Genomic DNA, 144,179 nt, shown 5'->3' with positions numbered 1-144,179 from the left:
TTGTTGCCTAAATGCCTATATATATATATGACTGAAAGTTTTTTTTAAAAAAGATCATTGATGATTCCCTACCTTTATATCTTCATTTCTCAGTGTCCAGTGAGGAAAAGTACATTTACACCAATAAGCCATAACATTATGACTACTGACGGTGAAGTGAAAAACACATGATAATCATGGTATCATGGCACCTGTCAGTGGGTAGGATATATTAGGCAGCAAGAGAACATTTAGTCCTCAAAGTTAATGTGTTAGAAGCAGGCCAAATTGTGATGAATAGACGTCTGGGTCAGAGCATCTCCAAAACTGCAGCTCTTTTGGGGTGTTCCCGGTCTGCAATGGTCAGTAACACTGAAGTGTTCAAGGAAGGAAAAGCGGTGAACCGGCAACAGGGTCATGAGCGGCTAAGGCATGTAGGGGGCAAAATCTGGCCCGTGTGGTCAAATTCAACACACAAGCTACTGTAGGTCAAATTGCTGAAAAAATGAATGCTGTTTCTTATAGAAAGGTGTCAGAACACACAGTGCTTCCAATTTTGTGTATGGGGCTGCATAGCTGCAGTTGTGAGCATGCTGATGTGAGCATAAGAATTGGACCATGGAGCAATGGAAGAAGGTAACCTGGTCTCCTGCCAACGTCCTTGTGCCAGATACCACAGCACACCTTCAGAGGTCTAAGGGGGTCCATGCCTCAACGGGTCAGGGCTGTTTTAGTGGCAAAAGGGGAACCTACACAATATTAGGCAGGTGGTCATAATGTTATGGCTAATCAGTGTATGTTGTCCCCTCTATATGCTTTAGATATTATACCACATTTCATAATCTACAGGTGGCTGCTGGCTTAGGGACAGGATCTGCCCCTTGAACAGCAGTAAAGATGAGTGTGCGGTGCCATTGGGCATTGGCACACCAAGCCTTTGCTAAATGTACCTGATGGTCAGTCCTGTATATTTATCTCTTTTATTCAAGTCTAAATTCCATTTATATAGTTATTTATTGAGCCTGGGGGCATGAATGTTTTTGCCCTTTATTGCCTGTCACACTTGGGATATAATCCTTTCCTGGAGGTATACCTAACAGTTGCCGTTAAACTGAGGTTTAATATTGATGGTTGAGGGATGAAAAATCTCATGCTTTATTTTGCAAAGGAAAAATTATTTTTCACCCATCACTGGGTAATCAGTTCATTGTAGCGAAAAAACTAGCATGATTAACCATACCACTATAATTAGCTATACAGGGATGCTCTGATACAATAGAATGCAATTAAATGAAACAAAACTAGAAATGCTGCTTGAACAAATAATTTTGCTTAGCCTTGTATTCTTCAATGTATGAAATAACCTCTTGTGAGCCACCACACCTTGGCAAATCATTTTGTACCATCTAAATAAACACTATCCGCAATACCCTGTTTAATTTTTGCACACGCCTGTGGATTTTTTTTTAAATAAAAGCTGGAATGGTGAACTTGGTCCCAATCTTAATTATTATATTTATTGTCCTATGAACAGCTGCACTACTCATATTTCTCTATGAAGATCATTCTTGAAACACATAGAACAGGCAAGAGGTATAGACTTCTATAGACTACAGTAGCATCAAACCTACTGTCAGCAAAAAGACATACCTTACCATCAAGACCTTCTGCAATATCACTAATACAAATTTTAAAAAGAACGGGTACTGGTACAAATCCCTGAGGTCCCCCACTGTTAACAAGACCTTCCTCCGAATACATTCGATTGACTTCAACCCTCTGTTGCCTGTCACTCAGCCACTGCCTAATCCATTCAACAATATTGGAATCTAAACTCAGAGATTGCAGTTTATTGATAAGCCTTCTATGTGGGACAATGTCAAAAGCCTTACTGAAAACAATATACTCAATGTCTATTGCACCACCTTGATCAATTATTTTAGCCACCCAAATTAAAAAATCAATACGTTTAGTTTGGCATGATCTTCCTGAAGTAAACCCATGTTGTTTTTGACCTTGAAACTCATGTGACTCTAAATGTTCAGCAATCTTATCCTTTAACATAAGTGAGTGGAAGTGAAAAAACAACAAAATGCAAACAAAAATTCTCATCTTTCTGCTTAATTTTTGTTTTATTTGTTGGGGGTCATTCCTCATTTTCAGACATTCATGCAAATGGGCGAAATTGGCAAATTTTGTTAAAATTGAAGTCCGTACGAATTAGATTTCAGAAGTCTAATAGGTACATCAGTGAAAATGCTTGAAAATCACATTTCTGACTGACCTATGCATTATGCAGGGCCAACTTAGCCCTTCTTCCAAGAGAAACTTACTAGTTATGGTCATTCATCTTGCACAATGAGTTCAGTTAGTCGACCACAACTGTTCTGCAAACTCTCCTGCCAACTCCCTCTTTAGTGAATAAACCTTATTAATTTGTAGAAGAATATAAAGATTCTTGTATTTGCATGATTCTTAGAAGCAAACTGACATTAGAGGTGTTAATAATTTGAGTATATCATATATCTTGAGTTTCCATAAAATTACTATTCAATGACAAATATTTCAGCTTCAGCTGAGACTTGCTTAAGAATTTCACTTCTAGTGTGAGGAAGCTAATCTAAAATTTGCATTGCATCAATGATTTTTATTAGTTGCATAAACCAGGTTTTTTCCCATGTTGCAACCATTTTATGTGGATCGATTAAAGTCATGCTTTAAGAATCCAATAATTCGTAGAATTGATGTAATTAGACTTAATATCCAGAAATAAGAGAATGTATGCAAATAGGTTACCAAAAGGCAATGTCACTTACTAGTAAAATCGAACTAAAACATAACTTTTACTATATAACTTACAGCGTTAGAGCGTTGTGTTCTAAATATTTATCACAAAGCACACATGCTGACAAAGAACAAATAGGTGTAGCCTGTAGCCTGTAGCAAAAATCAGGAATTCTATACATGGATGACTTACCCAAACCAGTATTCAGGTGCAAGGCAAGGCTGAGGGCAATATGGTGGCGCTTGTGGTGATGTCCTCTCCCGATCCTCCAGTCAGGGGAGAGGACATCACTGTAAGTGCTGTCATTTTGCCCTGGGGTGAACTTCCAGTCAAGGGGAACCTGATTGCTTCAGCATACCAAGACTTTTTTGGACAATGCTATGCTTTGAACTTTGTGGGAACAATAAGAGGAAGGCCTTTTTCTATTCCAGCATGACTGTGCCCCAGTGCACAAAGCATTGTGAATGAATTTAATGTGCAGAAACCTGGCTGGTCTGCACAGAGCCCTGATCTCAACCCCATCAAACATCTTTGGGATGAACTGGAATGGAGATTGGGAGTCAGGCCTTCTCGTACAACATCAGTGCTTGACCTCACAAATGTTCTATTGGTTAGGTGGGCAAAACATCCCACAGAAACACTCAAAAATCTTGTGGAAAGCCTTCCCAGAAGAGTGTAAACTGTTGTAGCTACAATGGGGGACAACTACATATTAATGTCTGTGTATTTAGAATGCGGTGTCACAAAAGTCCCTGCTGGTGTAATGGTCAGGTGTACCAATTCTTTAATCCATATACTGTATGTAGTGATTATTAATGGAATACAATTATAATGTACTTTGGGCACCCCTGATTTGTCTTTTGCTTAATAATCAGCCTATATTTCCTGCTAACACATTCTTTCACTTTTTATATTGCCATTACATTAGCCTATATTAAACTTCTTAGCATTTTAATTTATTGATAATTCTACTAAAATCTTTTGTTTTCTTTAGCTTTGTCTTAAGATGAAAAATACAGTTTTTGCAGTATATTAATAGCCCAGAAATTTAGAAAATTTCTTTACAGCTTTTTCCAACAACTTTTATTGCCAGTTTTCAAACCTATAATTTACATTTTCATATAATTATGTCCACCCATATGTATTAATTGTCACAGCATGCATAACCTTTCCTATCCACAGTGCCTATTGAATGTGTAGAGTAACAAAGTCGACTTCCAAGCAGAGACTGCATTTCTTAAGCCCTTCACTTATTTTTTTTCATTTTGGTTGTTTGTTATTTTCATTTGGGATTTATTTATTATTTTAACCTAAAACAAAGTTTTAAGATACCAACTTTCATATTTTAGCACAATTAAATGGTCGTAGATAAAGTAAAATGAGGAAAATATGACAATTCCTTTCTCAACATGTATTAGCAAAAAAAAATTCATTTCCATGACTTAATTATTGAGATTAAGTATATTTCATGTTTTGAAAGTGTGGTACAAAAATAACTGCAAAAATGTAAATAAATACACTTTAGTTGAAGAAAATTCAGATTAGGTATCAGTTTACATGCCTTTATGAAGAACTATATTTTCTATTATTGTAGAAAACTGCATTGACTATACGTATCTGAACACTGTATAGTTGCTTGAGGGCAAACGCCTATGCAAATGTCATTTCTAATAATACAATAATATAATTGCATTACTCTAATTATTCTTTTTCTTCTACAAATTTGTAGACATGTTTTACTATTTATTAGCTGGCAAACATTTAATTTGCAGCTCCTAGGCTTGCAGAAGATGTGTTTGGCTATACTCACAGCACCAACACTGGCAAAGACTTCCAGGGAGTTTTCCCCCCACTGATTGGTTGCTTCAGGCAGCTCCAGGGACTATCTTTAGTTAAAATGACTGCAGGACCAATCAGGAGTTTGCTGGTGATGACAATGGTTGACCCCTGCCCCTCACTTATGTAACAGTTGTTAGGGGAGGGGGTTCACCCAGGTCATACAGTTGTTAGGGATATTAATGAGACAAAATAGGCAAAACCAATATTTCGTCACACACACAAAATAACGACGCTACCAAATATTGTAGTACCACATCCACAATATTAATTTAAGGAGATACCCTATATTTTATCTCCAATCCTAAATTCTTTCAGATCGCCGAAAATTATAATTCAAATTAGATAGATATCGCCACGATAGTCAATAAAAATATTATTTATTGTAAATACAATTTATAAAATATATATATGAGTCACACAGTGCATAATATAAAACACAAAATTCTTAAAACATGTCAAAAATAAATCAATTCAAATACAGCATATTATCGATAGTTATCAATATGAATTGTTATTTTATGAGTCTAACACACAATTCATTTACAGTCCACTCAGCAACCAAAAATTTATAATAATCAGGGCAGTAATAAAGATATCACTATTTCTCTTATATTAGTTTAACTAATATGACAAATTAAAAATAATTTGTTTGTGTCTAAGAGTATTAGTGAAGTTCCTAATAGATGCAAATAATGTCAAACTTCGTCTATAGGTAAAAATACCTTTTCATTATTGTTATTATCACGCAGGGCCGGCCCGACAATGGAGCCAAGTGGGGCAACCGCTCCAGGCGGCACTTTTGAAGGCCTTTTGTTTTTTTTAAAAAGCGAAAGAGAGAAAGTGGCGCCGAGTGGTTTTCGCTTACCAAGCTGTCAGTACCCGCTCGGCACCCCTCTCTCTCTCCTCTGCGGCGAGTCTCCCTGTTCGGTCTCGGTGCCTCAGCATTACAAGCCGGCACCGAGACCGAACAGGGAGACTCGCCGCAGGACTGCTGAAAGGTAAGTACAAGGGGGGGGGGAGAGGAAGGGTAGATAATGGGGGGGCGGCAGAGACGGAGGGAGAGGAAGGGTAGATAAGGGGGGGCGGCATTTTAAAATTCGCCCCAGGCGGCATTTTGCCTTGGGCCGGCCCTGTTATCACGGGTTATAAGCTGCAGTCTCACAAGCCGTCATATACAATAATGCAATATACTATTTCCCGGAAACAGGGAATTCTATACGAAGAAGACAAAATTCATCTCTATTCAGAATAATAAAACAATTATATTTACCACCACTTGTTGCTGTTGTCCAACTGGTCCTTGTAGAAATTAATCCAGGTTCAGTGGCAAGAAATTAAGTAGGAAAGAATATAACTTTCTACAAGTTATATAGGTTAGAACTCAAAGTAACTCTAAGAGTGAAATATGGTGCCAGAATCTTAAGATTCCAATTCTCTGGGGTAAATTTGGTCAATAAGTCCGTCAGGGTCTGTCTATTTTTTTTTTTTTATTAAAGACATACGCTTTTAAAGACAGGGCTTATTATCATAGCCTCCACCTTTTGATTGGAATTCTCCAATCATAACGGTGGGTTTTACCCATTATAATTAGAATTTCTACTCATATTTACACCGTTGTAATTTCTTAATTTACCTGTGAGAGACGCTCTTGTCTAAGAATTAACTTAAAACCATTACATATGTGTTTGGAATTTATCCTTGGTCACCCTAATCGCCAAATGTTACTTCCTAGATAGTAACTCAGGTCTTGTAGTCTTCCCATGTATCTCCCACTCCAATTTACATTCCTAAGGATATGCAGTGTCTACTCCTTAACTTTCTCACGGAAGATAACATTAATTGTATCATATATATACGGAAACATCTATATACATGAATACTCCTTTGTTCTCAATTATATATATATCAAAGACAAAAAGAAATAATCACTATATGCTTAAGTAAAATAAAATGGCTCTGACTTCATTTTGTGTTCATGTAAAATACATATATAGAATACATGTTTTCTGTGATAAAATATCTGACACAGTAAAAAAACACAACACACATAATATGTTTTATATTTTATTATATAACTAAATACTATCTGATCACTGATTTTCAAACCTTTAGGACACTGATCATTGATCGCTTCACTGATCAATGTCATTGGCCTAAACCTTTCACTTACAAGTGAGCTGGTGTTGACTACATTTTGTTTACAACATTCAATGTTTAAAATTTTTTAAAACCTTATTAATCTTATTAATGTGGTCACTGATAAATGACCCTTAAATTCACCAATCCTTGATTGGTCTCACCAATAAATGTTCAGTGACCTAATCCAATCATCTCTATCACCAACACTATACACTAACCTAACCCTAACCAATAACCATACCTAACACGTTCACTTTCCACTAACAGTACCCAAACACTACCCATTACACTATCCCTGAACCCAGGGGCGTCCAACGTTCGGCCCGCGGGCCAAATGCTGCCTGCCGAACTTAGAGGTGCTGCCAGCATAAGATTTCCCGGTGGGCCGGCGGGCCGGCTAGTGTTCAGGCACCATGCCGCCCAGTCCCTTAATGAGGCTCCTTGTGACAGGGAGAAGAGGATGTTGGAGGACAGTGGTCTGCAGGGTAAGAAGCCAGCAATTAAAAAAAAATAAAAAATAAAAAATACTTAGGGTGATAGATGGAAGGGGAGCCATATTCAAAGGGGGGATGTCATGGGGCAACAAAAGGCAGAGCCTGTCCTGGAGTGTCTGTTTGGGTGTCGGTGTGGCAGAGCCTGTCCTGGTGTGTCTGTTTGGGTGTCGGTGTGGCAGAGCCTGTCCTGGTGTGTCTGTTTGGGTGTCGGTGTGGCAGAGCCTGTCCTGGTGTGTCTGTTTGGGTGTCGGTGTGGCATCTGTTTCCTGGCACTTTACTTACTGTAGCAATAAATAGAACTATTTAATTTTTACTTATCTAGAGATAAAACACCCTCCAGATTTTGTAGTCACTTTGGAGGACAAAACTTTCTAGGCCCAGAAATCAGTGAGGAAAAGTAAAGGTTTTGTGTTATTTACTCTATTTCAATCTGCATATTTTATTAAAAAGGATTAGTGTATGATGAAATTTTTTAATGTACGGATGTACTCCCAATCCCATCACATAAGATTCGATCTTGTATTATTTATTTATTATACATTTTGTATACATCTTTTGCTTATTTAATATATATATATATTAATAATAACAGCGCTGTATTTCCCTTTTTCTTCTTTCTTCTATAGATATAAGCTTGTTAGGCCTGCCTAATACATGAACCATGTTTCTATCTAACTAAAATATATGTGTTTAAAGAATTAAGGGGCACCAAAGAGACTCTTGCCTGGGCTTCCATTCATGGGCGTAGGAACCCCTAAAAATCTGGGGGGGACAGCATTTTCCCCCATCAGATCCCCACTTTCTCCCCATCTCTCACACTATCTACCCCCTCTCCCCCCTCTTACACATTCTTACTATCTACCCCCTCCCTACCCTCCCTTCTCACACTATCTACCCTCTCCCTACCCTCCCTTCTCACTAGCTACCCTCTCCCTATTGCCCCCTTCACACTAGCTACCCTCTCCCTACCGCCCCCTTCACACTAGCTGTACTCTCCCTACCCCCCCTTCTCACCAGCTACCCTCTCCCTAACCCCCCTTCTCACTAGCTACCCTCTCCCTATCCCCCTTCTCACTAGCTACCCTCTTCCTATCCCCCCTTCTCACTGTCTACCCCAGGGGTGTCACTGTGAGAAAATATGGCCTTTAATAAAATATGCAGATTAAAATAAAGTAAATGACACAAAACCTTTACTTTTCCTCTCACTGATTTCTGGGCCTAGTAGGTTTTGTGACTACAAATTCAGGATTCTATTTATTCTAGGGATGCACCAAAATGAAAATTCTGGACCAAAACATTCATGGTTCACTTAGCCAAAACTGAAAATGACCCCCCACCTTTAAAAATAATAATAAAAACTAAAAATTTTTATAAAAGTAGGAAACACACCACAATTGGACAAAAAAAAATAGCAATATGACTTGGCATGATAGGAGTGTGATTGCTAACAGCAATCACACTCCTATCATACCCAGGCAGCCAGTACATGCTGGTACAGGGTGTCTGTAAGTGATGTGCAGACCCCATAATGCTGGCAGCATCAATACACAAGGGGGCAGCTAGCTAGGTTTCAGCATGTACTGGCGGACTTGGCATGATAGGAGTGTGATTGCTAACAGCAATCACAGTCCCATCATGCCTAGGTGCCAGCACTTACACATCCAACCAGTAAATGCTGGAACCTAGGCATGATGGGACTGTGATTGCTGCACTAGGTTCCAGCACTTACACATATCCATGCTATCACACACACACACTCATTCATTCATATACTCATTCATTCACAGATTCATTCCCTCAAACACGCATACTGATTCAAACACCCTCCCCACCCCCTTACCTGCACTGCAGCTCCTCGATGCCACTCGCAGACTTCAGCAGGGGGCGCGGCCTCCCTCTGCGTTCTCAGGTACTGCACAGAGGAAGCAGGATGTGATGTCACGTGAACTCTGCTGGGTTCCGCTTCCTCTGTGCAGTACAGAAGACCCTCCCACAGGTAAGTAGCAAGGCTCTTGTTGTAGCAGGGCTCGATGTGCCGACCGCGTAAGATCGGTTGCCCTGGCTGGACCGCATTTGCGGCGTTTCTATTGGGGGGGGTTCCTACGGCCCTGGGGGGGATTTCTTCATTATCGGTCCCCCCACATGAGTTACTGGGGGGGATCTGTCCCCCCCCGTCCCCCCCGGTTCCTACGCCCATGCTTCCATTTAGTATAAGAATGGCCCTGGGCCAGAGTACAGGCTCCATCCTGAAATATGCCTGGAACATGAAACAGATGGGGAGGGACAAAAAACCCTCTGTTCTTAAAAGATTTGTGGTTGCTGTGGGTGACCTAGAAAGGTAAGTGGGGTGTCTTTGAAATTTTGAAGAGGTGTGCTTTCAAGCAATATAAAGTTTGGGAGGGTTATTGTGGTGTTTAGGGGTAGTTATACCCTCCAAATCCCCAGGCCCACATTTTTGGTTCAACCGTAAAAAAAAAATTTCACGCTTCAAACTGCTTAGCACACCCTTGATTTGGAGGCATGTTGTGACCCTCTGATTATGTAATATATCAGACATGTTCTTCAGGAGACTTTGGAGATATTTCATATGTAATATTTTTTTCTTTCATTCAGCTAACATTTGAGGGATACAAAGTTGGATATTCTGATAATGTAGTTGTCGAATAACAAAAAATAAAAAACTTATATTTCAAACTTTTTTGTGACTCACAGGGTTAATAAAAAGAAGATACTCTTCTGCTTGTTTTATTTCCCTAAATGTGAGGTTTTAGTAAATACATATATATTTTAACACTTTCTACCAATTTTACCATGGAATTTGTCATGTTTACAAAACATGTTGTGTTACTAACCCCTTGACGATAATTGACGTGCCAGCCACATCACAGCAAAACATCAAGTTGGCGACATTTGACGTGTCTGGCAGTTTAAACGGGTGTAGAAATAGATCTAAAATTGCTTTCTTCTCCCAAACAGCGCTGAAATGCTTTAATGTTAAGACTTGTAGCAACACCAAAATCTGTAGCAGGCGCCCCACCTGATTGCTTCACTGAGAGTCAACATGCGCCATATTAAATATAGCGCCGGCCACCTGTTTAAAAGAAGTTAAAGAGTGTTGCTGAAATGCTTCAATTTTAAGGCATAAAGCAACACCAAAAACCCACACCAGGACACACTGTGACCGTTCCAGAGAATGGTCACAAGTGCTATAGTGAGGATCACAAGATGGCAGTGCCCATGTCTTATTTGGACATCTTTGATTCCAGCCAATTCAATTTACCCCATCATATCATATATTACTTTTTTAATATACCCCAGGGTATATTAAATGCTGGTATTTTAACCTTTTGCATGCACACAATTTACCACCAGCCTTTGTCAATGTTTGCAGTAGTATTTTTTCACATACACTGTACTTTAGGTATGTACTTACAGCTCCTAGTATGTGTTACTGTCAAATACCCCAATATGTGTTCAGCAACAGCTCCTGGGTACAGTGATACCACCCATGCATAGGTTAGTCGGGTTGTTTTGGGCTATGTTTGGGGCCCAAATTCAGTTTTTCTATCTATCTACTATATGATACATGAAAGATCTCATATCCACATTTGCTCTAGTTACCTTTAAAAGTTGATCATACATTTTAGTATTTCATGCTATGTAAACTGGGCTTTCTCAGACACTATCTTCAAGTATCAAAAACACATCAGTTTGTCATGAATTGCTCACATGCACAGCTGTTTCTTTAATTAGCACTGGCAGATGCCATAGTATTGAAGACATTGTTGAATTCACTTGCACCTGGGCTACGTGTCAATACAACTGCTTGTGATTGAAAGTTTACCAGAAAAAATAATTTTAGAACACTTGTCTTTTCACATGTGAAACTCTGTGCTGTTTTTTCTGTAGATTATGTGACATTTGCATATCAGTGTAGTATTATAATGTGGTCCATACCTTTATTCCCATTTTTAACGTCTTATTTCTCAGGATTTAGCAGAGCTTATCATACAGGTACCAAAGAAATAATTTTATATAAATGGTAGGTCCCTCTATTCGTAATGAATAATTGAGGGTATAATAAAATAAAGGGACTTGAGAATTGTAAACCAAACTTTATTTATTGAGTATATATATAATACAAACAATAATTAATGTGAATCCAAAAAATGTATCTATAAAGCAGAGTTCATAAGTATAATGATGCTTCCCAATAAAGATAATAATTTGCAACATACCCATGGGATACAGTCTCTCAGTAAGTGCAGTACTCCGCCCCCCAGAACTCACAATCTCGCTATCTTATAGACTTTTGTCTTAGCAAAAAGTTGGCATTGCCCCATGGGATGACCTTGACTATGCCACTCAAAGTTGGTTACCACGAACGGAAACCTGCAAACTTGGATATGTCACTCAAAGTTGTTTACCACAAAACCCACTTATAAGATCGTGACACATAATATCTTAGTTTTATAAAAACAAAGAACAAAGCTCAAATGTAGACAGTTGACCATCGTACGTTATGACTGCCTGATATCTACTAGTATACTTACAATATTATAAATGAAAGTGTGAGTACACTAAATCTTAATAGATAATTATACATTGCATGAATCTTATCATAAGCCATTACATTAATCATGAAGAAATTAAAAAAAGTAAACTTTTTATCATAAGCCTATAACAGTAGGAGTGTAGAAGGACAGGTTTTATGTTGTTGTTTTTTGGTTAGAGGGGTGAACTACTTAAGTTATACAACATTAAGTTAAACAACATCAATATTGTTCCGCTAGAACTGTATTATACTCATCAGTATTTTAGCCACTGATTTGGTGATTGTCACATATTATAGATAAACCAGTACAATTGACAAGAGCAACTAGGACAAGCTATTTGAAAATATTCTGCAAAATAAAATTTCAATGAAATCCGCAACTGCTTTATATAGAGTTAATCAAAGTGAGTTTTTCAGATTCGAACTATTGTAAGAAAAATTATTTGCAGTTTGAAAATGAACTGGACGTGTCATGTGTCCCGCATTTTCTGATAAAATCTTATCATATTCTAAGAGGAATACAAAACCAAAAGATGGCTTTATATTTACACAAAGAACACTAGATGTTTGGCTTGGGGATTTTATATGTAGTATCAGGGGCTTGCCTAGAGTATTTGTCACCTGGGGCGGATGCTGTATGTGGCACCCTCCCAACTTTAAACCCTCCCAACTTTAAAATGTAAAGAAAACCACAAAAAAATAATGTTGGCAAGAATATTTATTTCACAAATTTGTAAACTGTATGTCAACTGGAAAAAACTAGAAATCTGAAAAAATAAATTAACGTATAAATAAATGAAATACGTTTAAATAAATAGTATTTACTGAACAGATATGGTACAGCATAACTCCCATTACTCTATACTGAGCCAGTCCTTGTTAGTGGTACAGCATAACTCCCATCACTGTACACTGAGCTAGACATTGACGTGGTAGGCCTCTGCCCCTATAACAGCCTGCCCCTCAATTGTGGGCATGGGAAGGGATAGAGGGAGGAGCATGGGGCCTGCATTGGAAGAAACATTGGAGGGACAGGGCAGGGGGTCCAAAGATTTCTTATGGTTATTACCAAGGTGATAACCAGGCAAGATCACAGGATGTCCGAAACACATATTTTTCATATGGCTTACTAGAAATGCACAGAGGAAATAGGGGTGTCTTGCGTAAAAAAAATAGGAGGGGTCTTTCTCCATGATAACCTTATTTTGTCACACGTCAACACATCGGAAAACAGTGCTGATGTTCATAATTACCCTTAAGCTCATACAAAATTGGAACTTTATCTCTGCCTAACACAAGGTTTACCTCGAACAATGGATTTTTGCCACACACTGTCAGGCTCCGTTCAGGCTGCGGTGCTCCTTCTCTTGTTCCCCCCATCTTGGTTTTCCCTTTGCTGTGGACCATTCCTGTATTTCCATATGCTCTGATTCCTTGATTCCAGTTCTGCTCTTTGCTTCAGCTCTGTTTCCTTTATAAGGTTTGCCCCACCGACTTGTTATGTTTGTCTCAGTCAGCAGTCTAAAGGTATGTCTTTATCTGTTCTGTGTTTAGATTCAATGTTCAGTTTCAGCTTTAGTTATTCTGTAGGCAGGGTTTAGTGCTAGGACCCACCGACTATTGGAGTACTTTGGCGTAGTTGTGGGCTAAGCATACTATGGCCATATGATGTGACGGAATCTCCAATTTTTATCACATAGTCCTAGTCTAGTTCCTGTATTCATGTGTGTCAGTCTCTTATGCTCTGCTTAAGTACTCTGCTTAGCTTCCATACTCCCAGCCTGCAGCATCCTGCACATGATTCTAGTGTTATGTCTCATGCCTGCTCCAGGGTGCCTACAGGATATCACTTTGTTTTCTTCTGGACAACATCCGCAGCTATGTCAGGGCGCTGGTATGTGGCTGCACAACCCTAGGTGCTCAACACCCGGGTGAGTGCGGCCACCCAGCACAAGGCCCTGTGGCTCCGCTTCTGCATCCTGAATCCCTGCATTTCTCCATCTTTGGGCGCTCTGGGTCATTACTGTCGTCTGTATGGACCCAGTTCCTGACACACACCTGGTGCATTCTTGCTACTTGGTAACTGAATTACCTTCCTCTAGTCCTAATCTAGTGATCAGTTCTAAAATAATTTCTGGGAACATTATATTACTGTGATCTCAAACGGTGGAAAAGAACAATTAACCTTTTACTTTTTTAATGTTTTTTTTTTTTCAAAAAAGCAAATTTACCTTGATTTTCCATAACACTGTTGCTATACAGTTATAATCATTGCAAACCCATATTTTTTCTTTGTTCTTTGTTCAGTATTAAAATAAGTATAAATTACATGATATTAGAAAATATAAAACTAAGATATACATTGTATGCCATTTGAGATTCCTTGGCCTTTAACAAGCAGTAATTATTCAGAAGAACATAAATTATTGAATGTATAAAGTTTGAATATATCATTGAATTTAATTTTGTAGGAGAGAGAGATATTATTCATACAAATTATTTTTGCACTCATTTCACTTCCAATCTCTAGCTTATTAAAACACTGGCCTGATAAATCGGATCTTTAAGGCAGTAAAATCTGCAATGTTTATTATCCATCTTTTTGTACTGAACTGTCTGCCCTTCTAAGTGCAATGCAAGATGAATTCAAGGAAACCAATCTTGTAGGGAAAATAAGATGTACCTAAATTCCCTGATGTATTCACATCTGAAATGACCTACCTTTATGCCTAGGCCAATATCATTCTATAAATGGCACTAAAATACAATCACTGACAGACTTTCAATGCAATTAAACGTGTACTGGTATTACACTTGCAATTAGGGGGTAGCCTGTTATGAATGATATTTACCTAGATTGTAAGTTCCTGCGAGAACAGGGCCCTTCATTCCTCTTGTATCTGTATGTCAATTGCTGTATTGTTATCTGTAAAATTTTCATCTTGCACAGCGCTGCGGAATCTTTCGGCGCTTTATAAATAAAATATATTAATAAAATTAATAGTCAAAACCCACATGTTTCACCTTCGCGTCTCAGATGATCTAGCTGAATTTTCCACACGTGGAATGCTGACCGTTAATTATGTAAAGGTAATAGCCAGATGCACCAGCTGGCCCGATTCCACCATCCTACCTATAGTGCAGTTTTATTCTACATTCCATTTTGAGTTCGTAGATTTCAGTTATACTGATGTGCTTAACAGGTTCCAGAGACAAAGACGTGGTCGTAGTGCAAGCCAAGGTCAACAACGGGTTAACGGGTTCTAGAGACTGAGTTGTGGTCGTAGTACAAGCCGAGGTCAGCAACTGGTTAACTGGTACTTCGCGGGGTGAGTGCCGTTTCTGACACTTACCCTCTCACACTCTCATTCACTCTCTGTTGATTAGAGGATCTGGGCAGAGGACATCACTGAAAGAGTTGCCATTTTGTCCTAATGTGAATTTCCGACAAAATGATGAGGCTTTTGGAGATGTCCTCTGATGTTTTTGCTTTGTTTTTGTCCACTTCTTGGTGTGGTCTCATTTTCGTGGCTCTGTAAGAATCATTGGATATGCCAAAATTTGGTAAACTTGTGATTCAAATTAATCCGAATGCACAAGTCTAATACACATTTTTATAATAGTACAATATTTGGATTTACTAACAAAAGGGGATTTGGTAGGAAAGTAACAGTGTCATCTCACAGGCCTCACTTTACACTTCACAAACCACAGTGAGCTTATGCTCCAAGAAGCTTGGAAGGCCCTGTATAAAGCTTATTTAAATCATTAAGTTTAAAACATATAGAGGCTGCTCAGCCTTTCTTACTGAGAAATTTGCCAAAGCTAGCTTTCTATAATGCAGAATGAATGCCAAGAGTTTAATTAACAAGGCTCTTGAAAAAATCCTCCACTTTTAGCCTAGAAACTCCACTTTGCTATATATAACAGAGTTGAATTATTGCAGTGAAGCTATGGGCTCTGTTCACAAAGCTCAGATTTTTGGCTAAACCAGATAAATTCTAGACTGCATCATAAGACTTTGAGGAATACTGGTTACTCTAGCCCCTATTGACTTGAGCAGGTATGTAATTATAAGCAGTTCAAACAGCAGTTTAGGGATACCTTAGCACGATTACTGTTTTTTGAACGTCCCTGAGAGTTAAAATCTTGTAAATGGGGCTTCTGTAGATACAATTGGGACAAGTGGATTTAGCTTGAGCCTGGCTCAGGAAACTCACAAAGAGACGAGATGCTTGAGTAGCAGCCAAGCCAGCTCTCTTCCTATCATTAAGTATTTTGGATGACCTCTGTACTTGGGCCAATTCAAACCTTGGAGACTTGATGACTTTGGTGACTAGACACAGAGTTAATGATATAATTAATTTGAATATGTATTTATTTTACTTCTAAGGGACAAGAACTGGTAAAAAAAATCTCTGTTTATCTTAAGGATTTCAATTAATACTCCAGTAGTGTCCGCCTGTCCTTGGCTGTTTACTTGTCAAAAAAGTTTATGATCCAGCAAAATAATTAATACAGGCTAGTGAAGTGCAGCATTTACTATCTCCATGACACATTCAATTGATTCCCCTGTCATGCCTCTCTCTCTTGAATCAAGCTGCAGTGGCTACCAAAAAAACAGTAAAATGCTTACCTTTATACTTTACAATGATATAAAGATAATTGTGCACGTTATCATGCTCAACACCAATTTATACCTAATAGAATATCCTCAAGATAAAGATTGTGTACTCTTGTTAATTAGCACACAATGAATGTCACTGTCCTTATATCCCAATATATCTGTCAGTGCCTAATAAGTCAGTACACGTATATTTAGTAAAGGGTTTTATTTATTTTTAAAACAGTAATAGCTTGTAATGTAATTTTTCTATTAACTGTAATAGAACATAAGCGTCTATTCTGTTAGAAAGGACTCCATGCCCAGGCAATTCTAGTCCAGCATGATGTGACTAGTAGACTTGTGCATTCAAATTCATAAAATAAAAATTTTAATGAAATTTGCCAATTTTTGCCATTTTGATGTTTTTTTTCACTCACTCTCTCTCTCATGCTTTCTCACACACTCTCACGCTCTCTTTCAATTACTCCCTTTACTGATGCCTGCTTCCATGTCCTTGTCTCCTCTCCCACAGCTCTGCTTCTTCTCTTGCATCTTCTTGTTCTTCTGTCGTGTTTCTTTATACGTTTCTACTGGAACCAGGCCTCACAGAGCACTTTCGCAAAAGAGTGGCGCCTCCAGGCACACCCTCTCCCCGATTGGAGGGACAGGGGAAAGGCTATTCCTGTGACAACCTTTTGCATAATAACTACTAGAGGCCAGAATCATACAGACAGACTAGCAGAGAAAGAGAGGTGCAGAAACGCTTCTCTTTCTCTGTGAATCTGTTTTTATTATTCTGGCCTAAAAAGGGCACAAAAGGGCAGAGCATCTGGGACAGTCTCTCCCCCGTTCACTCAAATGGGGATGAGGGTGTGCCCAGAGATGCTGCCCATTTGTGGAAGTGCTCAGGGAGGCCTGATTCATGGTGAAGAGGATAAAAAAAGAAGACAGAAGAACAAGAATATAAGAAGCAGAGCTGCAGAAAAGGAGACAAGGACACTGAAGTGGTTGGCAGAGAAGGTAGGGAGACATTGAGAGAAAGCATGAGAGAGAATGAGAGTGTAAGAAACAATGAGATTGTGAGAGAGTGTGAGAGAGAGCCGTGAGAGAGAGTGAATGAGAGTAAGTGAATGGATTTTGTTTCCAAATAGAAAAACCCACTACATTTTGATTGAACCAAAAGGAAAATTTGTTGTCCAACAATGAATGGACCAAAAATTAAAAGAAATGTCAGAATGGTGTTTGCACAAGTTTAACAACTATAATAAATTTAGACCAATGTAAGCATTCCTTTCTATGGACTGGAAGACTAGGAGGCACTAGGAGAAGAATACCGTAAGGCACTGGTTGATCTACCAAGATTGCATCCTTAGGGTTATGGAGTTATTTTTTTCAACTTTTAATATAGCATTTACCAATACCAATTCACCATGAATATTCTTGATTAGTGGCAGCCAAAGACCTAGTCTTCCCATTAAACATCCTTTAGTCTTAAGAATGATTCTTCTGCAAGCTTACAGTTCACAGAATGTTGACAGAAAAATAAAATGTCCCAACATGGATATTTCTAAAAATTAGCCTAGTTCCATTACAAATGCTCAGTTTATTCTGCCCCTGTTTACATACAGTATATTGTATGTTTCTCCTTAAACCATTAAGGAAAATTGTGAGCCATTACACGTAGGGGCTTTGTTATAAAGGGGTTAAATAAGAATCATTAGCAATACAACTTCAATTTAAGTTTACGTTGAACTAGAAGAGGACACAGGTTTACATATAGACCTGGTTAGTTTTATTTGTCCACTTTCTGACCATTTCCTGCCAAATTTAAGATAAAAAAAAAAAACTCTGCTGACAAATCTATTTCACCCCAATAATTGAACACGTCACTCTCTAGTCAAATCCTCATCTAAACTTAAAAGTGGGCAGCGTTCTTTGACCGTTTCTACTATTCTCTGCTCCACATTAACTCACCTGGATTTCCAAAGTCATTTATATGCATATTAGAATCTTAATGAAATGAAATTGCAATATGCAGAACTGAATGTAATATTATGTTGGTTTTGCTTGTAATACTTTCTTCTAGTTTTTTTCCTCTAGGAAGATATAAAAGGCTTTATATATTAAGGAAATCTGTGAATACAAGGACATAATAAGTGCATAAAGCTTGGTAAGATACATTTCATCCTGTTAAATGGACTGTACATATATAATTACTATCTGTAGAAAATGTGCTTTCCGCATATACTTTATATTTTAGAAATTGATTTTACCCAGTGCTATCAGCTTACAACTGCTGCAGAAAAGAAAAGCTATAGACAAGATTCAAAATCCTATTGTAAGAGCTGCTCTAGAACACCACAGGCCACTTAAGACAATAAGAACATTCTGTGCACTGACTGATGATTGATCCGTGTCTTATAAGAAAAGTGATATATATTAGACACACACATACAGTACATGGACAAAATTATTGGGACACTAAAGCTACTGTTTTGGAGTTTACCAAGGGAGTTGATTCTGCTGATACTCATCCCATACACATCATCAGGAACTAATTTATCATCTCTCTTCTCTCATCTTAATTAATTATTTGTCCAGGTATTCCATTTTTTGTCTTACCCTGTCTGTAATCAGCATCATTGCTGGCTGCCCTGCTTACTTAATTAAGGCTGTTATCAATCATGCATTTGTATCATTCCTTTGTTTGTCCTTTGATTTGTCTAATGTTGAGTACCCTTTTAGTTATCCTCCCCTCTCCCCCATGTGTCTGTGATTTTATTGTGGGGTAATTAATCAATTGGTAAATACCTAACAAGCAGCAATCCCTATATCAGTAGTGACATTGGAGGCACAAGCCTCTTAGAGGCACAGGCTACCTTCCATCTGTATGCCACTTTCCACCCAAGTTTCAATTTTAAGTGCCACTGTTTTGGAGTTTACCAAGGGAGTACCAAGAGAAACCTGGAGGCTCCCTACCAGGCCTGGACTGTGACAAAAAATAGGCCCCGGCATTTAAGACTGAGAAGCCCATTTTTATGAAAAAACATATATATATATATACATATATATATATATACATATATATATATATACATACATAATACTTGGTCATTCAACATGGGAAGCCTGAAGCCACAATTTAGTGCGATTAATCCTTGAAATAAATATTATAGAGTAAATAACACAATACCTTATCTTTTCCACTAAATGATTTCAGGGCCTTGAATGTTTTATCCCCTGAAGTCACTACAAATTCAGGAGGGCGATAAAAATGAAATAGTTCCCACTGTAAATTAAGTGCCAGGAAACAGATAACCAAACACACACACACACCAGGACAGGCTTTTCCACACCGACACCCAGACACACACACCAGGACAGGCTCTGCCACAGCGACACACAAACACACACCCCAGGACAGACTCTGCCACACCGACACCCAAACACACACACACCGGGACAGACTCTGCCACACCAATACCCATATACACACACACACCAGGACAGGCTCTGTCACACCAACACCCATACATACACACACACACCAGGACAGGCTCTGCTACACTGACACCCACACACACCAGGACAGGCTCTGCCACACAATACCCATATACACACACCAGGACAGGCTCTGCTATACTGATAACCTAAAACACACAAACAGCAGGACACAATCTATGACACAGACATCTACACCAGGATGGATTTTCCACATTGCATTGTCGTTGATATCCCCCTTAGTGTTTTTGTCCCTTGTGTATTCATGCCTCAGCCAGCACCTTTTTAGTATAGATTAATGTGGTGCCCCCAGACCCTTGTATGATCGCCTCCAGCCAGCACTATTTGTATTAATGCCCCCAGCAAGCCCGTCCCTTTATTATTGATTTATGTGATGGCCCCATCACATAAACGCATTAGACATGCATTTTTAACTACATAATAAGTATTTATCTCTTGAAATTTTAATATGATATAATATAAGACCCTGCTGACGATATATATATATAAAAATATTAGACCCTGCTGCCCATATATATTAATATTAGCCCCTACCGCCGATATACTATATATACATATATATAAATATTAGACCCTGATGCCGATAGCAGCTATAGATCAACACATTAACACACAAACCCAGCTTTGCATATATAGATCAATTGAAATTCACTTGTGAACTCCACACTGAAGGTATAGATCAAATAAACAGAATCAGACATACAAATCCTGTATTTGCAGGTATACAATAATAATGTATGGAAACATAGCATAGCACATATGGATCTACAGAATAACTACATAATAAATACAGAAATGAATTACAATTGATCTATAACCATATATATGTCAATTGTAATTCACATAAAAACTCAGCATTAAAGGTATAGATAAAACCCCTAAATTACAGGCATAGATCACAGGCTCCACACCCCAAAGCCAACCCAAATTATACACATAGGACTTGCCCCAAACAGTCCAGCACGAGTCAACTTTGTCCCCAAACAGCCCGACCTGGGCCATCTTTGTCCCATAAACACCCTGCCTGTGCCATATTGGTCCCCATGTGTCAAGAACCGGGTGAACAGGTCTGGTAGGAGCCCAGGTGCAGAGGATACCAGGGGTTCTGTCTGTACCCCACGATGCATGATGAATAGAGGATATAACAAACAGGCGCAAGAAACAAACCACGGGCAGAATACGGTAATATGATCTGTATTGCAGATGATGGTATGAACAACAAAGACAGGTGGTAAGTCTCTAGGCAGGAAGCCCTCTGGATGGGGCGCACGTCAGAAAGCCCTCTGGATGGGGCGCAGAAGCAGGTAGCCTTCTGGATGGGGAGCACGGCAGGTAGCCCTCTGGATGGGGAGCACGGCAGGTAGCCCTCTGGATGGGGAGCACGGCAGGTAGCCCTCTGGATGGGGAGCACGGCAGGTAGCCCTCTGGATGGGGCGCACCGCAGGTGTCGCTCGTGTATCACTAGAGGTACTCACCGCAGGAGTTATTCTGCCCAGAAAACTGCTGAATAGGGAGAAGCCCCAACAGTGGTAATCCAGGACTTAGATGATCCCAACAGTGGTAATCCAGGACTTAGATGATCCCAACAGTGAGACACTCTCCGTGAACACAGGTAGCAGGTAAGTACTGAGTATGGCAAACAGGTACAGGTGAGGATGTCAGACAAGCCGGGTCGGTACACAGGAGCAGGTTAGCAGACAAGCCGGGTCGGTACACAGGAGTAGGTTAGCAGACAAGCCGGGTCGGTACACAGGAGCAGGTTAGCAGACAAGCCGGGTCGGTACACAGGAGCAGGTTAGCAGACAAGCCGGGTCGGTACACAGGAGCAGGTTAGCAGACAAGCTGGGTCGGTACACAGGAGCAGGTAAGCAGAGGTACAAAATCACAAAGGCAAAAGGGTGGTCAAGCAGGCAAGGGTCCAAAAACAAAGATCAGCAGCAAAACTCAGAGTCACAGGCAAAGACCACAACAGGGTGCCTGAGAAAGGACAGCAAGGTTTTTAAATCTGGCGCCAAACAGAAGATCCCTCCCTGAGCAGAGTCAAGGCCACGCCTCCAGACGTCCATCACGTCCACGGCACCAGCCAGAAGGAATAGCTGCGCCCCTAGTGGACGGACCGGCGGCCGGGCAGCAGATAAGGGAACCCCTCTGGGAACTCCTGCATAGACGGGCAGCCTTAGATCTGCTCGTCGAGGAGTTCCCGGATCCGACCCTCCTTCTCCCATGTCGGTGGTCGGTCTGTTCGCCGCCGGCACAGAGAGAACGTGTACGTCCCTCGGGTGCCCGTGCGCCGCGAGCGGTAGTCCGCTCGCCGACCACGGGTCCGGAGGGAGAAGTATCGGGTCCCCATGATCTGCGAGCAGACCCCCGCCCGCGGCTAACAGGACCCGAGGACGTGACCGTGACAGCAGGTAGCCCTCTGGATGGGGCGCACGGCAGGTAGCCCTCTGGATGGGGGCACGGCAGGTAGCCCTCTGGATGGGGCGCACGGCAGGTAGCCCTCTGGATGGGGCGCACGGCAGGTAGCCCTCTGGATGGGGCGCACGGCAGGTAGCCCTCTGGATGGGGCGCACGGCAGGTAGCCCTCTGGATGGGGCGCACGGCAGGTAGCCCTCTGAGTGGGGCGCACGGCAGGTAGCCCTCTGAGTGGGGCGCACGGCAGGTAGCCCTCTGAGTGGGGCGCACGGCAGGTAGCCCTCTGGGTGGGGCGCACGGCAGGAAGCCCTCTGAGTGGGGCGCATGGCAGGAAGCCCTCTGAGTGGGGCGCACGGCAGGAAGCCCTCTGAGTGGGGCGCACGGCAGGAAGCCCTCTGAGTGGGGCCCACGGCAGGAAGCCCTCTGAGTGGGGCCCACGGCAGGAAGCCCTCTGAGTGGGGCACACGGCAGGAAGCCCTCTGAGTGGGGCACATGGCAGGAAGCCCTCTGAGTGGGGCCCACGGCAGGAAGCCCTCTGAGTGGGACGCAAAGCAGGAACAAGTCAGGATCAGGTACTCAGGAAGCCAAATAGTAAGTCAGGAATCAGGTACACAGGGCCAGAGCAAAACGGTCCACCAACTTCAATGCAAAGGCCCTGACTGAAAGGCTGGGCAGATTTAAATAGACAGGCTTGATCAGGTAACAAGGTGCAGCTGTACAGAATGATAGGTCTGGGTGCTTCAGAGTGACAAGGGCGGCCACTAGTGGTTGAGAAACAACATGAGCTTAAAGCAACAGTGAACACTCCAGGCTGAGTAGGGTGAAACCTGACACCATGACTCCAACACCCTGCTTGTGCCATTTTTGCCTTTCCACAATTATACACCTGATACACACAAACACTTTTACAGTCACTCACTAATTCACACTTTCATTCACATAATTAATTCACACAATCATTTATTCTCTCACACATTCACACAAATCATTTACACATATTTATTAATACATTCTGACAAATTCATTAATTCTCTCACTCATTCAGACAATTCATCCACACATTAATTCATTAAGTCTCTCCCTCATTCAGACAATTCATCCACACATTAATTCATACTCACTCATTCACACTTATTTCAATAAGTTTCCGGTAGTTTCCGGTTAATTAATTTTTGTTGGCCAAAATGGGGTTTCAGGGAAGATGTTTTTTAGTGTCTCATCTTCTGCTAGCATTGGCTGTAGGTCTTTGATGACTTTCCGGATTTCTTCAAGCGCTGGGTTATAGGTGAATACAAGTGGTACACGTGTAGAGATTCTTTTTTCTCTATATTGTAGCAGGTGTGCATGTGGAACTTTGAGAGCAGAGTTGATTTGTTTGTTGATAGTTTTTGATTGGTAGCCTTTCTGTTTCTTAGATTTGGAGAGGTCGTTTAGATGCAGTTGGAACAAAAATTAATTAACCGGAAACTACCCACTGACAGAATGAATAAAGAAAAAGGGACCACACCGTGCAAAAGGCCCCGCTGCAAACTGTGCCAACACATATGCACAGACAACATAGCCACCCACTACAGCAAGACCTACAGTATTAAATGATCATATACCTGCACATCTAGCAATGTAGTGTATATGATACAATGCACTAAATGTGACCTAGGATGCTACATTGGAGAAACCAGCCAGCAATTAAATGGCAGAATGAACATACACAGACATTCCATTAAACTCCACAAGGAAAATTCCTACTGCACCCCTGTGGGACACCATTTCACCCAAAATGACCATTCTATCAAGGACCTAAAAATCAAAGTACTGAAAGGGGACTTCAGTAATACCAAAGAAAGACAAACATTTGAAGTCAGAATGATTCAACTATTCAACAGCAAGAATAGAGGACTCAATGTCGATTTGGGTTTCCTGTGCCACTACACAGGTTTTACATAACCCCCCACCTGCTATATGTACTGTATTTTTAAGTGCACCATGTTCATCTATATTTACCTGTATATATGACAACATGTGTAGACATATACATTCCCATCCCTATATTCATCACTGCATTCCTATTCCCTGTATGTGAGCACTAGCATCTTTTTTTTTTTTTTTTAATTTATCTTCAGCAGTGCTAACCCCCCCCCCCTCAAAATTCCCTACTCAGAACATTTATGACCCTCTGGAGGGACACATACTTTTACAACATCTCACCCTCCCTTATCAGATCTGGGTAGTAAGCCCCCCTCCCCTGCCACACAACATTGAATTCTATGTGTAGTTTTGCTCAGAAATGTTTAAGACTTGAGAAAGGGAGAAGAGCTCCCGAAAGCTTGTCATTCCAAAATTCTGTTAGTCCAATAAAAATGGTATTATCACGAGATACACCACTGGACTAATACGGCTACAACCTCTACTATATATATATATATATATATACAGTATTTTATGAGTGGCCGTTAGGGACATTATTTTAGTTTTTTATTTCACATATAGTTGTATGCATTTCGGTATATGATATATGCGTTTCACTATATGATATATGTGAAATAAAAAAACTAAAATAATGTCCCGAACGGCCCCTCATAGTATTGGGTACTTTTCTAGGATTCCTAGATTCATGAGAAACAATTGTTACCCGCAGTGTGTCAAAGCCAAACCTTAAGCATAGATGGATGTTTACTAAAAGAAGAGAGACACCCTTAGAACCGGTCCCCCCTCAGGCTAAGCCTTGGAGGATGCCAACCAAAGCATAGGAAAATATGGGCCTTATTTATAAAGGAAAAAATGGACCAACTCTGGAGTAAATTATTACATTTGGACCAACTGAAAGGAAAGTGCAATTGGTTTAGATTACATCCAGGGGGAGGCTGGCAGGAGACAATTAACCACTGAGCTTTTCTGATTTGAATGCCTCCATTGCCGCCTCCATCCCCAGCTCAGTTGTACGTGAGTTAAGTTCTGTGCAGCATACTGCGGTGCACTGGGATGTGATGCCTTATCCCAACAGCCTACAACAGCAGGTGGCGCACAGTTCTGAAAGGAGAGAGTGTTGTAAGAGGTGTTATACGGCTGACTATGGTGGTTATTGAGGAGACCCAAGATATGGCAGCGATGAACTTCAAAGGTAAGCCTTCGCCCAGGGCAGTTGCCGATTTTGCCCCACATTAAGGACAGCCCTGACTGCAATGTCTCGGTATCATTATATATGATGAAATATATAACATTTAAATATGACATTGAGAGGGTCGACTATATAACTCACCAACTGTTTACTGAACATTTTACACTATGCTATCATACCATTACTGACAATAGTTGTCTGAAATCAAGTTTAACACAATACACACAAACCTTGAGTCATAACAAAGCATAACTTAAAAATTATGCTTTCTTCCAGGGCAAGCACACCCTGCATACACATTATCAGGTTTGGAATACCACTGCAAATGTATTATTTCTACATAATAAAAAAGCAACAAGTTAACCTTACTTATCCTGATGAATAGAGTAAAGTCCAGGGGAAATAAAGGATATGTTTAAGTTAGTATAATTGATCTAAAACAGTTGACACAATCACATATTGCATTTTCATTTAATTTTGCTCAGCGCTACTTAATTCAATACATAGTTGTGGAATATTTCAGAATTTCAAAACTTTTGTTAAGAACAATTTCCCATCAAGAATCTAATAATATACTAGTATTTAGTGCATATCAATTACGGCTATGTTAATAACACTAAGTTACAATATCTATCTGCTCCATCTTTCATTTATCTATAAAATATAATCCCTCTAATCAACATTCACTGCACACATACATTTATGTTATTGCTCAGGGTTTCTTAGTAATTGCCCTTTCCAAAAAATCCCATTACTAAACCCCATCTATTCAGCAAGATAATTAACTTCATGTCCTTGTTCATCTCTTTACATTCCTCTTGCAGTGGTGATGTTTATCACATTCCTCTACGAGTCACACTTTCAAATACACCTAGTTATAAAGTGAGATAAATCCCGAAAGAGCAAATCAGAATTAGAGCAGTGAATAGTGCCATACAATTTAATGTATAATTTTAAATACAAAAGCTTATGTTACTAAGGAAATGGTGCTTTCATACTATGCTATTTTCTAGGTTGCTTTCACATTGCATTTTATTTTGTAAAGCATGGTATGAGTCAGAGTCTCGGTCAACAGAAAATAAAAGTCTAGTTGAAAAAAGACATCTACATCTAGTTTTCAATATACATAATATCCAATGGGATTACATGTATGGCTTTATTTACTTACCTATATGCAATAAGTTAAAACTGTAAAACTCTCCACCATTAATTTAAAATAAAAAAAAAACGCTAAATCAGAGCTTTACACCTTTTATTAACTGTTTATTCATGTTAAAGAAAGGAGAGTAAACTGGTTGTAGTGTGGCAAGAGCCAGATCCCAGCCCACAATCCCAGCATGAAATAGACACCATCCCAAACACAATAATGAAAACTGCACTCAGGAAATAAATGACTTATAAGACAAGTAGAGACTCATTAGCCACTACTCTTCCTATCTGTCTAATGCCATTGGAAAGTATTTTCCTAATATTTTGTAATAGCCTCTATTTGTTGGTTATTTAGAGACAGAATAATCGCACAGCAATATCTGATTTGCAATAACATACAGTATCTATAAAATAATTTATTTGGTATGTACACTTGTGTAAAATATAATTTAAGGATTTAAAGGTTGTTCTGTCTTTAGGGGAACAGTATATTATTTAATAATGGATTATGAATGTAGCCTGCTGAGTGCTCTTGTAGAATATCTTCTCGAGAGCAGGATTTTCTGAAAAAAACACAAAAATAAAAAATGATCAATAAGTGCACTTAATACACTTGACATAATGATCATGTCCACTAAATAGGAATACCCATTCATGCAACAGTGCAACAAGCTGTTGGAATGGAAAACAATCGAATGGAAACTTCAGCAAAGCAATATTCACTTGGCCAAATACAAAAGTGTATCTTGACAGAGGGTGTAAACTCAACTCCTTAGCCAAGAAATTCATGACTGTAGAGCAGACCATGTTCACCAATAATCCCCTAAATAATAACACTAAAATAAAATGGAAACTACCAACATTAACCAACATTCTTTTTATATATTTTAGAGTTATTATTGGCCATGGTCTAAGGGTGTCTAGTGCAATGTCACTATTCTCAGGGCCAGAATCAAATACATGCTTTCCTTATTAGTATGTCAAAGCCAATATATATATATATATATATATATATATATATATACTTAAATAAATCATTATGTCCTAAAAATTGTAATAGAAATATAAAGGCAGTTATAGCACCATGCAAACAAACCAATCATTAAACAGATGTGTCATTTAACATCAACTTTAATGAAGATGACTTACAGTGGTAGAGTAGGTATACATAACAGACGAGGTTCAGGTGTCAGCCATTGCCATGGGAAATGAGTGGTGAAAGAAAAGGGGAAATTTATGACTTTGTCGGTAAGTACATGGCTAAGGAGCAGGGTTAGAGGCAAGCTGTAGCTAAGCCAGAAGCAGAGTATGTTCAACGTGTGCCCCTTCTCCATCTAGACACATTGTGATAAGTCAGCTTGAGTTTGCTTTTGCATGTTCTGTGCTCTGGTCAGTTTACCCTGTCTCCACTTAGGGAATTGTCATGATGAGGAAGACCACATTTTTATGTGAACGGGGTGTTGTCATGTAGAATAGGGGACTGGAGCTGTCATGGAGAGGTAGATGCATAGGTAAAGGGCACCAGTAGTAAACCATTCGACATGCAATGTGCCTAGTATGCACTATCCAGCCTGACTCAAGACTTATTTATCAGAATAAGCTTCAAGAGATACTTTAAATTAGATATCATACCAGACATGGAACCTCAGCTAAACTACATAGAAACTGGTCATAGGCTAAAAATAAGAGCAGACCATTTGCCCTGTTTCATATATATATAGTATATATACTGTATATATATATATATATATATATATATATATATATATATATATATCAAAAAACAGATGGAATAAGTATCTTGTGATAATACCTTTTTTATTTGGACTAACAGAATTTTGGAATGACAAGCTTTCGGGAGCTCTTCTCCCTTTCTCAAGTCTAAAACTTTTTTAGACTTCAGAAAGGGAGAAGAGCTCCCGAAAGCTTGTCATTCCAAAATTCTGTTAGTCCAAATAAAAAAGGTATTATCACAAGATACTTATTCCATCTGTTTTTTGATATTGACACTACTGGACTAATACGGCTACAACCTCTACTCTACTATATATATATATATATATATATATATATATATTGTGACAAACCCTGTAGCATGAGGGCCATACATGTCACTTTTAGGGATCCTAAGCACAGTCCTCTAGGGCAATCAGAGTCGGGAACACCAGCTTTGAACAAAACAGCGCTTTATTTTTAACGCAAACCCCAAAAACCAAATCATAAAAAGAAAACCTAGCTCCCAATTGGAGCCCTCTCTAACTGAACTATGCTGGCCCAGACTGACCAGTCTAATCACCCACTAACTTGACCCCCCAGCCAGACCCAGCTAAGCCAGGCTCTGAAAAACCTCCCCCAGACAGCACACACAGGTCCAGGCAGGAGATGCCTCACTTGGCTCAGGCATGGTCTTCTTCTTCAGGGCCTCTCCTTGCCCTGGGAGCGCAGGGAGCTTCCTCTTCCCCCAACAGTCTCTCTGAGTATCAGGCTCCAGGGGTTTTTAATGCCCAGCACCTGTGTCTGATGCCAGCCCCATAGGAATCCCGGACCGGATCCTGGACACTTCTCGCCTCCTGAAAAAAACACCCTGCTCTCCAATTGCTCCACCCCAGGGACCCATATGTATAATCTGCATAGCAGCTGTACCCAGATGCCATGCTACTCATCTCCCTGGGGTTCACAGTCTCACAATATATACCGTATTTGCTCGATTATAAGACGACCCTGATTATAAGACGACCCCCCCCAAAATCTGAATATTAATTTATGAAAAAAAGGAAAAGCCTGAATATAAGATGAAAAAAGTTTTACCAGTAAATGTTAATTCATGTAAACTATGTGAACAATTGTTTGTTAATAAAAGCTAGGATTGAGAAAAATATTTAGTTTTTGTTTTTATTTCCTTTTTTTCAACCTGCCCCCCCCAGTTATGCACATCTGCCCCAGGCTTGCCACTCTGCCCCAGAAATGCCTTATACCCCCTATATGCCACTGTGCCCCATGATACGCCTTTTAACCCTCTATATGCCACTGTGCCCCATGATATGCCTTTTGACCCCCCTATGTGCCACTCTGCCTCCAAAATTGCCTTATACCCCTATATGCCACTCTGGCATTTAGGGGGTTAAAAGGCATATTATGGGGAAGAGTGGCATATAGGGAGGTATAAGGCATTTCAGGAGGCAGAGTGGCGTATAGAGGGTTAAAAGGCATTTCTGGAGGCAGAGTGGCATTAAGGGGGTTAAAAGGCATTTCACAGAGCACTCTGCCTCCAGAAATGCCTTATGCCCCCCCCCCCATTTAACACTCCCTCCCCCTTCCTCCTCCAAACTTACCGGTGCTTCTGAGTCCCCGGTGCTTAGTCCGGGCAGCGTGTAGAGCTCTACGCGATTCGCCTGGACTAAGCACCGGGGACTCACCGGGGACTCAGAAGCACCGGTAAGTGTGTGGGGGGGGCATAACACAGGAGGAAGATCCAGGTCCCCTGCATCGCTGCGGGGGATCTGGATCTTAGTCTCATAGTCAGACCTATTTGAGGTCTGGAAAAAACCTTGTCTTATAATCGGGCAAATACGGTATATATATATACCGTATTGGCTCGAATATAGGCCGCACTTTTCCCCCCCACTTTAAGTCTTTAAAGTGGGGGTACGGCCTATATTCGGGGTCTAGCGCCCGACGCCCGGGACATGCAGTTCCGGGCGCCGGGCAGGCAGCAGGGTTAGGATAGAGATCCCCCGCAGCGGTGCAGGGGACCCGTATCCTACTCTCGGATGTGCTCAGACAGCCTCCCCTGCCAGCACTTTCTTGCCGGGAATTCCCACGAGGGGAGTCCCGGCAAGGGAGAGTGTTAAAGCACATCGTGCAGATGTGCAGGCAACGGAGGTCGTTTACGGCACCGGAAGTTGTATTGCGTAGATGTCCCCCGCCGGCCCCGCAAGACACCCGGGAGTCTGCTCTGGTAAGTCATGGGGGGGGCAGTGGCAGCATATCTCGGGGGGGGCAGAGTGGCAGCATATCTCGGGGGGGGGGGACAGAGTGGCAGCATATCTATTAAAAAAAACTTTTCTTTTAAAAAGCACCAAACTTTTAGTGTGCGGCCTATATTCGGGTGCGGCCTATATCCGAGCCAATACGGTATATATATTATATATATATGTATATATATATATATATGTATATACACCTTGGACACAGTGGCCCCTCAGGGTATTAATGAGAACTTGCTGTTATCATGTTTCCTGGCTGTCAGATAGAGCAATTAGATTGTTAAAATGTACCTCCTAGTCCATTCCAGTGCTTGCCGTCAGTATTGACGTTTATTTTTGGCATATGCTGCACTATATTGTCAGCTGAGTTATTTTTGTTTACAAGTGCAATGCATTTATGATTTATATGGCATTTTCAAAGGGTTAATTTTTTGGGGGGTTACATAGTGGGTGGAGTGGGATGACATATATATATATGTGTGTGTGTTAGACTTGTGCATTCAGATTCATACAAATTGCAAATTTACCAAATTTTGGTAAATTTGGTGATTCCCAAGAAGCCCTGAAAACAAGGCCTCTCTCACACTCTAATTCTCGTCCACTCTCTCACGCACTCTAAATGTTTCCTTACCTTCTCTGTCGACCACTTCTGGCCACTTCCGCTTCCTCATCCGCATTTTCTTCATCTTTAATCCTCAATTTGTCTTCTATCTTCCTCCGCATCTTCGCAGGCATAACCCAGCAGGAACTTTTACTAAAATGGTGGAGCAGTGATGTCCTCTCCCAATTCTCACTAAAGCGCTGTCATTTTTCCCTCACTTCAACTGAGGGCAATATTTGGCGCGTCCGATGACATCCTCTCCCCCATCCTCCAATCAGATGCAGCAGTGGTCGGCAGAAGTGGTTGGCAGAGAAGGTAGGGAAACATTTGGAGAGTGTGAGAGAGTGAATGTGGGCACCGGAATGAATTTCGTGCCTTGAATTAAAAATACCCCTGAATTTTTGGCCAAAGTGAATGAGCAGGGAACGAAATACATTGCAAGAAAATGAATGAGCCAAAAACTAACCTAAAAATTTGTCCGAATTGTTTACAATTATAGAGCGCAGCCTGCGGTGATGTCACCCCCCCCGATCATCCAATCAGAGGAGAGGACGTCACTGCAAGCGCTGCCATATTGCCCTCAGTTGGCGCTTTTGTTAACATCCTCTTCCCTGATTGGAGGTCACTGCAGTGCCGCCATTTTGGCTGAAGTTGGCAGATTATGTCTGGGGAGATGTGGAGGAAGATACCAGATCCTTAAGTCTTAAGCATGAAGGGTGAAAAAAATTAAATATGTTGAATCACAAATAATGAATTAGGAATTTTAAGGGAAATGTAGGATATGTAGAATTAACCATTAGGAAATTGTAACCTTAATCATGTTAACGTTTTATGCTATGTTGTGGAATTTTTTAATTTAACTTTTACAAATTACCGTGAGGTCTGTATTTAGGGCCTCTTGTAGTAAATAAGTAACCATGCGATGGTTCTTATGGACCTTAGGTTATTATTATTATTATTATTATTATTATACTTTATTTATAAAGCGCCGACAGATTCCGCAGCGCTGTACAAGATGAAAATTTTACAGATTATGACAAGTACAATACAGCAATTGACATAAAGATACAAGTGGAATGAAGGGCCCTGTTCCCGCAGGAAAGGTGGATAAGGGGTGAGAAACAGGAGGTGAGGACTGCGTGGTAGTGAATGATGTTAATGTAGGGCGAGATAAGGGTTTAAGTGGGTGAGAGAGAAGTTTTGATGTTTATGTCAGTGGTAGGCTTCCCTAAAGAGAAAAGTTTTTAGGGAGCTTTTGAAGGAGTAGAGTTGGTGAGAGTCGGACAGCACGGGGAAGAGGATTCCAGAGGGTTGGTGCTGCACGAGATAAGTCCTCTAAGCAAGGTGTGGGAGGAGGTGATAAGTGAAGATGGAAGGAGCAGGTCATTGTTGGATCTTAGAGGGCGGGCTGGAGTATATTTGCTGATGAGGGAAGATATGTAGAGGGGAGTGGCGTTAGTGAGAGCTTTGTAGGATAGAGTTAGTATTTTGAATTTAATTCTGCAATGGATGGGGAGCCAGTGGAGGGACTCGCAGTGAGGTGCGGCAGATGCAGAGCGTCGGGTGAGATAGATTAGTCTGGCAGAGGCAATAAGGACAGACTGGGGGGGATAGTCAGAAGAGAGGGAGGCCGGTAAGTAGGTTATTGCAGTAGTCTAGACGGGAGATTACGAGGGAGTGGATTAGTTGTTTTGCGGTGCTGGCAGTCAGGAATGGATGAATTTTGGAAATGTTGCATAGTTGGTTATGGCAGGTACTTAGAGAGTGATTTGATGTGAGGGATAAAAGATAGGTTTGATTCTAGGGTCACTCCGAGGTAGCGGACTTGTGGTGAAGGAGAGATAGTGGTACCGTCGACTGATAGAAAGGTCAGAAAGGGGAATAGAGTTAGAGGAAAGGATTAGAAGGAGCTCAGTCTTAGACATATTTATCTTGAGGTAGTGAAAGGCCATCCAGGAAGAGATGCCAGATAGGCAGCTGCTGATCTGAGAGAGGACAGATGCAGAGAGATTGGGGATGGAGAGATAGATTTGTGTGTCGTCTGCATAGAGGTGGTATTTGAAGCCAAAGCTGTCGATAAGTTTTCCAAGTGAGGAAGTATAGATGGAGAATAGTAGAGGACCCAGGACAGAACCCTGAGGTACTCCAACAGACAGAAGCATTGAAGAGGATGAGTCGCCAGCAAAAGACACAAAGAAGGATCTGTTGGAAAGATACGAGTTAATCCAGGAGAGAGCAGTGTCACTACTGTGTCAAAAGCAGCAGAGAGGTCAAGTAAGATTAGGATAGAGTAGTGGACATTGTTTCTAGCAGATAGAAGGTTGTTTGTGACCTTGGTGAGAGCAGTTTGTTCACTGTGGTTGGGGGGAAGAAGCTGGGAGAGGAAGAGGGGTTGAACGCGGAAGGAGGAGGAACGTGGAGACCATGCACTGGAATGTTGTTGCGGATGGATTGCGTTTTATTTTGGAAATAGTCTGCAAGATCTTGGGCACTAAAGGCAGATGAGAGAGGTGGTGTGGGTGGGGTGAGGAGAGAGTGGAAGGTGGAGAAAAGTCGTTTGGGGATGGAGGAAAGAGATGAAATGAGGTAAGAAAAGTATGTTTGTTTAGCTAGCTGAAGGGCAGATGTGTAAGTGTGGAGGATGAACTTGTAGTGGTTGTAGTCAGCTTCGGAGCGAGATTTCCTCCAGAAACGCTCAGCAGTGCGGGAGCATTTTTGTAAATAACGCCTTGAGTGCCAGGGCTGAAGCTGACGACGTGGAGCTTTGCGAAGTTGAGGGGAAGCAAGTGAGTCAAGTGCAGTTGATAGTGTGTTGTTATAGTGTGCTGTGGGAAAGTCAGGGCAGGTTATAGTAGAAGTCTGGGAAATGCCAAGTTGAATTAGATTAGAAAATTTAAGAGGATCAACATTGAGCAGATTTCTACAGGTGCGGAGGCGAGGGGGAGGGGAAGTAGGTTTAGGTGTTAGTGTAAGATTGTAGGTGAGGAGATGGTGATCGGAAATGGGGAAGGGGCGACAGGCGAACTCTGATATGGAGCAGAGATTCGAAAATACAAGGTCAATACAGTGTCCGTCACGTTGAGTAGGGGATAGAGTATATTGTAGGAGACCAAAGGAGGATGTGAGAGAAATAAGTTTAGAGGCAGCAGGGGAGGGTAGGTTATTGATGGGGATATTGAAATCACCGAGGATTATGGTTGGGATGTTTGGAGAGAGAAAGTGGGACAGCCAGGCAGCAATGTTATCCAGGAACTGAGAGGTAGGCCCAGGAGGGCGATATATGACTGCCACTCTGAGAGAGAGAGGGGGGGGAAAACAGGTGTATGGAGTGAACTTCGAAGGAGGAGAATGACAGAGAGTGGAGGGGAGGCGGGTGTTGATAGGAGCAGGAGGGGGACAGCAGGATTCCAACACCGCCCCCATGTGTCTGGCCTGGCCTAGGAGTGTGGCTAAAGGAGAGGCCACCATATGTGAGAGCAGCAATGGAAGTGGTGTCAGAAGAGAAAAGCCAGGTTTCAGTAATGGCTAGGAGGTTGAAAGAGTTTGCGATAAATTGGTCGTGCATGGCTGTCAGTTTGTTACAGACCGAGTGAGCGTTCCAGAGGGCACAGGAAAAGAATGGGGATGAGAGCTGTGGTTTAATGGTAGTGAGATACTTGGTAGTGTGGGACCTGTGGTGTTTTCTGTGGGGAGGTGAGCAAGAAAGGGTGGGGATTGTTAGGGGACCAGGGTTCGGCTTGATGTCACCGGCAGCAAGCAGTAGTTGGAGTGAGAGAATGTGGGAGTAGGACTTAAAGGAGCGGGTGGGTTTGGTAGTGGCAGAAGTAAAAGGAGAAAGGTTTCTAAGAAAACACAGCAGATCATGTGAAGTAAGCATAGGTGATGGGCTGGGGCTTGGTGCAATAGGATATAGTGATTAGTTTCAGCAGAGAGGTGACAAGAAGGAGCAAGATAGACAGTGTGAACATATTGTATCTGTGTGATTAGTGAGGGTTACCTGTTAGTGTTTGCAGTTCCTAACTCCAGGTGTTAACTCCTGCTTGCCACTTAGAAACAAGGCAACTGGAAAATAGGGCCTGCAGAGCCAAGGCTCAGAGAGCCAGGCTGTAGATGTTTATAGCTGAGTGGCCCAGATGGAACTGAATGTAATCAATTAGTACTGCACCTGGAGACCTGGAGACACGCAGTCTATCAGCTGGAGTTTTAACACTTACAAATTAGATCTAAAGGGTGGGGAGATAATAGCTACACAGGAAGGACTAGAGCAGACAACAATTTCTGTCACAACCTGAGGTAATATCTACAGAGGCAGGACTAGAGCAGAAAACAGGTTCTGTCACAACCTGAGAATTTTGTTGGCCTTAGAATGCTAATGCTAGAATATATATAAGCATTGGGGGTGTAATGAAGGTATATATGAAATATATAGCATGGTACAAACTTTATATTTTATTTATTTTTTTACCTTCATCATAAGATTGTTCAACATCCCTCTTGGTCTATTTTTCCTTGGAACTAGAAGAAAAGAATGGAACATATATACATATGTGTAAACACTATCTAATGATAAAATCTTCCCAATAATAAAAACTCTGCAGTTATAGCTCATGAAAGGTGGATACTGTCTGTTCATTTAAAGAACCAACATATTCATAGGTATAATGTAGAGCCCTTTATGGTGGCTTTAGGTGTTGCTCTATGGATAAGTCTACTTAAGTATAAGTCTGTTGATAATAGTTTACTTATGGAAGATGACTAGTTTCAGGCCTGGGGCAGCTCCACCAGCCACCTCTCAGCGCACATCCTTTGATCTGATTGCCAGGACATGATGTCATGTTCTAGTGTTCGTTCTCTCAAAGATGTGTGGCCCAGGGGAAGGTTACATTGAGTAAATTCTGCACCAGGGAGCCCATTGCCCTATAGAGCATTATGCTCCTAGTAATGTGGCAAAAGGGCTATCACTCCCCAGTAACTTTATAATGCCACAGTATGCTATGTACACACTCATGTACTGTGGAGCAAATTCACCAACCTGAGAGTTTGCAGGAGAAGGCTGTTTCAACTCCCAGATATCACTTTACATTAAAAATAGCCATACCCAGTGAGCATCTCCTGCAAGAAAGTTGCCTGTTCATAATGCAAACTGATATCAAGGAATTGCTATGTGAACATGATTTTGAATACATTCCCTTTAACTGAAAAATATTGTGGGTACACAGCCTGACATACCTCAGTTGCACTAGGCCTAACCCTGGGCAGTGCTGCCTGACGCACATACCTTTATAGTGTTAATGGGCTTGTTGGGGAGATCAGTGATCAGGCTCCCTGTTATGCGGCAGGTTACCTGTCGCCCTAGGCCTGGGCCTAGTTGGCCTAAGCCAGAATACGTCACTGGCAATTTGAATTTTTGGTAGGGGAAGACTAAAACTCTTGCAAAAAGACAGTCACAGAGGAAGAAAGTCGACTGGGGAAGAGAATATGTCATGTTCATAGTTTGGTGAAGATTGACATAGAAATTGTTTTAGAACATAACAAGCAGCAGGGAACCTTCTTTTAATAGGGTCCACTTTTTAATACACTATTGACTTTGTCATTTCTCCTTTGTTTGGCCAATTACAAATTAACTTTGTAAGTCCTTTAGCTGAATATAAAAGAATACACCTCACATTTTAGCAAGTGGAAGTAGGAAACAGCATGTGAAGCAGTGGTAGTTCTTAAATGTCAAATGCAAACTTTTCTCTGTTAAAAATAACATAAATAATGCATAGTTTAAATAAATCTTGCACTTATGAATATATATTATTTATAGAATTACTGTGAACTCTGGCGCAATGTTGGCACTATGTAGGTTTTGTATTTTCACAGTTATTAGTTTCTGTATGGACTTTATATCGCTGAATGTGCAGTTTGTAGCACTATGCATATTGAAATGTATAATTCACTTTTTAAAGTGCAGAAAGATAACAGGCAGAGGTTAACACTTTTTGGTTTTGTAACAGATTTTCATGACTGTATTAAATGTTCTTCAGGTACCAATGACTTTCCCAAGCCTTGAGTCACTATACAACAACCCCCCACACACTGTGAGAGCAACGTCTCTTGTACCACCAAGGGGATGCTGGAACCCAGTGGAGTCACGTCACGTTATGTCACTTCACATGACCCTGCTGCGTTCTTGCTTCCCCGGGGCGTTAAATAGAAGTTGCAACACAGAGCGAAGCAGCGGGTCCCTGCAGAAGTCTGCACAGAGAGATCTGCAGTTCAGGTAAGGGGGTGGAGGAGGGTATATGAATGAGTATGTGTGATTGATTGACTGAATGAATGAGTATCTGAATGAGGGAATATTTGTGAATGTGTATATGTGAATAGGTATCTGTGGATGAGGGAATGAATGAGTACCTGTGAATGAGTGAATAAATAAGTGTCTGTGAATGAGTGAATTAATATGTTTTAAATGAGTGAATTAATGAATATGTGTGTGATAGCATGGATGTGTACGTTACGGGGAGGCTGTTTGAGGCAAAGATGCCACAAGTAGACTGGGGGCAAAGATGGCAAGACCTATGCTACCAGTCTGAGTGCCAAGTAGGTCCTGTGGATGCAATCTGGGTGCCAGGCCTGACATGATACTAAAAGCGGGGGCTGGCTGGGTAGCATAAATACACAGTATGGGGCTGGCTAGAGGCAATATACAAGCGTGTGGAGGCATGCATTCATTCACAAGGGGGTGTTGGCTGGGGCATCACATAAATCAATACTAAAGGGAGGGCTGTCTGGTGGCATAAGTATACAACGTGGGACTAATTTTTAAGTTGATAATTTTGTATGGTCAGCGAATGGTGTTATAAATATCCAAATGGTCCTTGGCAGAAAAAAAGTTTCCCACCTCTGCTTTAGAACAAATGTCTGCTGTACTAGACAGCCTTTAAACAAAAGCCAGGAAAGAGGTACAATAGCCAGATCATCACTCATGAAAAGCTGTTTTGTCTTTAATGGGACTTATGAGCATGAAGTTGTGATACTGGCTTTAAGGATTGGGGCTTTACCCTAGGGTTCATACAAATTAAATCAGTTTTTCCACACCATACATAATTTGATTTCTATGAACCTTCAGTTCAATCCCCAGTCATTAAAACCAGTATCCCAACCGCATGCTAATAAATCCCATTAAGAAAAAAACAGCTGGCTTTATGGCTAAGAACAAGTACTTGTGAGAGAGGGAAAGCTTGGTCCTCTGTCCTTGAGGCTGGGTTGCTTGGAGCCTCGAGGTCGCAAAGTGTCCCCAATCCATGGTCCAGGTCAGGGCGCAGTACACAGGGAGTTTTTGTGTGTACAAGTGACTACTAGTAAGCGTGCTTGGCAATTTTACATGTCATTAATCCCAGCTTTTTGGGCTAGATGTGGGGTGCACAGAATTTTACCAACCTAAAGAGCTGGGGCTTCAGTAAATGGAGCACATTTTGTATATAGTTTTTACACCTCTGCACAGAACATGTGTTTATTGAGTTTTTCATTTAAGAGTGGATTTTTTTAATGCAAAAGCACAAACTACACAGTAATGGATTTTTAGCACACCATAAATTGTCATGGTAGTGCCGGATCTCCTTCAAAGTTCCCAGTTTCCTGGTGAGTAGGAGAGTTAGGTAGCTCTTATGAGCGACATCCCTCCTGGTTCGAAGGGGAAAGACCAAGTAGATCCGGCCCTCCTGCAGGCCTTCTGGCCAGAGAGGGAGGGAAAGGGTCAGATATTACTTCAGGGAGTGTGGCTCCTGAAGAAAAGAAGATGGGGACCTGGTATCCATCATGGCCTTATCCTCACATTTTTGGCACTAAGAGCACCTTTTCCCTTTTTCTCACAGAGTCACTGACCTCAGGGCTTCAATGATACAGCCGTCAATGAGTGGTGATCTGGCTATTGCTCCTCTTTCCTGGGCTTTGTTTAAAGGCCGTCTAGTGCTTTAAAGGTATCCATGTACAATGGATATAAAAAGTCTACACACCCCCTGTTAAAATGCCAGGTTCTTGTGATTTTAAAGAATGAGACAAAGATAAATCATGTAAGAACTTTTTCCACCTTTAATGTGACCTATAACGTGAACAATTAAATTGCAATACAAGCTAAAATCTTTGAGGAAAAAAAAGAAAGAAGAATAACCTGGTTGCATAAGTATGTACACCCTCTTATAACTGGGGCCAATGTTCCATCTAATTTTTCTTAGGTGGCATGCGCAGAAAATTTCTCTTGTGCAAAAATGTTCCCAGAGCCAAAATTATGTGCGCACAATATCCGCACCGCATAAAGTATCAAAAAAATTATATATATATATATTTTATTGGGAAAAACTGTTGTGCGCACAATTTTTGGACGTGTGCGCTCTCTAAAAATGCTATGTGCGCGCGCACAAGCGCACAGCTTAGAGGGAACACTGACTGGGGCTGGGGCTGTGGCTGTGTTCAGAATTAACCAATCACATTCAAACTCATGTTAAATAGAAGTCATTACACACCTGACATCATTTAAAGTGACTCTGATTAACCCCAAATAAAGTTCCGCTGTTCTGATAGGATTTACCTGACGTTTGCTTAGTTGCATCTCAGAGCAAAAGCCATAGTCCGCAGAGAGCTTCCAAAGCATCAGAAGGATCTCATTGTTGAAAGATATCAGTTAGGAGAAGGGTACAAAAGAATTTCCAAAGCATTATACCATGGAACACAGTGAAGACAGTCATCATTAAGTGGACACAATATGGCACAACAGAGACATTACCAAGAACTGGAAGTCCCTCCAAAATTGATGAAAAGACAAGAAGAAAACTGGTCAGGTAGGCTTACAAAAGGCACGCGAGATGTCCTCGCAATCTGACAGATTTGGAGCGCTTTTGCAAAGAAGAGTGGGCATATATTATGCCATGCTAATAGACTCCTACCCAAAAAGACTGATTGCTGTAATAAAATTAAAAGGTGCTTCAACATTGGTTTAAGGGTGTGCACACTTTTGCAACCAGGTTATTGTGAGTTTTTTTGTTTGTCCCCCCCCCCTCAAAGATTTCAGCTTGTTTTTGCAATTTAATTGTTCATGTTATAGGTCACAGTAAAGGTGAAAAAAGTTCTGACATGATTTATCTCTGTCTCATTCTTTAAAATCACAAGAACCTGGCATTTTAATGGGGTGTGTAGACTTTTTATATAAAGTGAATATAGAAGCAAAAAGGTGATTATTGCAGTGGTGATACAAGATTTATGTGGGAAAAGCAATTCTGGCTTGTCTGGTGGATGTAGATGACTGTTTAATAATGCTTGATATTTTATATATATATTTTAAAATTACTTTGGTAACAATAAATATATGGATATACAATACATGCATGTATGAAGAGAAATGGTTACTTGCTTTAGTCAGAGTTGAATTAAACATTATTGTTTTCATGCAGTATTGCATTTGTACTTGTATTCCTACAAATAAAGGATCATATATTTAGTTTGCATGAGATATGGGATGGACTTTTACTCTTTAAATATTTATGAACACCTTCATATGCTGTGCTGAATTCTTAACTGTATTATATTTTTATTCCAGTGGCACCTAAGCAACCCATGTTAGAGCACGAGGAGCCTAGGCTGTGGAGGAGAAGAAATAGAGGAAGGGGCGTAATGATTATCCATCAATTCATTTTACACTGCGACAAGATGTTTGCCTAACTGAAACCACTCTTCATAGGACAACTGTGCATGGCAATAGGTGTATATGTGCAGTGATGAATTTACCTTTGAAGGCTCCCCTATGCATGGTTGCATCATGGGTAGGACATTTGTCTTACGTTTTGGTTCTAGACTGCTCTTGTGGATCAGGCTAGTCTATTATGAGGGTTACAAGATGACTTATTAAAATCCCCAAGTTCATACCACATCCTCAATGTAGCTAAGTGCAAATGCATACATTCCAATGGTTTAAATGACAACTTTTGTTTTAGGGGGATGTAGTCAGGGGACAGGGCTTTGCCAGGACTTATTATGTGACTTTATCATCACTTGGTAGCAGTTGATGTTTATGAGTAATAGATTTGGAAGAAAACAAATGCATTTTATTTACATAATATACTTTCTCGTACCCACTAAACATTATAACCTCACAGAAATGAGGGACATCCGATGAAGAAAGGGGGATGGAGGTTCTGTTCCAAAGACTTTCTGTCCTTAATTAATTATGGTCATGTGTTACTTAAAATATGCATTAAATTAAAAACTTTTGATTTATTTTCAGATGTCAAGAGAACATATGGAGAGTTATTCATTCTTTATTGACTAACATAAATCTGTTATTAAGTGATAGACCCACTCTAAATAAACTAGCATCAAAAACATTGTACAACACATTTAAGGAAAGAGAACATCTATGTAATTTGGCATTAAGCAATTCCAAACCATCATGGGTCAAATCCTTTCTGCCCTTTCCAATGCAGGGACAACAAGGTTTCAGAATCTCCCTAAAATATACATTTTACATTGGAAGCTGCAAAAGAATATGGTTACCTTTACCATGATGAAGGATTTGCAACAGAGGACAGTCTTTTCCACAGTGCAAGAGGCTAAGTTAGAGGCAGCCCACATAGTATTAATATTTTGAAATGTCGCTTTTAACTGTGACATTTTTAAATGATGTACTATGATAGGCAGTAATTATTTATTGCAACCCCTGAAAGTATACACTTTTTTAATAAGTGTCCCAAAGTAATATTGTCACCCTACCGTGAGGGTTTCAGCAGAGGGAACATTTGAGTAATCAGAGAGAAAGTTTTGTGATAAGATCTTGTGTTCTGTCTGTTCCAGTGGAGCAGTGAGCAGAATGTGACCCAGGGCATCGGTTGGCATCGGTGGACTTTTAAGTAATTGCCCATTGTTACCTAACCTTGACCTGGGTCCATTAGCACTCCAATCCTGTCTCTACCCTATAAATGGGATAATTAAAAATACTGTTCTTACAGGATATGGTCAGGTCTTTCTGCAAGCTTCAAAGCCTCATGCATGCCTGCAGCAGACAACTTTCTGTTGATGTTTCTGTATCTGCATTGTAGCAGATTTCGATAAGTTGTCCTCAGATCTCTATTAAAAAAAGCGTAAATAAAAGGATTGATCAAAGAGTTTGCATATCCCAACCATAAAAAGGTCCTCTCCATCCACAAAGGAATGCAACTGCATTCAGTTCCACAGATAAAAGGTCTTGCTGTTGAAAGTATGAAAAAAGGTAACCAGCAAATGGTGAATGCTCCTACAATAATTCCAAGTGTTGTAGCAGCCTTTTGTTCCCGTTTAAAGATGGAAATATTTTTCCTGTCATTTCTGAGTAGCTTTGAGAAATGTGAGCATTCTTCCGTTTCTCTGTGCATTTTCACAACCCCATTTGCTGTGATCATTCCTTCACTCTCTTCAGGACGGGGAAAAGCTGTAAACTTGTGTTTTGCAGCACTCTGCTTTGCTGCTTTAAAAATTCTGTAGTACATGAACAGCATTACAGACATTGGAATGTAAAAGGCAACAGCTGTAGAGTAAATGGTGTAGCCAAAGTCTTGACTTATGAGACAAACTTTATCATCATTTACATTCTGGGCCCATCCAAACAGAGGCGGTAAGGTAATAGAAGCAGAAAGTAACCAGACGCAAAGAATCATTTTGGCCATACATTTTCCATTCTGCCGTACGGGATATGTCAATGGCCTGGTAATCCCAAGATACCTGGTAAAGAACAAAAAACATGAAAAGTTAATCTGAGATGTAAAAAATAAAAAATTTTAAAATTATACTTATGTATATAGCTACGGATGACCAGACCAGATTTTATTTTTTGATTATAATGCAAAGTATTATGCCTTATTGGTTTGGTTAATTATACAGCCCTGGCTTTGTAGAGACTTGTGTGGCTACCCCCAGCAGGATGTCATCTCATCACCTGCTGAGGGGGTTATCTCTGGCAGACAGCCAGGATCTGTAAACAGGGAGTGACCACCATTGTTTTAGTTTAATGTTGTATAAGTCAGCCTCCCCCCTGTTCCACCACTACAATGATTTACCCCGGCCATCCCTGGAACTGATTTGGGCAAGTAATAGGCAGTGCCATAACCTTATGCCCCAGTGACTCTGGATTTCATGGATTTTACTGAGTGGTCACCTGAGGATGTTGACCCAGGAGGGGTGGATGGGACTGCGGTCTCCACCCCTGAGTCACAGGGTTACTGGACGGCTAACCTAGATCCAATAGCTGAACTATGTGACTGTATACCACAACCGGATGCAGAGATTGTGGATTTAATTGATTTTACATCTGAGGATATTGGTTCGGGAGGGCATGCAATTGGCTTCCCTTCCCAGCAAAACAACTTCTGGGTGTAGTGGATGGGACTGCGGTCTCCACTAGCACCCACCCAGCAGAAGAGCTGCCAATGGGGAAGAGTGTTTCCTGAGCCAGACCACAGCAACCTTGTAGGGTCCAGTCAGACAGCCCCAGAGACTGTGGTAGTGGATGGGACTGCAGTCTCCACACCTGGGTCCCAGGAATGCTGGGCCCAGATCCCCACTCCCCAGCAGAAGGGCTGGCATCAGGGCAGAGTGCTGCTGGTCTCTGCCCACCCCTCCCCCTTGTTCCTGAGTCTGACCATGACGCTTCCGCAGTGCCCACTCAGACCACCCCAGCCCAAACACTGGTAACAGGAGAGAGGCAGGACGGCCCCTCTCTACCAGCACTGGAGGTGCCCGCAAACCCTATAGAAGATCTTTGTCCAGGTCAGAGCGCAGCTGGCCTCTGCCCTCCCTCACCAGACGTCCCTCCATCAGAGGATGGTACAAAACCAGCACTGGGGGACATGTATTCCATACAGGAGGATGAGACTGTGGTCACCACCTGTGGTCCCCAGAAATGCTGGGCAGCTGGCTCGGATACCCAACCCTGGATTGAAGGAGCCCCCGCCACCCTGTCGTCTCCCCAGCGGCTGAGAAGACTCCAGAGAGAAGGTGCAACTGGCAATTCTCTCCAGCGGCAGTTATATTTTTCGGGAGAGGCAGAGGTCAGGCGGGTGAGTACTGCTCTTGGAGGGGCAGATTGTTTGGGACACCAGTTTTGGGAGGGCATTGATGGGCCAAATGAACTGACTGACTTACTACGGAGTCAACCCGTTTGGGGTCTCCTCCTGGGTCAGTCCCATTCAGAAGGGGGAGAAATGTGACGAAAACCTCCATCACTGGGGCCACTGGAGAGGCCTGAGAGCCAGCCTCCTCCCTATTGACTATGGGCCCTGACTTTGCAAAGACTTCTGTGGCTACCCCCAGCAGTATATCATCCCATCACTTGCTGAGGGGATTATCTCTGGCAGACAGCCAGGATTTGTATCAAGGGAGTGACCACCATTGCTTTAGTTTAATGTTGTATAAATCAGTCCCCCCCTCCCCCAGTTCCACTACTACAGACATTTACCCCGGCCATCCCTGGAACAGCAGGAACATTTTCCCCTATGTTTATGGGAATAAACATAGCATGGATTTTAGAAGCTCTGCCATACAGAAATCAGCATTGTAGATAAGTGGTAGAACGTATCATGGCTGCCCTCAAATGTTGAGTGCATCAATACAAAAAAAATTATAATTCAATGTTAAACTAGTTTATTCAAGGTGCTATTCCACATAGGGAGGCTCTTAAAATATCCCCATATACGTCCTGCATCATGTAGAGAGATGTAAAAGAAACCCATCTGTCATATTCTCCTTAATGCTCCTTGTCACTTATAAAATGTGCTTAAAATTATAATGAAATACTACAGTTGCCTAGAAACAGAGTCCTATCATTCTTCCAAAGACCTACCCTATGTATTACATCATAGTAGTTTGACAGCCTACAGCCACTTCCGCCTTCCATTTCATGCTTGTGCCCGTAAAACAGTAAAGCTCTTACACATATTTCATAAAAGGCACAGTAAAGTACACCTGTGACTTAATTTACTTGGTTACAAAGAAGATGCAAAAAGATGACAAATGCTACAGGTACACGTTAACCCCTTCAGTGCCAGCTCAGTCATTAATGTATGCCTGCAGTCCCTGTCATTCAAAGATTGACGGTGGAAACAGCAATAAGGAAGGTGGGGGACATCAATAAAGGCTACAGGCACATGCCAACCCCAGTACTAGAGAGATTAATGTACGACCACTGTATCTAACAAGTGCCTCCAAGATCAGATTGGGGGTGATCTGCCTGACCTGCTTTTGTTTTCTACAGTGAAAAAGCTGACAGGGGGGAATGCTCCCTCTTCTACCACTTGCTGCTGTGAGAAGCAGAAAAGGCGGGATCAGACAGGCAGGGGGGCTGGACCAGGTGGCAGAAGTCTCCAAGTGGCACAGAGTGATCTGCAGTTCAGGTAAGGGGGTTGGGGAGGTTGTATGAATGAGTATGCATGATTGAGGGAATGAATGAGTAATCTGTGAATGATTAGTATCTGTAAATGAGGAAATTAATATATGAATGAGTGAATGAATGTTTGTGAATAATAAATGAGTGAATGAATACGTGTGTGGTTGCATGGATGTGTAAGTGGGGGGAAAGCAATGCACAGGGAGGCTGTTTGAGGATACCACAGGTGGGAAGTCCTATGCTTCTGTTCTGGGTGTTGGGCAGATCCTGTGAGTGAAATCTGGGTGCTAAGGAGGGGCATTAATTCATTAGCGGGTGCTGGCGGGGGGCATCACATAAATCAATACTAAAGGGGGGCTGGGCGGTGGGATGAATATAAAGTGTGGGGCTAGCTGGGGGGAATACACAAGGGTGTGGGTGCATTAGGGTTTTACATTCTACTGACCAGCCCTTTTACATTCTGCTGACCAGCCCAGGTAAAATGCTATGGGGGATGTATAGACTCATGGAAAAAACAAACTAGTGAGATATACATCCCCCATACTGCAGGGCAGCATTTTATTTATGCTGGCAGCATCAATACACAAGGGTAGCAACTGAGGCCATTACACAAAAGGGGGCAAAAACACTGAAAGGGGGGTCAACGACAAAGCAGTGTGGAAGATACTTGTTTTTATTATTGTTGTAGCTTAGCCCCTCTGGTGGGTGTCAGAGTCTGTGCTGGTGTGTGTGTCTGGGTGACAGTGTGACAGGGCCTGTCCTGGTGTGTGTTTGTCTGTCTGTCGTTGTGGCAGAGCCTGTCCTGGTGTGTGTGTTTGGCTGTTGGAGTGGCAGAGCCTGTCCTGGTGTGTGTGTTTGGGTGTCGGTGTGGCAGAGTGTGTCCTGGTGTGTCTTTGGGTGTTGGTGTGGCAGAGCCTGTCCTGGTGTGGCAGAGCCTGAACTGGTGTGTGTGTTTGGGTGTCGGTGTGGCAGAGCCTGTCCTGGTGTGTATTTGATCATCTGTTTCCTGGCACTTTACTTGAACTATAGTCACTTTAAAGGACAAAACTTGCTATGCCCAGAAACCAGTGAGAGGAAAAGTGAGAGGTGTTGTGTTATTTAATCTATTTCAATCTGCATGTTTTATTAAAAAGGATTAGTGGTGTTAAATTGTGGCTTCAGTCATCCCGTATATGATTACTTTTTTTAGTGTACTGACGTACTCCCAATCCCATCACAGTACATCAACATGTGTTCGAAAATCAGGAAAAGATGGGCATGGATGGTGGGCTGATTCGGTGACGCAATGGGCCACTTGACTAGACTTGCCCCCCAGGCCGTAGGCTGCCAGCCCTCCCCTGCAGACAGGTCACCCACAGTCTGATCTAAGAGGCACTTGGGGAACATCACAGACTAGATGATATGTTATTTAAAGAAAAAAGAATACATTTGTTTAGGATACTTTATAATACATAATAAGAATATAAGAATATGGGAGAGTTGAAAAAGTGTCTATGTGGAACAGCACCTTTAATTTGCAAGCTATGCTGGGATACAAAATCTTACTGTATCAGATGTGCATTTTGAAGGGGCACCACTGGAGGGTTTCTCCTGCAAGATAATCTGAAGTGGCCTACATAATACAGTTTGTAGAGATTGTTCATCCCACTGCAGCTCATTTACAGTTAAATAACGGTAAAACCTATTATCTAGTTAGTAAAATAATGCTAATGGATACATCTACTACGTTTGTATTTCTGCCTGATGAAGGGCATGTTGCCAAAATGTTTTGAAACTAAATAAGTATTTAATCTTCCATTACATTGCTTGTCATTTAGATAAATTTGGCATCTTTTGTAATACTGTATTTTTGCCCAGAAGTGTCTTAATTAAATGCTTTTAGTACCTGTCTCATTTTAATCGGTTATATTGCTGAATGCCTGTATGCTACTGTTCCAAATTTTTTGAGTGCCAGAGTGTGATGTCATGTGACAGATACAGTAACTGTGTACCTAAAACCCCTAATTTAACCACTACACTTCAGCTAGATCACTGTATTTTAAGTTATCTGTCATGACCTGAAATAGAATGTTTAAACAGTGGCATAACTGTGACCATTAATGTATAAACAGCAGAGAATTAGAGTTACTTTGTCTTAGTTCAACACTATATTGTAGCATTGATAAAATAACTTTTCAAGCTTTTGCACCTTAGTCACTTTTTATATATAAACATTAAAATCAATCAATACCCAGTACACATTAACAGACTATGGTTCCTTTAAAGTCAATGATTTTGTTTATTGAAATAATACTTATAATGTATTTATATATTTAATTATGTATTAATAGTTAACATTTTTTTTATCAGTTTACTTTCAACTGCCCATCAAACCCATCACTACCTATCAATACAGTATCTCACAGTAACCCAACATCATGCTAGCTTAGGTCTAAAGGAGAGGGATCATGGCCAACAATAGAGTGATTTCTGGAATGGGAGAATCTGTCTCTTATCCTAAGCAATTCCAGTCTGGGACAATTGAATGTGCTGTTCATGAGGCCATGTGATAATAACAAATAGTTTCAGAATTTCTGTAAGCTAATTCCAGACGAAACCCTGACCCCAATGACCTTTAACTTGCAAAAAAATAATTACAAGTGGCGTTTTTCTATTTCAAAACCATTTTTTCCAAATCTTTGAAGCTGGCCAGTGCTATTTACCCCATCAAACCATATATTTTTTTGAAAACTTGACACCCCAGGGTATTTCAAATGCTCATATTTTAAGTCTTTCCATGCACTAGTTCTACCACCAGCCTTTGTTAAACTTTATGGTAGTAAAATGTTTTGGGTTTTTCACACACATTGTACTTCAGGTATGAATTTACCGCTCCTGGTATAAGCCACTGTCAAACAACACCCCAATATGTGTTCAGCAACATCTCCTGAGAACATTCCCCACATGCATGAGTTTGTTGGGTTGTTTGGGGACTAAAAGACCACATTTGAGAGGTGTGCATTTTTCAAATTGAAATTTTGACATGTTGAAAATTCTGCCAACATATCCTATTTGGGATATCTTTGAACCCGGCCAATTCAATTTACCCCATCAAATCATATATTTTTGAAAAATATACACCCCTGGGAATTTTAAATGCTGGTATTTTAACTTTTTTCATGTACACATTTTACCACCAACCTTTGTTTCGGTTTGCCATAATATTTTCTTGTGTGTTTAGTTATGAATTTACCGCTCCTGGTATATGTCACTGTCAAACAACACCCAATATGTGTGATACCACCCATGCATGGGTTTGTTGGGTAATTTGGGAGGTACAAGGCCACCTTTGTGAGGTGTGCATTTTCTGGAATTTGGACATCTGGTCAGTCTGTGCCTATATCCTATATTTGGAACATCTTTGAAGGCGACCAATTCAATTTACCCCATCAAATCATACATGTTTTAAAACTAGGCACCCCATGGGCATTTAAAATGCCAATATTTTAACTCTTTCCATGCAACCATTTTTGTGAAGATATAGCGCTAATTTTAGGACTTGCTCCTAAACTTTTTTGTGACATTAGTGGGGAATTATTGTTACCAATTTTTTTTATTATAATTTTTTTGATTTTACTAATCACATTATGATTAGTGAGCTGGGATCCATTGACTTGCATGGTTGAATGCAGACCCTCTGTGAACTCATTGGTGTGTCAGTTGGTGGCGCCATCTTGTGAGTGGCAGCAATGCCACTCACTGATGGCGCTTGTGGTTGCTCTTTGGAGTAATCACAATGAGATAGGGTAGGGGGTTGTGTTGCTGGATGCCTCAATATTGCTAATAGCTTCCTAAGCTCTGTTTTAGCCGCCTGCGGCGGCCCTTTTTTTGGGGGGGGGTTCCTCCCATGATCCAAGGCTATTTGAAAGCAGGCCGTACAAGTACGGGCTTTATCACAAATGCATTGCATTGTGAGCTCATACATGTACAAGCTTTGTCGTGAAAGGGTTAGGAATGATCATTTTCTTTATCATTTTTATTTATGTTTAGGTTAGTTTGTCCAATTACTTTTGAGTCATGTATGAAAATTGCTGTAAATCCTCACGGTTCTTACAATAGCTTTGTTAATAAATTCATTAAAGCTGAAAGTCTGCACCTTAAATCTATTCAATCTATTTCAAATCTATTGTGGTGGCATACAGAGCCAAAATTATTAAAAGTGTCACTGTTCAAATATTTATGGACCTGCAGCTCTCGTGAAGAATTGTTGCAGTAATCATATACACCACAACAAATGCAAAGCATAAACAAATGAAAGGAAATAGCAAAGCCTTGAGAATATGTTTAGTGATCAAACAACATATAATTGGACATTGGTGAAGAACCCTTCAGCCTATCTTAATTGAAGTACCTGTGTTTCAACCCTTGCCTTTGTCCAATTTTTTACTTTCTCTGCTATAATGCAATGACCAAATGGCCAAGTTCCCTGGTAGGAAAACAATCTGAACACTTTAATTAAAAAAAAAAAAAAGATTTAAAACTTAGGTTGACAAAGACATCACTTCCCCTTGGAATTTTGAACATTTGGCAGTTATTTAAATGGAATAATTTCAACACTTTAGGTTAGAATCTATGAGTTCTCAATTTGCAGTTACTTAGTACTCCTGTTATCAACGGTAATGCAATTTTGTATGTATTATGTATATATTTAAAATTGATTTATCATAAGACAGAGCAATTTTAATCTATCAAAGAGCTGTCTTTATGAATTCGAATGCACTTGTTGAAAGCCATATCTGCATTTTGGCAGAAACTATTAAATGTGGTTCCAGACCAAAAAATTTTTTGAATTTAAACAGATTTGCTGATGAACTTAATTTTTTTCCCTTTAATTGCTGACATCACATATATGAAATATGTAATTTAATTTTCTTGACACTTCACTGTTTCAGAAGCTAATACTTTTCACTTGCATTTCATATAAAAATTAATCTGATAGAACAAAAACATTTGTTCATGTAACTCAGGAAATAAAGATTTATAAGTTTTTTTTATACTTTACTATTAAATACATTACTGTGTAGTTGTGTGATTAGCTGTTTAATTTTAGCACAATGTTCATTGTCTCTTTCTGTTGTTGGGAAAATAGTAGGGAAGATTTGAAAATATATTTTCTACAAGCATTGGTAGAGAAGATACATTTAAACATATGTAATAAGGTTTAAGAACAAAACAGAGACAAATTTAGGGTGAAAACAAATATAAAGCAAAATATTACAAGTTTTATTTTTGGCTCATTTTAGGACAACACATTTGCGTCCCTTGCTTTTTCAGGCTTTTTTAAATCCAAATGAAATTTGTTGACCAAAATTAAGTCTTTCTGTCTTTGCCTACTACACTCTCCACCAGTCCTGCCTGAGTACTTTACCCCTAGAACTTTATGTGCCCCCTGCCCTTATTCCCCCAGTCTTATTTCTTCCTTTTCCTTGCAGCCATCTCTGCCCTCCTTTTCCTGCTTGTGCCCTTATGCTCTACCCCTGCCTTGTATCTGCCCCTCCTGCCCACTCACCTTCTCCAGCTGTTATCTGATCTTTTCTGATCTCGAAGTGCAGCTAAAGAGACAAGAGGTGGGAGAGGGTCGAGAGTGGGGGGGCAAGGCAGTGTGTGAGAGAGAACCCTCTTTTATTTAATGTAATAAAGTTTTTCTTAATGTACAGAAAATTTACTTTATTGAATGGGTGGTGGGTATGTGGAACAGCCTCCCAGGAGAAGTAGCTTGAGGTCCACAGAACCGCAATATTTTTATTTTACTCATTTTTGCACCTCTCTACTACAAGTTGGTGTCTTGGTGAGATTTTTCAAGATATTAAGAAAGTTTAGTTTTAGTTTAGTGATCTGAAGTAGGATTTTTTTTCAGTATAGATGTCCCTGGCATTACAATGGTTAATTATAGCCTTTTCTTTTGCTGTAACTTCTTGCTTCCTGGTCTTGATTGTTTCCTGGGGAGGTTGCATTTTATAATACTTAATAAGGTTAGAGTAATTGGACTTACTTAATACTTGTAACCACTTTGAACCTTAACCACATTTTCTGGGAACATTGCCAAAATGCCAATCACAGCTTGTTTAAGCCTGTGTGACCCTAACAAAAGTAGCATCTTCCAATTAAATGGCAACCATCTCAGAGATGACAGCTACAGCAGGCAAGCCAATGAACAAATCCTAATAAAATTCCAAAAGTGTTGCCATTTGTTCTCATTTGTTCTGTTGCTTGAAATTGGAAACATTTTCAAATAAAGTTTTTATGAATCCGAACACACAAGTCTAGTTGAAATTATATATATATATCTCAATTTCAACTTCATGTACTAACAGCCCATAAACGGTCCATGGTCCTGAAATTAATGACATGTTGTCATGATCCTACCCAGGCTGCGGAGCTGCATACCTGTCTTGTTTAAGTTTCCCTCCTTTACTTCGATCCATTCCTGGATTTCCTGTTGCTCTGTTCTGATCTTCCATTCCTTGCTTCTGCTTCAGCTCTTTGCTTCAGCTCTGTTTCCTTTATAAGGTGTGCTCCTCCCGTGTGTTCTGTTTGTCTCAGTCTTCAGTCTAAGGTATGTCTCAGTGCTATGTGTTTGGATTACATGTATGGTTTGTTTCGTACCACTGTCAGCAGGGATTAGCGTTAGGACCCACCGTCATTGGAGTACTTTGGCGTAGTGGTGGGCTAAGCATACTATGGCCATATGATGTGACGGAATCTCCAATTGTTATCTCATAGTTCTAGGCTAGTTCCTGTATTCATGTTTGTCTGTCTCTTATGTTTCTTGCCTGGTCTCCCTATCCCTTGCTTGTTATGTTTCAGCCATATTCTCTGCTTAGCTTCCACGCTCCCAGCCTGCAGCATCCCGCACGAGTCTTGTGCTATGTCTCATGCCTGTTCCAGGGTGCCTGCAGGAATTACCTTCATTCTGGTTTATATCTGCTGCGATATTAGGGCGCTGGTATCTGGCTGCACTACCCTAGATGCTCAACACCTGGGTGAGTGCCGTTTGTCCCGCACCAGGCCCTGTCCTGAGACTCCGCTACTGCATACTGAACTCCTGAACTCCATCTTCGGGCGCGCTGGGTCATTACAGTCGTCCGTATGGACCCAGTTCCCTGACACATGTTTTGACCAACTCCTCCAACAAATTCTCCATTCCCTTGAACACCATATGTCAGGCATGTCCAAAGTCCCGCCCGCGGGCCAATTGCGGCCCACGTTCCGGACTGATAAGGCCCCACAGATAAGTTGCCCAATTAAATTTGCATTTAATTTTAATGTTTCAAAGAATGTCAGGCAAAATGGTCAGCACTCGCACATGTTCACTTGATCAAATCTGGCACTCTTCGAAATATGTTTGGACATGCCTGCCGTATGTAATTGACTCTAGGGGAGCTTAGTCCTCAAACAGAGGATGTTTGCTAAGCTGAGTGATAACATACACAAGAGGTAGGGTATTAGCCTGCAATAACTCACACGTGCACAGGGTGTAAAGTAATGACTTTATGTTTAAGTTACCCCTACAGCTTTCATTTGGATTTCACCCATTAATTGTTTAATATGAAGGCCATTCTTGTTAGGATGGAGTACTAGGTCAGGCAATAATCACTCTTTAATCAGATCAATGGAATCACCCATTGCTTTTTAATATACAGTCCCCAACTGAGAGTTTCTGTTCTATTATTTTATTTTAAGAAAAGCTTTACACCAGTACCCCTAAGGGGGTATCTTATTATACCATTTTTCATAACCATCTCTAAGTGAAACTGTGACACATTTCTTGGAGATTGTCACCTCATCTGGGTGAAACTCAGTTTCTTCAGCTCTGTGATTAAAACACTATATACAGAGGATTGAAATAGGCCCCTATGACAGCCAAATCCAGCTGGGTTTTACTTTATACAGATATTACATTTCAGAGATGACATGGGATTCTGCCAGGTGTACGTAGCAGATAATTTATTTCCATAAGGTTATTAAATGAGTCTGAAATCCGTCAGTCACAAAACTTTTTAAGTTTTATTACAGCAAAAATTGTCAATTGTGCTGTCATGAAAGATACCTTTGAAAGTCATTACGTTTAGCTTTAAACAGAATTCAAACAATGACACATTGCAATTAGATGTGAAGAAAAATAGGTGAGTTCCTTCCTCAATATCACTCAAATACTTTCATCTTTGGAGAAACACAAATTCTAAAAAGTGATCTGGGAAATACCATCACTTAGTTTCACTTCAAAAAAGTAATACCTGGTTATATAAAGATAGAAAAGTGTTATAAACACAGGATTAAGCAAATACTTTAAAGTAATAAAAAATCTAAAAATATGATTTGCCGTTCCCTTTGAATATTATGTTGTGACATGGGAAGCAGTTGTTGAGTATGACCCACTGTAACCATTAACATCCCCAGATGCCTACTTAAAATATTTAATTGATTAAAGACACTTGATTAGCCATGTCTGCTTACTGCCATACAGAGTGACAGAACTGCTATCAGCTGTCGGAGATAAAGTTCTTGAGTCACCATCAGCTGCCAAAAAGATCAAGCTCTGCTTTCTTACTCACTGCAGATGGAACTATTCACTAAAGAGGCAAAGGGTTAAATTGCAACTATAACAGTCCCAACTCTTCTGTGAAGACTTTGAACAAGATTTAGAGAGTGTCTGTGGGAATTTGTGTCCTGAGTCAAAAAATCTTTTGCGAGGTAAAACACTGATGTTGGATGAGAAGGCTTGGCTTGCAATCTCTTAGGTGTTCAATTGGGTTAGGGCTCTGTGCAGGCCACTCTAGCTCCTCCACACCACATTCATCAAACCATGACTCTGCAGACCTTGATTTATGCACAGGGGCACAGTCATGCTGAAACTAGAAAGGGCCTTCCCCAAACTGGCGCCACAAAGTTGGATACATACAATGGTCTAACATTATCCTTGAACTAAGAAACCTAGCTTTAACCATGAGAAACAGCCCCAGACCATTAATCCCCGTCCTCAATCAATCTTTGCAGTAAACTTTGCATTCGCAAAATCCAGATTTGTCTGTCAGACTTCCAGATAGGGATGTGTGATTCATCACTCCACTCCATGTTTCCTTTTCTCCATAGTCCAGTGGTTGTGTGCTTCACACCACTCCAGCCGACACTTTGCATTGTGTAGTGATCTTAGGCCTGTGTGCAGCTGCTTAGCCATGGAAACCCATTTCATAAAGTTTCCGATATACAGTGCTGATGTCGCTTCCAGATGCAGTTTGGTACTCTATCGTAAGTGATGCTACAGAGGTCAGGCAATTTTTATGCGCTATGTGCTTCAGCACTCAACGGCCCTACTCTGTGAGTGTGCATGGTCTATTACTTTGTGGCTGAGCTTCCCCTCCACAAAAATAACACTTACAGTGGCTGTCTAGATCTAGCAAGGCAGAAATGTCATGAATTATTTTTGTGTCTTCATACCCCTGTTATAAACAGCTGCATGACTTACTTGTGCTCTAAAATATTAATACCATGTATTTCTTATACCCCAAAACAAGTAACATTAAGCTGAACGTGCACAGATATGAATAGGGCCATCGTTAATACATTCTGCTTGAAACCTTGGCACCTGAGACTGAGGTAGATTGCTGGGTAATCCTCCCAGCAATTGCATATGTGCTGTTACTTGTGGACACATATTCCTTTCTGAAAAGAAATATACGGTAGTAATAACTCTATTTGAAATATTTGGGTTAAGCCTTTATTTAGATGAATTGCTAAGAAGCAAAATTATGGCATAAACATCTGTACCAAAATCTGCATATTTGCTAATGTATCAATTATTACAGCTGCTGTAGCATTTTTCTTTCATTTTTGCTGTTTTTTTCCATGCTGGCAGAATAATATTTAATTGCCACAAACAATACAAACCTTGTGAATCCAAAATGGTACATTTCTTGTGCAGATTGAGTAATTTATCTTGTTCTTTGTATCTGCACTGACCTGATTTTGAACAAACAGCTTCATTTTGTATATTAATTGCTATCTTTCAAAATACATTTGTTTCACTTTGAATATTTTTGTGCTTTAAATTATTCTTGTCAATAGCACAACGAGGATGCTCTAATTTCCATAACCTAATGGAAGTCATTTTGAGTCTATTGCAAAAAAACAGCTGGGAATGAATAATAGAAAGTTGGGTTTGCAAGTGTTCCGTAAAAAAAAAATTGTTTAGAGAGCAACAATTTCACCAGTGTTACTAAGTAGGCAAGAAAATCTTAAACAAAATCTATACCAAAAAAAAGAATACTACTATATTTACCACGATTATAGACATAAAACATGTAGCTGACCCATGTGTTTGCAATTCATAAGAAGCCCCGAAAAGGAGGCCAGCCCCCCCCTCGAATCGTGTTTGAAGATGACACTAAAAAATACAATATGAGCAGGATATTAGTTTGCTGCAGCGGGATTTAGATAGACTGGGAGACTGGGCACATAAATGACAGATGAAATTTAATGTAGATAAATGCAAAGTTATACACTTCGGGGTAAGGAATGCACAAGCAATTACACCCTAAACGGTAGTGAATTAGGGATAACAACAAATGAGAAGGATTTGGAAATTGTTAGACAACAAACAAGGCAACAATGTGCAATGTCAGTGAGCAGTTGCTAAGGCCAGTAAGGTATTCGCGGGATAAAAATATAATTTTGCCTCTTTATATATCAATGGTAAGACCACACCTTGAATATGCTGTGCAATTTTGGGCACCTGTTCTAAAGAAGGATATTATAGTACTAGAAAAAGTGCAGAGACGGGCTACAAAATTAATAAAAGAAATGGAACACGTTAGTTATAAAGAAAGGTTAACAAATTTAAATCTGTTTAGAAAAACTGTGCCTCAGAGGGTATATGATAGCATTATATAAATATATTTGGGGCCAATACATTGTCTGGAAATCTATTAGTCAACAGGACTATGCATAGGACACGTGGTCACGCATTTAGACTGGAAGAAAGGAGATTTATTCTAAAGCAAAGGAAAGGGTTTTTTACAGTAAGGACAATAAGGATGTGGAATTCTCTGCCTGCAGAGGTAGTTTTATCAGAGTCTGTACAGACGTTTAAACAGCAACTGGATAAATACAAAAACATAATATTCAGGAATCTAATTTTTAAATGATGGAGAAATTGCTTCTTGATCCAAGGAGAGATCTGACTGCCATTCTGGGGTCAAGAACGATTTTTTTTCCTAGTTTGTTGCAAAATTTGAAAATTATTTGTTTTTGCCTTCTTTTGGATCAACAGCAATTCACAGACGTGGGAAAGGCTAAACTTGATGGAAGCATGTCAGCCTATGTAACTATGTAACAAAGCGAAATTACTGGGCCCACAATGACTCACAGTCTTTCACACTCTCACCACTTCTGCTTCCAAATCTTTATCTTCTATCTTTTTCTCTCTCTTCAATCTTCCATCTTCTATCTACGTCCACATCACTGTGGACATAACCTGGCGGGAACTTCCGGCGGCGCTTACTATGTCTCCCCGATCCTCCAATCGAGGGACAGGACGTCACAGAAAGCTCTGTTATTTTGCCCTAATGTGACCTGGGCAATAATTAGTTGCCCCGAAAACTAATAGGTCAAAAATTTAACCGAAAAATTTAATACTAGACTTCTGCACATGTACCTGAACCGATTTCATTTCGTATTTCGGCCATTTGTTTTCAGACAATGAAATTTGTTTCATGTCCTTTCTGTTCAGATTAAATTTGGAGAGTATTTTTGATTCAGATCGTATTTACTCTCTCATACTCTCTTACTCTAGCTCACACTCTCTCAATGTCTCCCTTCTTGTTGTTTTCCTTCTTCTACGGCTCTCGGCTGCTCCCAGCACTCCTCTGCATGACTAGGACATAGCCAATTCCCTTCAACCATACTACCCCAAAGAAATAAGAAACACACTCAAGGTTTGGATAGAGAAATCAACAGCTTTATTAATCAGGAATAAAGAGGCTAAACAGAACACACAACTGAGTGGATAGTTATACACATTTACTGTATTAACTTTGAGCCATAACAGCTTATAACCAAATGGCTACGGCTAACATTACCTTTTGATGATCTAGCCGAATAACACCTATAAGCTAGCTAGACGAAAATGAACCCTCTAGCCACCGATCACCAGCCCAGAGGGCCCCCCTTTTATGTAATTACCTCTTCTTCTGGCTAACTACCCCTTGACATAACCCGTCACGCACAGTACCAAGCTGGGTTTAGATCACCTTCCTTTATCCACTCCCCGCAGCTGTGACAGATTCAAACCACCAAATCAGAGGCAGGAATTCGTCTTCAGTGATTGTCTTGCAGCAACAGGTAGGAAATCTCAGATGAGTCACATATATGCCCCTATTCAAATCTGGTGTCCTGTCCCCATTTCTGCTCATTTCCTGCAGCCCCCACCTCACCAGAAAACTTTAACCCCTCACTTGGTCTGCCTAGCCCTGTCATGCTGCCCTTGCGCCTAGTTGTCTCCAGGGCTGCCTTTACCCTGGCCTCTTTTATGTATTTCCACAAGAACACACCCTCTCTCCCAATTGTTCCCATGATATGCGCAGAGGCTCCACTGTTGCAGATTTACACAAAGAGGCCATAATAATGGAGACAGAGAAAGTGTACAGAAACACTTTCTCCATGAATCCATCTTTATTATTCTGGCCTCCTGGAGCACTTCTGCAACAGGACAGAGCCTCCTCACACACCACAGGAACAACCTCTCCCCCATTCCTCTGATCTGGTAGGAGGGTGTTCCTGTTGTGGAACCAATCTGAAGAGGCTAGGATAACGCAGGGGAGAGCTGGGAGAAGAAGGATCTGAACAAGATGTAGAAAAGACCAGGAAGCTGAGCTGAACAAAAAAGCAGGTGATGAAGAAGGTAGGGAGACACTTTAGGAAAAGATGAAAAGGTGTGAGAGCATAAGAAAGTGTGTAAGAGCATGAGCAAAAAAAACCCAACTCAAATGAAAATTCTGAGCTTTATACTTCGTCTTCCTTATTTTCGAACATTCGTACAAACTAGACTGAGCAAGTCTATTAAACACTGACATCTAACCGGCAATTCTTTCATACTTATTCTATCAAAAGATGCAGGCTATACCTGCAAGCCCTGGCTCCTAAAACTATCCACCAATCCATAAGCCCCTGCCCTACACAGGTACAACGAGGATCATGGAATGTCATTGAAAAGCCAGAACGTGCGTCTAATAATCATCACGTGCTACCCTCCATAACATTTCTATGGATACACATTTCCTGGGGGACATAGAACTACATACATAAGATGAGATACCTGTTGAGAAATGTTTGGTTGAAGACTTGGAGAGAGGTGCTGTGGAAAGAGACATGCTCATCCATGACATCTTCATGTGTAGGTTACAAGAATAACCAACAGCTGGATTGAGCTAGAGACACTATGACTTTTTCCTTTCTGTCCCCACAGGAGGCCTAATAACAGAAAGATGTGGATATACAAACATGAGATAGCATGATAGAAGCATGTGAGGGTAAATAGTAGTGTGGCTGAGGATGATGCAAGTCTGAATACCGTACCATTATGGTTTTGCAAACAACACAGTAACAATGGGAACCACTAAACGCTTGCACCATGTTGATCAGAAGATAATTAATGGAGACCAAACATGATTTTTGCAATTTACTGTATTTGCTTAAATATAAGACAAGGTTTTTTTTCAGAGAAAATGCTCTGAAAAATACCCCTTGTCTTATATTCGAGGTTGCCTTATAATCCAACCTTAAATAGAGGTCTGACTATAAGACTAAGATCCTCCACAGAGCTGCAGGGAACCTGGATCCTCCTCTCTGGCAGCCGGTGGACGTCTGCACAATGCTGCCGAGGTTGTCTACGTGCATCGCACAGACCTCCACCGGCTGCCCCCACTAGACACCAGGGAGTCTGGAGCACAGGGGGCAAGTCTCGGGATGCATTGGTGATATATCAGGGGGGGTGGCATATCTGGGGGACAGAGTGGCAAGCCTGGATTCAGATGTGCATAACTGGGGGGGCAAGTTGGCAAATAAAAGGAAACAAAAAGAAGAAATGCATTTTTCTCAATCATAGTTTCTTTGAAATATGAAAAAACTGTTTACATGTGAATTCATATTTACTACTAAAACTAGTAGGGTAGTCTTATTTTCAGGCTTTTTCTTTTTTTCAAATTCAATTTTGAATTATAATCAGGGTTGTCTTATAATCAAGCAAATATGGTAAATAAAAGGACTCCTATTTGTTTAACAAACAAAATACATCTATTAGCCATAACATTATGACCACCTGCCTAATATTGTGTAGGTCCCACTTTTGCCGTCAAAACAGCCCTGACCCGTCTAAGCATAGACTCCACTAGACCACTGAAGGTGTGCTGTGGTATCTGGCACCAAGACATTAGCAGCTGGTTCTTTAAGTCCTGTAAATTGCGAGCTGGGGCCTCCATGGATGCATCCTGGTGCATGTGTTCTCCAGGTAAGCAACGCACACGCACCTGGCCATCCACGTGATGTAAAAGAAAACCAGAAGTCACCAGAGAATTCACCAGATCAGGCCACCTTCTTCCAGTGTTCCGTGGTACAGTCCGTATGCTGACGTGCCCATTGTAGGCGTTTTCAGAAGTGGACAGGGGTCAGCATGGGCACCTTGACTGGTCTGCTGCTACGCAGCTCCATATGCAACAAACTGTGATGCACTGTGTGTTCTGACGCCTTTCTATCAGAACCAGCAATTTGAGCTACAGTAGCTCGTCTGTTGGATTTCACCACTCCGTCCAGCCTCCACCCCCACGTGCATCAATGAGCCTTGGCCGCCCATGATCCTGTCGCTGGTTCACCGCTTTTCCATCCTTGGAACACTTTTGATCCTTACGCTTGCCCATTTTTCCAGCTTCTAACACATCAACCTTGAGGAACGAAATGTTCACTTGCTGCCTAATATATCCCACTAACTGGTGCCATGATAACAAGATTATCAGTGTTATTCACTTCAGATGTTGATTATGTCTTCTTTTCCTACTTTCAGCTGGCTTCTATGTGTAATAGCTAGAGCATGTGACCCTGGGATGGACTGTTGTCTGCAGCTGTTTCACATTAACAGATAAGGAAGAGGTGAGTATCTGCTGATAATCAATCAGCTGCAATGGGTGCAGACTGCGTTAAGACAAGTGAGATGCATCTCTGCTGCGCACAACAGTCAGTCCAATGGAATCCAGGAGGTATTGCTGGAAGGCATAGGTCTGGGTCGATGGGCCTGTTCGGATGTGGGCCTGTTTGGATGTCATCATCACTCTCTCTCTCTACGCCCCCCTCTACTCTCTTCCTTAGCCCTGTGTTGCAGTTCAAACAGATTCTACAAACAGATTATTGCTGTTTGCAGGAGAATATATAGATCATTTGGAAAGCTTTTTGCAAGCTTCACCCTCAAAAGAATGACTCTATCACCAATTTCCTGTGGTGCGGCACGCCACAATGTCGTTTTTTATTTTGTCTTTGATTTAATTGGTGGTTTAGCGGTTTGGACATTCTCGTGGATAATGTAGTGTGATTTCGTCATATGGTCACTTACTGCTTTTGTCCATTCTGGCTTAGGATGGTCGCTTATTTGCCTTTAAGGGGTATTGAATTACTATGTACAAAACAACCATTCTGTATTTTCTTACTATGATTAAGCATGAAATTTAGCTTAAACAATTTCACTTTCTCAGTTACTTTTGGGAGTACATATGTATGCAGAAATAAAAAATCAAACCACAGTATCACAGTAAAAATAATAAAACATGAAATAAAATATTATGAGAAAAAATTCATATAAACACAAAAACAATATTACCGTATGTGTTTCAAAGGTAATCTGACCATGTTTCTGACCCAAATTAATCATGTTAATCATGTTAATCACGACTAAGATCCAGATCCCCTGCAAGATGGGGAGAGGGGGTAGTGTGAATGCGTATGAGAATGAATGAATAAATGTGTGGATGAATTGTGTGAATGCGTATGACAATTAATAAATTCATGTGTGGTTGAATTGTTTGAATGATTTGTGAGACTGCATTAATGAATGTGTTAATGATTTGTGTGAATGAGTGAATGAGATGGTACATGAAGGGTGGGCTTTAACAATAAATAAATAAATAAAAATGGGCTGCTCAGGCTTAAATACCCGGACCTATTTTTTGTCCCAGTCCGGGCCTGGTAGCCGGGGTAGCGTGTAGATGTCTACGCGATTCGAGTAGAGCTCTACACACTGCCCGGACTAAGCACCGCACGCGATTCGTGTACACAACTTCCGCTGCAGCCGGGAGGAGGTGCGATGGACGCAGACAACCCCTGCTGCTAGCCGCACCTTCTTCCGGCTGCAGCTTAAGTTGTCTACGCCAATCGCATAGAGCTCTACACGCTGCCCCGGCTACATGACAGAGGACTCAGAAGCTCCGGTAAGTTTGGGGGGGGGCAGGGGAAGGGAGTATTAAATGGGGGGGCATAAAGCATTTCTGTAGGCAGAGTGCTCTGTGAAATGCCTTTTAACCCCCTTAATGCCGCTCTGCCTCCAGAAATGCATTTTTAACCCTCTATACGCCACTCTGCCTCCTGAAATGCCTTAAACCTCCCTATATGCCACTCTACCCCATAATATGCATTTTAACCCTCTAAATGCCAGAGTGGCATATAGGGGTATAAGGCATTTCTGGAGGCAGAGTGGCACATAGGGGGTCAAAAGGCATATCATGGGGCACAGTGGCATATAGGGTTAAAAGGCATATCATGGGGCACAGTGGCATTTAGAGGGTTAAAAGGCATATCATGGGGCACAGTGGCATATAGGGGGTATAAGGCATTTCTGGGGCAGATGTGCATAACTGGGAGGGGGGGCTGTTGGAAAATAGAAGGAAATAAAACCAAAATATTTTTCTCAATCATAACTTTTATTAAAAAAATTGTTTATATGAATTTACTGGTAAAACTTTTTTCCTATAGGGTCGTCTTATATTCAGGCTTTTTCTTTTTTCCTAAATTAATATTCAGATTTGGGGGGTCGTCTTATAATATACCGTATTTGCTCGATTATAAGACGACCCTGATTGTAAGACGACCCCCCAAAATCTGAATATTAACTTAGGAAAAAAAGAAAAAGCCTGAATATAAGACGACCCTAAAGGAAAAAAGTTTTACCAGTAAATGTTAATTCATGTAAACTATTTTTTTAAATAAAAGCTATGATTGAGAAAAATATTTTTTTTGTTTTTATTTCCTTGTATTTTCCAACCTGTCCCCCAGTTACACACATCTGCCCCCAGGCTTGCCACACCAATATGGCACTGTGGCCCATGATATGCCTTTTAACCCTCTATATGCCACTGTGCCCCATGGTATGCCTTTTGACCCCCTATGTGCCACTCTGCCTCCAGAAATGCCTTATACCCCTATATCCCATTCTGGCATTTAGGGGGTTAAAAGGCATATTATGGGGCAGAGTGGCATATAGGGAGGTATAAGGCATTTCAGGAGGCAGAGTGCTCTATTAAATGCCCCCTTAACGCCACTCTGCCTCCTGAAATGCCTTATACCTCCCTATATGCCACTCTGCCCCATAATATGCCTTTTAACCCCCTAAGTGCCAGAGTGGCATATAGGGGTATAAGGCATTCCAGAAATGCCCTATGCCCCCATTTAACACACACTGCAGCCGGAAGGAGGTGAAGTTGGCAGCGGGGGTTTGTCTGCGTCCGTCGCGCATACCTCGGTATCCGCGACGGACGCAGACAACCCCCGCTGCTAGCCACACCTCCTTCCGGCTGCAGCGGACGTTGTCTACGCGGATCGCGTAGACGTCAACCCGCTGCCCCGGCAATACAGCAGGAAGCACCGGTAAGTGTGTGTGTGTGGGGGGGAGACAGGAGTGTCCAGGTCCCCTGCAGCGGTGCGGGGGATCTGGATCTTAGTCTCATAATCAGACCTCTATTTGAGGTCTGATTAGAAGACGACCCGGATTAGAAGACGAGGGGTATTTTTCAGAGCATTTGCTCTGAAAAAAACCTCTTCTTATAATCGAGCAAATACGGTATATATTATGCATTAATATTACCTTTTGTAAATATACAAATACAAAAAATATACATATTAGTAATATATTCTAATATATTCTAATATTAAAATATTCTTAGTCCCTTGCATCCTCTTGTATGTTTCATGTTTTCTCAGTAATGTCAGGGACTCGGTCCATACAGATGACTGTAATGACCCAGAGCGCCCAAAGATGGAGTTCAGGAGTTATTGCACAGTAGCGGAGTTGGACAGGGCCTGGTGCAGGGCAACTGCACTCTCCCAGGTGGGCATCTAGGGTTGTGCGGCCACATACCAGGGCCCTGACATAGCAGCGGATGTTGTCCAGTTCAAAACAAAGTGAAATCCTGCAGGCACCCTGGAGCAGGCATGAGACATAGCTCTACAGATGAATGTGCAGGATGCTGCAGGCTGGGAGTACAGAAGCTAAGCAGAGTAACAGCTGAAACAAAGCAAACAAGGGGGACAGAGTGAGCAAGGAACAGGGAGACCGAGCATGAAACATAGCCAGACAAGACATACATAATACAGGAAACAAGGACCACAAGGGATAGAATGAGGAGTCGGGATGAGGATAGGACATCTTAACTGGGACATGGGGAGAGGAGAGAGGAACCCAGATGCTCAGATGATTCAGGGAAAAGAGGGCAAAGGTACATAAGAGACAGACAAACATAGCCTAGGACTATAACATAACAATTGGAGATTCCGTCACATCATATGGCCATAGTATGCTTAGCCCACCACTATGCCAAAGTACTCCAATATTCGGTGGGTCCTAGCACTAAACCCTGCCTACTGAATCATTAATAAACTGAAACTAAACATTGAATCTAAACACAAAACCATGAAGGACATACCTTTGCACTGCTGACTGAGACAAACATAAAAAACGGGTGGGGCACACCTTATAAAGAAAACAGAGCTGAAGCAAAGTGCAGAAGTGGAATCAAGGAATCAGAAGCACAGAACAGAGCACATGGAAATCTAGGAATGGATTACAACAAAGGATGAACTCTAGCGAGACGGGGGGAACTCTAGCGAGACGGGGGGAACTCTAGTGAGACGGGGGAAACTCTAGGGAGGCGGGGGAACTAGAGAGAAGCAGCTCCGCAGCCTGGATGGAGCCTGACAGTAAGCAGATCCATATAGAAATGTATATTGAAAAGAAATTGTGTTTAATCTTTCACAAATCCCCTTCCTAGTTTATTTCATATTCTAGCTCCATAGTGTTCTTAATGTAAAAAGCTTAAAAGATTCTGTGTTAAATATAAAAGATTATATTATTTTTGAATAGCAATGTCACGTGGACCTCCACAGCCACCATCATCTATGTTGAGCTCAGGTATGTGACATCATATCCTGGCGCTTCGACTTAGATACAGCATGTTATAGAAGCAGTGCTGACTGCGTATAGTCCTATATAGTATATATAAAGCAGAACTTTCCTCCATTGTGACTGACTCATAGCAGTAGCACACTGGGGATCCTGATCACTCAATAATGCCATATGTTGCCACCCTCGCCATGCGAATAGTGGACCTGGGCCAGAATACATCACTAATTTTGAATTTAGGTAGAAAAAATGTTTTAGTATGTGTCAGGAAACCGGGTCCATACAGGCAACTGTAAAGACCCAGAGCGCCCAAAGATTGTGTTCAGGAGTTACGGTGCAGTAGCGGAGTCTCAGGACAGGGCCTGGTGCAGGGCGACCGCACTGACCCAGGTGTTGAGCACCTAGGGTTGTGCAGCCACATACCAGCGCCCTGACATAGCAGCTGATGATGTCCAGAACAAGGCAGAACCAAACTTGACTGGATGTGGAAATCCGAACTAAACTTGGAGATATCCTGCAGGCACCCTGGAGCAGGCATGAGACATAGCACTAGACTCATGACAGGGTGCAGCAGGCTGGGAGTACGGAAGCTAAGCAGAGTATATGGAAATCCAGAAGTGGACCACAGCAAAACATGGGAACTGAGGCAAGGCAGGGAAAAACAGAGATATGCAGCTCCGCAGCCTGGATGGACCCTGACAGTATGGAGTGTGAGGTGAGAAGGCATTTCAATGCTTCACAACTACATTACAAATATAGAATAGTAGATTTGACTAATAAGATTTATTATTTCTTACGTAGAAAAAAAAGATGAATGAAGCAGGGGGTAATTTCTACAAAGATAAGTATTTGGCAGGAGGATAGATTTTGGTAATAAATTTGAAGAGAAAGTGTCATATCTGAAATGAACCCATAATTGAATCCAGTACTGAATGCCATCTATCACTTTTGTTATTATTATGTTATTTTAATGTACCATTCTCAAGTTATTCAGATTTGTCTCTCAGATCTGATATTTTGATATCAGATTTGCTCCGCCAAAGGAATTTCCAGGGCACTTAATGGAAAATTATACTTAATTTCCCATAATCCCTATGTAAAGACCGCATTGCAATCCTCCTGTTAGCCCAAGAAGAAGTTGTGTTACAGATACTTGAAAAGTGTCTGATGCAGTCTGTGTAAATGGTATCTATAACTTATATACCGTATTGGCCTGATTATAAGGACTTTCCCCCCCTAATTTAAGTCTTTCAAGTGGGGGTGTGGCCTATAATCATGGTTTAGCTCAGGGATGCGCAAATGTCTGTTTGGATATAACATATGCTGTCAAAAGCAAAGTATATGTGTGTGTAAGGGCAGTGTTCATGTATATGTGTGTGTAAGGGCAGTGAACATGTATATGTGTGCATGTAAGGGCAGTGTACGTGTATATGTGTGTGTAAGGGCAGTGTATGTGTATATGTGTGTGTGTAAGGGCAGTGTATGTGTAAGGGCAGTATATGTTTAAGGGCAGTGTATGTGTATATGTGTGTGCAAGGGCAGTGTATGTGTCACTAACCTGGCACCTGGCTCCGGCGGGCGGATCGCCGCTCGCGGACGTCGGGTCATCGATCCCTCGGTTCCCGGTACCGGAGGACGGGCTACTGTCCGCGGTAACCGGGAGTTCGAGATCCCTCCCCGGAGCTCCGTTGCCGGCGGCCGTAATATCCGCCGCCGGCACGGAACTCAAGGGATTGAGTCTGAGGTCCCCCCGGCCTCCATACTTACCTCCTCCTCTGGCGGCTACCGCAGGAACTCTGGGGGCGCGGCTATGCCGCGTGGCTGGCATCGGGGTGGTGACGGACGGCTGAGGGCTCGGCCGTGACATCAGCCTGGAGGCGGGGTTTTTGGTTGGCGCCGGCTTTAAAAAGCCGGAAATCCGTTTCTCCTGCACCCTGTTGTGGTCCTATACCTCGTATATTGCTGAACTCCTGATCTTCGTTATTTTGACCCTCTGCCTGCCTATTTACTCTTTTGGATTGCGTTTCTGTACCTCTGCTCGGTGATTTGTGTACCAATTTGGCTCGTCTGACTACTTGCTCCGTGTCTCGACTCCTGACTTGTTTGACTACCTGCTCCGTGTACCAGTTTGGCTCGTCTGACTACCCGCTCCGTGCCTCGACTCCTGGCTTGTGTGACTACCTGCTCTGTGTACCAGTTTGGCTCGTCCGGAGATTCCTGCACCTGTTTACTCAGTACCTATATCTACCTGCCCGTACTAGGCCTCCTTACTGTTGGGATCCTCTAAGTCCTGGTTCTCTGTTACTTGGGGCTTCTCCCTTTGTATCAGGGGGCTGGGCAGAATAACTCCTGCGGTAAGTGCCATTGTACGGGTAGTCCTGACAGTATGTGTAAAGGCAGTGTATGTGTATATGTGTGTTTATGGGCAGGTGTGTGTAAAGGGGTCCTGGGAGGGAGGCTACCATTAGCCTTTTTTAATTAAAAAAAAAATCTCTGCTGCTGTGGACTACTCTTCCAATGATGCTCAGCCAGCATTATGAGAATCATAGGAATTTTAGTTCACGGCTAGCATCTGCAGCTTTACTGTTGCTGCACTTCCCATGACGCTGAGCCAGCATCATTGAAGTAGTATGTCTGGCTGAGCCTTATGGGAATTCAATTCAATGTGTTTAAAAGAAAAAAAATGAAATGTTGGGAGGTATGAAAATGGCGTACGCACACTTATATATCTAATGCTTGTCCCTTCCCCATGTAAATACTGATCAGCCAGAGTGAAAAAGGTAAGGAAAAACTCCCACAGGTTGTTAAACCCATCAATTTCAGCGCTTTTGTAATTTGTTTTCGGCAGTTTCATCAAGGATCGTCCTCGTTTTCGCATTAATGTATGAGACAGACAATTTTCATTAAAAAAACAAGTTTGTACAGATGCACAAGTCTAATTAGTATTATACATCAAGCAGCTCACGGTTATTTCATTTTTTATTTTCTTCAAATAATTTAAGGTAACTTATAGGGAAGGTAGGAACTAAATGATGTACTGAAGCCTTTTGTATACATGACACATAGGTAGATAGTATAACTGCCTGGATGAGATGGTACCTAGGTTGGTTCAACTAATCCAAAAATGAAGGTTGAAAAATATAAAATGCCACTTCCACAGGAGTAGGCAAGCCTGGGGTCAGGGTAGCAAATGCCCCCTGGGTTGGTCCTAAATCTTCAAGTAGGGCAGGCCCAATTTGATCCCTAGCAGTGGGATAGTCGGCTCTAGAAGGCATTTGTTATGGTCACATAACATAATTTTAAGTGGTCCAGCAGGGAGTAATGCAGTACCTCACATTGTGTGTAAGCAGAAAGGAAGTCAGGAACCAGACAAGGTAAGGTAAGCAGTAATTGAGTGAGTGGTCCGATGAGGGAGTGTGTAAGTGAGGGTGTTTGAGTGGGAGAGTGTGTGTAATGAAAGGCTGGTTAAATGGAGAGGTGATGTAGAACAGTAATGGGCCTGAAAATGCCAACCATGCCAAATGCTTTCCCGTTTTTTTGATTGTCACATTAGTTATAGCATGTGCCAGGGTCTAGCTTGTCTCCAGCTTGGCTCTTAACCACATCTTATTCAAAGGCAGAATCAACTGTATTAATGTAAATATAAAAAAAGCTGAATACAATATTTAATGGTGCTGTAAAAAGATGCACTGTATGCCCTTGTCCTACTTGTGATTTATGGTTTAGTACCTATCATTTATTTGCCATTGTCATTACACTCTGAGCAAAGTCTGTGTTTTTTGATGATGAGACATTTTGTGTTATCAAGATATCCAATGGGAGTTTCATTAGTTTTATAAAATAAGACAGGGGAAACTTAAAAAATTGCTTGATGTGATAATTTGAAAACAGGTTTACAGTATGTTTTTTGAATTATTAATAGAGAGGGAGGAGGGGGAGGAAAAGGAGAAAGCATGTTCTACAGAAGTAGAAAGGAAAGGAGATACTTATTTAACTCTTTTGGTGAAATCAAAGACATTAAACTATATCATTTAGAATTCACTAATAAATGACAGCAGTCAATAATGCTTTGGCATTAGTGAATTCTGAGTAGTAGGTATCATGTTGTCCTTTAGGCTAATTGCATATTACCACATCTGTGCAATTTAAAAAACTATTAAGGAGTCAAGGTTCACAAGAAGGATTACACTGTATTTGGTAGCATGAAAACAATAATTGGGTGTAATGAAACAGAGAGGAAGCAGTAAAATATGCTTAATGCTCTTTCATCAATAGAGTGATGAGGTTTAGATTTCAATCTCAGGATCTTGTTGCCCAGGATGCTCAATGAGAATCTGTTACATCTCGAAATAATTACTTAGGTGGCAATCATCTCTATGGTTCTAATGATACAAAAGGAAATTATTCCTCAGAGGATGTGAACTTTCATACACAATAAAAAACTCTAAGCATTCTCAGTTATACATCAAAGCTTTTAGGCCATAGCAGCAAGAATATTCTTAAAAGACTAGAAGGAAATGTATATGTCATTGCAAAAGAGAAATGTTAATATCTACTAAGGATTTTCTAGTGGACAATAAAACACTGAGACTTATGGGGTAAGACCTTTGCTTATTTGTCCCTATTTCAGTCCATATTTGCTTAATGATATTGCTAGTATCATCAAATAGCATGCATTAATATTAGTGCAGCATCTAATAACCATTTCTGATAGCAATGAGAGTGGTTCTGTCATATCTGTATGTTCATATCTTAAATTGCTCAAGATTTTATCCTAAACCTCAGGGTTTTCACACCAGTGATTAGCAGATTGTCAAGGTAACACAGTTGGGGCTGAACCCGGTTTAACGCTGGTTTAACAATAGTTTATCTCGTTGGTATATCACAACTGAAATCCTTGTTTGAACATGGGTGACTTACCCTTGGGGCCCCTCAATAGCTATCTGCACAGATCTCCACAGTCTTGTGCACCACCTGCTGTTGGAAAGCATCAGGTAGCATATAGACTGTGTTGGAAGAATTAAGGTAGAGATGACCTCCACTCAGATATGAACCTTGGTGGCAGTATGAGGGGCAGTTTGTCCTGGGCCCCTTTATGTTTGAAGATGGCCAGAATATATTTACTATCTGACAAGCAGTAGGAACCTACCAGGTTCTGGGTGCAACGCTGCCTTCCCAGGGCAGTATGTTAACATCTTCAATCAGGAGGCAGAGGGGTAGATTTGGTCATGCCCAACCCCACTCATTGTTCACTAACGGTTTTTAGTAGGACCATTACAGTTGAGACCTTTAGGGAATCACACCTATAGCATATCTGTCATGGACTATTAATATCTACACAAACTTCCCAGTTGTGTTTGTCTGTAGTGTTCCTTTCAACTGAATAGTCTACTACTTTATCATTTAAAGAAGGGACACAGTCGTAATGTAATTTATTTCACTACATACTAGATGGTTTAAAAATACAAGCTAAACTATACAATATCATTAAAATCAGATTTGCTAGAATACACTCAGTTTAACAGTGTTATCGAATCTGGATGTTAACCCAATGTAAATATGTTAAAATTTTACCAGATTCAATATTTTTAAGTTCTACTTTCAAAACATATGACATGAATTGTGTCTTACTGGGAGTCTGCCTGAATGCCCTTGGAGATGTTAAATTACCATTTCAATATTTCTGGTTTTAACTAAGAAAATTAAAGGTGTGTTTTAAAAAAAAAAAAATTTGTTATCTTCAAGACAACTAGATGAACTTCATTACCATATAAAGATGTTGTGTTTTAAATCCTGTATTCACATAATAGCGGATTTGCCAGGACAATACAAATTCTCAGAAAGTGTTCCATTAATTGGGACTTCAGGCATCAATGCTATGAACGGCTTCTTAATTGGACAGACTGCATGAAGAGTGGGAATTGGTTAAATACCTTGCGACCATATCAGGGAATGCTCCATGAAGCCGGTTTCTCTTTTTCTACAGATGGGGAGTGGTATTTGACCTACTCTCCTTGCACTCTTATTCAACTCCTAGCTACTGAAGGCTGACTGAGGCTAGCCCTGCTTCTTCCTGTGACTAGCCTGATCCTCCATAAACCCACCATAAGAAGGGAAGCTCCGGTTAGCCTACCTTGGGAATTTCCCAGTATTGTACACAAACTAATAATGTGCACAAATAGTCTCAAAATATCCGTTCTACCATAGCAACGGTTACTTTTCAACACGTTCACCAGCCGCTGCTTACTTTTATAAAAGTTGCACTAAAAATAACCTTTTTGACAGAGGCTAAATTAAGGCATATGGTAAACTAGTCTAGTGCCACTTCACAGATGTTTAATGGCCTGGCAAGCTTTTCCTGAGAACATAGAAAGCCAGGACCTCTCAGAACTCAAGTCATTAGGGCTTCTTGCAAAATCACAAATGTAATTTGCTAAGTTGTTTTTGGAGAGTCAAACTAAAGTGTTTCTGAGCTTCATGCAACCTTCTGAGTCTTTACCCCTAGCCAAACAACTAAAACAGAGCAAGCACAATGCAGGAAAAAGGGCAGCTGGCACAGTATAGCCATACCTTGGGGCTAGTAAAGGTTGCCTCTTGTGCATTCCCTTTAGTTGTTTTTTTTTCTTTTACTGAGGAGCACATTTTCTGCCACAAAGCTTGTCATCTGATGGTACGCCGTGTCCAGTGGCCCTATGTATCATGCAATCTGTTATATGTTCTGATTTTAGTACTAAACCACAAATTGACAGTAAAGGATTAGGCACTGTAATAGATATCAACAATAGTCTCACTTAGGGTCAGTTAGACTCTGGTAGTGACATTGCCCATGTCAATGTGAAATGCTTTGACGGTGGCCACTTTAGAAACTCAATTCTGGACGACGCTCATGATGAGTTTTTGATCAAGCAAATGACTCTGGATTAAGGCAACAATGAATACAATGAAGATTTAGCTCCAGAGTACCCGGTGCAAGTCAAACTTCTAATGGATTATGGATTTCTAATAAACTAAGAGTTTTCATTCAAACAGGAAGTGAGTGCACTCAAGTAAACCTTATGGTGTATTTGAGTCTCCCTCAAACTCCCATGTGAACATCCCTACTTTAATTCAAACAAGATAACCAAATGCAATTTTTTCCATTATTTCCTACGTAACATTAACATATTAGTAATGAACAAATATAAAGTTATAACTTTTAAACACAAAGCAAGCTTAGTAAACACATGTTTGTGTCATACCTTTATGCTGCACAAATATGTTTTTAATATTTGATAACTGAAAAAAGAGGCATAAAAACGTGTATTATTTGTTTGCATGAATAATTAATTTACAACAGTAAAGCACATATCATTACACTAAATTTTACATTGTCCTGAAAATATGCTGTGATATATATATATTTACAAAAATAATGTGGTCAGAAAAAGTTTACTGACAATAAAGTACATTAAAAAATAAAACAAAAATGATGGAATTTGTCATGTTAAATTTCCTATGCAGGTTATTAAATAAGTCTTTGGAATGAGCAGACTAATTATGTGGTTGTTGTGTTTATTGTTAACTACTCTATACGTTTAAGTTTTCTGTGCAAATCTGACAAATGAGTAAGATAAGAATCATAATATTCAATTGTGTATCAATAGATATACATTTAATTTAGACATTTTTGAATAAATGCATATGTGGGCACAGTTTTGTTTTACTTTAGTCCTATGAATAGTGGTAAATACAAATGTGACCTCTGGTGGAAAATTGTAACAAAAAAGGTTTGAGACCTGTGTTTCATGTTATCTACAATAATCCTAAAGTGCACATCACAAGGAAACAAAGGCACCATACTTGTATTAGGTCAGGAGCACTTACCTGTCAATGCTAATGACGCATAAAGTCATTATTGAAGCTGTACAACACATCACATCCATGGCAATAAAGACATTGCAAAAAACATGCCCAAAAATCCATTTTCCTCCTATGAGGTCAGTCACGATGACAAAAGGCATGACAGCTATAGCCACAGACAAGTCAGCTAAAGCCAGAGACACAATCAGGTAGTTAGATGGTTGTCTGAGTTTCTTCACAAAGCATACAGATATGACCACCAGACAATTGCCTGCGATTGTCAGTAAAGTAATGAGAGACAGGATGGCCCCTATTACCAGTTTTTCAAAGTGGCCATAGTTGAGAATCTGCTCACCACATTGAGTATCATTTTCACTGGAGAAGCTAGAAGTTGGCATAGGGCTTGTTGTCGTAGCGCCAGCATCTTGAATGATCGTCAGAAGACGTGGGTTGAAAGATCCCGAAATCATTATAGTGGTGCTGAGATCCTTCAGATCCTCTATCACAAAAGATCGAATGTTACCATATAGGTTACTGCTGTTGATATCGATAACCATTGTGAGTTGCGAAGCCCATGTGTAGATCCCCAAAACATTGGGTCCTGTAGAGTGGTCTTGCACTGAAACGGGTGAAACTATTAGTTTCTCTTTTTCTGCATTTCCTTGTTAGTGTTACTTGAGTGGGCAGCGTGGAAACTTGAGGAGGGCATGAATTCATGGACATAGAAAGGACCTTACTTGGTCCTTTACAGCTATATATGACGTAATGAACTTTCATCACGTTTCCTTAATTGTTTCCTGGTCACATCCTTGCACACATTCTTCTTAGGGCACAAAACAGTTCTAGCAGCAAATTTGATGATGTAATTGTTTCACAAAATGAGATAATGGTCATATAAAATAATACTATTATAAAGTAAGCTTCAGCATTCCTCAGCTCTATGGTCCTGATTCTGCAGATGGAATTATGCCTCCTGCTTCTGCTTAGTCTTCTTATCAAATCTGTCCTTCATGGTGGCAAGTTTTAAAGTATGCAGCACCTCTACCTGCCAAGATATTTTGACTTTTCCAGGATCGTTTTACTAGCAATTCCGGAGCAGCGTGTGTAGTTTCTGCACTGAAGGCAAAAGCAAAAAATCCAATCTTTCCATTATACTGCAATGAAACACAGGAGGTAGCTTCTGTAATCATATTTTAACGCCATCTAGTGGTAAGATTTGTGCTGCGATCACAGCTCATACTTGGTACATGTCCATGCATCGAGTGTTTGGCGTATTTCCTTTGTGAGAATCTTGGGGAAGGGGGTCCGTTTTTGTAAAGTTAGCTTTAGTACGTGTATTCTTTAATTACAAGTACTGATACAAGAGGGTAAAAGTGTACCAAAGTAAATCTAAATGCATTACTGTTAAACATCAGGATTTATGTTTTTTAAAAAGTCTTACATGAAACCTGTAATATTTGTTTCAATTCATTATTAAAGCTAGCTTACCATCCTACAATATGCACATTATACAGTAGGTCGATAAGGTGGTGGTAAAATCTTATAAAATTAAGTTAAATTTATTGAGGCAATATTGGAGACTGTCACTGGAAGTCTAACAAGAAGAAAGGGCTAAAATCCCCCTTCCCTTCATTAACAGAATTTTTGTGAGTTAACCTGCAAGTCCTCCTATTGTCACCAAGGCAGGGGCAGCAGAATAGAGTAGCAAATCAGGGCTGCCCCACACTGTATATGTGGCTGGGTGGTGCTCAATGCAAGAGATCCTACCCACTTCTGACTCTAGCCTGATTCCGCCTGAGAGCTTCTCATGCCACACACACACAGGGCAGTGAAGGAGCGTGATACTATGTCAAGTGCATATGGTGAATGGAGCGAGTGACCCGAAACAGATGTGCAATCCTGTTGCGGGCTCAAGGGGCAACTGCTTTGGGCCCAGTGCTGGCCCAAGACACTGCTGCCTGGGTCCAAGGATGAAATATGTCAGCATCAAAGTCATGCAAATAAATGAAGTCAAACAGTATCTTTTTTAGCATTTCTATTTATCTCTCCTCCTCTTTTCTCATTATCTCTTCCCCTTCTACTCTTCTTTCTCATTTCTCCTCATCTGTCATCTCCTTTCTCTTTATCTCTCTCTTCTTTCTCGTTTATCTCCACCTCTCCTCCTTATTACCTGTCCCCTTTTTCCTTCTCTCACCCCTTATTCATTATATCTTCCCTTTATCTTTATCTCTCCTTTTCCCCATCTCTTATTTTCTCATTATAGCTCCCTTTCCTCCCATCTTTTTTCTTTGTCATTATTTCCCCCTTCTCACTATCTCTCCCCTTTTCTCCTTATCACCTTCTTCTCCCCATCTCTCCCCTATCTCTCTCTCCTGGCCATTATCTTTCCACAATATATTTCTCTTTTTTCTCCTTGTTCTTACTATATCTCCTCTTTCACAATATCTCTCCCCCTTTTCCACATTTCTAAGCTTTCTTACGTCCTGTGGTGGGAGTGTGAGGTCTATTCACACAGGCCTCTGTAGCTCATTTACAGTACACACGGCTTTCTTGCTGAGCTCAAAATATTACATTGTGAGGGAGCAGTGAAACAGAGGAACAGACCTTGTGCTTTTTTTATTTTGGGCAGGATAGAGGGAAATCTGTAATCCAGAAATCTGTAGTCCAGTCCACCTCTGGAGAGAGCTTGCATGGTGGTGAACAGCACAAATTGTGGCGGCCACCAAATTCTGCATTGTTAAAACAAAGGTCATTGCACCAACTGTCTTTTTCTCCATATACAGTTATGTATTATCCCAAGAAGCGCTCATGGCCAAAGGAAATTCTAAATACCATCAGCCTGTTGGGGTCACTGTGTTCCCTTCTGTAACAGTCTACTTTTACAAACTATTATTATTATTATTATTATCCTTTATTTATATAGCGCCAACAGTTTACGCAGCGCTTAATACAATACATAAATTCAAGGGATATGACAAGACAAGAATTGACAGACTAAGACAAACCGATACATTTGGTGGAGAGAGCCCTGCTCGCAAGCTTACAATCACCTATTAAAGCTACAATTTATAATCTTGCTTACAAAGATACAAGGAATTTAAAAGGGTTAATGTCCTAAAATCGATGTCACAGCAACAATTATACTCTTTGTCAATGAAAGACATTTTTGTATGAAGTAAACAAATAGAGACATTACAGACTAAAAATGATTGCAAAGAAAAAGTGAATGTGTTGAGGATATCCAGCTGGGGAATAATAATAATGATTACAAAAGCTGGTAGAGGATATATTAAGTTAACATTTTATCATTTTAACTGTACTCCCCATTTAACAAAAATAGAGTATGTGCAACAAACAGTAGTTGCTGCATGAGTTTCATTATACAGTATACTTTCAACATTGTAATTTTTGATGGCCAAGGATAATAAACATTGTTGCCTTCAGTTTTAATGAACAAGCTAACTGAAAATGCTTGCCGTCCACATAAGGGAACGATAAATGTTATCTGTCAATACTGTCGTATGGGACAAAGTGCTCCTAATATTCTAAAAGATGTCTGAGGAGGATGGAGGTAATTGCTGTAAATGCTGGCTGTGGATTTTGAGAGCTGGAGTCCACGGCATTTGAAATATCAGAGGTTGCCATTCTCTATGGTTGTTTCAATATAATGTTTACACATGGCTGAGGACTGTGGGAGTTGTGATATGATAATGCCAAGGATGGCTGAAATTAATGGGTGTTGTTGTCACAGGATTTGGAATGCCTGGAGCTGATTATCTATGTTGCCACAACAATATAGTATGGAACATAATATGACAGATTAATTAGTGTGGACAATAATGTTATTCCATGAGAATCTGACCTCCATGTTCTTGACCCCAACAAACCAGTGCAATGCTGTCCCCTCTGGCAGGGAAAGGGTTTTTCTGTGAAGGATAGAGGATAATAAATGTCATATATCTGATTTCTTTAAAACAATGTTAGCGAATGGAAAATAAATGTGTGAACGATGGAAATACGCTACCAGGAACAGGATGTTAATACTCCACAAAGACATAAATTACTTTATTTGGGAAACTACTGGCAAATTGTTAATGTAATCTAAATATACAGCAATTATTGCTTCAAGGATAAAATGTAGTGAGTTATTCATGCCTTCCTGGACAAAAAACAACATATATGTATGTGTGTATATATATATATATATATATATATATATATATATATATACATGGACATACTATTGTGCAAAAGTTTTACGCAGGTGTAAAAAGATACTATAAGGTAAGAATGCTTAAAAAATATCCACTTGGCGTTTTTCTGTTTGGCGTTTTTTTAGTCCTCTTGTGCGTTTTACTGCTTTTTTGGGCTCTGTGGCAGTTTTTCAAAATCGCAGCATGTTGACCTTCTGTTCCTAGAGGAGCAGACATTCGGAATAAAGCATGCCTTACAAACCACAGAAAAGAGAAAAAAGGGTCCGCAGGGGCGTGTTTAAGTAGAACTCTACCAAGGAAATGACATCAGAAGGGGGCACATACTTGCCATTTATCCTAATCCCTTTTAGCTGGGTGAAAATTCTAACTTGTAAAGGCTGGCAAACCTGCCTAAGGTCAAAAAAGCAATTTCCACAGAAAGGCTAAAATGCCAGAAAAAACGCCAAAACGCAGGAAAACCGTTTTTCCTGGCGTTTTTCATCAAGAAAATAACGCAGGAAAAATACCTAGTGTAAACCTAGCCTAATGGGGATTAAAATGGGATGAGGAACAGCCAAATTTACAAGGTGAGGTTACTGAAGACAGTTTAATGTCAAAAGTCATACATGTGGAAAGACACAAGGTATTTATACTGCATAAGCAAGGTCTCTCCCAGACAGACATTTCATGCTAGACAGGGTTTTCCAGATATTTTGTCCAAGCTCTTTAAAGAGGCACAAAGAAACGGGCAATGTTGAGGATCATAGACACAGTGAATGGCCAAGGAAAATTAGTGCAGCAGATAAATGTTGCATCACGCTTACTTCCCTTCACAATTGGAAGATGTCTAGTTGTGCCATCAGCTCAGCATTGGGAGAAAACAATTGGGCCCAGGAATATCCATCTACTGTCTTGAGAAGTCTAGTGAGAAGTGACCTTCATTAAAGACTTGTGGCCAAAAAAGCCATACCTCTGGAAACAGGGCCAAGCTACTCAACTATTCACAAAAACACAGGAACCGATGAGGCGAAATTTCAAATATTTGGCTGTAGCAGAAGGCATTTCGTTTGCAGAAGATCTGGAAAGCGGTACTATAAAAAGAACTGTTTGTAGGCAACAGAAAATCATGGTGAAGTTTAGGGCTACATTTCTGCAAATGGTGTTGTGGATTTGATAAGGATTAATGGTCTCCTCAATGCTGAGATGCACAGATAGAGACTTATCCATCATGCAATACTATCTGATTGGCCCCAAATGTATTCTGCAGCATGATAACGACCCCAAAGACACAGCCAAAGCCATTAAGAACTTTAACATTTTAATAAAGGCATGTGTAAGATACTGCAATTAATGGTTAATTAATGAATGATTGACCCATCATACTGCATAATGAAGTCAAGCAAATGACCTTCCCTTCCAGGTGTCCACCCACCCAGTCCTCCTGACCAAGCTGCAGAGCTTTCAGACACAGAGAGACAAAGAAAGATATGGAAATACAAGATCATGCTAAATTGTAACACCTTTAATGCAGATCAAAAAGATTATGTAGACAATCAATTGTATGCATAGACATAGTCTGGGGATGTCTACAACACCAAAAGAGACTACTTGTGCCAATTGCTACAATTCACACCAGCACACAAAGAAGATGCATGTTTGCATTTCTTTTTGATATAACTTCATGATTGTAGATTCACAATTTTGCTCTGCTGCATGTTGCTTTATAAATGTAAGCAATTTCCACTTCAACTGAAAATAAGCCTGAAGAAGGTATCTAGATAGTCTCGAAAGAATACAACCTGTTATACTTCAGTTAGCCAATAAAGGTATTATCTTTACCAAACATGTTATTGTTTGGCATGCATTATAGCCATCTTGCTTTCCATGTGGTTCTCCCTTGCTGATGCATGAATTTTGCAGAATTCCCATATGGAATTGCCTCTTTCTCCATCCCCTAGGACTTAGATTTGCAACAGGTATGTTCAGTTGTAAACTCTTGTAGCAAACTCTAGTGCTCTGGGGAGTGGGGTCTGCCCCTTCAGAAATGACATACATTAACACACATCCCACAAACACAGATGATACATTTGTGTGCTATTTTGTGTACCATTTTGTGTGCATTAAACTGGGTTTATAAGGCTTTACCTATTAATTCTGTCCGGCCACCATCATAATTTTTTACTTGCAGCAACAATATATTCTGTTCAAATGTTTTTATACCTCCTGTATCCAATATAATCTTATTGTAGGGAACCGTGGATGTGTCACCATGGCATTTGTTTTGTCTTTTTTTTATGATTCACCTCAGTAAACACTGTGAATCATCTTCTTTTTTTTTCTTCTGTTAGGCATCAATAGAAATATTTTACATAAAAAACAATATTTTATTAAAAAAAGATTGTGGGAATGTCGATTAGCCAATGTGTTTTAGAGATGGGATAATTTGTAATCATCAAGACTTAAATAATGATTTATTGAGGAATATACTTTTGATTAAACCTTGTTAAGTGGCCCTGCCTCTCTGTGCTTCCCAGAGCCACGTCACCCTGTCATTTTTAGCTTGATGGCTTGCTAGCCTTTTAGCAGGCTAGCCTGCCAATGTGCTGGATGGATGCTGACAGGGTTCAATTCTAAACTCAAATACTATGAGAAAAAGAACTAAAGCCACATTAATTCACAACCAAAACGTCAGTTCACAAGGCCAAAGTGTTACATGAATATGTCCTATAGACCAGTTAGTGCTGCCTACCATAAGAATGGTGGTGTGATGGAACCCCCTTTTACCCCGGCTGGGTATCTCCATCAGAACCTTGCTTCCTCGCTTACCAGCTCTCAAAAGAGCAGAGGAAAATAATATACACCACCACCAGTCATCCAAACCACCAGCCAAAGCTTAGTGTAGAGTGAAGAACAAGAAGAACAGCACACAGAGCAAGGAGCGTTGGCAATTCACTCAGTCATCAGGCAACACCAATCTAGAGTGAAACAGGAACTCAGTCTTTATTTAAAACACACAAGTAATTAAACAGTACAAGGGGGTAATTTACATACAATAGACACAGCCAACTACACACAGTTCTCCATCAGGTCTCCTTTGTACTCAGCCCAGTAGGGAGTCGCTATTGTAGTCTGTGGGGGAGATGGTAAACACGGTGGTTCCCTGACTTTTGGCTGAAAACTGCTGGATATCAGATCTTAGTGCAAATACTAGCCATGGATGTCTTTGTCCTGTAAGTCCTCACCTGATGGAGAGTAACACCACACAGCGTCTCTGGTACTTGGAGGAAATGTGGCACTCTGTTCCAGGGGTAAGAAGCAGTCCCAATGGACCCCTTGCACCCATCTCCCCCAAAACAGAAACTCTTCCAAGTCCAGAGTCTGTAGGAAGGAGGCTGGCCCTCAGGCCCCTCCAGGAGGCCATGGCACGGAGGCTTCCGTGACAGATGGCATACACCAAGCAAAATTCATTAGCGTAAAACTGCTAATTTACATGAATTTCAGCTATTATCCTTTTAAATCAAGGTTGATTTGTTGGAAACATAGAAACACAAAATTTGATGACTGATAAGATCTAGTCTAAAAAAAATTCTGATTTAAAGACTCAGACCTTGATCTTAGATTCAAGATGCCTATCCAACGTATGTTTACATTTCCTCACTGTATTAGCCTTTATCACTTCAGCTGTTAAAGCCATCAATGATTTAGATTGAAAAGCATAGTTAAAGCCATCGCTAATTCAGAGCCCACATATCACCTATAATAAGGTATACATGGCATCAAGCATATAGGCCACTGGCTTCCAAGCTAGACGAGTCCAATATTTATCTAAATGTGTTTTGGAATTTAACCAAAACTAGGTGATTAAACATCATAGGGGTTATGTATGAATGGTGATTGTGGTGCAGGGTCTTAAAAGTGTTCTTAAACAGTACAGGTTGCTATGGTAATAAGACCACATTTAAAGTTTTGCACCAAAGTCAATTTTTATCAACCCGATTTGATCTCTCTGCTTTCAGTATGGATTATGTAGGCTGAGGGATGTGAGTAGTTTGCTTTTCTGACTACTTTGAAGCCATCTGGTCAAAAGACATTCAGTTCAGAGTCTAATTTGGAATATTATTTCTCTCATTGATTACTGATTGCATTTTTACATGCTAATTATGTAGCATATAATATTACAATGCAATTATTTGTTCTCCTCTTTTAGACTCAAAGGGTTATCACATGAGTAAGTAAAATATCAGCTTCCTTGAAATATATTTCTTTTTGGTTTTGTTTAACATTCATTCTCTTTGAGTTCCATATTTCTTAATCCTACCTGACAATTTATCCTCTGTTTCTTAGAGAGATTCCTGACTTCCTTCCTCACTATTTTAAATATTGAGATTGCATGATTTAAAAGATGTGTCTTGTCATTTACCAGAATGCACATATATGAACCCTTTTCTCATTTCTCTACTAATTTTGCAAGAATCAGAGTTATCAGTTAGTGAAATCATTAGGATCATTGTGTTGAATTACTACAAAGCTTGGGACTTGCATGTACAATTACAGTATGTACTTGTACTGCTTGAGTTCTAGCACATGGCTGCACTTAAAGAATAAAAGCAGAGCTCCCTTGAGTCACTGTAAAAAAGCAAAGAAAGCAAAACTTGGAGGGTTTAGGGTTTTTTGCCCAAAGATGCCAGTTAGTTGCTGATTAGAAGCAAAATAGTTTTTAACAAGGAATCACAAAACAGCCCTAAAGACCCACCACACATGGATAACTGTAAAAAGTTGGACCTGAAAAGGCATCCAAGTGTCCTTAAAGGGATACTCCAGCCATCATAAGCACTTTATTGCATATAAGAGTGTCCCCCCTTTCAAATCTCCCATACATTTGCCCTTTCACCCTCCCCCCTAGCTATTGGCTGTGCAGGAGGTGTGTTCAGCTGAACACATCTTCTGACACGCCAGTGTCAGCTGGGGGGGTCTCCTGTGTGCATGTACATGAACAGCTTTCATTGGTATTACTGCCACTGATTGGTGGCTTCAAACATCACTAGGGCAATCGTTATGGGTCGGCATAACTCCCACATCTGCCCCCCAACACACATGTAAAGACGCAAAACTGAGCTAAGTGTTTCTATATTTATTTGCATGTAATTGCAGTAGACTTAACTAAGCATTATTGCCATAGACATTTACCTCCCGGTATTCCAAATGGCCAGGGAGGGGCTTTTTTAAACACTTTTAAAAAAACCTATTATTGATTTTTATAGCACCATATCAGCTTAATGTATTTAATTTATACAATTTCATTTACAAACACATTTTCTTCTGCATATATACACGTTATTGTGACTTTTAAGGTTGTAGTGATACACCAGGGGGGTATACTGCCCAACATTTTAAAAGTCCAAATAGGGAAATTTGTTTGAAAGAGTGTATTTAGACATCTGGCCAGAGGGAATGGCTTCACCCAAAAAACATTTTATGTGGTGTAAAGCTAGTAATCAATGCTCTGAAGCCAACACTGGGAATCCAAAAAGCTGCATTATTTGGTGGTGGGGACTCACACACATTTTCTGAGATGGTTGCCAAGATGGGCCACACAGGCTTAAACAAGCTTATTTTTTTTTTTACATTCCTAGAAAACATGGTTCTGGTTCAAAGTAGGACCTATACATGTAACAGGTGCTGCTTATTAAGTAGTAGCAAATACTTAATTCCATTAAATAAAAGTAGAAAAACAGGCTGTTTCAAATATCCACCACCCCCTTACATTAGGTTGAACTTTATTACATTAAATAAAAGTAAAAGTCTCAGGGGAGCATACTCCATATAAAAATGACAATTTACGATTGTAGTGCCTCTAAGGATTTACTGCTATAGGTCAAGCAAGGGTTATATTATAATTTAGGGTAGCATCTATTACAGACACTGAGTATACACCTCCCCTTTCTCTTGTAATTTCTCTGCATCAGGACACTGTCAAACATAATGACCCGCCTCCTCCCTTCTTCTCTTTAGTCCCTTCTTCCAACTCTCTTGTCAGCATTTTCTCTGCTTCTGCAGAGAGAGATCAAAGGAGACCAGAAAATGGCTGGAGTGAGTAAGTGAGCGGGTGGTGGGCAAATACTAGGCAGGGGGAGTGTGTAGGGGGCACAGAAAGGACTGAGGGACAACGGATTTCATGGTCAAATAAAAGAGCCCCCCTTTTCTGAAACGGCAAGAAACAGAATTTGTTGTCCCAAAACAAATGAGCCAAAAACTAAACAGAAAATTAGTCCGAAATTATTTTGAGCCCTGTCTAATGTAAAACACACGCCTGTGTGTGTAATCTTATCGGTTCCATACTGTGTCCCTGAATGGCAGAAATGAGGTTTGGTCACCCTAGCCCTCACATGTAGAATTGTCGCTAGTGTCCTGCAAAGCCTCCATGATGTATGTGCCCCCAAACGGCTTGTCTGTGCCATATTTGCACCAAAACAGCTTGGCTGAGCAAGCTGGCAAAATATGCGGTTGGTGCTCTGTGCTCATGTGAGCCCCCAACCTCAAGGGAGGGAAGTGTGGGCTCTGTCTCAGTCTCCAGAAGTGTCAGTGTCACTGGTTATTGATGCAGAACGTGGGGGTACGACGTCATATCCCTGCGCTAGGCATCAGTTGCCGGCACACAGTGATAAGTGAGCACGAAAGCTGAGGTCTTAAGTGACAGACCTCGCATTCCCTAATGTTGCGCTGTTTAGAGGGGGATTGTGATCTCCCCAATCAGCCCTGCTCATCGGACGCCTCCTACCTGGACCAGCGCTCACGGTGCCTGGGCGCGCACTTCCCACAGGGGCACCTGATGAGCAGGGCTGGTTGGGGAGATCATAATCTTGCAGCTGCCTCGGCACTCCCTGAAGACCGGAGAGGTCGGCCTCTCCGCTTGCCCCCTCCCCTATAGATACGTTACTGTATGGTGTAGGGGCACCATAGGCTTCGCTCCTGTAGCGATGCCTATGGTGTCAGGGACCATACTCACACATGCTACCTTAATGTTGGGCTGGTTAGAGAGATCCGTGATGTCCCCAACCAGTCCTGCAGGTGCGCCCGAATTGAGTGCCTCTCTCGCCTCACCCTTCCTATGGCCCTGAAAGGTGCCAACCCTAAATTAACTAGGCATTCACAAGATAAAAGATTTACACTTACTGTATATCCACACGCTTTGTATGGCAGCATATACAGACATATACATTTAATATATATATTTATATATGTATATATATTTATATATATATATATAAAACACATAAAGACTAAGAGAGGCGCGTTAATTCTGTCAGGCATCTAATGTTTCAAGGTGTGAGCGCCACCTGCAGATGCCAGCAATGCAGGGAGTCTATGCGGGGGGGGGGGGGGGGGGGCTACCCTCTTCCTACGGATTCTATTCATAGGGCTATAATGGTTATGGACTATACCCGAGGGTTTTCCAGGGTGTTGGGACGCTGAGGTACTTGTATACAGCCTCCACTAACCCATGGTTACGTATGAATGTCCGTTTCGTTAGGTTACACCCATTCTCTCTTCCGAGCCCTGGGATAGGTCAGGGTGAGGGCAGCCGATAGCTCCACCTTTCGAGCACGTGGGCAGCAGCAGAAGGGAATACAGGAAGAACTGCAGATTCGCAGGTATTTCGAGCGATTCTTGGATTGTATTTAATCTCCGTTTCATTTAAACCTCATTTTGCTTTAAGCTTTGCTAACATTTTATAAATTGATCCCGCAATTTCCGATAATTTGCTGTGATGTAATTATTGCGACATTCTTATACTCGAAGAAGGGGCTAAGACCCATGGGTATGCATACCCCAAGGACCCATGGGTCATTATATTTATATCAAGTGATTGTGTCTTCCTGTGTAAGAGATGGATGCCATGAGTTATTAAAGATTAAAATGTTGCATCTCATGACAAACAACTGTGGCTATCTTGTTGGTGCAGTGTTAAAAGCATCAATTTGGATGTCGCTAGCTCACTTATTAATATACAAATTAAATCATGCTGTTATATACAGTTTTCTTCTGCAAGGTACAACTCAATATTATGTGCTTACAAGGAGCCATTTTCATATATATACACTATTCCAGTTATATCTTCATAGGCGTTTTATGTATTGTTGCAGAATGGCGGTGTTTGTAGACTTGAACATTATGAATACAGATATTAAGAAACTGCAAAACATTATCGAAATGGCAGCACACCGTGAGTATACATATTTATTATTTAATATGATTTTTATAATGTTCCTTCCTAACTTTGGGTTTAGCGTTACGATACAGCTGTTAGAGAGGCAACGTCATTTTGGAAATAATGGATCATTAAATCTATTTTTGCCTCTTTTTTCCCATAAACTGTATCAGATTGACTGTATTTCCTATAGGTTACATTTCACATAACAATTCATTGTTAAAACAAACTCAGAAAATGAAAAGAATATGTTACTCTATTTTGCTGAATGGGTGGCGACGTGTTGTCATGCCTTGTTTGGCATAACATTTAAGCTCATACATCTATGGGAATCCACATCAAGAATAAAACATGACCCAGCTGTTTTAAGTATATGAACATCATCAAGACAATATCGTGCTTTAAAAAGTCTAAGATAGAAAGTGATTTAAACTTTTCAACAGTATAAAATTAATAAGCGGTTTCATCCAGTCCAAGAATCAATATTCTGCTGCCTTTTTCTTCTCCCGAACGTTTGACGGATGTGAAGACACCTTGTCGGATTAGCAAACAGCTGTCGGCTGTAGATAAATTTTGACCGCTTGTACTCTAGACGTTGGCTATGGTATAATTACAGCTTCTATGCATGGTTAAAAGAACGAAAATGTGTGTTCATAATAATGTAGAATATTTGGTCTCTTAATAGCTGATTCGTTTAGTTTTTCTTTGTAATGATTACAAACCTACCAAAATTTATGTCACATGTCTCGTTTCAGTTGGTTACTCTACTGTTGCCATCAATCATGTTGCAGACTTTGAAAAAAAGAAAATGGTATGTCTGAATTTTACTTTTCTTTCTAAAGCATGTTTTTAGAACAAGGCTAAAAATAGAGAAAATTTCATAATTTCATGATCATTGCACGTATGGCGCATTTACAGTTGGCTTTCAAAATCATTGGGCTGATAAAACACTTAATTCATATGTTATCTGAAGTGTCAGCAAATTCAGTATATATTTAGAACCTCGGAGCATCCCAGGAGATTTATTTGACATGTGACTGTCATAAAAAAAAATTGACATTAATTCTGCTATGACTGTAAATCTAGTACCCTAATGATCATTTTGTTCCGTTAGTGATTTGGATAATTGATTTTAAGGGTTTTCTTATAAAACCAACATTCTACTTTAAATAGTATTGAAATTTATAAACAGCATTGGATTAGGGAAAAGCAGTGCCAAGTATTCACTGTTTGGAGGACCTAATTAATTTGGTGGAAGTGGTCATTTTTCTCAGTACCGGTGCCTTCCAGCAATCTATGCGGAATTAAAAGGGAGGATCAATAATGCAGGCGTAGACAAATATGGTATGGATCTAGGAGACAACTTTTTTTCTTCCACAGTCATGTTTTTATTTTCTTATATTATCCCCTTGTCTGCAGTTAAAAGATGTTTTGTTGGGGCAATACAACATAAAATAAACCTTTCTTCAGTGCTGCACCACTTTTTACGGTACTCCGGTTAACCTTTTCATGACGAGTGGTATTTTACACCACCAAGACTCGTGCTTGTTTGTTTAACCATTATTCTTACGCTCACACACAAGCTAACACCATACAGTAACAGACACACACATGCTAACGTCTTATGCTCACAAACACTACCACCTTACAGTTACACACACACACTCTAACATTCTACACTCATGCACACATATGCTAACATCATAGACTAACTGTGTTGACATACACACTAATTCTAATGCCATACTGTAACATACACAACACCATACATGCTAATACTACACTCTTACACACATAACACAGTATTCAACAACATACACACAGGCTAACACTATACATATATACAGTGCTATGGAATTTGATGGCGCTATATAAAACAATAAATAATATACTATTCATAAATACAAATTATATGTATATAAACACACATACACGCTGAATCTGACACTACAATACAGAAGACACACTGATACAGTATACACACACTCACAGACAGACTCCAACACAATACATATACACACTGACTGATACTACAGTATACACCAACGCTGCTACCTCCCTCACCCTGTAGATACCTGCCAAGCTGCTGCCTATCTTCTGCCATTGTGAATCCACCACCCTATGCTTTCCCGCAGGGGTGCGGTGAAGTGAGGTCGCGTAATGCACATTATGTGACCCTGTTTGGAGCCTCACTGTCCCATCCCCCCCCCCCCCCCCCAGGAAAATATCGAGTACCGGATTCACAATGGTTGCCCTGGCCGGTTTTTACCCCCTTGTCCTGTAAAACCCTGGGCGCCAGGAAGTGGTTTCTAGTCGCCATGGCAAACTGGCGGCTGGGTTTGTCAAGCCTTGCAGTAATGTGTTAAATAGTTGGGAGCTACAACCTATATCCTCACTTCAGAATATCTTTGAATAATAATACATTTCAATGTGCAGTTGACAGCGCAGACTAATGAGGTGGTTGTTCGTTATAGCTTGCCAAACCAGTACAGCAAGAAATTATTTTGAATTAAAAAGGATTAAGCAAACCTTACTTATATTAAAAGTGAATGTGTGTGAGAGATTTTATTATAGTCTATATTAAAGCCGAACATGTATGGAATTCTTTTACCTGAACTTAATTGTGGACATGTGATTTTTTTTTTATTAAACCTTTTTTCTCTTAGGAAATTGCCAAACCAATATCCACAACAGAATTATTTCCATCACCACCAATTGTACAGGTATGTTTGAAGACTAAAACTGTGACTTCCATTGGTGGGTGTTTACAAAATACGTCTTTAGTGTTCTCTGCGCTTTTTACTGATGTATAACATATCGTTATTTTTTTTCTTTAGGCGCAGAACCTTAATAACGTGTGTGTGTGTGTGTGTGTGTGTGTGTGTGTGTGTGTGTGTGTGTGTATATATGTATATATATATCTTGACTCTATCTAAGGACAGCAGGTAGAAAAATACAGAGTGAATTAAAGAAAATTGTGTTCCAAGCTCTACTTAAGAATAAAACTTATCTTTAAAAAAGAAAAAAAAATTGAGTTTATTTAGACGAGGGTTGGGTATGTCAGGTTGTGTCACTACAGGACCGAACGTCATATTGTCCCATTATATTGCATCTTCTATTGTTAATTGATAGATGTTCGTTTACCTTGTGTGTGTAAATATATCATCATTCTTATTATTATTTATTATTATATAGTGCAAACAGTTAACACAGTGCTTCTTACAAAACAAATATTCAAGGGGTATGACAAGATGAAGAAAAACAGATAAATTAGAGAGAGCCCTAGAATGGGGCGAGGAAAAACATACGGTTGTGTGTGTGTATATATATATATATATATATATATATATATATATGTGCATTTTATATTTTTGTGTCTGCTGAATTTACAGGGAAAATCCAAACCAATCAGAATCCTTACCAGACTTACAGTTATAGCCTCAGACCCATCTCATTGCAATGCTCTGGTAAGTCATTTAATTGGCATTAGTTCTGTATCCCATAGCACAATTTTCATTCCTTTTTTGTATTGTAAATGTAAATCTACAAAACTCTGCCATATTCTGCGGGGCAGTGAGGTTAAATGAAAACGCGATGATGTATTTGTTAATGGAGATAATATTAATAACAGAATACTCTGTTTACAATAGAACTTTATGCTAGATGTTCATTTAACTGGAAACTGGAATGGAAGCATAGTGACAGCATTAACAGATTAATTTTAGATGTACAATTTGGCCATTCTGGATTAAATGGTAAATGGCTTTTCCATATACATAATATATGTAAAAGCTTATCGTGGTTTAATTGTTTGAAAAGCGGTCGTGCCAACTTAGCAAACAAACTGGTCAAACCATTCAATTTTTGGTAATAAAACCACTTCGCATTTTGTATAAGAATCATGTTCATGATTTCTATTCCCTACAAATTGCGCCATAATGCATAATTATAATGCATCTTTGATTTAGCTAGTGCTTGTAATTGTCTGGTAAAAGAAACCAGATATCTTGACCATTACATTCTTGAACTTGTTGTATTATAATGGCGATTAAAACTAATTGGTCATCTGTAAAGAGACAGGTACATAGAGACGGATTTTAAATTGCTTACCTGAACTTACAAGGTGTAAGTGGTTTGGAGTAATTTAATAATGCACCAGTTTCACATGATAATCAGGGACTGTAATTAAACCTAATTGTATGAGAGCTTTAAAATCCTTATTTATTTATTGTTTTGACAGAGATCAACGTCTCCTACTGCCAGATTGTATGACATTGTTGCCGTATATCCTAAGACAGAGAAGTTGTTTCATGTAAGCAAATCATTGTTCTTAGAAGTCTTCGCTGATATTGTCCGGCACTACTTCTCTTAGCAGTGAAAGTGTCGAGCCATATTGTACAGAACACACATAAAACCATACCCTCGTTGGCTGTACACACAAACTTCTGGATACCTAATGGTACAGACTGGGTTTCTTTCAAGGAAGTTGATGAAGCACTGTGTGTTTTCCTCTGCAGCAATGCTGGCAGCACTCATACGTCTATTTCAAAAAGACAACCTCTGCATTTGACGCTGAGCACGTGCACTCAACTTCTTTGGTCGACCATGGCGAGGCCTGTTCTGAGTGGAACCTGTCCTGTGAAACCACTTTATGGTCTTGCCCACCGTGCTGCAGCTCGGTTTCAGGGTCTTAGCAATCTTCTTATTACCTAGGCCATCTATAAGTATAAGATCCTCAGGGAGTTCTTTGCCATGAGGTGCCATGTTGAACTTCCAGTGACCAGTATGAGAGAGTGTGAGAGCGATAACACCAAACTTAACACACCTGCTCCCCATTCACACCTGAGACTTTGTAACACTAACAAGTCACATGACAACAGGGAGGGGAAATGGCTAATTGGGCCCAATTTAGACATTTCCACTTAAGGTTGTACTCACTTTTGTTGCCAGGGTTTAGACATTAATGGCTGTGTGTTGAGTTATTTTGATGGGACAGCAAATTTACACTGTTATACAGGCTGTACACTCACTGCTTTACATTGTAGCAGAGTGTCATTTCTTCGGTGTTGTCACATGAAAAGATATAAAAACAAATAAAATATTTACAAAAATGGGAGGGGTGTACTCACTTTTGTGAGGTACTGTAGTGCTTGTTACTTTATCATGTGCACTGGGAGATACTACTGCTTAGTAGCAAGTTTGAATTTTCTGAATTTTACACAGCTCATTGAATCATTCCCATTGCCTCTGCAGTCAGGTCCATTGTACGATTTAGGGAACTAGCTGTTCCTTAACTTTTAATGTTTGCAACAAGATAATTCATGATTGAATCTATAGTGCTATGTCCATAATGAAATATTAGTCAAATTCTGTTGACATTGGATATAACACTGAATCCAATTAAAATGTAGAAATGTGATAGTTGTTCTTGTGTGCTTTGACTTCCTCTTATTGCCTTATTTTGGAATAGGAAACAAAAAAGGTCACTGTTTCATTTTGACATTTTTCTTTCATGTAAGTTTATTCTTAAATGTGTGAGATATGTTTCATTTTCCATACAGGCTGCTTGCACCAGTATAGATGTGGACTTGGTATGCATCAACGTAACTGAAAAACATCCATTCTATTTCAGAAAACCACCTATAAATGCGGTAGGATGAAAATGTTTTGTAGATTCTCCTGTATGAATATAGATTATGGTTCATTTCAGACAGACATCTGCAAACCTTACAGAGTTTTGCATTTGTGAAACTACATGGTTGAGTAGTGTCAACTCCCTTTAGAGAAATCCCAATGATACTAACAAACAAACAATTTTGCATGTACACGGGGTTTATGCGCCATTGTGATGATGAGCGTTTTTTTGGTCCATAATGGGAGACATTCTTTGTCACACAAAATAATATAATTAATAAAAATATTACTGCCTTCTAATGTGTGTTCAAACTACTCCAATTGCAGGCAATAGAGAGAGGAATCTTCTTTGAGCTGATTTATACTCCTGCAGTCAAAGACTCAACAATAAGGCGATACACAATATCCAATGCACTCAATTTGATGCAGTTCTGCAAAGGAAAGGTAGAGTTTCATCTTTTTCTTTGTGGGTTTTTTTTTATTTATGTGAAGCAACAAAGATCAAACAGTTGCACCTGAAGTTTTTAGTCCTTTGCTGTCAAATCTTAACACACTGCAGAATGTCCAAGCTTGTGGATGAAATTAATTGCTGTCCACTGTAATTTAATGCCTCAACGGCCGATAATGGCCCTGAACCGTCATTAAATTAAAAAAGCTTAGAAGTTGATCAACGATCACTTTCCTTGCTTAAACGGCATTGCTGTAATGCCTCGATGTCGAGGCATTCAGTAACGCCGAGATCGGCACCAGGGGCCATGTCTGGCAATCAACGAGCATTTCCTAAACTTCAATGGTGTTGCTGAAATGCCTCGATAGCGACCCTCTTGAGAACTCTGGCTACGCTTGCAGGTTTAATACAGGTACTGCATTCAACTGTGCAAGTCAATGGAGCCCAGCTTTCTAATCACAATGTGATTAGTAAAAATAATAAAAAAAAAAATTGCTAGAAAAAAAAATTTTGCTTACATTTAAAAATAATTATGCAGTGATGTCACCAGAGGAACCATCCAGTACCAGCAAAATGTACAAAAAAGAATAAAATTAAAATAAAAAATAAAGTTTATTATTATGAGCAAGTGCTAAAATTAGCGCTGTATCTTCTCAAAAATCCCGACATGGAAAGAGTTCAAATAAAAGTGTTTAAAATGCCCAAAGGGTGTCTAATAAAAAATGAATGGTTTGATGTGGTAAATTAGAGTGGCCATGTTGAAACATAGGGCAAAGGCACAGACTGACCTAAATGGAGAAAAAAATGCACTTCCCAAATGTGGCATCCAACAAACCCATGCATGTGCAGTATCACTGCTCTCAGGAGATGTTGCTGAACACATATTGGGGTGTTGTTTGATAGTGACGCATTCCAGGAGATATTAATTCATTCCTGAAGTACAATTTGTGTGTGGGGGGAATTACTACCACAAACCCATCCTGTCCTGAAAGAACAATATATAACTTGTGTGGGTACACTAAATGGGGAGAAAATTACAGCTGAACACGAGCACCGCAAAAGTGTTAAAACAGCCCCGGTCCTTAAGGGATTAAATAGGCACATCATTATTTACATTGGGTTTCTTGCATACCAGAGAACTTCACTTAGAGTGCCCCCTTTGTTCAGTGTGTCTTCATTTAATGGGTGGGGCAATCCCGTGGGCGGGCAGTTAGTAGAACCCCGGGGTGACCAGACACTGCTTCCCTGCCTGGAGATTGCAGAATCTGACCTGGAGTACTGGGGAAGCAGTGTCTCGCCTGGAGACTCCAAGTAAAACCCAGCACGTTCTCTTAGGCCACTGTAATTGTACTATATATCTTATAGAGCTGGTAGTGCGGGGTTGTAGCATATAATACAGATGCGCTATATTTTTGTGCAGCTGTTGAATGCTAACTGCAAATCTGTGTAACAAAAACCAAACTGGAATCACCATATTGTTGGGTCATTAAGTGAAGCTTGCTTGCCTCTCCCCTCACATAGTAGATCAAATGGTATGTTGAGCGTTGAGTTTAGCTATATAAAGTCTACCTTAGAGTCTGTCTATTTAGTAAACATTTTGGTTAAACCTTTGTAATAGGAACAGTCTATATAGTGTGTTTGTTAAATCTGTATATTTTTTTTATTTTTTTTACTTGAACATATACTTATGCATTTGTCTTGTCTTTAATTTCTAGAACATAATTATATCAAGTGGTGCAGAGAGGGTAAGTTCTAGTCCTTCAAGAACTTGAAATGCTTAATGTAATTATTGCAATAAAATTATCTCCAACAAAGTATTTACTTCAGTCGACTTTTCTTTGTAGCCCCAGGGAAATCTAATATATTCCCGGTCATATTGAGGTAAATGATAAAAAAAAAAAAAAAAGGATATCAACGTTTTACATTCAGTTTGTCACAGTGTCTGCTTTAAGGTGCATACCCCACAACTTTTTAGGTGTCTGAATCGGCACTTTTTTTAAGAAGAGGGAGGCCTGGGCAGGACCGCTTCCTACCTTACTCATCTGGCCACCCTGCAGAATTCAGCTTCGGTGTGTTGCAAGGTGGCCACGTGACAGCGTGATAGAGGTCTGCCACACGAAACGTGGGAAGGTTAGGAGGTGCACAGATTTAATAGTGTAATAGATGTAATAGTAGGCAGTCAACATTAGTGCTGCTGTTTTAGAAGGTTTATAGATTACTGTGATTTATTCACTAAAAGAAGCATTTAATAGTATGTTTCACTTCTTTGTGATAGTTTCTCCATCAAAAAGAGGTGGGTTGGCCCTGCAAAATGCATTGTTAAATCAGAGGCTTCTTGAAAGGCAATTCATTGAGTATACATTATGCACGGTTGGCCTTCCTAATTTACACTGAAGACTGGAAAACATAACTTTCAGTATAATGAATAGTTTGCATTGTATTTATTTTATTGCATTTTAATTGCTCAGTTTTTTACTTCACTTACAGCCTATGGAAATGAGAGGACCATATGATGTAGCCACATTGTATCCTTCTTTAAAGAGTACAGTACTCCATATAACGGGACATTTCTGAAGTTCGTTATTAAATATAGTCACAAATTTAAGTACAATTTAATATAAATTTGCAGTACCTTGTGTGTGTGTGTGTATGTATATATATATATATATGTATGTGTGTGTGTGTGTGTGTGTGTGTGTATATATATATATATATATATATATATATATATATACACATCATATTTATTAGAACTGTCAGAGTTTTAGTCAGCTGTGTAAGAGTTCTTTCAAAAATGGACATGTTAAATTTTATCCATTAACAAAAATTGAAAGGTGAGAATGGCAAGACAGAGTACAGCAACAAGGCACTTATACGGCATCAGCGAGGTCTCTCCCAGGAAGAAATTTCAAGGCAGGCAGGGGTTTCTAGATGATCTATCCAAGCTTTTTTGATGAAGCAACAGTGAAGCATGGTGGAGGGTCCTTGCAAGATTGGGGCTGCATTTCTGCAAATGGAGTTGGGGATTTGGTCAGAATTAATGGTCTCCTCAATGCTGAGAACTACAGACATACACCTATCCATCTTGCATTGTGTATCATGCATTAGAGAGGCATCTGATTGGCCCCAAATGTATTGTGCAGTATGACAGCGACCCCAAACATACAGCCAAAGTCATTAAGAACTATCTTAAGCACAGAGAAGAACACAGACTCCTGAAAGTGATGGTTGGGCCTGACGCAGAGCCCTAATCTGAACATGAAGTCATATTACATAAAGAGAAGACACTAAGGCAACCTAAATCCATAGAACAACTGTGGTTAGTTCTCCAAGATGTTTGGAACAACCTACCTGCCATTTCCTTAAAACATCACAAACCTTATGTACAGTTGTGTCTATAGTTTTACATATCAAGGCACAATAACAATTCTCTCTTCCTTAACAAGTCTTAAAATTAGGTAAATACAACCCTAAATCAACACATGACATGTAAGTGTCATGGCTTACTCGATAAAAATAAAGCCAAAATGGAGAAGCCATGTTTGAAAAACTAAGTACAGTTTGTGATTCAATAGCTTGCAGAACCACCTTAACAGCAATACCTTGAAGTAATCATTTTCTGTATGACAAACAGTCTCTCACGTTGTGGAGGAATTTTGGCCCATTCTTCTTTACAACATTGCTTCAGTGTATTTAAAGGTTCTTCCACAGCATTTCAATTGGGTTGAGGTTTGTAATTTGGGCTATTGCAACACCTTGATTCTTTTCTTTTTCAGCCACCCTGTTGTAAATTTGCTGGTGTGCTTGGGATCATTGTAACTGTGTGCAACTTTGGATCCGTGGAATCTGTGAAATTATTATAGAAGGACACACTAAACCACACGACTCCAGAATTTTTAACTTATAGGACTAGTATGAGCATTAAGATTATGTTTTGATCTAACTCTGCATTAAGTTGTATAGTGTTTGGAATCACAGACTGAGAAACCAAATCCTGTTTAACTAAACCATAACCAGTTAACAGGCCTGAAACTGCCTACTGTACCTTGGGTTAAGGGGTAACATACAGTTTGTAGTTTTTGTAGCAAAATATGACATACCAAAAAACACCAATTTTACAAAGTGAGCAGAGTTATATTTTAGGAAATCTAAATAATCTGTTGGTCTAAAACTACTATTTAAGCTGTTCAATGTGTCAGTTATTAGGTGGTATGATCCTTAGTAATATGTCAGAGGTTTGTTGTTTGGGCTAACCGAAGGAGCCTCCAAAGCTGCTGTATCTACGAATTGCCGAGCTGCACTCCTCCACGGTGGTAAGTTACCGAACAATATCAAGTTATTTTTATGTACTTTCGTTTTATTACTCACTTGCAAAATTATTACAAATCAAAATATGATCCTTGTACTGTGCCTAGTTAACTGTATGATTTAATTTGCAGAAACACGAAAGACTGCTTTTGGCATTGTATACAGTGTGAAGAAACCTTTGTCTGAAGAGGAGTCAGAGCCTGTTTCCAAAAAACCCAAAAAGGAGTAGCTTTTGTGCATATTTTGCAGCGATTATTTATAGTGCAGAAAAATGGGATGTATTTGTCCCAGAGAAGACAGTGTTTAGACGGTTGTGATACTGTTTAGTGATCCAGCATCTTCTTACAGTAAGTTGAAAGTTACTCGAGCTTTCAACACCATCTTTCCTGTTGTATTATTCCTGAAGGATGTTTTTGGCCGAATATGTAGCTGTATGTCTTGCTTAATAAATGCTTTGGCTCACTAAAAACATATTGAAACTATAGTAAATAAAACATCAGGATTTTACCACTCCATCACTGTGTTACTGTACACGAAGAAGAAGAAGAAATGTCAAGATATTTGTTTATTTTCAAAAGTACAGAATGTTTTGTATTCAGACAGCAGATATTTTTATCATTATTTTCGCTGTAATACAATCATTAAACTTTCTTGAAAAATCCATTCATTTTTTTTCAACGTATTTCTATGTGTAAAGCTGTAGTTTAAATATATTGTATATATGGTATTGATTAATGTACTCTTTCCGTTATATTGTTACACATTAGCAGGTAATCACGCCACAGTAATGCTTGACCCGCAAAATATTGTTTTGTTTATATTTTTATATTTCATTTGACAAATGCAGGATTATGGACGCCTAGAGAGGTATCTGCCACTAGATGGCAGTATTGATCTAGCACAGTCTACTGATTTCTATGGCTCATCCTGCAAGTAAAAGCTCTGTAGTTACCATAAAATAGAGCTTAGACACCTCTTATCCATAAGATATGTTTCTCAAGAATGCTGAATGTGATGGCATCTGGCATAATGTGCTCATGCTGCATCACAGGCAACATGAGAAGATCCTATACATTGTACATATTAAACCAAAGCAATAATAAATAATTGTGTGGTATAATGATTTTAAATCCCATTGCTCTGTATTTTAATCCACCAAATCTTTGATGCATTCCCTTTACATAAAGTAAGGTTTACAAAATCAAACATGTCAAGTTATTTGTCGTAAGCCACGTTCTCAATACAAAATTTACAGAAAATACAATACAAATGTATAAAAAGACATCACATAACATAACTCTTCCATTTGCTATTGCATTTCTTATAAAACAGGAGGCAATCTCGCCTGTTTTCATGTTTGTTTGTATGTACGATTTCAAATCCAAAATTCATCAAGTGGTTTTAAAACCATTCTATATTCAGAGAGTCCAGAAGAGTAAAAAATAACTCATCCTCAGTCCTTCATTTCACAGAGGTGTGTAAGACATTGCTTTGCATCCCTCTTAATATCTAAACAATTAGAGCTACAATATTGTGCACCTTCATTAGTACAATGTACTCAAGAAACAGTGTTCCTTTAACCATTATGCCATCCAGGTGTCATTTTTCTGTAGGCCTGTTTGCCTTAAAGGATCTATCCTTTTTCCACTAATGCTTAATGCAAATTTGTATACTCTCAACCAGTACATTTTTCCAGAAATCCCTCAAATTGCTTAATATCTTCACTGATTCAGAAACCAACCATAGACAGCTTCCTAGAAGCTGTTGTGCCTTACTCAGTAGAAGACTTGAATTATCTCACATGCAGCCAGGAACTCTGGCATTCATCTTTCTAGTAATTTAGTTCTATTTGGTACAATACAGACCCCAAATTATTAATCAGCTTGAAATGACAAATGCCAATGAAACACTGAAAAGATCAATACTTGCTTGCAACTTCAATGTTACTGCTTAAATGTTTCACTAAGCAATTACCCGTACCTTTTAAGTGTTCCATTGCAAACACTTGTATGTCAACTTGAGTATTTGCTAATAACTTTGAATCTCAGTATTTAAAATACACCTGTGATGTACCGTATAATACATTAACCAGTCCTTAATGAAATATTTTTACTCAGGCTGGAAATAGTTACAAACATTAGTATTTTAGACTTGTTCTGAAGTTAGTATAAAGCAAAAATACTTACAAATGTTAAATACAAACAAATAAAAAAGGAACAATAAATAAGTGCAATAAATTAAGTCATTTTAAATAAATTAGAAAAGGTGCAGCAATGTCTCTTTAAGGTATTTCTGAGCCTCTTGGCATTCATTCACTCAGAATTTGTTGATGCAAGTATCCTTGTATGACTTGTCCTGGAGCCCATTGAATATCTCTTTCACACCATTCTGCCACTGAAGGACGAGCTCCATTGGTGTCTTCCCTGCCTGTGAAAAGGTTTTCAAAGAAACTATCAGTAGGGAATCGTGAAAGATAGCCTTCCTTAACCTTCCCAGGTGTCTGATCTATATATATCTTGTTGCTCTCAAATGATTAATATGCTCACTCAGTATACTTTTGGCCAACTAGAGTTTCTAGTTTTGTGCCAAGCATGCCCAATACTGCATATGAACGCTGGGTTCAGTTGGGTTTTGGAGTCGATAAACAAGAATTATGCAAAACAAAAAATTGCAAACGTTTATGCAATAAAAATAGGAGAATAGTGGTTTCAGGAAATAAATACAATTTGGCATATGTGTACTCTGCTTGCGCAAAGTAAAGCTGTACAGATGTCAATGTATAGTGTAAGAGATATGTTTTCTTAGTGAGATAAACCATGCGTTAGATGTAATTCATGTTGTGCTCCGATATAGTACATTAGCATATGGCACCTCATGGGTATACTTAATATATACATTTACTTGTCAGCATTTTTTCCCTTAAGGTATACATTTACTTGTGAGACATCACAAAACATACATTATTTTCAAACTATGTCATTTTGCATTTTACTTTTTGTAATGAAGCTGCTTTATAAACACCTGTATTATACTTAAAATGATTGGAAAAAATAGTGTTTGTATCAGGAAACTTACGCAGTTTTTGATTGAGAGGTTGGCTCCGTACATAATCAAGAGTCTCATCATTTTGTAACGATTTAATCTCACTCCATCATGCATTGGGGTGTCACCTTCCTGCAAGGGGAAGTATCATTACTAGTCATGTTTAACCGGGTTTATTTATTGAAAGATCATAGATTATACATGAACCACAACTGACTGTATTTATTGCCTCTATGGAACTTGTTTATGCATGGCCCCCTACCTGGGACTATATGTGTGATTTTCTGACAATGTATTGCACGTTATACATTCACGTTTCAGTCTGTTAGTATTGTTAACAAAACACCTTGTAATTAACGCCAACACCGTGTGAACAAAAACATATATAATCACATTAAAGAAAAGTGTGGTTTTTAATAAGTTTGATTTTTACTGGGCCAACGCAGACAAAGATGTAAAGTTACATACATTTTTGGAACCTTCGAGGTATCAAAAACCTGGTGTTGACCTGTTTTTGCTAATACTTTGCATTTAATGTGGTTGTAAAAGGTTTAGACCCTTCAATAATCCAGCAACAATGGAATAGCATTGCTGCTTCTTCTTAGCTTTTGTGTAATATATTTAAAATGTAGTTACTTGGTAGTGTCACCGGACAGCAGGGTATCACTGTACTTACCCTGTCTTTGGCATTTAAGTCTGCTTCACATGCAATGAGGTGTTCTGCACAGTCATACTGTCCTGTTCTGACAGCAACATGAAGGGGTGTGCTGAGTAACTAAAATGAAAAAGCAATACATTAACATTTCAGAAAAATGCACAAATATATATTGCTAAACCCTCATTAGGGAACATCTACTCTGTTGATCAGTCATGTCATATTTCTAATGTAACATATACGAATTAAGAATCTTCATTTAAGACATCATATTTTAGGATTCTCTTGCTATATATACCAACCCAGAGAAAAGTTTTTACACCTATATTATAAGAAATAACAGTATTATAAACAACGGAAATACTTTACAATTGTTTAATCCTCAAAGGAAAATAATACCTTGTCTCTGGCATTGATGTTTGCTCCTTTCTTAAGCAGGAACTTTAGTGTTTCAACACTTCCACCACGACAAGTCCAGTGAACTGCTGTGGATTCCAGCTGTGAACAGAACAAGCGTTAGAGTCAAAATAGCATAACCCAAAATAAATGTCCAGCTCTGCTTTATGATCCAATTTTCTTGTCGGATTTGGTGTTTTAGACCCTTATTTAGATATGATTAGGGAGTTCCCGGGTAGAAAAAATAGGTGGAAAAATACAAGTAGTCTAGACTACTGGGGTTAGAAAAACCATAATGGCGTATTTGAGTCATTGTATAGGATGTCATTGTAAATATTGTGATGAAACTTCAGTTTCTACTTGATTCTTTATATCTAGGGCACTGTTTGTATTCACAGATATATAAATTCCCTTCTAGTAGGGATATCCAATTTTATCCCTGACAGCTGTAATCTGACAGAGATTAGCATTTTCCTAGCATGTAATCATTGCCACAAACGTCACCCTAACAATTAAGGTCTGAGGCATCGTGTTCTGGAGCTTGTGACCTCTGCCAAGTAGTAATAAATATAATCTGTAATCAATGATGTCACCAGCATATAAACCCTGTCACTTGCCTCATCTGACAAAATGCTTTATTTCTGTTACCCCTAGAAGGGACTGACAGATTTATTTACGTAAACACAAGACTAGACTTTGACGGTCAGTCTGTTAAGGAGCTGAACTCATTGGAACCTCACTCAAAATAGTTGACAGTAGAAAATCTCCTAAGTAACTCAACTTTGGTATAATTCACTAACAGTTTAATAAATGAAGTACTAAACTGTATATTTTTCCTTTTGAGAAGACATACTATTAAAAGTTAGGTTAACACCCATTTTACACTTAAAAGACAAGGTCTTATCACAATTTAATTTCCTATTGTAATAGTCAAGAAAAATGCTATAACATAATGCCCCTCCTTCTGGTGGATTGGAACCAGTTAGGAGCTGGGGTTTGAATAAAATAAGATTGTATTCTCTCCATTTAAGCTCTGACAACTTGTCAACAGTACATGAATAGAAAATTACAGTATGTAATTCAGCAATATTTTCCAAAACTCATTATCGTGTTGCTCCAATCCTCTCTAGTGAAAGCAAAATGTATGAGATGCATCCACATACCATGTCTTTAAACTCAGTATCTGATCCGGCTTCAATCAACTTCTCTACAATTGCAAGATGTCCTTCCGAGCAGGCTCTGTGTAGAGCTGTGCGTTTATACTGTAAGAAAGAAAGGAAAAGAGTCTAAACTAGTGAGCACACACACACACATATATGCAACACATTACAATTTCCACAAAACTTTACTTTTTGTTATTATATTAAATGGTAGGATTAAATACAGTATGTGACTTGTGTGCAATGAAAGGCCCTCTACACATCATGTTTACCAAACCTAGAAACACACCAGGTTTAGTTATGCTGATTATCATGCCTGCTTTGGAGTTTGGTGTGCTAATTGGCCCAGTTCCACCACCCCCTACTCTACAAATCGGGGCTAGTCTTGCTCTTCTGTGCAGCAAACCCCAGCTTCCAAATGGTTCCAATGCATCCGAAGAAGGGACCAAATCCTGAGAAATTCCCATGTATGAAATTACTTCACCAGCATGAACAGAAATACATATAATTACAACATAAGAGGTAGCCATAGCCTCCTTTTTGTTGGCACTCATTTTATGGGGTGGTCAGTTCAACCTGTGACTCTCCAGCTGTTGTCAGCCTAAACAAGAAGTAATCCCAGACCCTCCTGGTGAACTGCATATGGTGTACCATGTCTAATGGTTTGAATTTATTTTAGGACACTAAGTTAAGGCTTATCTCAGTGATGTGCAACTTGACCAGGTAAAGATTTGTACTTAAACAAAACATCAGTCAATAGATCCAAATTCAAATAAATACAAAAAGAACTGGAAGAAATCATACCTCATCGCAAGCATTTGGGTCACCGCCATCAGAAAGATATTTTTCAATAATAGGCATCTTATTCTCCAATGCAGCTTTAAAAAATGTAGCTTCATCCACATGTTCAATCTGCAAATAAAACAATTATGTATCTGAGACTTTGGAACAACTGTCTTTATAAACCTTTTGCTGCAACAATCAAAATGAAAAAAAACCTCTAGACCCTAAGTGTACTGCACCAAAATATGACATATTATATCTTTCCAGTCTGGCTCTGCAAACTGTCAATAACTTTAATGATGACTTACAATTTCTTTGGGTTCTGGCTCTGGTTCTTTCACCACGGGCACTTTAACTTTCTTGCATTTTTTTCTTTTTTTAAGTGTGATAATCATTTGGAGATCCTCCAAATTCTCAAGCTTTGGTCTTTCATCCAGTTTCTTCTTAAGGAGCTAAATACAAAAACAGTAGGGAAAAATTAATAATGATAATTTGCATTTTTTTGTACGGGCCACAACCATTCTTCTCACTACATAAAATACTCTGTGTACAGTATATAATTATTATTACAAAGTGTGTTCATGTTTACAGTCATAAGATTTGTGTTCAAAAGATATAATTAATATTCTGTCCCTTTATGTCACTTCTTTGTTGAGTTTTTATAAGGCTGGAAAATGATTGTGTTCTAGAAAACTGTGCCCTAATATGAGTTTCACAAATGATTTAGTACATTTATATATAAAATGGCTTAAAAAGATTACAGAGTATAAAATTAAACAAAAATTTAATTACAAAGGCAACTATAAGAAATATGGCTAATTGTAATAGTGAGTATAAGGAGGCAATGCAAACCTGAGAAAGAAGTACAAGATGTTACCGATTTTTGACAGCTATTGTTGTTCTACTGAGTACCATTGTGGGACACACTGCCCCAGCAGACAACCAGCAGACAAAAGGAGGAAAGCCATACTTACGTTCCAGGTAACCCAGACACGAGAGAATGAACCCTACAAATTTGGTTTGGTCACTCAAAAAAGTTAGATGCAAGTTTTAATACATATGTCTTCTCCCCATAAACCTGGAAATAGTTTTAATAATACTAATTTCATATTCTTTAAGATTATCCTTTTTTGCTGCTCAGATAGGTTGTTACTCATAAATGTGTGTCAATAATACAGGTTCAGTGGTGAATTATTAAGAGTAGATCCTAACAAGGACAAACCTCAGCCTTTAGCAGTTTTTCTTTAGCTTGTCTCTCCTCTTCCAAGGCAATCAGCGATTTCGAAGTAGTCTTTAGGTCATCTTGTTTCTCTAATGTTACGGCGGTTTCATATACCCCATTTTTGAATTCTTCTGATACAAAATTTCCAGTTTCTTTTTGATCACTTTTCTTTCCGGTTACCTAGAGTAAAAAAAACAACATATTTTATCTGAAAAATCAATTAGAATATTGTGAAAACAGAGCATTTCAAATCTATAATAAATATAAAAAAGCACTTCTGATCCAGGGAAAGATTTTTTTTGACAGAATTTTAACATTGGGTGTAAAGTTAGCCTGTCATCAATTACTACTCCAAAGGTTGTTTTGCTAGAATACTATTAAGCATCCATTGTGTCTCAATTAGTCATCTATAGACTGAGCAAGTACTGTAAATGGAAACAGGAGGGGTTTTTTTAGCAATATAATGGAATTTCACATAGTTTGGATGCATTGGATCATACTACTACTATTAATGCTACTACTACTTGTTATTATTAGTAGTAGTATTTTTATTATAATTTCTTTTGTTTCTTCAAATTTTTGAGTAACTACACAAATGAAAAAATAAATTCATACAATAAACATAATAATGGTAATTTAATGTTGGCTCTAAGAAAATAAATATTGACTATAATAGCTATAATACCAATAATAGTATCTTCTTCATGCTACAACTTCATGTTACTTTTTTATCCTATTAATAATAAGGGTAAATAAAAAAAATCAAAACATTGTGATTTTGACCATGTTTAGATAATGTTAAATGTCTTTATATTTAAATAAAGACTATAGCATGAACTACTATAGAATACTAACATATACAAGTTTGTTGCATATACAGCCATACAACAAATTAGCATTTTTAATATATAAATATTTTCTTTAATTGAAAAATTAAAAAAAGATAATTGAATAACTTCAAACTTGTCAAAATAAATGCTCAGAGTAAACTATAATTAAAAAAACCACATAATAATAAATATAAAAAAAATACCAGTTCTTCCACGTTCAGAATCATTTTGCCAGCTGTGTCTTGTTGTATCCTTCCTGATGTTAACCTTAAGAAGACAAGTTAGCTCTAGCTCTTGGGCTCCAGCCTTCTTTAGCTTATATACTGTATCTCTGGAAGGTGGTATGAGGTAATGTTCCAACCTGGGACATCAACATCTATGGCCCTAACTCAGACATTGAGATACCTGCACTGTCATTCCAGACATGTTAACTAGCCAGATCTTGTGTCATGTGAGTAGCTAGAAGGGAGGGTAGCACAGGCATTACGATAAAAAATATCCCATAGGCTGACCGCATTGCATATCCCAATTGGTATGAAATGTGAGAATGCTTCTCCAGTGGGAATTACTGAATGGCTCAGCAATGCGAGTCATTCTATCTGAACTAGTGGGGCAGCTGTCTACTGGTTGTGAACACGATTTGTCTGCTGACTTTGAAATGACTAAAAGATGCTGGAAAGAGGGATGTATTGGTGATGGTCATCTCTGATGATTACCATAACTGTCATTTAGTTTGGGTAGGGAAATTGTCTCTCTCTCTCTCTCTCTCTCTCTCTCTCTCCCTCTCTCTCCCTCTCTCCATGATGATAGCAGTATCACTCTATATCTGATCTGGAGTTTCCTGAGGATTATTGAGCAGGAATATTGTCTCCAAAACTAAAAATGACAATGATATAATTAAAACCAAACTCAGTCGCAAATACCACAACAAGTCAGCTTTTATTTAAATGATAGTATAGTATACTAGTATAGTAGTATCTGAGCAAAATGTTGACACCAATTTGTGAGAGACATTTTTAAGAATTATAACTTATTGCAATTGTCGCACGTATTTTAGAATGTCTGTGGTATTCATGCTTCAAGTTTGAAAGAAATATATTATCAGTAGGAACTGTATAGCCATGAATTAGGTAAATTACCAAGGTTAATAACAGTTTATGTGACGGGTCATTTATTAATAAGATTGAGAAGAAGACATTGGGGTATTGTCACACATCTACATATACTTTCCTTCACACAGACTCAAACTTTCTCTCAAATAAATACATATCTCTCACACAAACATATAAAGACTCTCACATAGCTATGCTTTCACACAGTCCCTTACACAAAACATACACAATATCTGAAGCCAAAGGAAATATGTTTGTCTTCATGGAGCATATAGTACATGTAATCTCTTACCAAAACCTTTTATAGGATACTTGCTTTGAGGCTGAGACTGGGCTGGTCGCCTTGTTTCAGAAGCACTCCTCTAGAGTATCTTTCCTTTTTCTCTCACAATAGGTTCCAAACAATTAAGTAAAACACAGACACTTTGCTGTTATTATACAAGGTGAAATATTTCTAGAAACCTAATCATTTATTTAAATGGCATTGTATTGATGAACCCCTAACAAAACAAAAAAATAAATTATAGTCGATTTACAAAACTATCGGGTAAATAAATACCATATAGAAGGATGTGCAATGGAGTCACCAAACCATTACAGAAGCTACTGTACATAAATAACAGTATGCCCTCATGATGTGTGGTATCTAGATTGCCACTGGCAACTGGCCTTATAGAGCCTGTACTAGGTACCTATGGGTGAAGCAGCTGCAGGTCTTGGGACTGTGCCAGTGTTTGAGACAGCAAGGTCAGATCATTGGAGAAGCAGTTTATCTGTAAAGCAATATGTTTAGTATTGCCACATGATGCCTGACAGACAGCGGTAATGGTAAATGAGTTCTGACATCAACTTAATAATGGAAATCTGAATGTGTTCATATAGAAGAACATATAATGAGGAATCTCCCGACGCTTTATAAATAAATGTAATGTAATGTTAATATGTATTTGGTTATAAGTTCGTGTTTTTCTCTTGGAAACACAGTATTGGTTTTTGCATTTTGTAATCAAGCTGTGGCCTGTTTTCATCCATATATACTCATGTCTGTGTTTTTTGGGGTACGTTGTTTTGGGGTTGTAAGGATTGTTTTATTAAGCCCGGGGCACAATCCCCACTTCTTCATACATGTCAATACCACCCTACATTACTGTATACAGCAGTGTATGTTATGTTCATGGGACACAAACAACATTCTTTAGTTCAAAAACTACAACAGCCATACTGTATATATGGAATTATATTTTGTTTGTATTTCCAAACCTAACTCCAGAGGAATATGAAAGTATATATTTTTATATTCACTATGACATAAATTCTTTATCCTATAAACCATTTTACTATAAGTCAATGTAGTTGGGTGTTACATAGTTTAAGATCAATCAACAAATGGAGTTAATGTTACATTCATTTTGTCACTTAATATACTAATTAAAATGAATGCCATTAATAAACTCCATAATATTGTACAAGAACTCTTAGGGGATATTGTCCTATAAGTGTCCTACTACATCTGAAACGTCAGCTTCTGACATTTTAATGGATGTCCACTCTTGCTTTAATATACACTAGAAGTTCAAGTATTTAATAATATAGGTTTGACTAAATAAGAGACAATGCTGACCCAAAATGAATCTGAAATTATATTGTGAACAGATAATATTGTGACTGCAGTAGGCAAATATAATCATCTATTGTGGCCAATTTGCTTTCACTTACGATCATTCCTGGAAAACATTGTAAATGGGCTGACTCCCTAAGACTCTTCAAATATTAACTTTTTAATAGCCCATCACGAAAGTTTGCTGGCAAATCTCCAAAACTGAATGATTCTAATATTGGTCATTAAAAAAATATTTTTTCTCAGAGGGTAAATTACTCTTAGTTGTCTTCTGTATTCCAACATGGATTACTGTATTTATTGACTGAGAAAAGCAACAACAAGGAAACAGAGATTATAAAGAATTCAGTTTAAGACTGAGTGATCCTGAAAATTTTCTTATTCACCCTGAAATATACAAAAATCTAAATCAATATTTGGTGCGACAACTTTTTGTCTCTAGAACAGCATCATTTTAGGTAAACCTGTACACAGTTTTATTTACGGAACTTGTAAGAACATCTTGGAGAACAAACCACAGTTCATCTGTGGATTTAGGCAGCCTCCGTTGCTTCTTACTTTTTATGTAATTCCAGACAGACTTGATAGTGAGACCAGGGCTCTGTGGGGGCCATAATGTCAGATGCTTCCCTGATGGTATTGCATGATGGATACATATCTGCCTGTAGTTCTCAGCATTGTGGAGACCATTATATCTGGTCAAATCCTTTTGCACAAATGCAGCTCCAAATTTCCAAGAAACCACCATGCTTGTACCAGTCTGCAGCCCTTAAGAGAACAAACTGCCTTCTACTACAGTCAAATATTTCAAATTTCGACTCATCCGTCCAGAGCAGCTGCTGCCATGTTTCTGCTCCTAAGTTCCTGTGTTTCATGAAAAGTCGCATCGCTTTGTTGGCGTCAAAGGTATGGCTTTTTGGCTGCAAGTCTTCTGCAAAGACAATTTCTGACAGACTTCTCAGACTGCAGATGTGTGTACCAGGGTCCCATTATTTTCTGCCAATGCTGAGATGATGGCACTGCTGGACATCTTCTGAGTGAGAAGGGAAGTAAGCATGAGGTGTCATTCATCAGCTGTACTAAGTTTCTTGGCTGAACAACATTCTATGTTGTGTCTATGATCCTCAACATTGCTGGTTTCTTTGTGCTTCTTCAGAAGAGCTTGGACACAACATCTGGAAACCCATGTCTTCCTTGAAATTTCTGCCTGGGAGAGACCTTGCTGATGCAGTATAAATACCTTGTATCTTGTTGCTGTGCTCAGTCTTGCCATGGTGAATGACTTTTGACATTAAACTGTCTTCATCAACCACACCTTAGTGACTCAGTGAGTTTGGTTGTTCCTCACCCAGTTTTATTCCTCTTACACAGCTGTTTCTGTTTCAGTTAATGGTTGTGTTTTCATTTATATATTAAATGATCCTGTTTAGTATAATACAACTACGTGCCTACAAAATTCCTGACTTTGTGCAAGTGTAACTAGACGAACTGATGCTGTTTTGAAGGAAAACGGTATCACAACAAATATTGATTTGATTTATAGTTTTCTTCTGTTTACTCACTTTGCATTTTGTTTAATGCAACAATTAACTATTAATATGTATTTTTCTTAAAGTGCTCTTACGAGAGAGAGGGGGGGTTGGTGAGAATTGGGCGAGAGAATGACCCTGGAAACGCCGTCATTTTGGTGGAAGTTCGTGCCAGGTTATGTCCTCGGAGATGTGGACAAAGATAGAAAAGAGAAGATTTTTGGGATTTTTGGATGAAAATCCTGAGCTATTTGCTTCATGGGGGGTCTGGCCTCGATTTCCAAGTTTTGTTCAAAGTGCCGAATTTAGCTAAATTCAGTAAATTTGCAATTCGTACAAATCCGAATGAACAAGCCATTATATATAATATATATATATATATTATGCAAATGACAATTAACTATCGGTGTCTGTAAGAAAAGCCATCTCTATAGACAAGTAAGGATTATATTTTAAGTTAGCTTCTGTTGCAGGCACTGAGTGTGCACTACACGCCCCTCCTCTTTCTCCTGCCATTTTTTTTCAGCAGTGGACCACTGTATCACATACTGACTTCCTTCCTCCTCCCCTCCCATGCTCCCCCTCCCTGTCAGCACGGTCACCATATCTACAGAGCAAGATCAGAGGAGACCAGAAAACAGCTGGAGAAATTTGGGGGCAGGTGGGGAGGGGGCATATAGAAAGCAGGGGGATGCTGCAGGGGGCACAGACAGTACTGGGGGACACATTGTTAACAAATTTTCGTACGAAGGGCAGGAGATGGAATTTAATGCCCGAAAACAAATGAGCCAAAAATGATGGTGTGCGTCTGTTACTACATGGTCTTGGAATGTCAGGGGTGAGCCTAGGGTTAGTGGCGTCTGGAAGAGGGAGAAATAGAACAAATATATGTACTGTATGTGTGTTATAGAGAGAACTGAAGAAACACTACACCAAAGCACCACTAACCGTAGGCTCACCCCTGCTCTCATAAGGTATGCTTATGGGAAGATCATAAGGCAGAGTAATGGGTGGGGCAATGGGTGGAAGAGTGAGGTGAAAATGGACTGGCTGATGGGGGGGGCATGTAAGCCTGTACTGTGCCCCAAGGTTTCTGATGACGGCCTTGCTCATATCCTCCTTTTTTGTGCATCCCATCTTAATGTGTATAAATTACCTTTTAAGGGTTTTATAGGATGTTGGTATACTAACATTCCTCACTGCCTGTCTTCATCCTGGTTAATTGTTGTTGCGGGTGAGTAAAAATGGATACCACATTCATGGTTTAACATTTTAATTTGAATCCCAATGTAAATTCCATATTAATCTCTAGTTTTGATGAGTTGTTTGAGTTATGAGCATTTCATCATTAAATGTCCTTCCTACTTCAGTGTCTAGCCCTCGCCTTTATGACTCTACAAAACATTCTAGACACTTTTCTAAACGAATAACTATGCTATTAATGTGCACCTGTGAAATCTGTCTGGTAATTCAGTCTCTGAAAATCTTATGTCTATCATTTGTCACAGCAACATATTATTCTCCGCAGTCTCAATGTAAAAATATTTGTGGACAGCCAAGACATGGTCCTGTCATCTTAACACTCTCTGACTGTAATTCACACATGGAGAAATACTCATTAAGTACTTAAGGTGAAAGATTTGTCTTTTAGAAAAGGGTAATTGTGAACAGAAAATGTATGTTCTAGGAAAAGGAAACCTTTAATTCAAAGACCAGAATATTGTATTAAAAATACAACAACTAAGCTAAGCAAGAGTACAGAATTTGACAAAGTATTGAATTGATAAGGTAAAGTATTTCATACTTCTTTTGTTTTTGTCTTACTTTTTAAATCATGGTCTTTAGTGACCCTAGCATTAATGACTTAAAGGTAAATATATATATATATATATATATATATATATATATACATATATATATATATATATATATATATATATATGTGTGTGTGTGTGTGTGTGTGTGCAGGCTACTAAAATGGGAATAAAAGATGGCCAGGTGCTCTTGGTGTCTTTTAACAGGTTTCTCATATACCATATATTAATTAAATTATGTTAAGCTTCAGGGACCAACAGACTGACGTCAATGGGCAGTCCTGTCCTGCAAGGGTAGGCTCCAGGTAGCCGGAGCCCACAAGTTTCCAGGTATGCCATTGAGGGAACTTGTTAGACACCACTACAATGTTTGCTGAGGCGGTGCTGGAGCTTAATAGTGGTAAGTATACCACGTGTCACGAGATATTTGGCTGATCGCATCTCCTGCACAATTCTGCAGAATTCCCCCATGCATTTTCAAGGGGCACGCTATGTAAGTTTAAGGGTTTCTCTAAGCTATCATATACATCAAAGTGTGTTTAATGGTTGAAGTGTCCTTTTAATGATGAGTTCTAATACGAATTGTATTTACTTTGAGAAAATAGGGGAGAACAGCAAGGGTTCATCTTGTTTTCTTTGTTTTAGGAAGAGAGATCCTTAGGCCTCAAGAACTCCCAGACCATATCTAAATATCTGCCAACAAAAAGGCTTCACACAGGCACTAGATTTTTGCAAATAAAGATTAAGGATTAGTTATACTATAAGTGTTTTCATGCTAAGAAAAAAACAACCTACATAATTTCTTTTGTTACTCAGCCACTGGGTACAATATATTCTTCAGCTTTGAAATAATGTCAATTGGAGATGTTGTTGTTAAAAGATGAGAGTGCAGCACTTGTAGTTATCTCTCTTGGGGTTTGTAATGTTGTTGTTCCAGCATGGGGTGTAGTTCTAAGCTTAGCGATACTCCGCAGCTGACGCACTAAAGAATTAAAAGCAGCTTCTGGGTATGTTATTATGTCAAGAGTAAATATTTCTTGCAGCTGTTGAGTAGATTTTGTCTATTGGTGCTGCGGCTGACTATCTAGTTTGCCCTGTTATGGATATCAATGAAGGTCAGGTGTGCGCTTGTTTATTTTTTTACATTTATTTATAACGGATGAAGGCTATTGCTGGATTTACTTTGTTTAGTTGTTCTTTTAATCTGTGATAAGGTGAGTCATTTCTGTTATTTCTAAGCAATCCCTGTCCTTATTTAAAGAAACCATGTTTTTTGGCCACATAATAAGGTAGCACCATTCAGCTTAAGAAACAAGCCCAAGTCAGATAATATTGTATTCTAAAACACTTGGCAAGGGCAATAACGCCCAATTCACACAATCCACTCCAGTCCAATACATATTTGAGAAAATGGACTGCATAGAAGAAAGGGCATAACCAAAGTGAAAATGTTGCCTGAAATTATTGTTACTTTGGGTGGCTGGTGGCTATATGTGAAACTGTAAGTAAAAAGTACAGAAAAGTTTTGCTTTGCCAGCCCTACCTTGAACACTCTATAGCAGGTTAGTTTTCTGATGGCACAGAATGGTGGCAGCTGTAGTAAGGATCCTCTTTTAAGAAGAAATGCATTGGTAGCATTTGATAGAACTCTCCCAATGAGTGTGCATACACATGTATGCAACGAATTCCAACAAGGAATGCCTAATGTCAGGTAAAAAGCAGCATTTCTAATATAAAGTCTTATTATTATTATTTTGCTGAATGCCACAAGGCGCTAAAGAAACACTGGGGTATGATAAACATATAAAAGTTTACACAACATGGATATTGAATATTATTATTAGCTTTTATTTATATAGCGCCAACAGTTTACGCAGCGCTTAATACATATATTCAAGGGGTATGATAAGACGAGAATTGACAGACTAAGACAAATCGATACATTAGGTGGAGAGAGCCTGGCTCGCAAGCTTACAGTCGTGAGGGAATGGGGTGACAAACGTAAGGCACAGAGAAAGGGTGAGAGGTAGTGTGGTGGTTGTATCAATGACAAGGAAGTTCTAGCAGCTAAGATGGTATTGAGATGTTTCTTGAATATTATTATTATCTTTTATTTATACAGGACTGTAACTTCCATTGGGCAACTAGGACAGCTTCCTAGATGCCACAAGTTCAAGGGGTCTCAAGTCAACCGGCAGCAATGCCTCTGCACCCCTTTGACTTCCAGAAAACAATGGCACATCAGTCTGACTGTGCCACAGGCACCAAGAGCACTAGTTACACTCATGTTCTTTTTTTCCCCCTATTTTTTTTAATTTTCGTAGCATATTAAGTATTACTGCATCTTTGTGTGCATGATGTAGAACAGATGCAAAAGTAGTGAATTTCAAGCAAGAAAATTATGTTCATTCACAACTACACTTTTCTCAGTTTCACATTTTCATTAATTGAAGGTTTCTTGGGATTCTGTCAGAAAACCCTGTAAGTATAAGAGAACTGAGCTGTGCTCATGGTGGAACTTTTCCCGCAGAGTTTTCATTAAGGTCAACATTCCATGCATTGCACCTACCACTGAACGTTAATAAAGAAATTGTTATTAAAATAAAATATACCTTTACACAGACATTTTTAGACAGGTTAATATGAAAAGACTATTCAGTATTGTAACTATGTAAAAAAAGCCTCAGTTCTGAAACATCTGTCATAATTCTTGCCAGGTTATGTAAGTACCACATTCTTTTATGTGCACTTTTTTATTATTTTCATTGGTGAATGGTGTTTAAATCTTATATTATTGTAATTTTTTCCTCTCCAGGCCACCAAGAAGCTGAAAGATACAATTTGTCCTCTGGGATAAGTTTTCAGTTTTTTAAACGCCACCCTTTACAAAAAAAAACAATGAACATCATCGTTGGTAATTCTGTTTCCAGACAATATTTCCAAGGGCCTCCTTTTAGGAACATTGAAATGAGTCTCTGTTGTGCAAAAACCACTTACTTTAGACTTTTAACAGGAAAACAGACTAATCCTAAGTGTCAGGTTTCCTTTGATTATTTCTCTGGCAGAGATTTTACTAATGCACTTGTTTGCCTAGCAGTGGACATAATGCAGAGGACTCTCATTTTTAAGGAATGAAGTCATGGAATGGCATATAGAACTTAATGCATGGGAAGGATTTGGTCATTTGTAGTGGGTGAGCATGTTATACAAAAGTTTATTTTGTTTCAGTCTGTATGGTTGGAGTGTAATGTCCATGAACTTCCAAGAGCATTTCAAAATTCAGATTCAATTAAAGGAACATGCATAGATTTTGCTTCAGGGGTGGATGAAGAAAAAGAGGTTTATGTCACTGATATTTGCCTTGCCTTTAAATAAAGTGGCCACCCATTAAAGGCTAGAAAGGCCACTGATTTGTTTTTCTGAGAGCTACACTATATGGAAAAAGGTTTTTGGACACTGCCCATTACACCAACAGGGACTTTTTGTGACATCTCAAGTTCAAGTCAAGTTCATTCACACCAAACTCATCCAACCATGTTTCTATGGATTGTGCATTGTGTACTGGGGCACAGTCATGTTGGAATAGAAAAGAGCCTTCCCCAAACTGTTCCCACAAAGTTGGAAGCACATAATTGTTCAAGATGTTGTGGTATGGTGGTATGTCCCCTTCAGCATATCAAGACATTTTGGACAATAACAGAGTGCAGGGCCAGATTGGGGATGAGTAATCGACCCTGGCAGTTTAATGCTGCAGTCAGGGCCGGCCCTACAATGGAGCCGAGTAGGGCAATTGCCCCAGGCGGCACTTTTGAAGGGGCACTTTGCCGCCCCAAGCACTTTTTTTTTTTTTTGAAGCGGAGGAGAGAGAGGGGCGCCGAGTGGTTTTCGCTTACCCGCTCGGTGTCCCTCTGTCTCCTCTGTGAGCCCTCTAGCTCGGTGCCGGCTTGTTATGCTGAGCGCCGGAAGTGACATCAATTTCCGGCGCTCAGCATTACAAGCCGGCACCGTGGCAGAGCAGGGAGACTCGCCGCAGGACTGTTTAAGGTAAGTACAAAGGGGGGGGATAGGGTAGATAATAGGGAGGGAGGGCGAAGTTTAAAATGGCGTCGGCGAAGTTTAAAATGCCGCCCCCCCCCGGCGTCAGCAGGGGGGGGCGTTATTTTAAACTTCGCCCCAGGCGGCATTAAGTCTTGGGCCAGCCCTGGCTGCAGTGTATGGTTGCAATTGACAGCCACACACTGCAGGACCCAATCTGTTACTAGAGCCGCAGTATGGGTATGCATGCAGCCCTGTTGGCCGCCGGCCCACTGGACATTTGCCCAGTCTGCCACATAGCTGGTCTGGGCTTGCAAAAGTTACAGTAAAGAGGAAGGGGCTTTGTTTTGCTGAAATGAACAATATCACAGTATCCAGAAGTGAGGGGAAAATCTGAAAACCTTCACACTACTAAATCTCCCATGCTCAAAATCACATACAGACAGACTGTTTAGCCCAAACTGTGATAGGATTGTAGAGGCAACTTGTAGCAGTAGTGGTAGAGGTGAATACAGTGCGGGAATCGGCATAAGGCTATCCGGAACATACGACAAAACCATGATTATATGACGCTTAAGGCTTTTAGCAGGAAAAACAGGCCATCAAGTTCTATGTTTGAATAATTAGATTCACAAAGAGCAATTATACTACAAAGTTTTAAACATGGTGTTGGCATTGTGACTGCATCGTATTAGAGCTTTGGCCCTTTACTGCTGTTTGTTAATACGCACACTTGTCTTTAAATCACTGTGACCAAAACAGGGATGATGCTACATTATTTTTTAGTTTTACCACTGAAATATTTATTCCCATTTGAAATACAGTTTGTGCATAAGGTGAGCTACACTTTCAAAGCCCTGTGTATTGAACCATGTGTTAATGTCTTTTGAAGAGGGTTTTTTCAGTACTTTGATCTTCATTTGTCATGCTCAGCAGTTGTCACATATTGTCTTAATCCCTTCCATTCTACATTCCACTTACATCCGCTAGCACTATTATACTGAAAGAAAAATAACATGTCTATATTTTTCATTTACTTTCTATTTACATAACATATTAATTTTATTTTCCCCCTCAAATATGCATACAGCTCCTATTTAAACAGAAATCATCTTTTGATTTGTGCTTATGTATATACATAATGTACGGTAATAAAAACATGTATTAAACTCCAGCATCATGTGCCTTGTCCATATTAGCTTTATGTCCACCACAAGTGAAAGAAGGATTCACTTTGTTGAAGTAGTGAATCAAACGGCTGAAGATACAAAGGTATATTATTTTGGACCACAAACCAAGGCCAGAACCAGTATCAGAACTAAATATCCTGATCCAATTCAAGGTCAATTGAGAATGATCAGTAGCACTGAAACATTTGCCAGTACTTTAAAGATTCATGATCGAACCGGTCATGTCTTGCTTGATGCATAGTTGAATTAGTAATGTTTTACGGGGTGCAATGCAGTGCCGTATCCAATCCAAATACATCTCCAAACTCACTATTGCTTTACATTACATTAACATAATGCCAGTAGATTCCTTAGCACTATTAGTTCTGACCACACCTTAGTTGAGTAGCCACACCTGTTGCACAGGTGCCTCATAAATGTTATCCAGAGATGGCGATAAATTGCTTGAGTTTCATTTGGGTTAAAATGCAGTTCAGTCCAATTGATTCAGCTCCTTGGTAAGCAATATAGCCATGAAAAATTAGACAGAACTTACCAAACTTGGGGTACTTTGTGGCGGGCTAAGCAATATATGGCCATACAGTGTGATGGAATCCTCAATATTCATGCCTGAGATAGGTGTTTTCTGAATGGTATTTAATGGGCATGAGCTGGATTTTAGCTTTGTTTTCCCTACAATTTTGCTAATAGGGGAAAATCGCCAATAGTGTTTTCAGCTATAACATAAATGAACCAGAAATAAACAATTAGCCAATATTTAATGTATTTTTAACATTATCAATGCATACATAAATGTTGCAATGGCAAACATTACAGTTATTTATTACCATAACATTGACATTTCCTTGCATTTTATAATATCACATCACTGATTTAATATGATATGTTTACATTGAGAAGTTAAACAACACTAATTTAGATACTGTACATCATCTGGGTAGTATGTTAAAATGTAATCATGTTACTGATACGTCTATACATTGATGAGGTCCACTTACAACACAGGAAATCCTTATTTAACTGTAACAAATAAAATACAAACAGCTGCAGGGCTATATTTTGTGTTCCTAGAGAAGTGGGAATCTAGATATGTGGCACTTGAAGCTATTGTAGCTCCAGCTGTTGGATGTTAATAATATGTGCCCAATTTACAAATTTTCATGCCGTGCTCATGTCTCCATTTCTAATTCACAAGGGATTTATTGTGCATTCTTCACACTGGGTTGAGCTGGAATGAAATATATGTGTTTGCCAGAACATATTGTAATGTATTGCTTGTCATGTATTAGTACTCTCAACATTTGACTTATTAATGCAGGCTACTCTATCAAAGAACAAGAATTATTTAAAACTAAACTAATTGTTTTAAACACCCCCACACGAGAGGGAGAGCTCTGGGTACCTGGGAATTTCCCAGGTATGACAGTAACGCTTTTTTAAGTGCCACGGTGAGCAGGGCCGGCCGAAGACTTAACGCCGCCTGGGGCGAAGTTTAAAATGCCGCCCCCCCGCCGACGCCGGGGGGGGGCGGCATTATCTACCCCCCCCCGGTACTTAATCTTAAACAGTCCTGCGGCGAGTCTCCCTGTGCTGCCACGGTGCCGGCTTGTAATGCTGAGCGCCGGAAATTCGCGTCACTTCCGGCGCTCTGCATTACAAGCCGGCACCGAGACCGAGCAGGGAAACTCGCCGCAGAGGAGAGAGAGAGGGGCGCCGAGCGGGTAAGCGAAAATCACTCGGTGCCCCTCTCTCTCTCCTCCGCTTAAAAAAAAACAAAAAAAAAACGCTTGGGGCGGCAAAGTGCCGCCCCTTCTGAAGTGCCGCCTGGGGCAATTGCCCCAGTCGGCCCCATTGTAGGGCCGGCCCTGACGGTGAGCTTCTCCATACGATCCTGGGTCTGCATTATGCACAGTTAAATGAATAAGATTTAAGGGCTTACTACACGAAGTTATAAATGGTTGGTCAACAAACTAGTGGTGTATGTATATATCATATCATAAGCAACATAAACGTGAAATAAAATAAAAGTGACATCCTTATACTTTAATTCAGGATGTTATGGAAGAGCACCAGCAGTATGATTATTATTGTTTCATTTGTACTTTGTGATATTGATTGTATTTATTAATGTATAACCTACAAACATATTAAACAATGAATGACCTTTGTTTGAATTTATTTTGATATGTTCTGGATCTCTATATAGGACAAGCAGTCATTCTATGCAGTTTAAACCTCAAGGCTATTTGATTAAAAACTATTGATGTATAAATCAAAATCTGTAGGTCTGCATCTAGGTAAACGCTAGTTAAATGCACCTTGGATTTCAGAGAATGGTGTAAACAAGGCATGCTGAACTTCAGACCTTGATGGCCAAAAAAAGCTTGTATACTGATGCAATGATTCTGTTTAAGCACAGGCAGGTTAAGCAAAATGATCAAAACATGCAAAATTAGCCGTAACTAGTTGCAAAAAGTTTAAACCTTTCCTTTTAGTGACTTAATTATACACTCACTGGCCACTTTATTAGGTACACTTTTTGCCTTCATGGCATACTTTCTACAAGCTGCAGGAATCATTCCTCAGAGATTTTGGCCCATATGGACATGATGGCATTACGCAGTTGCTGCAGATTTGTCAGCTGCGCATCCATGATGCAAATCTCCCGTTCCACCACAACCCAAAGGTGCTCTATTGGATTGAGATCTGGTGACTGTGGAGGCCATTGGAGTACAGTGAACTCATTGTAATGTTCAGGAAACCAGTTTGAGATGATGTGAGTTTTGTGACATGGTGCGTTATCCTGCTGGAAGTAGCCATCGGAAGATGGGTACACTGTGGTCATACAGGGATTGACATGTTCAGCAACAATACTTGGGTAGGCTGTCACGTTTAAACAATGCTCAATTGGTACTAAGGGGCCCAACATGTGCTAAGAAAATGTAGTCCACATCATTACACCACCACCAGCAGCCTGAACTGTTAATACAAGGCAGGATAGATCCATGCTTTTATGTTGTTTACTCCAAAGTCTGACCCTGCCATCTGAATGTCACAGCTGGAATTGAGACTCATCAGACAAGGCCACTTCCAGTCTTCCATTCTCCAATTTTGGTGAGCCTGTGCGAATTGTAGCCTTAGTTTCCTGTTCTTAGCTGACAGGAGTTGCACTCGGTGTGGTCGTCTGCTGCTGTAGCCCATCTGCTTCACGGCAGTAGCGTACCTAGCATGGGGGGGGCAGTCCGCCCCGGGTGTCGCTCATCAGGGGGGTGTCACGGGCTAGGGTGACCACATGTCCGTAATTGCCCGGATCCCTGGCAGCCTTGTCATTTTTTTATTTATTTTTTACGTGGAGGAGACAGAGGGGTGCCTAGCAACCGCTCGGTGCCCCTCAGTCTCCTTCGCGAGGCTTCTAACTCCGTCGCGGTGCTGGCATCTCATGCAGAGCGCCGAAATATGACGTCATATTTCGGCGCTCAGCAGTGAATCAGCGCAGCGGCAGAGCAGGAAGCAGCGGCAGAGCAGGAAGACTGAGGCGTCGTGCTCCCACCGCAGGACTTCTGAATGGTAAGTCCAAAACCTTTAACTACAAAGGGGGAGAGGGTAGATAGTGGGGAGGGAGGGAGAGGAGCGTAGATAGTGGGGAGAGGCAGGTAGATAGTGGGGAGGGAGGGAGAGGGGGTTAAATAGTGGGGAGGGAGTGAGAGGGGGGTAGATAGTGGGGATGGAGGGGGTTAGATAGTGTGAAGGGAGGGGGTGTAGATAGTGAGAAGGGGGTAGAAAAGGGGGAAAGGTAGATAGTGAGAATGAGTGAATGTGTGGATGAATTGTCTGAATGAGGGAGATAATTAATGAGTTTGTGAGAATGCATTAATGAATGTGTACATTTGTGTGAATGGATGAGAGAATAAATGATTGTGTGAATGAAAGTGTGAATTAGTGAGTGACTGTTAAAGTGTTTGTGTATATGATAGATGTATATAGATGCTAACAGCAATCATACTCCTATCATGCCAAGTCAGCTAGTACATGCTGGAATATGGGTATGCCTGGGCATGATAGGAGTGTGATTGCTGTTAACAATCATATATATATCTTAATATTGTTAATGAATTTTTTTGTCCTATTTTGCTGTGTTACTTACTTTAAATAAAAGTGTGAGATTTTTTTTTATGGTGGGGGGTCATATTCGGTTTCGGACAGGTAGATGCTGCATTTTCGGTTTCAGTCCAGAAGTTTCGGTGCATCCCTAAGCCAGACAATGAAGTGGTAGGCCTACACCACATCAATGTTTGGCTTAGTATATAGTGATCGGAGTTATGCTGCACTATTATCAATGTCTGGCTCAATGTATAGTGATAGGGATTACGCTGTACCACCATCAATGTCTGCCTCAATATATAATGATAACAGTAATGCTGTACCACCTTCAATGTCTACACCAGTAAATAACGATAGAAGCTATGCAGTTTTAAAGTGTTTGTGTGTGGGGGGGGTGCCACATACAGGATCCGCCCCAGGTGCCAAATACTCTAGGTTTCAAGGTTTAATGTGTTGTGCGTTCAGAGATGTTATTCTGCATACCTTGGTTGTGATGAGTGGTTATTTGAGTTATGTTGCCTTTCTGTCATCTCGAACCATTCTCCTCTGATCTCTGACATCAACAAGGTTTTTTTTACACACAACTGCCAGTCACTGGATATTTTCTCTTTTTCAGACCATTCTCTGTAAGCTCTAGAGATGGTTGTGTGTGAAAATCCCCGTAGATCAGCAATTTCTGAAATACTCAGACCAGCCTGTCTTGCCCCAAACAACCATGCCACGTTCAAAGTCACTTAAATCCCCTTTCTTCCATATTCTGATGCTCGGTTTGAACTTCAGCAAGTTGTCTTAACTACATCTACATGCCTAAATGCATTGAGTTGCTGCCACGTGATTGGTTGATTAGTTATTTGTGTTAACAAGCAATTGAACTGGTGTACCTAATTAAGTTGCCAGTGAGTGTACATCGTGAAGGACAAACCCTCAACCAGTTTCCCTTTAAATTGACTTCCCCCCATGGACATATTATTATTGTCCATTTGAGTATATTTTTGTAGTGTAGGTACATTTAGTCATGTTTTTTTGTATTAGAACTTAATTCACATACATGGTTTACACAGTTTGTTTTGGTTGTACCAGTCACCAACCAGTCTTCCAGTTCTACAACCTGCTGGTCTAGTACAGTCGATTACATGGTTGCCAACATTTGAAAACTGAAATTCAGGGACACGTTACAGCACAGCTATTAAATACCTACTTAAAAACTGATCACACCCACTGCCCCACATCTCGGTCCACTCTGTTCAAGGGAGGCATTTCCCTAATCTTTGACCAGTGTCTTGTGCTTATAGATAGGGGTATTAAAAGTAAGCTCCTTTCGGTCTTCTACGGCTGTCCTAATAATTAACTATTGTAGTTATAAAGATAAAAAAATAAACAGCAGTAATATATAATTTCCCATGATTTAACATGACATGTTAACAAAATAATATAAGCCACAAATGGGAGGTGGAGTGGACCGCTCAAATGGACTGAATGGCCTCTTGTACTAGTGGGATATTAAGAATATGAGTTGTGTACTGAAGTTGACAAGCACGGAAAGCCTTAAGCAAAACCCAGTCATAAAAAAAATAAGGAAATAGATTGCTGAGGAGGAGTACTAATGTTACAGAGCCAAATTTACTGTAGCAGAGTCTAATTTAGAAGCTAGAATTCCTTCATGGTGCCAGTCACTGCATCTTTGCTGCCAAAAGTCTAGTAACTTATCAGTAGATTAAATCTTCACCTGGAAGATATTTTCCTCTTTTAGTCTAATATTTTCATATATTACAGACAAAGCCCATCACTCCATAAGAAAAAATATTATTCATTAGGTAGAAACGTCGCCGCTTCCTTGATTTATTTCTTTGGACATTAACTCAACAGCGGAAACAGTTTTATTTTCAAGGACATTTTTGTTTTAGGATCTACTGGCGGTGATTTAATGCTGATGATTTTTATTTCTTCTCGGTAATATTTTTTTAATCTAATTTGATGTTTATCCTCTATTACAATGCTTTTTCAGTACTTCTATTAGCCTCCCTCATTATCCAGACTAAAGTTCAAAGCCTTCACCCATAGTTACATACTTAAAGGGAAACTCCCAGGTATTTTTTTTAATTACTAGCAGGCCCGGACTGGCCATCTGGCACACCGGGCAAATGCCGCTGTAGTAGGCAGCCACCGACTGGCTATGCCATAGAAACGTAGAGTGATTCTGCGCATATCCAGCCATCAGCTGCTGGCCTTAAACTGCAACAGCCATCTCATAACTGCCAGTCAAGTCCTGATTACTTTGTAACTTTGTAGTTTTTGCATAATGTAATGTTTTCAGGCATGTCTACATTATCCATTTGTATGTGTTCTACCCCTGGACCTGCTGAACTTGTAATTATGGCTTTTTCTGCACTGTTTTTGTTTATAAATAAAAATGTTTATAAAAACATTGATTATAAAAGAATTCACCAACGTATGAAGACAAACCTCTTGTGTGTGTATCCTAAAAAAGCAACAAAGGCTTAGATTAGTGTACCTTTCTGGTATCATTTGATTGGTGTCTCATCTAAATATCTGATTAAGCAGCTAATCTGGCAACACCATAAAATCCTTCTTCTTCTTAGAGATCCTAAAAGAATTTTAACGGAGTTAAGTGGAGCAAAGCTTCTTCGAGGATAGAAAAAGCATAGGCTCCTGAGGCTGAAACCAATCACTTTTCAGTGTTTTTCGACATTGCGAGTGCAATGAGGGATTCTGCAGATTCCCCCCCAGATGTGTTTTTTCCTTTTTTCCACCACCCAGCAAATTCTCTGCAGGAGATGCAATCAGCATGTGACATCCTTGTGGCCAGTCAACTCCAGCGCTGGCTCTGGTGAATGCTACGAGTATTTAAACGACCACTGATTTCAATGGGTGCACTTTCCTGCTACTGATCGACAGCTTCAAGCAGCCAACCAATCGCAAGAAATCAGGACATGGTGGAAGAAGAAAACTTTTGCAACTTGGCTGCCAATTCTGTCAGGTAAGTGCACTGTGTTGTGGAAGAGGACATATTAAAGTACTTACAGTGTACTTTAACATGAATTTTTCTATAGCAAAGGTGTCGGGGACAATAGATTGCCCCTTTAATTGTTGATGCTATGGAAACACTGATATTAATGTTGAAGAATGTATTTTAAAGTACTTTAACACACATTCTTCTTTACCAGGGCTGCCAATGACATTAAACTGCCTATTTAGTATTAAAATGCTACTGTCATTAGATTACATTTTTTTCTTCCTGTTTTTTTTGTACCCCCTAGCAACCGGAGATATTAACCCTTTGACTAACCTCTGGCATTTAAGATGCTGTAGGCTATTAGACATTTTGAAGAGACTTAAGGGTAGTGTTTCTGAGCCGCACATGCCTCCTTTAATGTCCTCGCAGCAGGTAATAGATGGAAGACTGCACTCTGAGACTGGACCGATAAGCAGTTCCCTGTCTCTTTAACTCTGTACACGCCCACACAGAAGTCACAGCTCCTGCCCGGCAGCGTGAATCCAGGGTGCTGCGGGAACTAATAGGAAAACACTATGATCCACTCCACGCTTTGTGCTGTATTGATGGATCTGGTAAGTTTCACAATGACTTTCAAACGTTTACGTTTAAAACAGAGAAAAAGACCAAAGTCCAGGGTTCTAAGTCCAGATTCCAGCACATCGATTGGCATCATAAGCTATTGACATGTCTAAGAGGATGAGCAGGCGGTATCCAAAGCTACCATCAGCCCTGATCATGTTTCATAACAAACTGCTGGGCTGACGTAACCATCTGATGTTTGCTCTGTGTGCGATCGGACCATTGTGGGGCAGAAGGGGGCGTTATTTTGTGAATCGCGAATTATTAATGATAAATACGGAGCCGCGATCTGGAAGCGTGTAACTTGTTGTGTATCGGATGGACCGGGAGGAAGAAATGGTGCACTTAGTGTGTCTTGAAGATGCTGACGCAGTTGGTGTGTAACGCTCGAGTGAAGCCACAAGGAGCAAGCAGGCTTTGCAGATCCTATTAGTATTGTGCTGCTGCAATGTTTCTTCCATCATAATAACAATAATGATTGTATTAATAGGCATGCAGAATACATTGTTTCACCAGCCTGCCCACTGCTATGTAAGATGTCATGGCTGCAGAATGGATCTGTGCTTATGTGGAAGTGGGAAGTATTAGGAGGATGCAAAGCTCTTAATTTACACCTGTGGGTTTTTTTCACAGTGGAACTAATGCCACGTCACACGTGTTTACATGGGTGGGTTCACAGTGACAGGCCATTCTAAAGCTCTTACTTTCTCACTATTCATAGCTTCAGATTTGCAGCTGTTTTGGCACAAGAAGAGCTTAAGGGTTGTTTTTGTTCTTTTCTTTTTATCATAACATTAGTATACATTTATGAATCACCCTGTGTTGCGAAAGACTCAGATGATTGAATGTCAGGTGTAGCTAAGTGTGATCAGATCTTAAAAATATAGGGCGATGTAATTGGCAATTAGTGTTGGCGTGAATATGTGTCACAATGAAAACTTTACCTTCAGTACTACTGGAAAAAAAAAATCATGTCAGGTATTGCATATATATTAAGAGCCCCAGATTTTAAGTAACTGTCCCTAAGAGACACAATACTTACAATCACGTGTTTTTGTGTGCTTTTATTTAATAAAAGGAAAAGTCCATATAATGGGCGTGGCTTTTGGGCGCACTTGGCAACATAAATAAACACACACAATCACACAAACTCATTTTAACTTTTATTTACTCGAGGCACGTTACATGACCCCATCCCAATTTATGCTAGCCTGGGCATCTATGTACCACCACCAACTGCATTCCCCATCCTGGGCATCTATGTACCACCACCGACTGCATTTCCAATGCTGAGCTTTGATGTACCACCACGGACTGCATTTCCAATGCTGAGCTTTAATGTACCACCACCGACTGCATTTCCCATGCTGAGCTTGTATGTACCATCACTGACTGTATTTCCCACCATGAGCTTGTATGTCCCATCACACACTGCATTTCTCATTAAGACACCAGGGGCCATCAGAGGTCAGGGGCCCTAGACATGTGCCTAAGCCCTAATGGATATTCCAACACTGCATGTAACTTTATGAAAATTCGGTCTCATTTATATTCTCTTGACAGATAAATTGAGATATTGACCACCGTAACTGCTTTGGGGATGCTTGTTGTAAAATTAAGATATTGTATCTCTCTTCAATACCATATAGAGTAAACTTCAATATTCAAGTCAAGTAGCCCTTCTCGAGTTTACCTTTTCTGGGGTACCTTTTTTTTCCTGCTCTAATTTATGAAATGTTCTTTATTTCAGGTAGTGTCGAGTACTTACTTAAGGTAGAAACAGGATTGCCCCACTTCTTACCCATTTAATCTTACATCCTACCATTCCCTCAGTATTATTCTTAAATCTGTCTGGGGAAATGAAACCTGTCATAAAATTTCCATTACTACATTACAGTGGAATAAGTACAAGTCAAGCCTACTCATAGCAGGTCAAGGGTGACCCCCCCCCCGAGGTTCAACCAGTATAGATTTCGGTTCTGATATTAGCGTGTAATTTTTTTTCAAAAAGTATGTATTATTACCGGACTATTGAAATCATACATAATTTTCAAATGCATAATTTTGTATTTGTAATTAATATATGTAACATAAATAATGGTATATAGCATTCAGGATCCGCCAATTTGAACACAGGTACCTGGACAACCTAAATATTACCACGTTCTGAATATTTCCACCGGAAACTCCCTAAGATTCATGAGATGCAAGGTTAGGGATGGCCATGATCATCTAGAAGTGAGAAAAATACAGGTAAACCAATGTATATTTTTAAAGTAATATTTGGTTCAGCATGGAAGAGAGACCAAATAAAAACTATATTCTGTTTCTCCAAGCTTATTACCTGTGCGTCTTATGTAGGGAATGCAGTCCATATTCATTGAATATGAATGGCTTACCCTATTCAGCATTGTTACTTGTGAGCAATTTGTCCCAAATATTGTCAGTTTTATCTTCGCATTGCATCGTTGAACAGGTGGGGTCCTAGGGCAACACTGTTACACGTGGCCTCCTTCAATATAATTCTACAACTATATGCTAATGCATTAGTAAGTATTTGGCTGCTCAGTAGGATAACTAGATTCTATTGTTCACATAAGAGAAAGCTACCGCACGATTCCGCCTTGGATTCCAAAGCCCCAGTCAGTTGAGTACCCAAGATTCATTTTAACGCCTTAAGCATTGAGAAGGTAAGCGGATGTAGGACTGCTGCTAGCTGCCTGCAGACCCCAGCAAACCACCAGCAGCCAAAAGGAGGCACTTCTGTGCATATTATTGTTTGAGGACCCAATTACACGCACATTGCCAGCAAGAATGTCTGTAAAAATAGCCCATGGCAGTATATTTGCCTCAGAGTAAAAAAATTATTTTCAATTTATATTTGTATTATTAGTGGCTTGATCACTCTGTTACAGAGCGATCAGCAGCCTTTGTACAACTGGACTTTTTTTTATCCCAAAGGGTTACTTTATCCCAAAGGGTTTTTTACACTTTGGAGGATGGGTCAGGTTAGAAGGAAAGTTCTTAGTGCAGATCTATGCATTTAGGTTAAAAATAAACTATTTTATTAAAAACGACATACCATGGCATGAAGTGTTTCTGAAATCAGGTTAAATGCTAAAATATATACCATATGACCAAAGTTATGTGGACGCTTGACCTTCATAACTACGAGAAGGTCAATATGAGCTTGTAGGACTTCCCATTCTAAAACCATAGCATTACGATGGCATTGGCCTTCCAGTACCAGGCTCCACTTTTCTGGGAGGATTTTCCACGAGAGTTTTGTGTGTTTTTGTGGTCATTTGTGCCCAATAAGCCAAGAGCATTTGTGAATCAGGCATTGATGGCGGATGAGAAGGCCTGGCTCGTAATTGGCATTTGAATTCATGTTACGACTGTGGGTACTGGTTTAGTTGGGAGGTACAGGTGCAGGCTTAGACTCTACCTACCAACAAGGCTTTTTCTTAGACACCATCTACAGGCACATAACTAAATGAACAAGCAGACAAGAAGGAGTCTTAAAACTGGCAGACGACAGCAGACAGTGGAATTAGCAGAAGACTGGAAGATTTAAGTGAGGTCAGGCAAGCCAAAGTCATGTCCCATAAGGCCAAATTGCGGTACTTGCATAAACTAAGAATTGTCCAATGTCAAAAAAGCAGAAAATCAATCCAAATCAGGGAACAGGGACAGGAACATAAACTGAGCCCAGTGCCATGGGACATGAACATAAACTGAGCCCAGTGCTAGGCGTCAAAAACCAGAATACAAATACCAGATTCCTACACACCAAGACAAAATTTAAGGCCAAAAAAACAATGCTCCGTCAAGGGAGGCTGAGAACAACCTCGGTTTAGTAGCAAGCAACAGGTGTCCCAGGAGCCTGCCTGCTATGCTTAGGTTCACGGGTTCAGGTCCCATGGTTCCTGATAATCCAAAAGTGTTCCTTGGTATTAAGGTCAGGACTCATTTAACCATGCCTTTACGGGCACATTCATGCTGGAAAAAGAAACACCTTTCCCAAATTGGTGCTACAAAGTTTGAAGTATACAATTGGGTACTTTGTATGCTGTAGAATTTTAAGGCACTAGAACAAATGCACATTTACTTCAACACATATATACAGTACACACTCACAGTAAAACATACAGTGAGTAGCACTCCACAGTTCTCATGCTTGCCTGCCCTCCTTACCCTTTCTTTATAGCTGCTTACAAGCTATATTAAGAGCTATAATATTACTGCAGGGTCACGTAACATTGTGTTACATGACCCTACTGCGCTCTTGCTTTTGCAAGCTGGACCGGCCCTGTTTAAAGAATTTGTACTGGCCTGGGGGACAATAGCCACCCTGCCAGCCCACCTTAACACTAATACACACTGATTTTCAGATTCTTATGTTACTGTTTTTTTACTACAGTCTGTTAACTAGGGGATCCTAACACAGTAACCAAGTTTCTCCCTAACATGGATATTGCTGGATAACATTTTGTGGGGATAGAATGAAAAGAAAGAAATAGATCAATAATTATCTGCATATCAAATTAAATAACCCTATACACAAACTCAAGTGGAAAAACAAAACCCAGATGCAATAAAAATATAGTCAAGAAAGAGGAGCACATTGGGATATATAATAAAAAAAATGTTTAATTCATGTAAGCGTGGTACATAAACAACTCGACATTTCAGTCCTACCTAGGGACTTTTATCTTGATAAAAGTCCGTAGGTTGGAATGACACTTCAAGTTGTTTATGTACCATGCCTAATTGATTTTTGACTCTAGTTCTATCTATCTTGCCCACACACAAAGTAATAAACAACAAGATATAAAAATTCTAAAAAAGTTAGAATAAATATTTTTCTTGCAGGGGAAAAGTAAAATAAGATTTAATAAAATAAAAAAAAAACATATCATGGAAACCATTTAGGGATTATAGGCCACACCTGGTTATAGAAAAAATTACACATTAGTGGGATGGTAAAACAGTATTTTACATAATGATCAGGAATACATGTATTTTAACCTTTTTGGTATCTATTATGTAGTTAGTCAGCATATGTTATATACACAAACAAAAATATGGAAAACCAAAAGCCAAAAATTTTAAGGTCTCCCCCTTCATTTATAATTCACCTTACTAATAGATCCCCCTCTGCTCCCCCTGATATGCCACTCTGCCCCCCAGATATGCCACTCTTCTCCCCTGATATGCCACTGTGCCCCCCAGATATGCCACTCTGCCCCCCTCCGACTTACCAATGCATCCCCAGACTCCCTGTGTCTAGTGGGGGCAGCCGGTGGACATCTGCGGGATGCGCTTAGACAACCTGTGCTGCTGCTTGCCACTTCCGCCGGAGTTCCTGCATAGAAGCTGACGACAGCAGCGTAGGTTGTCTGCGCGCATCACACAGATGTTCAGCTCTGCGGCGGATCCTCATCTCTGGCAGCCTGTGACCGTTTGAGCGTTGCGCTCAGACAGCCTCTCCTGCTGCTGACTGGAACTTCCGCTGGGGCTTCTATGGTGGAGCATCAGAAGGTCATGTAACGCAGGTGATCTGTTATAGAAGCCCCGGCGGAAGTGTCAGCAGCACCGGGGGTTGTCTGCATGGACGTCCACCAGCTGCCAGAGAGGAGGATCCATTTCCCCTGCATCGCTGCAGGGGATCTGGATTCTAACCCTGCTGCTTACCCGGAACAGGACTAAATGAAAAAGAAAAAAACACGAGCTGCGCATCCCTGCGCCAATACGGTATATACACCGATCAGCCAAAACATTATGACCACTTGCCTATTATTGTGTAGGTCCCTTTTTTGCTGCCAAAACACCCCAGACCCGTCAAGGCACGGACCTCACTAGACCTCTGAAGGTGTGCTGTGGTATCTGGCACCTAGACATTAGCAGCAGAACCTTTACATCTTGTAAGTTGGCACCAGGACCATCCATGTCATGTAAAAGAAAACGTGATTCATCAAACCAGGCCACCTTCTAACATTGCTCCGTTGTCCAGTTCTTATGCTCACATACCCGTTGTAGGCAGTGGACAGGGATCAGCATGGGCACCCTGACTGGTCTGTAGCTACGAAGTCCCATACACAAAATTTTTAGTTTTTTCCCAAAAATAAGTGACCCCAAACATTTGAACACTAGTATATATATATATAGATATATATATAGATAGCTATAGATATAGATATATAGTAAGATTGTACAATATTAAAAATAAATATTCCTTAAACATGGGGTTTAACTGAAAGCATCATTTAAAGTACAAGACAGAAGCTAATTAGATAATATACAGAAATGAAATGTCTATTTTTTGTACAATGTATGAGGAAAATGTAATATGACATAATAAAATATTAAAACTACAGTTATCTAACCAATGAATCTTTAGTTGCTGGTGCAATTATTTGCAAGTTCAATGGCTTTCAATAAGCTTTGTTTAAAATGTTTGTAATAGCGGGGCAATTACATTATTACAAAACAGAGTTTTAAAGCATAAAATGAGAATTTAAAATGGAACTGGCATCTGCAAGCTACTCTAAGAACGACATTCCCTATGGGGTTTTCCACTAAAGCATGATTGGCGAGTGAAGGCATCTTTGTCAGAACACCCTCAGTATACATTAGAAACATAGAACCATAGAAAGTGATGGCAGATAAGAACTATTAGGTCCATCCAGTCTGCCCAACCAGTACTTTCCTTAGTACCTGGCCTTATCCTATATCTAGCTTAGTCTTATGCCTATCCCATGCTTGCTTAAATGTCTTTACTGTACTAACACAGTACCATGCATCCACTACCCTTTCCGTAAAGTAACATTTCATGATGTTACCTTTAAACCTTTGCCCCTCTAGCGTAAGACTATGTTCTCTTGTTGTGGTATAGTATTTCTCCTTTTAACCCCTTCGTGACAAAGGCTGATTTTACTTTTTGTACCCTTCGTGACAATGGCTGTTTTATCGTTTCTGCGGTGTTTGTGTTTAGCTGTAATTTTCTCTTAACCCATTTACTAAACCCACACAAGTTATATATTGTTTTTTTCAGGACAAGAAGGGCTTTCTTCAGACACCAGAATTTTTTTCATATGATGTAATTTCCTATAATAAAAATAATAAAATATGACGAAAAATTGAAAAAAAAACACATTTTCTCACTTTTATTTGAAAAATCTTTTATTCATCATAAAAAACTACTGAAAAAACCTGCTAAATAGATTCTACTATTTGTCCCGAGTTTAGAAATACCCAATGTTTTTATGTTTTTTTGCTTTCTTCTACACGTTATGGGGCAATAAGTACAAGTAGAGTTTTGCTAATTCAAAACCATTTTTCTCTGAATCTGGTAATTCTGTCTCTATGTGGTATTTGGGGCATCTTTGAAGCCAGCAAATTAAATTTACCCCACCAAACCATATATTTTTGAAAACTAGACACCCCAGGGTATTTTAGATGCTGATAGTTTAACCCTTTCCATGCACTAATCCTACCACCAACCCTTGTCAAAGTTTGGGATAGTAATTGTTTTTGGTGTTTTTTTCACATACTTTGTACTTCAGGTGTGAAATTACAGCTCCTGGTATATGTCACTGTCCCACAACACCCCGATATGTGTTCAGCAACATCTCCTGAGTACATTGATACCCCACATGCATGGGTTTGTCAGATTGTTTGGGGGCAAAAGGGCCACATTTGGAACATGAGCAATTCAAATTCAGTAGGAATTTTACATCTGGGTAAAGAAAAATGCTTGTACCCAACTATCAGTAGGGACAGGTTACAAGAAAGCCTGGCCTATCTCCAAGAAGGGATTTGATCTAGCACCTTAAGTGGTCCCTCATGCCACGGAATGGACACAGGGGTCACTTGACAGTGCAAATAAAAACGCTTAAAAATGGTGGAGCAAATAAAAGCTAAAAAACAGTAAATGTAACAAAAAATAAAAAAAAAATACAAAAATGGAGCAGGAACAAAAAAAAAATTAAAAATGGGAAACTGTGTGATACAGCTTGAAGCAGTCACCGACACAGAGTGCAGGTTTTCCAGGGCAATCTGGACAGTAAAATGTGGTGTCCTTTCTTTGCCCCCTGCTGTAGCATACCCTGCATCTCTTTTGGGGATTCTGCTTCTTTGCTGTAGGGGGGATTTTAAAAATAAAATGGGTAGCCCCAATTCTGTTGGTTCCCATCACTACTTGGGGACCAGGTGCATCACGGTACAAGATACCTGAAATTACTTCGAGCTGAAACTGCAAAAAAGACAGCTTCAGCCCAGTGTCTGCTTTTTTGTGCAGCAAAAAAGCGTTATAGGTTGCAATTTGCATTAGATAAATTGCAACCTTCTTGTACCAGGCCTTTGTCTTCCTCATAATGAGGTAGGGCTGTAGGAGTTGATCTGACAGATCAACTCCACCCATGTGCTTGTTATAGGCCCTGATGCACACTGGCTTTGTAGTGACCCCAGCTCTGCCACGGACAGAAACCTCCACGGTTCTCTCATCGTGGATGGTGCTCAGCATGCACACCTCTTTTCTGTCCTTGAACTTCAATGCCAAAAGCTCCTCTTGGCGTAGAGCTGAGGTCTCCCCCTTTCCTAGCCGGGTTCGTACCAGGCGTTGTGGGAAACCCAAGCGGTTCTTTTTTATAGAACCGCAAGCTACCGTATCGAAACAATACAGCAGCTTGAACAAAGGGACGCTTGTATAGAAGTTATCTACATACAAGTGGTAGCCTTTGTTCATAAGGGGGAATATTAGGTCCCAAACAATCTTGGCACTGGTGCCCAGATGATCTGGGCAACCTGGAGGGTCAAGGTAGCTATCCTTACCCTCGTATACCCGGAAGGCATGAGTATATCCTGTCTCGCTCTCGCAGAGCTTATACACCTTCACTCCATACCTAGAGCGCTTGGAAGGAATATACTGCTTGAATCCCAACCTTCCTTTATATTTCATTAGGGATTCATCCACGCAGATATTCTTTCCAGGTGTATAAACCTCTGGAAACCTGGCAGCGAGATGGGTAATCAGGGGGCGGATTTTGTAGAGCCTATCAAACTGGGGGTCCTCCTTAGGGGGGCACAGGCTGTTGTCGCTAAAATGCATGAAACGAAGAATCATTTCATACCTTTGCCTAGTTATAGTTTGGGCAAAAATGGGGGTACTAAAGATGGGGCTGGTGCTCCAGTAGGAGCGGATGGAGGGCTTTTTTATAATGCCCATTAACATTGTGAGTGCCCAGAATTTAAGAAATTCTGGCACGTCAATGGGAGTCCATGGCTGTTTTGCCCAAAAAGAATTAGGGCTAGCAGCACGGTGCTGCTGGGCATAAATGTTTGTTTGTGTGACAATGTCTCCCAAGACATCGTCTCCCAAAAAAACCTGCACAAATTGCAGTGGAGTGAATCCTGTAACATCAATATTGATGCCAGGAATTCCAGAAAAAGGAGGGATAGCTGGCTTGTACCTATTAGGCGCTACCCATGCCTCTGGTGCACTGCCACGACTACGTGTGGTAGGCGTCCTAACAGCCACAGATACATCACTAGATGTATCTGTGAACTGACCAACGTCAAAATCTGACGCTGTATCAGTGGCCTCAGAATCTGTGGCCAAAAAGGCATACGCCTCCTCAGCCGTATACCGCTGCATGGTAAGAATTGCAGCAAAAATAGTGGGGAAGGAAAGGGTTAATGGCTATAATAAAAAAAAAAAATAAACCTAAAAAAAAGTAAAAAAAACTAAAAAAAGTAAAAAAACATGTAAAAAAAACAAAAAACCCAAAAACAATTGCCACTATGCAAGATCACTGTTTATGCAGTGATCAATGGCAATGAAGGGGTTAATATTATATGGGTGGCTCTTATAAGAGCCTTTGGATCAATATATATATATTTTTATTAGGGAACACACCGATCTGTCTCTCTCCCTCACTAGAAGCAAGTGAAGGAGGGGGGCAGATCCAATACTGATCAAAGGCAATGTTTAGAAAACATTGCCTTTGATTTATCAAATCATGATCACTCTTATGAGTGATCTGACCACTAGGGGTGTTATTCACTGGATGTCCATGACATCCAGCAACACCCCCCCGATGATGTCAGCAGGCTCCGCCCCCCGGCTTGATGGGCGCCGCCATCTTGAAACACCGCGTGTGTTTCGAAGACACCGGCACTGGGAAGGTAAGTTGAGCATTTAGGAAGCGATCGCGAGTCGCTTCCTTTGCTAAACAGGTGTTGCAAAGATGCCTCGATACTGAGGCATCTTAGCAACACCAGCTAAGCAAAGGAAGCGACTCGCGATCGCTTCCTAAACCCGTTTTTCGGCGGCGGGCGCCGCCATGTTTGAAAGACGTGCAGTCTTTCAAACATGTTTTTTTTTTTGCTCCTAGGAGCGATCGGGGGGGGGCGGGAATGTTTTTTTTGGTGTTGCTCAATGCCTCGATGTCGAGGCATTAGAGCAACACCGTTTGAGTGAAAAAATCGATCACGGATCGATTTTTTCACCCGTTTAAAGACGTGCCGGTCCTGGCACGTCAATTGTCATAATCGTCACGATTTTCAGTGACGTGCCCGGACCGGCAATTGTCACGAAGGGGTTAAATAAACTCCCTTCCTTTATCTTGTTGATTCCCTTTAAGTATTTAAATGTTTCTATCATATCCCCCGTCACATCTTTCTTCCAGGCTATATACCGTATATTCCGGCGTACAAGACGACTTTTTAACCCGAGAAAATCTCAAAAGTCGGGGGTCGTCTTATACGCCGGGTACTAAAACTTACCGAGCCGGACTGGAGAATCTGCAGAGAATCTGCGGCGTGGTGCAGCAAGAGCGGCGCGGTGCCCAGAAAAACGCCTCTTTCATCCGTCTGGCCCGCCCTTGCATCCTAGTACCTCCTTCTCTGCCTCTCAGATCGCGCACCTGCGCCGCTTCACTGCAGTCCTCAGGAGCAAGATCTGAGAGGCAGAGAAGGAGGTAATCGGATACAAGGGGCGGGCCAGACGAGTGAAAGAGGCGTGTTTTTCTGGGCACAGCGCCGCTCTTGCTCCACTAACGCTGCTACTGGGCACTTGCCAGACCTCATCATAAGTCTTTTTTGGAAGATCTCTGCGAGGGACAGCACTAATAAAGGTACGGTACTTTTGGAATGTGGCCAAAGCAGTCTATAACCTGATCTGAGCGGTCTAAAACGCTCAGATCAGGTGACAGACTCCCTTGAAGCAGCCCCCTCTCCCTGCTCTCTATCTCCCTGCTTTCTTCACAATTTTTATTTGGTGTGCGTGGGAAAGAGGGGTAGTGTTATACGGCGAGTATAGCCCAAACTCTATATTTTAACTGGAAAAGTTGGGGGTCGTCTTATACGCCGGAATATACGGTATATGTTAAGATCCTTTAACCTTTCCTGGTAAGTTTTATCCTGTAATCCATGAACCATTTTAGTAGCCATTTTGTGAACTTTCTCCAAGATATGGTCTCTAGTACTGTACGCAATACTCCAAGTGAGGTCTCACCAGTGATCTGTACAACGGCATGAGCACTTCCCTCTTTCTACTGCTAATACCTCTCCCTATACAACCAAGCCTTCTGCTAGCATTACCCACTGCTCTACAACATTGTCTGCCTACCTTTAAATCCTCAGAAATAATTACCCCTAAATCCCTTTCCTTGCACGTTGAGGTTAGAACAGTATCAAATATTCTATACTCTCTCCTTGGGGTTTTATACCCTAGATGCATTACTTTATATTTATCCACATTAAATGCCAGTTGCCTCAGCTCTGACCATTTTTCCAGTTTACCTAAACCATTTACCATTTGGCTTCTTCCTCCAGGAACATCAACCCTTCTGCAATATCACTAATAAAAATATTAAAGAGAATGGGTCCAAGTACAGATCCCTGAGGTGCCCCACTGGTAAAAAGACCTTGCTCTGAATATACACCATTGACTACAACCCTCTGTTTTATGTCACTTAGCCAATGTCTAATTCATTCAACAGTATTGGGATCTAAACTCAGAGATTGCAGTTTACTCATAAGTCTTCTACGTGGGAAAATGTAAAAGGCCTTACTGAAATCCAGATATGCAATGTCTACTGCACCACCTTAATCAATTACTTTATGAAGGATCAACACCAGTGAACTTTTCCTTGAAGAAGACACACTAAAATACCTAACTATGCAGTATAGCTCATAGTGTGCAAGAAGCTCACTTAGAGTGGCGTTTCATAATGCACAGTGGATTTGGAGAGTTGAAACTACAACTTTCCTGCAAACTTCCACTTTAGTGAATAAACCTGACTGGGTTTTGAGGATAATATTAAAAATGGTAATTGTACAGAAGTACAGCTTATTTTGAGAAGTAATAAAAAATAAAAGTTGATAAACTGCAACTCTCCTGCAGGTGCCTACTTTGGTTAATAAACCCAATAAGGTATATTGAGAAACACTTACTTAAAAAATCATAAAAGGGTTTTCTAATGTTCAATTAGCCTTTTAATTAGCTAACACAATGTGCCATTGGAACATAGGAGTGATGGTTGCTGATAAAGGGCAACTGTACGCCTATGAAGATATTCCAGAAGGAGTATAATTTCCACTCTTTCTTGCAAAACCCTATTTTTAGTGTCTTTCTTTTGATATAAACAATATAAATTGTCAGGGTTGGCAGGTCATTATGAATACTGAAATCATTGAGTTGAAACTGCAACTCCTATTGCAAACATACACTCACTGACCACTTTATTAGCTACACCAGTTCAATTGCTTGTAAACACAAATAGCTAATCACCTGGCAGAAACGCAATGCATTTAGGCATGTAGACATGGTTAAGACAACTTGCTGAAGTTCAAACTGTGCATCAGAATGGGGAAGAAAGGGGATTTACGTGACTTTGAACATGGCATAGTTGTTGGTGCCAGACGGGCTGCTCTGAGTATTTCAGAAACTGTTGAGCTACTGGGTTTTCACACACAGAAAATATCCAGTGAGCGGCAGTTGTGGGGTCAGAGGAGAAGGGGCAGACTGGTTGAAGATGACAGAAAAGCAACAGTCACTCAAATAACCAAGGTGTGCAGAATGCCATCTCTGAACGCACAACACGTTGAACATTGAAGCAGATGGGCTACAGCAGCTACCACACCGGGTGCCACTCCTGTCAGCTAAGAACAGGAAACCGAGGCTACAATTCGCACAGGCTCACCAAAATTGGAAGACTGGAAGAACATTGCCTGGTCTGATGACTCTCGATTACATCTGCGACATTTAGATGGCAAGGTCAGACTTTGGAGGAAACAACATGAAAGCATGGATCCATCCTGCCGTGTATTAACGGTTCAGGCTGGTGGTGGTGCGGGGGACATTTTCTTGGCACACTTTGGGCCCCTTAGGACCAATTGAGCATCGTTTAAACGCGACAGCCTAAGTATTGTTGCCGACCATGTCCATCCCTTTATGACCACAATGTACCCATCTTCTGATGGCTACTTCAGGCAGGATAACGCACCATGTCACAAAGCTCACATCATCTCAAACTGGTTTCCTGAACATGGCAATGAGTTCACTGTACTCCAATGGCCTCCACAGTCACCAGATCTCAATCCAATAGAGCATCTTTGGGATGTGGTGGAACCGGAGATTTGCATCATGCATGTGCAGCCAACAAATCTGCAGAAACTGCGTGATGCCATCATGCCCATATAGACCAAAATCAAGCACCTTGTAGAAAGTATGTCACAAAAAATGAAGACAGTTCTAAAGCCAAAAGGGCGTCCAACCCAGTACTAGCAAGGTGTGTGTATGTTCTATGTCCTACTTTGGTGAATATACAAATTGGTATTTGATATTGTACATAGTATAATTATATATATAGATTATAAGACGACCCTGATTATAAGACAACCCCCCAAAATCTGAATATTAACTTAGGAAAAAAAGAAAAAGCCTGAATATAAGACGACCCTAAAGGAAAAAAGTTTTACCAATAAATGTTAATTCATGTAAACTATTTTTTTTAATAAAAGCTATGATTGAGAAAAATAATTTTAAGTTTTTATTTCCTTGTATTTTCCAACCTGTCCCCCAGTTACGCACATCTGCCCCTAGGCTTGCCACACCAATATGGCACTGTGGCCCATGATATGCCTTTTAACCCTCTATATGCCACTGTGCCCCATGGTATGCCTTTTGACCCCCTATGTGCCACTCTGCCTCCAGAAATGCCTTATACCCCTATATCCCATTCTGGCATTTAGGGGGTTAAAATGCATATTATGGCGCAGAGTGGCATATAGGGAGGTATAAGGCATTCCAGGAGGCAGAGTGGCATTAAGGGAGTTAAAAGGCATTGTATAGAGCACTCTGCCTCCAGAAATGCCTTATACCCCTATATGCCACTCTGGCATTTAGGGGGTTAAAAGGCATATTATGGGGCAGAGTGGCATATAGGGAGGTATAAGGCAGAGTGCTCTATTAAATGCCCCCTTAACTCCACTCTGCCTCCTGAAATGCCTTATACCTCCCTATATGCCACTCTGCCCCATAATATGCCTTTTAACCCCCTAAGTGCCAGAGTGGCATATAGGGGTATAAGGCATTCCAGAAATGCCCTATGCCCCCATTTAACACACACACGCACACACTTACCGGTGCTTCCAATTTCCTGCTGTATTGCCGGGGCAGCGGGTTGACGTCTCCTTCCGCTGCAGCCGGAAGGAGGTGGAGTTGGCAGCAGGGGTTTGTCTGCGTCCATCGCGCATACCTTCCCCGGCTGTCAGAGATCAGAGTTCCCCTGTGGGGAACTCTGATCTCTGACAGTCGGGGAAGGTATGCGCGACGGACGCAGACAACCCCCGCTGCTAGCCACACCTCCTTCCGGCTGCAGCGGACGTTGTCTATGCGGATCGCGTAGACGTCAACCCGCTGCCCCGGCAATACAGCGGGAAGCACCGGTAAGTGTGTGTGTGGGGGGGAGACAGGAGGATCCAGGTCCCCTGCAGCGGTGCGGGGGATCTGGATCTTAGTCTCATAATCAGACCTCTATTTGAGGTCTGATTAGAAGACGACCCCGATTAGAAGACGAGGGGTATTTTTCAGAGCATTTGCTCTGAAAAAAACCTCGTCTTATAATCGAGCAAATACGGTAGTTCATAAGGTTGAAAAAAATACCTAAGTCCATCAAGTTCGGTGCTTTTATGTAACCTTCCTATTCTTGATCCAAAAGAAGGTAGTATCAATAAATTGGGAAACATTTATCTAAAAGATTGTAGATGTGAGTTGTAGGACCTTGCGACCATGTCTTTGCTGTTGATACAGAAAATAAACCTAATTAATTATTTGTTGAAACTAGGATGTTTTAAGTATATGTGGAAATTTGACAAAAGGTGAGTGGAACATTCCACAGAGCATTGAAGCAGATGTGATTGAAATGTAATCAGACACTTGCTGGGGTCAAGCCATTTTTATACTTGAGAATTGCAATTAATCTAAACTCTATTAAATTATGTTACAATGTATTTTATGTATAAACAAAAAAATAACATTATTCCGCTATTTGACATTTTGTGAAAACTGACACAAAATGAGTGGCTTTACTTTAAATAAGAGATTATAAAGTAATACAAATAATTTTATATATTTGAAGAAGACGTTCATGTATATTGCTCAAGCAAATTTAGAACATGATGATAATTGGGGACCATTTATAGCAACAGCTTCCTTCATCCCTTTGACGGGTGTATTCCTGGAACATTTTGGCCTGGGGGGCTAAAAATTTTAGAGCCCCTCGGCTCGTTGCCCCTCCCCTCCTGGTAACTAATATACACATGCTCATTAAAATACACGCTCACTCGCATATGTACACACTTGAACATAACTACATTTAAGCATATACATTCACTCTAGCACAGTAACACTGACATACACTCCCTCCAATACACAAATTGAAACATGCTTATCATCACACCTCCACAGCCATGGAAGTCCCCTTTCCCCTATAACTAACATATCATCAAGCATACCAATTTAACCACTCTGTGGTTGTAGTGTAGGCCATGATGGCCTATAGTGATTTTCAACGGTCTCCCCTCATTTCTGTAGTGTAGAGTTTTACTCTTACACTAAAAAGAATGCTGCAAGTCGGTCATATAGCAATCAGAAGTTTCTCTGTTAGAAAAAGAAAATAATTAACTCAGATCTCAGACCTTTAGGCCCTGACTGGCCCATTGAATCTGGTCAGGGTGTAAATGCTGTCTTAAGCCCTTGTTACTCAGCAGACCCTGGCGGATTTACGTGGAATTGCTAAATATACATAGAAGGTTTCTGACAGTGGCCCCAGATTTTCAAATCACAGCAGCCCAGTAGCCAATTAACCTCCCTTGAGATGAGTATGACAAAATAATGTTTTAATACTATGTTATAGGTTACAAGTGCACAAAAACGTTTTGCTTACCCAGCCTTGGTATCCATGTTTGTTACAATTAATTGTAGATTATAGTTGTGTTTCCCCATGCATTCCAGATCCTTTAGGATCTATTTTAAAAGAACCTCCTAAATTAGATCATTTGGTTAGTATGTAAAACCACAGAGATGCTAGAAAATGTACTGAATAGGATACATGCATAACTTATTTTAGGATCATTCTTCACTTCAATGCACAGACACTAAAAATAAAATGAAATGAAATAATTTAAGGACGACTAACAGACCTGCATCAGTGAGTGGTCACTTTGTATTAGGACTGATGTAATGAAATGATGATCACATTGCTAAAGCTATATTCTCTTTCACTTGTCCTAAAAATAGGGATGACTACATATTATACTTGCCTCTAGCTAGGTAGGCTAGAAAGCGATTTGTATTTTAGGAAAAGGCAAATGGTGAATTAACACGCTCTGCTCCTTTGGTACTTTTAATTCCTATTCATATCTAAAGGTCATATCTATCAGTACAGAATAGGTTATAGATGATTGAGTGCACAAACTAAATCTATGCAGCCTTCTGTGATTATACATTATTCGAGAAGTCAACAAATCTGTATCAGTTAAAGCTTTGCATCTCCAGCCAAGGATCTTTATAATGCTATAGGACAGGGGTGTCCAACCTGCGGCCCTCCAGCTGCTGCAGGACTACATCTCCCATCCTCCTCAGCTAAAATAGCATTATGGGAGATGTAGTCCTGCAGCAGCCGGAGGGCCGCAGGTTGGACGCCCCTGCTATAGGAGATTGCAAAGCTACAGTGGTCCTAACAATGTAGCAACCAAGGGATGATCTCCTGAGCAGGAACATCCCTTTGGTTGTTGGGGCAAGATCACTCTTCAAACTTCACCAGAATCACTTTACATAACCTATCTCTACTTCCATTTTCTTGCTGAAAAGAGGCTGTATTGTTTTGTACTGTTGTTATTTAAAAAAGAAGCATCACAGATCTGGTAACGCAATAATAAAACTGATATACAGTCCGTTGCACAAGTTGCTAATATGATTATACTGAATACAAATATACATGAAGTCCGTCTGTTGAAATGCCAGCTGATGGCTGGCTGCACCTGCTTTTTTGAATAATTGCTGAGGTGCCAACAGTATTTGAGGTATGTAATTGCATCTTTGGATTTAGTAGTTAATGAGCAAAGACTTAACTGTAGTATGGATTGATCCTGCCAACTATGTACTTAACATGCAAGTGCTGGTGAACATGGCAAGGATTTTTTTTGCATGAGGAGAATGATTGAAATGTTTGTACCTTAAGGACAAATAAATTCTTGTACAGCCTGAGTACAATCTGGTACAAAACGGTGACTTACAAAATAAAGTTACTGCTACTTTCTTCTGTATATTTGCCGTCTTATGAATCCTCCTCATGGTGTCTTTAGTGAAGCACGGCTTTAATTTTGAACCAAATTTTACTTGGGTAGAAATGTGATTAGCTGAAACTCATATCAGATTGCTTACTGCCTTTACATTTTAATGGTAATATCTCACCGTTTTCTGAAATGAGCATTCAATACACTTGGCATATCCAGCCAAGGATCTTTATAATGCTATAGGACAGGGGTGTCCAACCTGCGTCCCTCCAGCTGCTGCAGGACTACATCTCCCATCCTCCTCAGCTAAAAGAGCATTATGGGAGATGTAGTCCTGCAGCGCCCGGAGGGCCGCAGGTTGGACGCCCCTGCTATAGGAGATTGCAAAGCTACAGTGGTCCTAACAATGTAGCAACCAAGGGATGATCTCCTGAGCAGGAACATCCCTTTGGTTGTTGGGGCAAGATCACTCAGAAATGTGATTAGCTGAAACTCATCAGATTGCTTACTGCCTTTACATTTTAATGGTAATATCTCACCGTTTGCTGAAATGAGCATTCAATACACTTGGCATATCACAGCCCATGAATGTAAGTGACCCTGGAAAGTTTAGTTGACAGTCCTGAATAGTATTTGGTGAATAGCTTGACAATTATCATATTGGGAGACTTGTCCAATTTGTTCTCTTAAACACCTGATCTCCAAGTAATCTAAACATTGGAGTGAAGTAGTATTAAACTAAACTTTACCTATTTACCTAAATAGTTGGACCTATTTATGTAGTACGGTAAACCATTGTGGTGTTGAAACGCACATTATTGCGAGTGTTAGGACTGCAAGGTACTGTAATCTATCCAACACAAGCTACTAGAAAAGGAAGGATTCGAGTCTCAAAGAACCTTTTTAAACACAGAAACATGGAATTTGACAGCAGATAAGAGCCATTGACTGTCTTGTCTGCCCATTTTCTTCTGATGTTAAGACTTAGACTTAATCCTTAATTAATCCTTGTTCTTGTTTTAGAGTCAAGATAGCTTTATGCCTATCCTATGCATGTTTGACCCTTAAAGCCAGAGGATGTAATGGTATGTACCTCTAAAACTGGCTTTTAATGATGAGGACATATTATATCCTCCACTGTCACTGATCACGGCTAATTGCTGCCACGATCGTAGTCAGGACTGCAACCAATAGGCAATTCTGTGCATGCAGTGGCTAGGAAACCGGAGTTAATATGATCGTTACTGCTGGCCTATGGTGAGGCACATCTATGTAAGTCCATCAACCAACCAGTGATCACTAGTCTTTGTATAGTTACTCATTTTTTTTTTTTTAACCATAAAGGGTTGGGTTTTTTTTTCTACATTTAGATCAAAGATCACTGCAGATCCAAGGGTAAAAATGCATAAAAAATTGGGTGTTTCCAAAATCAGAACAATTACGTAAATATATATATATATATTTCATCTAGCTATATATTTTTAAAAAATATTTTTACGAAATCATGGTTTATCTATCTATCTATCTATCTATATATATATACACAAGGTTTTGAAAAAGGTACTCGTCCTGGAAAAAAACCCAAAATATATCATTTATATATCAGGTACTAAAAACCCATTAGTCCTTCACTCACTGTATTAGCTTCTACACTTCTGCTGTTCCATTTATCTACCACCCTCTCAGTAAACATTTTAAAGATTAGGTGTTAATATCAAATGCATATTTGGGGTTGTGTGTAAAATACCTTGTCGCCATGGCAACCATTGAAACGTTCCAATCTGATGTACCATTCCATTGGTATCCATGGAGATTAGACTCTTTATCAAACTTTGCAGTGAAACATAACTTTCACTGAACTTCAAAAACCCAGTGTTTCAGCAGCACTCTATGTGGGTTGTATTCACCGAACCTCAGATTTAGGAGGTTAACTGAAGGCTTACACTTGCGCAGAGTGGGGAAGTGTAAAGAAATAATTCATCATCTCCATAATGCTATAGGTGGCTTTTGAATATCCTTAGTAAATGACCCTCGATTAACGCGATGCTCTCAGGGCTATTCCGTGGCCAACTCAATCCACCTTAAAATACAAAAGTGAGAGTATTGCATTGCTCACAGCTGTCACTTAAAGGGTTACATGGGCGTACCTTTAAATTCTTCCCATGATATCACCTTTTGCAAAAAGGTAAGGGAGGAAGTACAGAAAAACTACGGCTAGCAAAGTCATAGAGAAGACTTCTTGTTAACACATGTACCCCCCACCAAGCCCCCGGTATTCCCCGCCGTGTAAAAATCCATGGCTGTCACCGAGGGGCTTTGCCGAGACCTGACGCGCCCCGGTCCGCCTCCATGTGACAGAAGAACGCGCTTTTCATTGACACGCTTAGGCGTGACTGCCGGGAAGTAGCGACTGCCCGCCCCCTTTGCACCCCTCTCCCCTTTCTCGGAAGCCCGGAGTTGCCTGAAACATTTCTCAGTAGGGGCTGGCAGGTGACCGGAGCCAACCAACCAATCAATTTGCCTTGAGTTGTGAACGCGCATGCGCACTCCACGTTCAGTGAGCTCGTTGGCGCGCCTACTTCTAGCACGCGCACCTTGCAGGAAACATCACCCCCAGCGCAGCCCCGCACACCTTGACCAGCAGCAGTTGGGTTGGATGGCAGGGAGTGAGCGCAAAGACCCGCCCCATCTGCAGCAGCGCTACACGTCCTGGTGAGCAGGGGCACAGTTAGTGCACACCCCCACTAGTGCATCACACACGGGCACACATTTCTTTACACGCCCCTTCACCAACTAGACGGTACCCGCAGGCAGGTGCACTGCCGGAAAGTGCAAAGGTCACCGCTCACTGTGATGTCGGACTCACTGATAGCTGCCACCCCTCTGCCCATGACACTGAGAAGGTGGTAAGGTCTGAAGCAATTATGAGTTAGCAGGGCTGGCAGTGAGCTGCCTCACACTGTAACTACTTACAGGGGGAGAGGCTTTCCTTCATGTGACACTGAAAGTGGCTGTTAGAGTGAGGACTGCGAGTACAGTTGCTATGGATGTTCTGACTGGCATAGGGAAAAAATAAAACACATTTTTAAATAATGTTGACATCCCATTTAGCAGCTGAATCAATATATCTCAACCTTTTTGATATAGGAAACTAGATAGATAAGTGGATAAAGGCTTTTTCTTTATGTTAGCATCTAGGGTTGTTTGACAGGTCGACTGCATCTGTCAGATGGGGGGCACGCTAAGGTTTCTTTAAACATGGTAATCTTTGTACAGACAGCAATTGTATCCGAATGTGCTTTTATAGGGAGGGTCTAATGTTCCTGACAACTCTTCAGTAGAAGAATGCATATTAAAGTACTCTGTGAGTGCTTTAATATGAATTCTTCCAAAGCTAAAAAAATAGAAAACACCTGACGCAGAATTTGCTGCAAAATCTTCTTTATTCCTTCATGAGCTAAAATTTCTTGCCACCAATTGGCTGCTTAAGCTGTCAATCAATGGTAGTATAGTACTTCCAACAAAGTCAATGGAAGTATTCCTGTCACTGATTGACAGCTTAAGCAGCCCACCAGTAACAAGAAAACGCTCCCATTGAAATCACTGTAACTTACACATG

The 144,179-nt window shown here is 40.1% G+C and overlaps 3 protein-coding genes and 1 non-coding gene across 4 annotated transcripts; 1 reads left to right on the top strand and 3 right to left on the bottom strand.

The window, feature by feature from the left end:
- Window positions 1-42,161: 42,161 nt before the first annotated feature.
- On the bottom strand, window positions 42,162-73,438 carry LOC149298948 (5-hydroxytryptamine receptor 7-like). The gene is made up of 2 exons (XM_089486942.1): window positions 72,906-73,438; window positions 42,162-42,915 (listed from the first exon to the last, which is right to left on the bottom strand). Exons 1-2 carry the CDS (start codon window positions 73,436-73,438, stop codon window positions 42,162-42,164), a joined length of 1,287 nt encoding a protein of 428 aa, XP_089343068.1.
- An 11,781-nt stretch (window positions 73,439-85,219) lies between these two features.
- LOC149298947 (ribonuclease P protein subunit p30-like) lies at window positions 85,220-95,902 on the top strand. Its single transcript, XM_089486790.1, has 11 exons — window positions 85,220-85,298; window positions 86,039-86,094; window positions 87,950-88,006; window positions 88,676-88,750; window positions 89,524-89,595; window positions 90,845-90,934; window positions 91,245-91,361; window positions 93,081-93,110; window positions 93,853-93,890; window positions 95,599-95,678; window positions 95,805-95,902. Exons 1-11 carry the CDS (start codon window positions 85,220-85,222, stop codon window positions 95,900-95,902), a joined length of 792 nt encoding a protein of 263 aa, XP_089342916.1.
- Window positions 95,903-97,989: 2,087 nt separating this feature from the next.
- LOC149298946 (ankyrin repeat domain-containing protein 1-like) lies at window positions 97,990-103,988 on the bottom strand. Its single transcript, XM_089486944.1, has 9 exons — window positions 103,965-103,988; window positions 102,932-103,111; window positions 102,018-102,161; window positions 101,731-101,838; window positions 100,930-101,028; window positions 99,770-99,868; window positions 99,392-99,490; window positions 98,749-98,847; window positions 97,990-98,100 (listed from the first exon to the last, which is right to left on the bottom strand). The coding sequence occupies exons 1-9, from the start codon at window positions 103,986-103,988 to the stop codon at window positions 97,990-97,992; spliced, it is 963 nt and encodes a 320-aa protein (XP_089343070.1).
- Window positions 103,989-130,512: 26,524 nt separating this feature from the next.
- On the bottom strand, window positions 130,513-130,642 carry LOC149298945 (small nucleolar RNA SNORA35). Its single transcript, XR_016272389.1, has one exon. It is a non-coding gene; the product is annotated as a small nucleolar RNA SNORA35 (small nucleolar RNA).
- Window positions 130,643-144,179: the final 13,537 nt, after the last annotated feature.

Source organism: Sceloporus occidentalis, unplaced genomic scaffold, assembly GCF_023333645.1.
Source record: "Sceloporus occidentalis isolate IW3139 unplaced genomic scaffold, rSceOcc1.0.p SCAF_30, whole genome shotgun sequence".
Lineage (NCBI taxonomy): Eukaryota > Metazoa > Chordata > Lepidosauria > Squamata > Phrynosomatidae > Sceloporus > Sceloporus occidentalis.
The sequence above is the reverse complement of the archived record's forward strand: the minus strand, read 5'-3'. Positions and strand labels throughout refer to the sequence as shown.

Coding starts and splice junctions, on each gene's coding strand:
- LOC149298948 (XM_089486942.1), bottom strand. CDS start 73,438: ATGGTTATCGATATCAACAGCAGTAACCTATATGGTAACATTCGATCT. Junction 42,916..72,905: donor TGCGTCATTAGCATTGACAG/GTAAGTGCTCCT, acceptor GTTCTTTACCAG/GTATCTTGGGATTACCAGGC.
- LOC149298947 (XM_089486790.1), top strand. CDS start 85,220: ATGGCGGTGTTTGTAGACTTGAACATTATGAATACAGATATTAAGAAA. Junction 89,596..90,844: donor AGACAGAGAAGTTGTTTCAT/GTAAGCAAATCA, acceptor TTTTCCATACAG/GCTGCTTGCACCAGTATAGA. Junction 91,362..93,080: donor TGCAGTTCTGCAAAGGAAAG/GTAGAGTTTCAT, acceptor TTTAATTTCTAG/AACATAATTATATCAAGTGG.
- LOC149298946 (XM_089486944.1), bottom strand. CDS start 103,988: ATGATTCTGAACGTGGAAGAACTG. Junction 99,869..100,929: donor ATACTGAGTTTAAAGACATG/GTATGTGGATGC, acceptor TTCTGTTCACAG/CTGGAATCCACAGCAGTTCA. Junction 98,101..98,748: donor ACCTCTCAATCAAAAACTGC/GTAAGTTTCCTG, acceptor ACCTTTTCACAG/GCAGGGAAGACACCAATGGA.